This window comes from Nyctereutes procyonoides, unplaced genomic scaffold (genome assembly GCF_905146905.1).
Source record: "Nyctereutes procyonoides isolate TBG_1078 unplaced genomic scaffold, NYPRO_anot_genome, whole genome shotgun sequence".
In the NCBI taxonomy this organism is placed as follows: Eukaryota; Metazoa; Chordata; class Mammalia; order Carnivora; family Canidae; genus Nyctereutes; species Nyctereutes procyonoides.
In genome coordinates, this window is record NW_026575133.1 from 24802030 (window position 1) to 24934536 (window position 132507).

Consider the following 132507-nt stretch of genomic DNA (forward strand, 5'->3'; position numbering starts at 1 on the left):
GCAGCTTTTATGTGACTATCTTTTTCAGTTAGACTCAAAATATTTAATATATAAGCTTTTGTTCAGGTTCTCACGTGCAGAGAAGTAGCACTAACCATTGCACTTTCATGGCTCCTAGGGGACATTATGGTGCCATTGACAAAAATTAAGAAGCCTATTCCTTCCACAAGGTCAGTTGATCGGATTCTGCAATACTTCAGAAAGACTTTTACAGCTCCAAGTAGTCTTTTTCATTCTTGATTTTTGAATAAAACTTAAAACACCAATATTGTAAAGTGATACAGAGCATGTTTGCCAAATCGGAGTGGAGTCACGGAAGATAGAATTCAGTTTGAGGGTGAGCCAATGTGAATTGCCACAAAAACACTTGAGATATAGATTTTTCTTCTAATCTACCATGACTTGATACATTATGCTTCAGAAAAGCACTCTTCTGATTCTTAAAACCTATACATATTTCTCTCTAATGTCTAATTGAAATATAGTAAGTATTCCAGGAAGTGAGAATAAAAAAATACCTGTTTTACAGACCTCATACAAAGACAAACAAACCAGCTTTAAAAATAAATAAATAAAGGTGATTAACTCTAAGTGCAAATAAAAAAGCAAATATTTTAGTTCCTTAACTAGGTGCTGTGCTTGCCAGCAGCAGAAAACTCCATGTTGATGATGTGACTGACACCCCTAAGTCAGCTCAGAGCCTTTATCACACCAGCAGTGATCTATTCAAATGACACACAGCCAGGAAGAAGGAAGAGAAAGAGCCTACCCAGGCATTTTTGTTTTGATCACAAATATATCAAGTCTCAGTGCAGGAGTTTGTCCTGGTCTCAGCTCTACCATTCTGATCTGTGGAAGCTTAGCCAAGGTCAAAAGGAGAAGGTAGCTAAAATGCAACAGGAAATAACGGTGGGGGGACTGTACTGGAATCAAATTATAGGGAAGATAGACTGCCTCCAAAAAGAACAACTCCCACAACTCCCTCACACAGAACTTGCAAATAAGAGAGATTTTGCATTTACAAGGCCTCTGCTTCCAGGAGGTCCCCTGTGTGAATCTCCATAAGAAGATTGTCGGGAAGGACCTGCAGAACTGCCTCTCCCCAGGGAACCTCCAGGTCACTGCAGAGCCTGGAGCTTGGGGTAAAACCAGGGCTGCCCCCCCAGTAGGACCCTCTGCTGCCTGGGCAGGGGTCCCTCTGGACACTCCTTCTCATTCACCCTCAGGAGGCCCATTGCCTGAAGTTTTGCAGACAAAGAGGCCAGTGTACTGAAGGAAAGTTTCAATGATTTGCCCAAGGTCACACTATTTAAAATTAGAAAAAAACAAAACCACCAATCTCAATATAATCTGAGGTTAGATTCCCCAGGAAATGGTGTGGAGACTGAATGATGCAAATCAGTCTGATAAGGAGATTGAAACGGAATATGGGTCTGGGGAAGTTCACACAGGAAAACATTGAGAGGCCAGGGTTCAGCAGCGACCACTGTCGCCAACCTCAATCTACAGGTTTGGTCTGCAATAACGAATGCCACCAAAATTAACTATAAAAACGGATACTTATTGAACAAACAGCAGTCTAGAAACTATCGTTGTCTTATACGTATATTTAAATATTTAAATATACGTATACATTTAAACCATATTAAGAAAAGTTCCAAAAGGCATCTGTTTCCAAAACATATCAGATGAACAGCTCTAGTAATCTGTCGTGATGGGCAAGTGATGTTTGGCATATGGAAGCCCTAGTGCTGGGCATATCGTGGGGTGCTGAACAGACTTAGAGCTGTGTTTATGTTTTATGTTGGGGAGTCTGGGCTCAGAAAGGGGTTGAGGCCCCACATAGTTATGAGGGCACTCAGGGGGCTCACTGACCACAGGAAGAAAGACCGTGGGTACTGATTGAATACCAGCCCCACTGGCAGGTCTCAATCCAGAATCACTTTCAGTGTTTCAGGAAACTCCACCAGGATTTGAGGAGGACTCTCCCACATGTTGCATAAAATGCAGGGGGTACCCCTTCCCAGCAACTATCTCTTGCTAACTGGAAATGTGATGTGTTCTCTGTCAGGAAGCACCCCCGCGTGCTTTTCTTGGTTTTGCAAATGTTTGTACGAAATCCCATCCCTTCCTACAAATTAAGGAGGAGCTTAAGTGTTGTTTTTGAGAACTTCGTCTGTTTTTCCTGTCTTGAGTGGATAGAGAGCTGGTCTCTCTCTGAACTTCCCCTGTAGACCCCTTGCCCCACTTAGGACTCACCTGGGGAAGTGTTGCGTTCTTTGGAAAAGGCTGAACCTAATTGAGCATGCATAAAAAGATCTTGTGAGTTATGGTATGCAAACATGAAACCATCTTATCTTAAAACCCTAGTTGGCAAAACATTTCCTACAGGTACTAGAGCTCCATGGGGTATGGGGGAGGAAGTTACAGTATATCTTATTTGGGATCTAACCCCAAAGAGAGTGAGTGTATTTTCATGATCTTTCAACTATGTACCTTGGAACAGAGTCCTGGGAACAAATATGAGTGACCATTGCTGAGAAACTCAAAGTGGCAAGCTAAGCCTAACTTGATTGGGCAAATGCTTTGCCTCTTGTTTGTGCTAGAGACCATTGATTCTATAAAAGGGAAATCAATTGCAATACTTTTAATAGTAGTGCTTAAAACAAAAACAGCAATCTGTGGAAACTTCCAGTGCCTGCTGGGTTCACCATCCCCTCCTTGTCTGTATCTTCCAGCCTCTTAGTCACAAGCAAGGCTTGTGGTTCTGGTAGCTATGTGACCTCAGCCACAACCACCCACTATGGTCCCCCTGAGGCAGCGTCCGCCACAACCACCACCCTCGTCTCAGCTCTAGCTCCTCGGTCAGTGGTGGTCCCCTCTGCAAGAGTCACTGTTATGTTCGGTCTCTTTGCTGTCCCGCATCCAAACTGCAGCCACTGTGGGTAGATAATGGAGGCATCCGGCATTCCTTCGATAGGTCTGATGTGGCATCAAGAAGTGGACACGATTGTCCAAGGAAGCCCGCTAGTTATGAAGCTTGAAGGAGGGGGAGAAGAGAAGAGAGCATTAAGAGCAGTGATGTCAAGAGACACATGTTAATGCTGAAGCAGTTGAGTGCACCAGTGACCCAAATAATCCCAAGGAGGCCAGACATGCCTCTGGAGGAGGGGTGAGGGGACCAGGTGTCAGAAGTGGGGAAGAAAAGTCAGAACACAGTGGTGAGAATGAGCATGACTTAGAGTTCTCCCTCTTGCCTTTGATGGCTTTCACTCTGGAACTGAGGATTTGGAGTTTGCAATTCCGTGTGCTGATTTTGCTGATGGAAAGATTCCAGCCTTGCCTATGATGGCTGAGCATCCAGTTAACACCATAGGTTACCGGCTGACTTGTGTTTCCCCCAAATTCACACAATGAAGTTCCAATCCCTAGTACCTCAGAATGTGACCTTATTTGAGATAGGGCCTTTATAGAGGTGGTTGAGTTAAAATGAGATTATGAAGATGGGTCCTAATCCAATATAAATAGTGTCCTTATGAAATGGGGAAATTTCGAAACGGCATAGATGGCAAACACTAAGTAAGGATGAAGGCAGACATTTGAGGTTTTACTTCTACATGCCGAGAAGCAAGAAAGATTGCCAGCAAACCACCAAAATCTGGGAGAGAGGCATGGAATAGATTCTTCCTGAAGGTCTTCAGAAAAAAACGACCCCAACAACTTCATCTCAGACGTCTAGCCTATAGAACTATGAAACAATAAATTTCTATTGTTTATACCACTCAGTTATAGCAGCCCTAACAAACTAACACATCATCAAAATTCTTTGAGAAGGACCTACCCAGGTAAAACCCATATCCTAAAAGGAAACTTCTGGGATGTCTGGGTGGCTCAGTTGGTTAGGCGTCTGCTTTCGGCTCAGGTCATGATCTCAGGGTCCTGAGATTGAGCTCCAAGTCAGACACCCTGCTCAGCAGGGGGTCTGCTTCTCCTTCTCCCTCTGCCCCTTCCTCTGGCTCATGCTCTCGCTCAATCTTTTGGTCTCTCAATAAATAACTCTTTTAAAAAATAAAAAATTAAAATTAAAAAAATAAGCCTTATCTATAAATATATATGCCCCTTTGAATTACTAGGTTTGTTTCCTTTGGATAAATATCTAGTCATGCAATTACTGGATCATAGGATAGCTCTATTTTTAACTTTTTGAGGAACCTCCATACTTTAGCAATGTCTACACTAGCCAAACCATGAAAAGATCCCAAATGTCCAGATAAATAGATAAAGAAGATATGATATATGTGTGTATATATGTATATATATATATACACACACAATTGAAAATTACTCAGCCATCAAAAAGAATGAAATCTTGCCATTTGCTATGATACGGATGAAACTAGAGGATATTATGCTAAGCAAAATAAGTCGGTCAGAGAAAGACACCATATGATTTCACTCCTATGTAGAACTTAAGAAACAAAACAGAGGAACATAGGAGAAGGGAAGGAAAAATAAAATAAGATGAAAATTGATAGGGAGACAAACCATAAGAGACTCTTAACTATAGGAAACAACAGGGTTGCTGGAGGGGAGGTGAGCGGGGCATGGGGTAACTGGGTGACAGGCATTAAGGAGGGCATGTGATGTGATGAGAACTGGCTGTTATATGCAACTGATGAATCACTAAATTCTACCTCTGAAACTAATTTTAAAAAATAATAAATTAAGCTTTAACTGAATATTACTGGTCCAAGCACCAGGGGAGACAGTGACAAAAGGGCAATCCATACATGTAGACAACATATAGCGTCCACCTCCTAGTGGGCCTCGAGGGTTTGGTGGCAAGTACATAAAACACAGCACGGTGTGGGGTGTAGGAAGCACTCAACACACGTCAGCTGTTACAGGCGAGCCCCTCAGAGACCCAGACCTCATCAGGCCACCTGAGACCCAGGAGCCAAGAGGCTGGCCAGTCCCTGCAGAATTTCATCCATGACCTCTGCCTCTCCCTTGGTCTAACTTCCTGAAAGTACAGTAAAGTTTGCAAGGTGCTCACAAACTCAATGAGATAAATGAAGCTTTGATCTGAAATAGGAACCAGTGAACTAATGTTTTCTTTTGAACACCTATGAAAAACAGGAAGTCTCTATTTTTTTAAATGTCCATATAATGCAACTTGGCTGCGTTTTATTTCAATAAGGGAAATTATTGCTTCTGTACACGGTGAACACATCAGAATAGGAGCTTCTGCTAATTCTTACCACTTTTCAGGAGCAGCTTCTCCCCCAGTGACCCTTCCCCCTTCCCCACATCAGTACTAAATGCAATCCCTCGCTCCTTGGAGCTGCAGGCCCCAGCAAAGACTGTTGGAGAAGAATCGCAAGGCCCAGGGAAAGGCCAGAGTGAGATGGGGAGGGAGGGCGTTGCTCAGCGTCCAGTACAGGATACGGAATGGGGCAGGGGTGATCTGGACACAGCTCGCTGATCTGAGACAAACAGCCTTATGCTTCCAATGCTTTAAAATGCATCTAGTTTAGCCAAATATTGGAAATAATGTCAGTTGCCAACCATAAAAGAGAAGTGAAATTAAACTAAAGAGTATTCTCTGTGTGAAATATTACATAGCTATTCAGAATCATGTTTTCAGAGAACATTTAAACGAGACATTTCTCCTGATATAATGGGAGGATCTTTTTTAAAAGCAACATATAAAACCATACCACCATATACAAGAAGTGAACCCAAAACTGGCAATGAGGGGACACCTGGGTGGCTCAGCGGTGGAGTCTCTGCCTTCAGCTGAGGTTGTGATCCCGCAGTCCCAGGATCCAGTCCCACATCGGGCTCCCCACAGGGAGCCTGCCTCTCTTTCTGTGTCTCTCAAGAATAAATAAAATCTTAAAAAAAAAAACTGGCAATGAGAGAAATAAAAACAATACAACAAAAAGCTTATTACATGCCCTAAAAAGCTTTAGGAGGAATATTCTAACACACTGAAGATGTGTAGCTCAGTGTGGTGATTTTATTTTCTTCTGCAAACATTCATGTGCTTGCTTTACATGCTTCGCCTTTAGAGAACATGTATTACCTTCATCATGCTAACAAATGAAAGTTATAACACACACATTAGCTTTTGATTGAATTCAACCTTGCTTAGTAGCTTAGTTCCTGCAAGTGTGTTCTTGCAAAGCCTTACGCAGATTGATGAAAAAGACAAGGTCCGGGGTCAGTGCTGGAGAGGTTCTCCAGTGTCGTTTACTTGGACTGCCTGCCTCCCCTCCCCAGTCAGGCAGGTCCAACATTATTATCCCTGTTCTACAAAAAGCGCAAATAATACATGAGATTAAGTCACCTGTCCAAAGTCAGGTAGGTCATTAGTAGCAGAAGAAGAGATTAGAAATCAGATATTCTTATTATGAGAATACTACTTGGTCATCAACTTATTAAAGCTAAAATTTATGGGGCACCTGGGTGGCTCTGTTGGTTGCACATCCAAATCTTGATTTTGGCTCAGTTATTGATCTCCAGGTCATGAGATGGAGTCCCTTGTGGGGCCTCTGAGCTGAGCAGGGATCCTTCTTTCTTTCTCATCCTCTCCCCACCCCCCACTGGCACAAACTGAAGTGAGCATGCACTCATCTCTGTCTCTCTCTCTCTCTCAAAAATAAATAAATCTTTTTTTAAAAAGCTAAAATTTATATTCTCCCTGGGAAATGCAACATCTAAAAGGAGACAATTGGAAATCTTTCATAATGCCATTAAAATTAGCATTTACATATATATCCTATTGTTCCAAATATTGCAAAGAACACTGGAACTCTGCCCTTTCAGATGGTGGAGGCTTCCTGGGACTTCAGTCCTCTTTGCCCCATCTCATGTCCTGATCCGTGGGACCAGGATGGTTCAGCAGCATCCTAGGCACCGACCCACCTGGTCCCATGGGTGCCTTCAGAGCACTGGAACCATAATGGTCCAGAATCAATCTCCCTAGGTACATGGTCTCTCCTGACATTGAGAAGGCTAATCAACCACCTCATCAAGCTGTCCCTGCTTAAGCAGGCCTCCCCTGAGCATCCTGCTTTCAGTGACTCCCTCCTCCCCAACACTGCCTCCCATGCCCTCCATTCTCCCATTGTTCCACAAAGGACTTACCCAATGGCACACTGTATCTTACTTGGTCTCTATCGTCCATCTTGCCCTAGAACCTGGGGCTCACAGCACAGGGGGTGTCATCTGTTTTGTCTGGTTGTAGCTCAGTAGGTAAGTGTTCAGTAGGTATTTATTGGAAGGAATATGGAAAGAGGCAAAGAAAAGAGGGAGAAAGGGAGGGGATAAGAAGGGAGAGGGAGGAAGAGGGAAAGAGGGGAAGTGGAGTAGGATCTTCCCCGTTTCCACAGCCATAAATGGTAGTATGCCTCCCTGCTCATTTAAAGATAGCCGCCCTCCTAGAGCTATTTCCAGACACTGGGGACCCTTCCCAGGGTGCCCTGAAGGTGTGTCCTCCCTGCACTTCACTCAGCCGGTGCTCTTCCAGGTTCATTAAGTTCTGAGAAACCAGGCCTATCCAGCATGCAGCAGCACAGTGGCTGTGTGAGTATTCAGATTGACAGGCGGATGGCCACTGAGGCCCTTGAGAGTCTCTGAATGGAGCGCTACGTGCTCTCCACCACAGCTTGGTTGGAACCACATCTTAAGTGATCAGAAGACCCATTACCTTATGTGAATACACAACATGGTAGAGTGCCACCTCTGATCAACTTTTAAAAAATATCCCCAGCTTTGAGGTATAAACAACTTATAACAGTGTGTAAGCATAAGGTACACAATGTGATGATTTGATATACATATGTATTATGAAATGATTACCACAATATATTGGTTAACATGCACATCATCTTGCATAACTATCTTTTGTGTGTCTGTGTGTGGTGAGAACATTTAAGATCTATTCTCTTAGCAGCTCACAAGTATACAGTGTGTACTCTGAACTATAGTCACCATGCTGTACACTAAATCCTCAGAACTACATCTTCCTACAAGCAAAAGTTTGTCCTAATAAACTGCTTGCTTTGTCCAATTTATCTAAAATTCTGTAATCATGGTTGAAATGTCAAAGACTCTGGTCAGTTTGTTATTTGTAAACTCAGCCTCTCAACAATTATTGTAATACAAAGAGCTCAAACCTCTTCCACTCATATCATTTCGAGTAGTTTCATATCAACTCCATGGGTAGGGAAGGGCCATAGTTCTTAATAATAATGATTAGAAACAACAGCTACCATTTGTGTTCCAGACATTCTACTGGTGTTCCTCATATATATTCTTGATTATCTACAATGACCCTGTGAGACAGATGTCATTATTCCTCTATGAGAGAACAGAGGTACCAAGAGCTGAACAGTAACTGTCCAAAGGGCTGTAATCATACCTGAACCCTGGCACTGAAGGCTTCATTTCACCAGTGTGATGGTTTCCAGGTGGAAGATCCACCTATTTCACTATATGATGAGACAATATTGTGAAGTACCCATCTACGTCTTTTTTACACCTCACTCTGTCCTCCATCCAGGGCAATGGCACCAGAAATAAAAACATGTTATTAACTTTTTGTTCAAAAGATGTATGATAGGAAGTATTTGGAAAAAGACCTATTGGGTTAAAAGCCCTTTGGAATATTAGGGGTACAGAAGTGAAAAGGAAATTGATGCCGGTGGGTCCCTGATGACCACAGGATGAGACTCCCCAGATAATTTGGGAGATCATGGGGTCTGAAAGAGAAAAGACTTCAGTCTCTCCCACCATTTGGAAACCTGAATGATAGGGACCTTGTTGAAGTTACTCACTGTCCTGCTGTGTGAGGACAAGAGGAGAAAGAGATGAGTGGTTGGCCAAAGGCAAAGAGGTTTGGAGTGGCCCTGAAGTGGTTCATATCCCTTGGAGGTCTGCAGAAGTTAGAGGGAGAGAGACCACGTGCATGAATGAAGGAGATGGGGCCCCTGACAGGGCCATGGTCATGACCAGGGATGCTAAGGAGAGCACTGAGGATCCTACAACCTGAGACCAGAGAGGACATGGACATCTTACTGACCACCATTGTGGAGGGACACAGTAGATCAAAGTATGGATGACAGCCAACATCCAGGAACCAGATGCCCCACTGAAGGGCTGATCTGAGGTAGGATTCCAGGGACTTAGGAAGAGGAAAGGGAAAACCCTGGATTTACTGAAAATAAACCTGGAATGGCAGAGCTTATTTGGACTTATTTTAAATAAATTCTTTAGTCTACCCTAGATAGAATGGGGGTTCCAAAGAGGAGCTGGGTCATAGGGAAACAAATAGAGATTCACCTTTGGCCTGTGAAATATTATACTAACTCTAGTTGCTTTCATTTACATAACACACACTCGCTCTACGCCTATGTTTTCTCCACTTGGCTAAATTTGACTGAATTTATTCTATAATTTCATGGCATTGAGACTGTCAGAAAAATTCAGTCTCTGGTATGAAGACATCTATTGAGGAAGAGTGATCTCTTATATATGTTGAATTTTATTGAATCCTACCAATCATCCTCCAAAATAAGCAGGGCAGATAGTAGTATCTCTGTTTTAGAGATGAGGAGGCTTAGGCTCAGTGCAGCTAAGTGCATTACCTGAAATCAAAATGGAGGGAAGAAGCCTCAGAGCAGAGAATTCTTGTGATTATGGGACAATTTGCTACTATAAGCCAATGATCTAAGTTGAGAAAAAGTATCTATTAGGAAAACAATCACTTGAAGGGCATCAGACATTAGTGAGTACTTCAAAGTTCAATTCATCAAATATTTAAGTACAAGACATCATGCTGAGCATATTATAAGTAAGCAATAGTGCAAGCAGGACTATAAGTGATACAAAGAGAAGCCCTTCCTTCCACAAAGGGTTTGTAAGCCAATGGGAAAATGAGACTAAAACTCTAGTAGCTACACCTACAGCAGAATGTATTGAGTATTATAAGAAGGGTACCAAGTGGGTGCTGTATTAATCAGAGAATGTAGTGGGGAGTAAGGAAAAACTTCAAGGAGGGAGGACGCAGGTGTGGGCATTGAAGGGTGAGTAGATTTCAGCACCTTCTTCCTCTAGGAAGCACCCAAACCAAGAGGAATGACGCCTTCAGTGAAGTCCAGGGCTCCTAGTGCCCTCTCTTCCCCCTAAGGAGCTAGGGGGTCCCATCTACCTAGCCAGGTACCGCTCACAATTTGTCCCTTCTCTCTGATTTTACCTCCCAACTATTCTATGGAATGCTTCTAACAAGTAGACTCACCCTTTCCCCATAGCAAATATACACAAAATGCCAAAGCCAATGAATTGTCCCCTGCTCTGAATTCCTGCCAATCCAAGGCTGAAAGGGGCATCAGGTTGCAGGAACCCGCCCCCACAGGGGAGCCTGTAGAGCATTTATAAAGCAGGAACCCCATGTATCCCAATAGCTTGAAGCCTTCCCACCATGGGCTGCTCAGCCCTCCTCCTCTGGCTGCTGCTCTTTCACACCACTGTTCTACATGAAGCAGGTACTGCGGCTGGTGCCCCAGCACCATTTTGCTTATGCCTTGTTCCAGGCTTCAAAGGGGAAGATGAATGTTTGCACATAGTCCACCAGCACACGTTTGGAAAGCTTAAGATTAAATCCGGACAAATAGAGGTTTTCTGTGTTTAATGCAATTCAACCACTGATAAGATGTTGCTCTGTGAATCGCCAAATGCATAATCATGATTGATTTAGGGAAGTTGGGTCAAATATTTTCTGTAAGATTTATTATCTATGAACAAGGCATTAGCTGGTTTATTGCTGTTTCAAAACATGGCTGTTTTTAGGATTCTGGAAGAGATGGAAAAGAATTAACATTTGGCTGTAGGATAAATAAGAGTTTTGAAAATGTCCTTTGGCTCATATATTGATATTTAGCACTAGAGATATTGACCTACTGACATGATTTCTTTATTGCTGAACAGAGTTGTAAAATGTACGGTAAAAGAATATTTTGGGGAGCTTGGGTGGCTCATTCGTTGAATGTCTGACTCTTGGTTTCAGCTCAGGCTATGATCTCACGGGTCATGAGGTTGAACCCTCAGTAGGGTTCCATGTTCAGTGGTGAATCTCTTTGAAGATTCTCTTCTTCTGCCCCACATACTATTTGTGTGGGTTCTCTCTCTCTCTCTCTCTCTCTCTCTCTCTCTATATATATATATATATATATATATATATATATATATATGTACTCAAATAAACAAATAAATCTTGGCCTGAAATATTTGGCATAACATAAAATTATCTGGATTTGATTCATGAAGGCTTTTAATCTGAAAATATATACCTATCTATAAAAAAGTATCAGTTTGATATTTAGCCTTAATCTGTATTCCACAATTAGTCCTTTTAAGGAGATCTCAATTTAATTTGGAACTAAACCAATTAAAAATATTTACATAATTTCAATTATTTTTGTCATGATTTGTAGCTTTGGAGGAAATTAGTAGAGTCCTTTGTTACTTAGCTTTCCCACTTATATGGACAAATGAAAATTTGGAAATACTCTTGACCAACAAATAGCTTGAATATAATTTTTATTAACAATCAAGAAAAATATAACTCAAAAACCACAGAATAATGTTTGATTGTAAATTTTATACCCAAATTCTTTTTTCATTCTGCAAGTAACTGTGTAGATAAGTTTATGTCAGCTACTCAACCACATTTGTTAAAACATAATAGGGTATTGAGAAGGATTTAAACGACTTTTTTGAATCCTTTGGGGTCTGTACATCCAATGAGATATGGGTTTGATCCTAACTTTGGCCATGTAGACCCAGGCAAGTATTTGAATCTCTGCATGCTGCTGTTCCCTCTCATATAAAAGGGTATAATTCTTTGGATTGTTTGGGAGAGTTAATGAAATAATGTTTGCAAATTGCTTGGAAGTGTGCCTCAGGCATAGAAAATATCCACTTAATGCCAACTGTTATTATAAATGTTATAAATTCTCAACTGTGTATTTTCAACTCAGAAGAAATGAAAATACAGTCATCAGATTCAGATTATAACATCTTACTTTAATGTTTCCATTCCCTCCAAAAAACAAGGTATTTTTCAATATTTCAGTAATAGGTTTCAAATAGTAGTTGTTAACATGTGAACAGGGAAGTTCTTTTCTTCCAGCCAATCAGTATTATGCAGATAGGTACTCTGGAGATTTATGAATTATATCAAATGGATATGGGAAATTGATGGGGTTTTCTGAAATGTAACATTTTTGGAAATTTTTGAGATCATTCAGAATTCAAGTTAGTCATATTTGTTCCGTTGTGGCAGAGATGTTGCTGACTCTGATGGTGCTGAAAGCCACCAGTAGCAATTGGAGTCTAAGTGTCATTGAAAGTGACCTCTGGAACAACCTGGAAGGAATCTTAATGAGCTCTGCCTTCCAGGCTTTATTTGAAGTGTATTGCTACTCTTTCGAAGTGGAAATGGTCTATGATTTAATCTGTTTGGAATTAGGTGTACAAAGGATTTAGGATAGATGTGAATGGAGAAAATGGAGACAAACTTCATGGGATAAGTGAGTTTAGTGATTTCTGGGTACTGAGACAAAAAAAAAAACCCTAAATTTCAGTAATTCTCATAAGACTACATTGTAGTAACTATTTGCTGATGTGCTGGGGACCCTGGTAACAAAGATCAGCCCGACTTCTGAACCCACCCCCTCTTCTTATCTCACTGAAAAAACAAGTCCCAGTGAAGAAACCCTGTCAAAATAAGGGCTATCTATTGCACTGCTGATCCAGTTACGCCAATATTCAACTCTCTTCTTCCTCTGACTTATCCTGCTTTCTTTGAAATTTGCAAAATTACTGCCAAACACCAGCACTACTTGCCCACCAAAGGCACAACTTGTTACACCTATTGACTCATTCTCTTAGCATAGCTCCTGGCCTTAGTCAAGGGCTCTTCATAAATAAATGAATTCTGAATAAATGAGTGAAAAATCAATGAACAGGAATATTATACCATTGAGTAATGAGTGCTTACTGGATCCTCTCAAAATAAAGACAGCAGGATCATGGGGTCCTTTCCCCTGACTGCTTAAATCTAAGGGTATTTGAAAGGCTGAGTAGATCTTACAGACATGATTTACAAATATCACTTATCACTGGGGCTATTTTCTCCATAATTCTCTGGCAAGTTTCTTTGCCTCCTTCTCCAATCCTTTTGTCCAGGCTTTATACTGTCACCTCCCCTGACCGCCAAGATGAGTACATCACCCTACAGTTTCTAGGGGGTGCTTGTGCTCCCAAGCTTCCAGGAACACATGGATTAGTGATATGATCTGGCCTGTTGGCTTTGTTAGGCTCCACATGCTGATTGCACAAGAGTCTTACAGACAATGAGGCCAGTGAGACTTCCTGGGAACGAGCACCCAGAAATGCAGCTGTAGTTCAGTGCAGGTCTTTTGGGCATCAGCAGGGATTTGGGGAACTTGCAGGCCCCTGGAGCTCAGGTGATATTAGGGCAACTCACATGGAAAATATGAGGACAAAGGACAATTTGTTGACCACCAAAGAAAGGAGGACTATTGCTAAAAATGGGATTGTTCCCTGGTGTTGAATTTATCTGATCAACACAATCCAAGTTCAGTACTTAAAATAGTCTCTAAAACCACATGGTGATCAAGTTACCATCGGTTCAGCTGTGGTGTTGGGTCTGCTCTGCCTGCAGGTCTGACTCCCTGACCACCACCTCCTCACCTTCCCTCACACCACAGCCCTGCCCCAGGCATTTGGCCCCACCTCTGCCCTTCCCCAGGCCCCAAGCTTCACCCCCAGCACCAGAGTGGGTTGGAAATCCATGGTGTCCTCTCAATGGAGCCACCCCCCTGCCACAGATGCCCTGTTGTCTCCATCACCTCTGGTCAAACCTTCAGCAGATATCATACCACCCAGGGCTGCTCACAATATTGACAGCTCTGAGGGCTAACAACCCCCTGCCCCCTACACATGTGTGCTCACACGCTCTTGTGCACACACACTCTCTTGCACACACAAACTCTCACACACATTCTCATCCACACAAACACACATACTCTCACACATACACACAATCACACACTTTCACACATTCTCATGCACACACTCACAGACTCCCACTCACACATCACAGATACTCTCATGCACACAAACCCTCACACTCATTCACATAAAAACACACCCTGACACACACATGTACACATGCACACACATTCATTCTCAGGACCAACCTGTTTCCTGTATCTTTCCCTCCTTGTTTTCAACCCAAAGGAAACCCTGCCAGTCCCCGCCCCCTGTCCCCAGTGCCCTGCCCTCACTCACAAGGCTGTCTGCTATGTCTTTGCTCTAGTCAAACATCTTTCCCTCATCCTGGCTTCTTATCTCACAACTATTCCCCTAAACACTCAGGCAACTCTGCTGAAGGCAGCTGGGAAATCAATCTTAAGGAACACCAACTAACATTTTATTTTTCTTCCTTCTATATACCCAGAGCTGCCATCAGAGCTGGCATCTTCTGGCAATCATCTTCACCTATTGCCTCCCTACCTTCAATTCTCACTCACAGCTACACCCGTACTGTGCTGCCTATCACTTCTGCCCTCTGAGTAAGAATACCAAATAGTACCTCCACCATCCCTTGAAAAGTCTAGGCTTCTCTTCCTAGCATTCAAAACCCTAAAAAAGCAATTTTTCAAAAAAAAAAATCTTTCCTGTTGATCCATTTTTATAACTCTTCCTCCAATGCAGAGTTATAGTTCAGATGGCTCCCATGCTGATCTCCCTATAAAAAAGGCTCATTCCTATTTGTCCACTTCCTCCAAAATTAACCCACCCATTCTTCAAGGCCTGTCTGACACCCCACACCCTTGATTCATTTGCCTGTCATTTAATGAGTGCCCAGCAGATTCCAGGTGCTGTGAGAGGAGCACTATCCCTTCCATTCAGATATTCCGGTCTGACTGCAGGGGAGACAAGACAGTAAATATCCAATGAGTTACTGAGACATTCTCATTTGCCATCAGATCCCCAGGGCCCAGCACATAGTAGTAGGTGCTCAGTGATATTTGTTAAACTTGAATGGACTGAACATAAAAACTTTGGGAGGTCAGGCTTTCAGTCATGGTGAAAACTTCATAAAGTTTCCAGTTGGGAATTGGTGTTGCTAGGATGGCTAGGATAGCATGTTGATAGAAGTGATTATGACATTCCAGGGAATTTCAAGAAAAGCTCATGGAGTCATGGGGAAGTCTGAGGCTTCCTTCTGAAAGAGGGAAAATAAGCTGCCCACAAGAGAGGAGCTGGAAAATGATGTGATATGTTGGCGTTCAGGAGCAAATGGCCAAGAATTCTTGAGACGTCCTTGGTGCAAAGGGTTGTTTTATTAAAGCACAGGGACAGGACCTGGGGTAGAAAGAGCTGCACTGGAGTTGTGAGGAATGGGCCATTTTATACTTTCCATTTAGGAGGGGGTTAGGGATAGTGGAAGTCTCTAAGGAATTTGAAAGCAAGGTTTCCAGGACCTTGCAGAGTCCTTTACTACTGGCTAGTAAAACCTTAGTTATGAGACCCTTCAGGTGGATATCAATGGGCCATATGTTTGGAGGATGATTGCTAATGTATTTCTTGTGGAGGGGGTAGAGATAAAGGAAGTTTCCAAAGGGATTTTCATATGTTAAAGAAGACTTATAGGATCCTAGAGGTTGGCTAATCTCAAGGTAAGGTTGCCTTTTGCCCTTAGCATAGAATTCACATCAAGGCAGTTGAGTTCCTGGAGGAAAGTCACTCTGTCTTAAGTATTTGTCAATTGGGCTGTCAGTTGTAAGGAAACTTTTTCTTTCTTTAAAGATTTTATTTATTTATTTATTTATTCATGAGAGATACAGAGAGAGAAGCCGAAACATAGGCAGAGGGAGAAGCAGACTCCATGCAGGGAGTCCGATGTGGGACTCTATCCCAGGACGTGGGATCACACCCCAAGTCGAAGACAGGCACTCAACTGCTGAGCCACCCAGGCATCCCTAGTTGTAAGGAAACATCATTTTTTTCTGTAATTATTTTGCCTTTTCTCTCCATATCTGAAAGGAAGCTGTGGCTCTGATTAAAGAGGGTTTTGAAATTCAAGCTAAGAACTTTGGCCTTTACCCAATAGATGATGAAGAACCATAGTAGACAGGAGAATGACACCAAAGTGGCTTTTTTTGGATGACTGGACAGGTGATATTGACTAAAGTGAGGAAAGATTGAGTTAGTGAAACTGACTTAAAAAAAAAAAAAAGATCATGGTAGTCCACACACAAAGTAAACAAAACAAACAAACCTAATTCAGGGTGATCATGGCGGATTTGGATGGCAAGTGTAGAGATTCTGCTTGTCGGCCGCCCACGCCACCTGACTGGGCCCGAGGAGCACACCTCACAGGGCTTCTCTGATAATCTAAGGAGCTGACAGCTATGAACGTGCTTGGAAAAGTGTAAAACCTGGGTGTGGTCATCAGAGCTGTTCATGGCAAAGGAACCAGTAGATGGGGCATTATAAACAGAAGGCTTCAGCCACATGGTAGGAGAATGTGGCAAGTGTGGGAGGAAAAGGAAAGAAGTGAGAGTGAGCAACTAAATGTCCAGACTCGAACCAAATCCCAGCATTGCTGCTTATGAGCTGTGGGGTCTGGGAAAGTTACTTGACTTCCTGATCTGTTAAAATGGCTGTGGAAATAATAATAGAAACTTTTCAAGTCAACTACAGTCTTTTCAAGTCAATTAGACTCACAATAGGCACACAGCAGGTGCCGAATAAAGGTCAGGTATTACTATTAACAACACCAACTTAGTTGACTTCTAGAAGCCTCTCCTCCCCAGGGAGGGACCTCTCCTAGGCTTGTGGTCAGACCACACGTCCAGTTGCTGGGTTACACCTTGTCTGGTCTAGTGTTCAATCCATGTAGTGGGCACGGATTTCTTCCCAGCCCCAAGTTCCAGGCTTTGTCTTTTCTGATGAGTCCCTGGGGCCTTATCCAATGACAAGGAATAGCAGGCTCCCCCCAACAGACCCAGGGGTAAATGGACTATTGTAAATCCACTCAACGAGCTTCACAGTTTATGCCCTTGAATGGTTTGTCCACTGAGCATGGCATCACTTCATAACGGCTGACAGAAGGTGGGAGCTGAAGGGCACAGGGGTTCACGGTGCAAAATCTACCAACAGGGTGCTCTGGAGGATATCACTTATTTGTTTGCTCAAAGACAATGCTTAGGTCAAAGTTGTCATGCCTAGCCGGAAACACTTGGGAGCCCGGAAATAATGGATAGCGGGGTTTATACTGAGCGGTGCCCAAACATCTCATCTTTCAGACAAAGCCAAACGCATAAAATAATGAACTAATAATAATTAAATAAGCTTGCAAAGGACAAAGAAATAAGAAAAATAAAAATAGAAAAATAAGTAAAAGGCAAAAAAAAAAAAAAGGAGAGAGAGATACTGGAAAACATCAATTTAAAACTAAAAGGCATTTATGTGTATTTGAATTTATGTGTAAACTATAGCTTAATTAAAGAAAATGTTTCGGGACACCTGGATGGCACAGTCGGTTAAGCATCTGCCTTGGGGCTCAGGTCATGATCTCAGGGTCCTGGGATGAAGCTTCCCACATTGGGCTCCCCGCTCAGCAGTGAGTTGGCTTGTCCTCTGCCTGTGCCCCTCCCCCCTGCTCATGCTCACTCTCTTGTTTGTTCACTCTCCAATAAATAGATGAAAAGAAAAGAAAAGAAAAGAAAAGAAGAAATGTTTCAAGATTAGCTACAGACAGCTAAGGATGTCTGATAACATATACCAGCTGACAAAAAGTTGGAATTACCAGTATAAATCCTTATGTGATTAAAAGGAAGTTATAAAATCCACTATACCCCAAGACAAGAGCTTGAGGAAAGATGATTCCAGAACATGGGTTCTCAAATTCGGCAGCACAATAGAATCAATTGGATTGTGAAACATTCAGATCCTCAGATTCCCTCTGCTGAGCCTGTGAGTCAGTGGGTTTGGAGTGGGGCCAGGGAAGCTGCTGTCTGATGCTGGGCCCTGTGGGGTCTCCCTACTGGGGAGGCTATTTTCTCTCTCCTTGGGCAGAACATCCGGATTCTAATAGGGCTGTCTGTCTCAGTTTGCTCCAGGAGAGATGTCAGAGGCCCCACAGAACGACTGTGGAAAGGACATTCTAAAAGAGACACCATGCAAGGCTCACCTGCAGAGCAGCTGGATGGTGAGTCAGAGCCGGATCATTCCCAGGACCTGGGGGAGGCGGGATCCAGGGCAGGTGGCACCTCCGGGGCTGCAGAGATGTGGAGAAGCTGTGAAAGCCCCTGGGGATGGATGAGTCAGTTACTGGAAATAAAGACATCCCGTTTTTATTTCTGTTTAACAAGACAGGGGTCTTTATCTAATTCTGTGGTTCTTACACATTAGAGACTGACTTAAAAGTCCCTATTTCAGATGCCCTTAAATGTTGGAGTTGACTATAATCAACCCCCAAGAGCTTGGGGAATGTGCAAGATACCAGGTCCCCTCCCAGACATGGGGTACCCTCCAGGAATCTGATCTTTAGCATGTCTCTCCCCAGAGATTTGAACAATGCAGGCTGTGTGAGAATAGGATTTGAGAAGTGCTGCTCTGCAACCTCGAGGACTGGGAGTAAATGGGGTAGCAGCCCTGGGAGTTCCTTCCTCTCGGCCTCCTCAGCTCTCTAATAACAGTGGGTGAAGGGGAGAAAATGACAGTTGCCAGCTCCTTGGTGCTCCTTCCGTGCAGAGCACTTCAGATGCATTTGGTTCATGGATCTCCCTCAAGGGGGGTGCTCTTATCCCGGTCCCCGCTTTGCAGATGAGGAATGAGAGGTGGGGCCCTACACAGATTGCATGAGCTAGTGAGTGATGAGACTAGCAGCAGAGTCAGAGCCTGCGGTGCACCTCCCCGCCCAGGAGGCCCCTCCTGCCCCAGCATCGGGAGAGCCAGGGAGCGACGCCCAGCAAATGCTCCGAGGGCTGAAGTGTGGGTGCTCGCTGGGAGGGTCGTGGGTTCCTGGGGAGTTCTCGCAGTGTGTGTGTGTGTGTGTGTGTGTGTGTGTGTGTGTGTGTGTGTGTTTCTGGCACACTTGCTTTCCTCCGGCGAGCTCAACTCGACACTGATGATGACACAGTGGAGATGATCCAAGAATCCAGGGGCTGTTTCTTAAGCTGAGCTATCCAGGGGCCCAGAGCTGGAGCGATCCTATCTTAGATGTAGATGTTCTTGCCGGAGCAGAAGGGAGGATCCGGAACGAAGTGCTTTGGAAAAGAGCAAAGTGAAGCCAGATGTCCCGCCAATGTAAACTCCCGTCCCGTGGATGACAACCCCCCCAAACAGGAGGGCCCCACAGAGAAGTGCGGAGGACCCCCGGGAGCAGATGGAATGAGCCAGGGTTCCCCTTCTGCCCCTCACCGGTGGGCCCCCAGGAAGCTGTCCCCGGTTTCCTCCCTGATAAGATGAGGACAGCAATACCCTACAAGGTAATTGTAAGTCTTAGAAAGATGCCTGTTGTAAAGGACTTAACCCGGCACCTGGAGCACAGGGGGCCCTCAATAAATAGCCCTTCCTGTCACAGTGATGACGCCCCTGAAGGTGGTGACTCCACCAACACTTTGTGGGGTTGGGGGGTGGGGCTGCCTTTCTCCCAAAGACTGACTCGCTGTGCAGCTTGTGGAAGGCTCTGGCAGGTGCTCTGGCCGTGTCGAGGTGTACTTTGAAGGCATGTGGTGCACGGTGTGCGACGACTTTTGGGACGAGAAGGAAGCACACGTGGTGTGCCAGCAGCTGGGCTGCGGGACAGCCGTCTCCGCCCGGGAGAGGCCCACTATGGGCAGGGCTCGGGCCCCATCCTTCTGGATGATGTGCAGTGTTCGGGGACTGAGCTCTATCTGGGGCAGGGCTCCCACGCCGGCTGGTTCACCCACAACTGCGGGCATGGGGAAGTTGTGGTGTCATCTGCTCGGGTAAATGCCTTTCTTCTCTGGGACTTGAGTTTCCATTTTTTCCAGATATTTCCTCAATATCTCCCCTGAACACAGTCAGACACCCTAAATTTAACACCAAACTTCTTGTGTCTATTTGGGAAGCCAAAGGTCATCGTGTTGCAAAGAAGTCTAGGTTTGAAGTGAAAAGGCTTCATCCAGTCACAGGATGGGCTACATGACTGCGGGTCCTGGTGCAAAGTGAAAGTGTGGGTCTCCTTTCTCAGAAATTTTATTTCAGAATTTCAAGACAGCAACAGCAGAGCATTAAAGCTCTGAGGGGGGCGGTGCTGAGTGACAGCAGGTGCATCTGGCATCCTTAATGGATGTGCCCTCCCCCATGCCCCCCTTCCTCTTAATGTGGCTTTATGCACATTATTTCCCCCTTTATCTAACACAATGGGAATAATAATAATAATAGCAACCAAAACAATGACTTTCCTCCCGCTCTCCTTGCTGTGAGGAAAGACACCTGTCAATTCTGGTCCTTAATATGTCATTCCATAGCCAATGATGCTGTGCCTGATATTTCTGCTTTCTGAGAACATCTACCTCCTAGAGACCAAGTAGCCATGTCTCTAATAAACCACCTCTGGAGGACGGGGCAAGTTAGGGAGTCAGGAACCAGAGGCGGCCTCCTCTTTGCTCCTCAGCTACCAAATACAGTAGAGTCAAAGGAGACCACTTCCCAATACCCCCAGATCATTCCTCTCAAATTTGACTTGCCAGGAAGCAAGATCTAAGCCATTATCAGCTAGCCCAAGAGCCAAGCACTCATTCATTAAGAAAATATTATTGCAGAAGCCTTGAAAATTCAGCATCAAACACCATGTCGCTGTCCCTTGGGATTGACTTCCAGACTACTCCACATGCCCACTTCTGTCACAAAGCAGCAGACTCTCCTCTTTTGGTGATGGTGGCAGGACCAGACCCTGCCCTGCTGGACCTTTCCCACTGCAGGCAGCTCTGTCTCGAGAGCTGGTTAACGGTGTGGAGGAGAGCTCTGATCCATTAAACCATCATTCCCGAGGCCTCACAGTGGCTTGTGGGGGAAAGGCGGCCCCAGTACCTATGACTCCCTGAACCCCTGGAGCCCACTTTGTGAGCTTCCTATGGGTCCTCAGGAGACAGGATTGGGCAGGGGTCATCTTTGCCCGATCTGGGCACTCCTGGCGGCCTAGGAAGTTGGAAGGAGGACTCTGCTAGTCCCTTAGGCAGCAGGTCCTTGGGCACAGCACCCAAGGGGAGGATGGGCTGAGAATAGTCCAGTTAGCACATTATTATAAGAATCTGATTCCAGGGAAATTTAAAGTATACTTTATTTTTAGTATAATTTTAGGCAGTTGTTCTCAACTGGGGATGATTTTGTCCCCCAGGGGACATTTGTCACATCTGGAGACATTTTTGATTGTCACAACTAGATGCTACTGGCATCTTAGAAGTCAAGGACGCTACTAAACCTCCTACTACACATAGGACAGACCTTCACCACAAAGAATTTTCCAGCCCACATATCTATAGTGCCAAATTTAAGAACCCTGCTTTGGAATCAAGCATGCGGGGTTGATTTTGTTCATTTCAGTAAATATGTATTAATTAATAATTAATGGAGGGTTACTTGATTAATCATCATTTTACTAACGAAGGCAAAGGTGTCTATAGCTCCTTCTTCAAGTGTCAACCTCAGTCTAGGTTTTTTCCAATAATTTCCTCTGATTGTCTTATCTACTGATTAAAGTTCATTAAGTTTACTATCATTTGGGGGGAAAGAAAATCTAATTTCTTTCAAATATGATATTTTGACAGATTTGTTGAATCTTTATTATAATCTTGGCATGTTACATATTCCAAATCTGAGTATACTGAATCACTTGGTGGTTTGCCTGAGGCACTGCCTCAAAGTGTAAATCCCATTGGGTCATGGAGCAATTTCCAGTTTTCTAAGTATCTTCCATCGGTTACCGCATTCCATCACTACACAATTCAAGCGGCTTGTTTTATGATCCTTTTGTCATAAATACGAAACTGAGGTTTGGTGACACGGTTAAATCAAGGCCAAGTACCTCGAGCAAAATCATATGGCTAATATCCAGGCCTCAGGACTCCATTTCTGGTGCTGTCCCCTCCACCAAATACGTCCTTATGCTGGAAAGCCACCTTGAATCTAGGCAACATTTGCAAAAGTTCAAAGCTGTCTTGCTGTTCCACAAGCAGCCTCACCCTTCCCTCATATTTTAGGCTCCCCATCCACTCATGTGCCCCAGGCCCAGGCACATCCCCAGATGCACAGTACTCCTTGAGCTGAACTGCCCCAATTTATTTGAACCAGAGCCTCCAGACCCACCAACATCATCAAAACTCAGTGTCAACTGGGAAATGAGTGATTGACCACATGACAAGAGAATGAACGTCCATGTGTTAATCAGCTCCCATGTTCTTCAAACAAATACCCCAAACAGCACAGCCCAAGGTTGCCTGCCCTGAGTTCAGACTCTCTTTGGAAACCATTTATCTTCAACACCCACAAAGAGTTTTATTTCCAAGTTATAATAGAATTATATTTATCACAATATGAAAACAAGAGTTTAAAATACTCTAAAATATAAGGTAATGTGGGTTACTTAGGGTAACCAACACTCAGGAAGATGTACCTGTCTAGCCTGCAGGTGTTCCCAGCCCCAGTCTCAGGGAAGGGCACTTAAACAAACCAACCCTGGTTGAATGTATTTGGGCTATTCCTGAGCATAGAGTTTAGACCAAGATATTTGCCTTTCAACAAATATTGCAAATAGTCAAAAGATCTTTCTTTCCAAGCCTCCTTTTTGGGATAACCACAGAGAGCACAAATTCCAGGCTGAACTTTTTCCCTGAGGTCGTAGCAGTGGGACAACAGCTGATCCTTCCAGCAAGTGCAGGGCATTCTAGAATGCTTCTCTTCTTTGATAGATTCCAGATACATTCAATTTTCTTTTCTTTCTCATAGAATATGAACATGAAACTTCAGGAGCTTTTGGTAAGAATCACACTGCAGTACATCTTTAAGGAAACCTCTCCAAATGTCCCCAATCCTCTGATTTTACAACATAGCCCATCATGGCGGTGGGGAGAGTACAAAAGACAAATAATGAATTTAATCAAGAGAACTCAACAAAGGAAAGGAAAAAATGCAGCTTCTCTGTTTTAAGTATGGTATGGAGGAAACATTTTCTCCCCAAACTGTTTTTGTTCTCATTGCCTAAATGTATGTCAGAAAATTATGGAGTAAGGATATAAATATAATTTAATCAATTATCTTTCAAAGACATAATTGTACTAAAGAAAATCCTGACTTTAGACTTCTAGCAAATTCAGAAATGAATGGAGAAAAGTTCACCGTTTCTGGTTAGCTTGGGCCCTACACACCTTTCTTCCTTAGAAGTCTCTTTATGGGCCAGAGGAATACACTTCTACAAGCACCTGACCCTTCTGCCTTTGCAGCAGAAGGCATGTTCCCATGAAGGATCCAGTTTAAAGGAGCAATGTATGAGTGACTCTGAACTGCCCAAATATGCTATCCATTCTCACTTGCCACGAATCCAGTCCCTAAGGCATGCCCTTCACTTAGTGTCTGCCCTGTGAGCCCACTACGTACATGCGATGCTCTCCAGTAAACCTGGGTGGATTCTTTGGGATGGCAATCACCTCATTTCTTTCTCTCTGCTCTTAGATGCTGAGATCCTAACACCATTCCCTGGTGGTGAGTCACGATTTTCTATCTCTTCATTTCATGTGCTTTGGTGGGTCCAAACCATTAAGCAGATGGCCTCCCTTACACATTTGATTTCATCTCCAGGCATTTACCTCATTCATAAACTTCTGCTGTTTTTTAACGAACTGGGGAAGCCTCTGCTTCCTCCTATCCTTCTTTGTCTATTTAGCTCCTTCCTACTTTTTGTCCAAGACTTGAGTCTGTAATCACTCCTTAGAAAAGATATCCTGAACCCCACCCCCACCCCGGATATGCTCTCAAGACATTACAAACATCTCCTTCTTTGCTTCCTAGCCTTTAGCATAGTTGTAAATCTAAACATAATTTTGGATTAATACAATTACTTCCTCCAGTCTCTGCAAATTGGACTCAACTGTGGGGCAGCAAAACCAAGTCTGCTCTAGAAACCATACCACCGGCAGTGCTGTCTGCCATGACCCAGTGCATGCTCCAGAAATATGTGTTGAATGGTTAAACAAATGGTTTAATGCACAAAGTGTTCCTTCTCCTAACATGTAATATTCTTTGTATCTTTGGAAGACTGGCCACAATTGCAACTAGTGAATGGGTCAGGCAGATGTTCTGGACGGGTGGAAGTTTTCTACCACGGCCAGTGGGGCAGGGTTTGTGATGACCACTGGGGCATGAACGAAGCTGATGTGGTGTGCCTGCAGCTGAACTGTGGGCGTGCCCTTGCTGCCCCTGTCGAGGCCCAATTTGGGGAAGGGGAGGGCAAGTTTCTGCTGGATGATGTCGACTGCACAGGAAGAGAGAGTTTCCTAGGACTGTGTCCTCATACCGACTGGTCCTTACATAACTGTGGTCCTGGAGAAGATGCCAGTGTCATCTGCTCAGGTAATGGCCACCCCTCCCTCCAAGGGGTGCACGTCTCGTTGAGCAGATGGCATCTCTACCAATCTCCTCAGCGATGCTTGCATCTGTGCACTCATAGACCGTCTCTGACCACACGTATGAGCCAAAAGTAAAGAGGTTTTGGCAATTTGAGAGCTTCTCCTTGAACTCAGGAATTTGCTAGCCACAAGAGGTTGAAATGAATTTTTTTAATAGAGAAAAATAGTGGAAGATCTTAGTGGTTCCCTTTCGAGGACTAGATTTCAAAATGACTGATGAAAGACAACATAAGTCAACAGTGATATTAATCACTCCCTGAATGCAATCTATTAGCATTAGACACTGTGGGTACACTAAAAAGTAAAGTTCTTTCCCACTGAAAGTTTGCAGTCTAATGAAGGTGAAGAAATCAGGAGTTTATAAATTCGAATAGCACTGAGTTTTGTCTTACCGATGATGAGTCTAGACCATGTATTGCTAATCACAAGCCTTCAACTAATTAGTTATTACCATGATCATTCTAGACCAAGGTTTCTCAACCTCAGCACTATTGACATTTGTGGAACACATTATTCTTTGTGGTAGGGGCTGTCCCATGCATATAAGCTATTTAGCATTATCTGTCACCTGAATCTGCTCAATGACACTCCCTCCCCACGCCCCCTCACCACCAGCTATGACCACCACAAATGTCTTCGGACATGGTCAAATGTCCCTTGGAGGGTGGGGGATTGCTTCTGATTGAGAACCACTTGTCTAGACATACAGATGAATTTTCACCAAATATGTGACTAGTATTCATGAACCACCAATGCTAAAGATATAAATATGTATACCAGTGGGAAATAAATGAAATAATGTGGGTCTAGAGTAGTGAAGTTGGTCACTTGCAAAAAATTCCAATTCTATTCAACTAGAAAGACTGTGTCCATATTACAAAGGTAGTTAGTAAGTTAAGTCAATTCGAATAGCAAAAATACTGGGGAAGGGGGGTTTTGGTTTGTTTTCATTTATTGTTTGTTTCTTTTCTTTCTTTTTTTTTATCTTTGATTTGCCTTTGTTTTATTTTGGCTGTTTAGTTGGACTTTTGGTTTAGAATTCCATCAAAGCAGTCTATTTTGTAAAGCCACTAGGTCCCACCTGCCTCGTGTGTGTGACAAGTGTTTGCCACTTATTTGGGTGTGTTTATATGTAGAGTCTGCAGGGTGGAAACACCACAGCCATAGCTGGGTGAACACGTGTTCTTAGACACACTGTATTAACAAACATTTATACCTTCCATGGTTAACTAAAGTCATCGGAACTAAGGCAGGAAGAATCGACATTTTTATACCTGAGAATCACATTCTTTCATTTTAAAATTCATTTTGAATTGAATTATCTCCAGAAACAACTTCCCTTTTCTAACATAGGTCTTTCTCTTCCCATATATTAACAGAGACTGAGTATTTCAAGCCTGAATTGCATAACTGCATACTTTTGTTCTACTGACATGACATTTTTCATTCTATGTGCTACCTGTGCAGGTAATAGGTAGATCATAAAGGAAAAAAGGGAATCATGGTGGGAAGGTTCAGATTACCATATAGTGGGAATCATTATTTGCCATTTGCACATTCCTGGGTTAGTAAGATGATTCTACCATTAAGTTGAAAATGTGGTTGGACCACTTTCTTCCTCCCACAAGAGTTAGCTTCTTTTTCATTTCAATCATAAGGGTTTTAAGTTATTCTCTGGTATTGATCTTTTCATCCAATGGAATTGCTTTTAAAAGAAATGTTAAAGAAATACCTTGGCAAATTATTTGTGTAGCTTACACAACTGTTCAGCATATGTTCTTTCCCATTGTGTGTCTTGAATGGCTGGCAAAGGGAATGAATACTTTTACATGCTCACAGCCACTGACTTCTCAATCCTTCTCCCTACAGAGAACACAGAGGAATCATTGCCAACGCCCCCAGGTAGGAAGTATTTTCACGCTGAATTTGCAGTATTTGTCCTTTCTTTTTTTTAAGATTTATTTTTTATTTTTTATTCATGAGAGACACAGAGAGACAGAGAGAGAAGCAGAGACACAGGCAGAGGGAGAAGCAGGCTTAATGCAGGGAGCCTGATGTAGGACTCAATCCCGGGTCTCCAGTATCACGCCCTGGGCTGAAGGCGGCGCTAAACTGCTGAGCCACCCTGGCTGCCCATATTTGTCCTTTCTTTTCTTTTTTTTTTTTTTTTTATAATAAACTTATTTTTTATTGGTGTTCAATTTGCCAACATACAGAATAACACCCAGTGCTCATCCCGCCAAGTGCCCTCCTCAGCGCCCGCCACCCATTCACCCCCACCCACGCTCCCCTCCCCTTCCACCACCCCTAGCTCGTTTCCCAGAGTTAGGAGTCTTTATGTTCTGTCTCCCTTTCTGATATTTCCCACACATTTCTTCTCCCTTCCCTTATATTCCCTTTCACTATTATTTATATTCCCCAAATCAATGAGAACATATAATGTATTATGCTGAGTGAAGTAAGTCAATCAGAGAAGGACAAAGATTATTTGTCCTTTCTTAATGCAAATTTTCCTTTTGGTTTAAAACCAGAAGATTTTTTGTTGGGATAGCTGAACCAAATTTGCAGGGAGCAACCTATTGCATAATTTGCACATAATCTATCAGTTTATCAGCATACTAGGAAACTTGTGAGTTCTGAAACTATTAGACCCAGTGGAAACATGTTCAAGATAGGCCCGTGTACCGGCCCAGGTAGGCCTTGAGATGAGGGAAGGACAATGGGTTTGGCAACAGGAGGTTAAAATTCCATCTCTGATCCTTACTTAGTATATGACCTTGGGCAAACCACTCAGTCTCTTTCTTTTTTTTTTAAATGGGATAAAAACACTTCACAGAGCTCCATTTGGGTTAAAATGAGGTCATGTACTTGGAATGAAAACAAAAGCTATTTTTTTTTTTTATTGATTGTTAAGGATATCCAGGCACTTTTCTAAGACCTAATTTTTTTATTCTCTGATTTGGGAATCAACAAACTTTCTGTAATGGTCAGATAGTAAATCTTCTAGGCTTTGTGGCACAGATGGTCACTGCTGCATTTCAGCTCTGCTGCTAGAGCATGAAAGCAGCACTCATCACAGTCTGCAAGCAGCTGGGCATACCTGTGTTCCAAAAAAACTTATTTACAGAAACAGGCACTGGGCTGGATTTAAACTACAAGCTTCAGTGTCCACTGTAAATTTATGAGAACAGGAGCTCTGGCAAGTTTATGTCAGAGTAAAGGACAGTTCCTGGCACATAACAGTTTCTGAATAAATGCCTATTGAATGAAAAAATAATAGACACATGTTAGCACTCTGCCTCTCCTATAAAATCGGTATTGAAGACAATATATTGTTCACTAACATGCTCAGTGGTCCTAAAACAAAGGCAATAACTCCCTTTAGGAAGATACCACCTGTCAGGCAATTCTCTCTCGTACAACTTATTAATTAAGTATAATTCCATTATGCACCATGACTTCCATCTCTCTTCAAATTCCAGGAAGTTCAGAGCTTAGTTGAATAAGTGGGTCTAATAATTAGCTGAGAGTTTTGTCGGTTGGTTGGTTATTGGTTGAATTCGTTGTTTGTTTTTCTACTTATTTCTCTTTCATCCATATTGTCACTAAATGTGTATTCTTATTTTTTTTTGGTTTTGCTATGCAGATATATGTGTTTTACACCAGTCATTGGAAATCCATAGCAGGGTATATTTACTCAGATTAACAGAAATTAACAGAAAGGGGTCCAGGAAGAACATATGATGCCACTGGGTTCTGTGGGAAGCATGAGGTGAGAAGCATGGTCATCCTGCTTCCCAGGATGGGAACCTATTTTCCAATTGGGAACCACTTCCCTGGACAGGCAGGGGACCCCACGTTCTAGGAGTGTTGGCTTGCTCTCAAAGTATGGGCATTCTGGGGAGCTAGCATCACGTGTTAAAGCTATTGCCTCTAGAATCTCTTCAAAACAACCAAATCGGCAAACACTTCTGAGGTTTTTATCATGTCCAAAGGACTATATTTTGCCAGAAGTTCACTATCTTTTACATGTTACATTTTGGACCTGTCACATTAAAGATTTGTGGAATATCAGTACGTAGGTAAAGTAAAAGTTATTCCATTTAATTGAATAAAAAAAACACGTCCATTTATTTGTACCAACAGGTGATGGAAATTCAGCAACCATATTATCAGGTAAGAGAACATTTTTTTTTTTTGTAAAAGAACATTTTTGTGCTGTTTTCTCCCGGAATATTTCTGATTACCCAACCAAATTCAGAAAAGAAATAAATGAAAGAGTCACTGTTGAGTTGTTTTGCTGAGTGACTTAATATCACCTGCCCCTTACTTGTGAGTATATGGGGAGCTGATTTTCAGGGTGTTGCCCCCAATAGATTCACTAACTTCTAAAAAAGTGAGATTACAGTGCCACTGTTTTTGAATAAACACTAGAGCCATTTTGAACAAAGTATTTAGACTGTCTTTAAGTTTTCATTTTGGTCAGCTGCCCTGAGAATATCCAAAATCTTATAATTTTTATAAATGATACATTTCAAATTTTCTTTGGAGGAAGCAATTCTTGATCACTTGTAATATTTGCTTATTGTATGAGTTTCGAATGGCTGCTATAACAAATTGCTACCAATTTAGTGGCATAAACAATGCAAATGTATTATCTTACAGTTCCAGAGGTCAGAAGTTCAAAATTAATCTCATTGAATTAAATTCATGGTGTCAACCAAGCTGCATTCATTCTGGAGACTCTAGAGGAGGATCTATTTCCTTGCTTTTTTCTAGCTTCTAGAGGCCATCTGCATTCCTCAACTCATGGCCCCATTCCTCTATCTTCAAAGACAACAGGGTAGTGTCTTCAGATTTCTCTCCGACTCTCTTCTTCTGCCTTTGTTTCCACTTTTAAGAATGCTTATGATTACATGGGGCTCGCCGGGATAATAGGGATAATGTCCCTTATCTCAAGACACCTGATTAGCAACCTTAATTCCATCTGCAGCCTTAATTCTCCTTGCCATGTAACATGACATAGGCATAAGGTCCAGGTATTAGGATGTGGACATCTTTGAGGAGGTCAGTATTCGGCCTCCCACACTTGAATACAATTCTGTAGTTGCTACACTCAGTGGCACAGAGATGGACTCATATCTCAGGATGTATGCTGAAATGTGGTGGCCCAGAAAGCAAGCAGAGAAGAAGGGTGTGATAGAAAAGGGGTAGCATCTACCTGAATCAGTACAAAGAGAAAAGCAATGTTGTCACCCACTGTTGTTTCTTCAGGGATATTGTAAATGGTTCCCAGGGCTATGTAAGGTGCAGAGTCAGGTCTACAAACAGGAGAGGAATATGGGGTCATGTGGATTTGTGGAGAGTTCTCATGCCAGGGCAATACCTACACCAACCACAGAGCCACATGTCAATAATGAAACAGGCTGGGGAAGGAAATAAGCAGAGCAAGTGAATGCAAGTACCAGGGAGGGGATCCTGAAGGTCCAGACCACCACTCAATTCTTAGGGAGAATATTAAGATCCAATACACAGCATTCTTGTCACAAAACCAAATATCTGCACCTGGACATTAAGTCTGGGAGAGAGGGGATGCAGTATTGAGCTGAGGCTCCACAGGGCTGAGGGTCAGCAGCAGAGATGTGACCTAGGTGATCACTTATGCAGTGGTCACTTCAGAGTTGAAGCAAAACAACCTTTTGTGAGACCACAGGGAGCCCCTGGCCGGCCACATCGCTAAGTCATCGTAAACAGTTACTTTCTACTACTAACTGATGTTTCTTTATTATAGTTCTACCTGCTGCCAACTCAACTCAGCTCTTTACTGTGACTGTGGCACATTCAACATCACCCGGTAGGACTCCCCACCCACCTGCCACCACCACCCTTACTGGATTTAAGGCAACTCCTGTCGCGATAGCCATCCTGCCACCACCACTAGACACTGCTGATGTTCTATTTGAGATTGAACAATTCGAGAAAAAAGAGATAAGAGGACCCTGAGAGAGTCAGGATTTCATGCTGTTCAGCTTCACTTTATGTTTATTGCCTCTGACATTGCAATCAAAAAACATCATAACACAAGGCTCCTCATTTCCCATGTCTCACAAATGTAAAGAGGAAGAAGAAAAGAGGTTGGGGTATTTGTGCATGTGTGTCAGAGTAAGAGAGTGATGTTACTAAAAATGTCATCCTTCTGCCTCTTTTTAAAGATTTTATTCATTTATCCATGAGAGACACACAGAAAGAGGCAGAGACATAGGCAGAGGGAGAAGCAGGCTCCCTGCAGGGAGCCCAATGTGGGACTCGATCCCAGGACTCTGGGATCATGCCCTGAGCCAAAGGCAGACGCTCAACCGCTGAGCCATCCAGGTGTCCCACCTTCTACCTTTTGAATTTAAGAAATAAACTACAACATCTGGCCTTATGTTAGGAAAGTGTTCAACCTGGAAAAAAAACTCATTTTCCTGTAGCAGCGAGTCACATAAAAAAGGGGTACCTCCTCCTAGTTGTGGGGAATAGTGGTCACAATTTTGGGCCATTTTGTTTTTTCATTATGCTGATTCATCTCTAACTACTGACATTTCAATTATACCATCAAATAATCCATATTCTGACAATGTTGATGATAACCCTGAATAAGCCCTCATATCTGCACCATCCATGTAGCTACCAATTCCTTGAAATGGGGCTCAACAGAACTGACCCCAGCTGTGCGTGTTCAATCCACACTGGGTCTTTCAAAGACATGATATGATAAAAAGAATATAGAATTGCTCTCATTAAAATCTTTGTATTGATTACACGTGGAAATGGTAATATTTTGGATATATTAGGTTAAAGTAAGACATATTACTGATATTAATTTTGCCTGTTTCTTTTTACTTTTTAAAATGGGGCTACCTTGGGTAGCCCAGGTGGCTCAGTGGTTTAGCACCACCTTCAGCTCAGGGTGTGATCCTGGAGACGCAGAATGAGTCGATGTCGGGCTCCCTGCCTGGAGCCAGCTTCTCCCTTTGCCTGTGTCTCTGTCTCTGTCTCTCTCTCTCTCTCTCTCTCTCTCTCTGTCTCTCATGAATAAATAAATAAAATCTTTAAAAAATAAATAAATAAAATAAAATGTGGTTACAGAACATTTTAAATTACATATGTGGCCTGCACTTTATTACTATTGGACAGCACTGCCTTATGCCACATCCATCTCCATGACCGCCTGACATGGATTTTCTTACCTAATCTTCCCAACAGCCGGAGGGGGACACTATCACCCCCATTTCTAAATGGGAAAAATTCAACTAGGTTACATATTGTCCCCAAGATCAATGGAATGATTAATACAGACAATCTGACTTCAGAAACCCAGAGCTTTATCTCTGAACTATCTTAACTCTCTAAACCACTTTAAAATCCTTAAACTACTAAAAGCCTGGCTGGGCTTGTTGCTATTCAGAAACCACGAGGATCTATTTGAGATGAAGGAAGCTAAGAGTAAAAAGATGTGCTAATCTCTGAGCCGGGTCTGCATTTATTTTCTTATTCTTGCACTTCTCTCACACCCACATCTCCATTGCCTATCAGTGTCCCACTAGGACACCAGTTTTAGCCTCCTGTACGCCTTGTCCGGTCCTTCCCATCCCAAGCTCGCAGTGGCACTTCCCTCTTTTAGATTCCCAGCTCTGTATCTGTCCTCACTTTCAGCAACTATTCCTTTCCTGATTGTTGTGTGTGTCCTTTCGTTGCTCCAATGACATGGTCAACCTCTTGGAGCAGAATCCATATGTTTCTCATCCATGACATTGTCCCCACCTCACCCTTGCACACACATATACACAGTCCTGAGAGCAATGCCTGCTGTCTGATGGGCTTTCAGTGTTTGTTAAATGTAGAAATCAGTAAATGCTTGGATAAACGAATCCCATCTGGCCGATCCCAGTTTGCATATCTGTGTCCACTTCCAAATATTAATGAGAGAGAGAGCAAACACATTAAATTCTTAGATCTCATGTCTAAGTGATAAAGGATTCTTTTGAAACCTGAGTGGCATATTCCATTTGCTTGCTAGTACAACACTCAGAGCCAGGTGGGTTTGGGGTCACTCTTTCCCACCTCCCAACTATGTGGCCCTCACCAGTTTTTATTTGCCTCTTTGTACTCAGCTTCCTTATTTGAAATGGGGGTGATAACTAAGCATTTCAAAGAGTTGTAAGGAGTAAATCAGTGAGTTTGTGTAAAGTACTTGGTGGAATGATGGTGCAGTCATGCCACCTGAGTGTAGGCTTCTGTACCTTGAGGTATGTCCTGTGGAAAAGCACCATTCAAGGAAGAGGGGTTCTGCTCCATGACTGCTAAGCTGGATAAACAGGGAACAGCATTTTTGCTCTTTGCTTATAATCATGGCCATTTTGTCAAAATTCCTCCCCCAGCACCCGGCACTCCCCAACTTACTTTCCATCTCTACAAATTTACCTGTTCTGCATATTTCACATAAATGGAGACATGCAATATGTGGTCTTTTGTGTCTGGCATAATATCTTCAAGGCTGCTGTTCCATTTAAAATTCTCTATGTTAGGGCAGCCCGGGTGGCTCAGCGGTTTAGCGCCGCCTTCAGCTCAGGGCGTGATCCTGGAGACCCGGGATCGAGTCCCACATCGGGCTCCCTGCATGGAGCCTGCTTCTCCCTCTGCCTGTGTCTCTGCCTCTCTCTCTCTCTCTGTGTGTGTGTCTCTCATGAATAAATAAAAAATAAAATCTTTAAAAAAAATTCTCTATGTTAAATAATAAAATAAAATAAAATAAAATTCTCTATATTGAACGAGCTCATATAGAGCTAATTGAATTCTCCTAGAAATGTGAAGCAAATTTTAAAAAGTATTTCTCTTTCCATTTGATATCAAACATCAGGAGTCATTTTCCTTGTATTGTTTCCCAACAGCACTCTCAACTTCCACCATCCCAGAAGACATTAACCACTCAACCATATCATCAGGGAGGCCAACAAACTATGAGTTACAACCACCAAAAATGGGTATGATATCTTGTATTTGCCACTTCCAACATTCGAGCCCATTAAGATGAACTGAAGCTTAGGGCCATGGAAAATTCACTACCAAAGGATCTAGGGACAAAGGATGCCATTGTCAGCTTCAACACCAGATTTTATGCTCCATGAGGACAAAGGTTTTGTCTCTCTTGCTCATCACTGTACCTCTAGCAGCTATCATAGGGGTTGGCACATGATAAGCACCCAACGAAGTTTATTGAATCAGTAAAAGAATATGCAAGTGGTGCATGTGTGGACAGACTATTTAACCCCTCTTGGAGTAACTTTGGTCTTGGCTAAGAACCATTCTGCTAGTCAGTGCAGAGTGTAGAGTAGAGACAAATCCCTGTGCTCAAGGACACAGACATAATTCTGGAAAATGCCAATAACCCCTACTTGTACTAATATCCCTCCTCAGAAAGAAGTATTAGTATTTCACAGGTGAGCAAACTATGCAGCCAAATGAAGCCAAATCTTTCTAAAAATATTTATTCAGCCTCAGCAGATAATGAAAAGTTACCAACTATCATATTAGGTAGGACAAGGATTTCATCACCAGGTCCTCACTATCCAGATGGGAGGTACAAACAGATGGGTCATGCCATTAGGTTATATGATGTCCTATGTGGGGTCATCCAAGATAATTGGCATCCTTATAAATACAATCCTTTTAAAACTTTTGCTCAATTCATCAATGACTTACTTTGCTACTGTGGAGCACCTTATACAGACCTGGAGTTGATGTAGGGCTAAAGAAAGTGAGGCATTTGAGGACAGCAGGATCACATTTAGGAGCTTCCTATCAGCAGCCTGAACTTGACTTCCACCTCATTAGAAAGTCATTTTTCATGACTGTGTGGCTAGTCCAGATGTTTTGGAAAGGTGTGGCATACCCGGTGGCTCTTTACCAGTTGAATCCTTTTCTGGCATGTTGTCCTGTGTCTGTCTCAAGAAAAGAAGTTTCAGTTCTTTTTTTTTAGTAGACATTCAACAATTCTTTTAATTTAAAGTCAATTAATCAACATCAACTGTATTACTAGTTTCAGAGGTAGAGTTCCATGATTCATCAGTTGCATATAACACCCAATGCTCATTACATCAAGTCTTCCTTAAGCCCATCACTCAGTTACCCCATTCCTCCACCCACCTCTCGTCCAGCATGCCTCAGTTTCTTTCTTATAGTTCAGAGTTTTGGATCTAATCACTGTTTCCATGCTGTTCCAGGTCTACCTGTGGTTGGCTCACTGTCTTCCAGCCGCAGAGCCAGTGTTCCTTGGCCCAGCCCATCAGGTCAGCAGCTTTCCCCACAGGATGCACTAGTGCCCTTGAAGACTGCAGGGTATCACTACGATGGGATTGGATGGGGAAAAGGAGAAGGAGCCTCGTGGCTGTAGTTAGAGGCCTCAGAGGTGCCCAGGAAAGACTAGTGAGAGGAAGAAAGATCATAGGCTCTAGGACAGGTCTGGGCCTCCCACCACTTTGGCACCTGATCATTCTCACTCTCCTCCTGTTCTAGAAAAGCATTATAAAGTTCAGAAAAAGTGCGTAGGACAGTGGTGTACTCACTAAGCAGTATTTTCCTAAAATGCTCTTATGCTTGTGGAGTAATCACAAGATTCCATAGGATGAGTTCAAGAGGGAAGTTTCAAAAGCTTCACTTAATTTTGGTTTCCACAGAAGACTGGCCCACACTGAGGCTGGTAAATGGCACTGGAAGATGCTCTGGACGAGTGGAAGTTTTCTACCAGGGCACCTGGGGGTCCGTGTGTGGTGGCAGCTGGGACCTGAAGGAGGTGCACGTTGTGTGCAGGCAGCTTGGGTGTGGCCAGGCAGTGTCTGCCCCCTTGGGGACCCACTTTGGCCCAGGCTCTGGAAAGATTATCCTGGGCAATGTGCACTGCAGTGGTGAGGAGAGCCAATTGGCCCTGTGTGATCACGACGCCTGGTTCACTCACAACTGTGGTCACGAGGAGGATGCTGGAGCCATCTGCTCAGGTGAGGGGTCTTTGTGCCTTCTGAATGACTGAATAAAATGGGTTATTACTGCAACTGAGCAATGAGCCAGTGGCCCCATCCAGTGAGGGTGATGGTTTCCTCTCTTTACACTAACAGGTTCTCTGACGACAAGCCCCTCCCCTCCAGGTAAGACTGATTTGGGCCATTTCTATATCCCATTCTTAGTTCTAGTTCTTGGTGGCTAATATTTAACCGTGATAGAAGTGGAATGAAAATGACCCTGCTACATCAAGCTGAGAGCAGTTTATAGAAGTTGGTTTGATTGGTCCAGATCGCTTGAAGCCTAAAAGGTTTTCCCAGTCTATAGTCAATCCACCATAACGCGGAGAACTCAGAACATGGGCATGTGGTTCTGACCTTGCTCTCATGCACTTAGGCTCTCCTTGATGAAACCTGCTAATCTTGGCCTGAATGATCCTTCTTCTGCACAGCTGCCTGAGGGTAAACCCAGGCACCATTTAGGGTGCAGCTTGGTGGAGAGCTCAACAGTGAGGAGCAATATCAGCAAAGAAGGAGTTCAGCAATCAGTTAACTACCCAATAACTCAGGTGCAGGAATCTTCCTAACTCAGAGTGAAATTACCAGGCAGCTACAGGCAAGACAGGACTCTTATGGGGCCATTGAAGGACTGTTATTAATGGTCATTGACCTAGGATAGTTTTCTTTTTTTTTTAAGATTTTTAAAATTTATTTACTCATGAGAGACACAGAGATAGAGGAAGAGACACAGGCAGAGGGAGAAGCAGGCTCCCTGTGGGGAGCCTGATGCAAGACTCAATCCCAGGACCGGGGGTCAGGACCTGAGCCAAAGGTAGATGCTCAACCACACTAAGCCACCCAGGTTCCTCCTAGGGTAGTTTTCTATGACTGTGCCCATCAGTCATCACAAACAATTTATTTAAGAGAAAATTGCCATTTACTTTCCAGAGTAATTAAATCAGAAAATCATCCCTCTGGAGTCTGTGGGACCTGATCCTTTCTAACACATGAAGAAATGACATCAGTTAAAATTTTATGCTTATGTGTTTTAGAGTACCTCTGACAGTAGGAAAAACCCTGGGGTCATTGCAGTCATTTCTTTTTCATCCTAATGCAGTTCATGTTTTACTTTATTGTGTATCAGAATTACCCAAAGGGCTTACTAAAACACAGATTGCTTGACCACACCCCCAGAGCTTCTGCTTCAATGGGTCTAGGGTGGAGTATGAGAATTTGCATTTCCAACAAGTCCAGAATGCTTATGCTGGTCTGGGGACCACACTTTGAAAACCACTGTCTTAAAAGAAATAAGGACTCTTTCTTAACCTAATAAACAGAAGCAGAATTACTATCATCTTCATCATCATCATCATCATCATCATTCTCAACATCGTCATCATCATCATTATCATCATCGGCACCATTGTCATTGTCCTCGTTGTCATCATCACCATCATCACCATTGTCATCATCATCACCACCATTGTCATCACCATTGTTGTCATCTCCACCATTGTCATCATCATCGTCATCATCACCATCATCGCCGTTGTCATCACCATTGTCACCATCATCACCTTTGTCATTGCCATCATCATTGTCATCACCATTATCATTGTCATCATCACCAGCATCACCATCATCACCATCCTCAATGCCATCATTATCCACATCCTTGTTACCAACACCAGCACCATCCCTATTACCAGAAAAAACTATTCTATCTAGTAAGTCAAACTTCATATTTATGAATCACTTCTCTAGTTATTTTTAGTTTGTGTACTTTTTAATGGTTATGTTATGGTAATTTTTCAATTTGTTCATTTCTTTGTTTATAATGCTCTTTCCTGTTCATTATCGGATTTGATTCCCAGTTTTACAGATCAGGAAACAGATGTTCCTTTGTAATATGTGGTGAAGTAAGAATTAGATCCCAGGTTAGAACAATCCTGTCTGTGGGCTGGAAATTAACTAAAGCCCTTTAGAACTGGCTTTTATATTTCACCAAGAAATACTAGAAATTGGTTTGGCATGCCAGATAACTTTCCCTTTTCTCAGCTTTAGTTCTGTGTCTATGGGGGCTATTCATCACTAATCCATGTTTTCTTTTCATTGTAGCTGCTGAAATGACAATGGCATCCATTACCTCTGAGGAAGAGCAAACACCAATAGGTACCTGAAAATGCAGTTTTTTTGAGTTTATACTGAAGCCTTATATCTTATAATTTATTCAAGTTTACAAGTTACTTTGTATTTCTGGAAATAAGAATAATAATGGAAAATTAATAGCAAACATTGCTAAGAGTCTCCAGTCTCTACCAGAATCCTTGACATAAAGATGTTTCTGAGAATATGTTCCCAGAACTACTAGATCAACAACAAGATGAATTGTACACACACACACACACACACACACACACATTCTATGGTGTGATGAATTTAGGAAACACTATGTTAAACAAACTAAACAGGTTTCTTTACTACAGAATGTCTAGGAGCCTTTAATACACAATTAATCCTATAAAATCCCCACTAGAAATCATAGCAGGCCGTGCTCATGAAATATATTTGATCCAAATCGCTTTTCTTTATGTATCGTCTCTTAGGAAGTTTTCTGCATAATATCAGTAAGGAAAATGTAAAATCCAGGTATCGGGGATTAATACAGATGCTACCACAATATTCTAATCAAATTAAAATGTGGGGCACATGGCTGGCTCAGTCAGTGGAGCATGCAACTCTTGGTCTTGGGGTTGTAAGTTCGAGCCCCACTTCAGGTGTAGAGATTACTTAAAAAGAAAATCCTATTTAAAAATTAAAACACCTGTTCCCTCATGTTCCTGAATGTCTGAATTCAAGGTTGCTATCCTCCAATACCTGTGCTTCCTAAAAGGAGCTCTCCCCACTCCATGCATTTCTCAAGGTAGTAGCATCCCCTGGTCTCCACAAGAAAACATATCCTGTACGTTTGTGACTTTTCTGTTGACATCCCTCATAACCCACCTCATATTACAGTTACTTGTATGCTTATTCTAGCTTCTGAGTGAATTATAAGCCCTTTAAATGCAGGCACTCAATCTCAGCTTCTTTGTATTAAATAAGTATCTGTTATTAATGGTGGCATACAGCATTATTAATTTGCAGAGGCTGAATTTATGGCCTTTAGGTCTTAAATTTATCTTCTGTTTCTTAAGGATTTATTTTTACTGAGCCAAGGATTCAAGGATAAGTTTACCATGAATATCTAACACATGTCTAAAAAGCTAAACGATTTTATTTGATGGTAATGATGGTGACTTGCTTAGATGAATCAAAAGAAAGAAAACAAAAGTTCCACAAGGGTCTTATAATGGGTCCTTCCAACAGTGTGCTTGCTTTCTTCTTCCTTCTCGACTGATGGTGACCTAGCTTTGTGGTTCCTCCTAGTTGACAATTTCTCAGAGCTCTCACCAATCACAGTCCCCAAGGACTTGACGCCACCTCCTCCACCTACAGGTATGAGAAGCTGTTCCCGAGAAATTAACGGATGATGGAAAACATGGAGAGAGGCATTTCTCCAAGCTGGAGAGAAACCACAGGCAGAGTTAAAGGGAAAGATGGCCCACTTACAAGTTATAGCATTTAGAGCAATTTTCTTGATCATTTTTCACCTTTTCTTTTTCTTAACTTCTTCATCTGTAAGATAGAAACCCATGCCCTACACATGGATTTGTAAAAGGAATGTTTAAATTAGTGGTCGCCTAAGGCTCTGGCACTTAATATACAAACAACAAATGTTAGTTTCTGTCTCAGTTTCCTTTACAGAGTATAACCATAAAAAAAGATTATGGGGCCAAAGGCACCAAGTTGCTGTAAGACTAATGTAGTCTGGCCAAAAAGGGGTCTATTTAGCCATGACCTGCATATGGATAGTATAGTTTCCTATTTCATTGATGTATTGACATCTCAGATTTCTACCCTATTCATTGCAGAGGAATAACATATAGATTAGGAGGATTTAAGAATTCTGGAAAATTCTTAAAGTGAGTTTCATATGTTGAGAGAGGGGTTCAGTAAAGACTCATGGAAAGGATTTGAAATTGAAGGTTGTTCTACCTATTATTGTGTGGGTACATGGGGACTGTGTGGTCTTGCATATGTATTAATTAGGATATGACCATCAAGGAATGCAAAGGATCTCTGGTGGCTTCCAGAGATGGGAAGGCAAGTCTTCTAGTGTTCTTCCTCCATGTGCCTCCCCAGGAGCCTGGATGGCCGTGAGGTTGGTGAACGGCACAGGAAGGTGCTCAGGCCGAGTGGAGGTTCTCATCCAGGGCACATGGGGGACCGTGTGTGATGACCTCTGGGACTTGGCCGAGGCCACGGTTGTGTGCCACCAGCTGCAGTGTGGCCAGGCCAGGGCGGCCCCCACAGGTGCCCACTTCGGGGCAGGCTCTGGGAAGATTGTTCTGGATGACGTGCAGTGTGTGGGCAGTGAGAGCCACCTGGGGCAGTGTGTGTACAGGGGTGAGGCCAGGCACAACTGCGGGCACCTGGAGGACGCTGGCGTCATCTGTGCAGGTGAGAGGCGATCATCTCCCATGTATTGAACAAGCCCCATATGGTAAGCCTTATTATTAGAAGCCATGCCGATGCCATTCAATCTTCAGGTACTGATGGTCCACCAGCCCCCAATGCCAGCCCAGGGTCTGAAGCCCCTTCCTCAGTGTACACACTCATAGGTGAGTCATCTTTGCCTGCTGCATTTGGTTTGGTTCTACTCACCCTCTAGAAGACACTTCCTACATCTACACTCTGGTAGAGGTACTGAGAGATGGCAAAGCCACCCGACTCCTCTTTAATGTGCAAACACTGTGTACCTAAGAATAAAGAGGGGCAGGACTTTTACAAAACAAGATGCTTATCCTACACCTAGATTCTCAAAATGTTCCTTTTCTGTTTGTCAGAAACAGGTATTACTGAGAAATCCAAATTGTATTCCACTGCTTTGGGAGTTCAATCCATTGCTATCTAATCAATTTAAAAAGGACCCAAAAGTGTCTCTGGGTGGCTGGGTGGGTTAGGTGTCCAACTGTTGATTTCAGCTCAGGTTATGATCTCAGGGTCATGGGATTGAGCCCCATGTCGGGCTCAGCACTGAGCATGGAGCCTGCTTGGGATTTTCTCTCTCCCTCTCCCACTGCCCCTCTCCTGCCAATCTTGGGCATGTTTTCTCTCTCTCTCTCTCTCTCTCTCTCTCTCTCTCTCTCTCTCTTTCTCTTTCTCTTTCTCTTTCTCAAAAACAAAACAAAAAACAACAAAACCAAAAAAGGACCCAAAGAGGTTAAAAGTACTACAAAAATCAAATTATTCCCAGCACATCTGACTACCTATCAGATGCTGGCAATGAGGTGAACTCACTTAAATTGGTGTCTGTAGAACCTACAAGGATGGGTGGGCTGCAGAGCTCCCAATGCTGAGGCATCTGCTGTGGGCACTGTTCCTCCAGCATCTGAGCTATGCTGGGTCTCCATCTACTCTGGCAGCAGCCATGGCACCTGCGGTTTTATTATTGAAAGTTAAGGTTAGCTCCACTAACTCCACTTTGCCAATGAACCCTGGAACCACAAATCCTCTCTCCACATTAAGTATCCCGTTTGCTGGATTATGGCTCCCTGACATTTTAAACTCTGATTTGGCCCAAATGACCCCATAATGTTATGGCAGTAAGGTCATTTGGACTGATGTTTGATGAAGCAAAATGAGAAACAAGAGTGGCTCAAAATCACACATGACATAGGTTACATGGAATGTAGATGAGTTGGCCAAACACCTAGGGCAAACCTAAAAAGTCCAGTCATTGATACAAATCCCTTGTCCTCATGACTGCACAGAGCTGGTGGCTTCCTAAAAGAGAAAGAAGGGAGATGGCAATGGAGAGGGCCAGAAATGGACTCATGGGCATTCTGAGAGCTCAGGGTATAGGCTATGGGCAATATTCCAAACTCTCATCTTATAGACTGGAGAACTAAGGGTCAAGATCATGCAGAATGAGGGCTTCCCTGCCCAATACTTTGTGGGGGAAGCCACTGGAAGATTCTATGCCAGATTTTCAGAACGTTCTCATTGTAAGCATTTTCTTCTCCTCCGTGGGGTTAATGGCTCTTGGTCACAAGTGATGTTCTTGTTTGTACCCATTTACAGGTGATGCACTGTCAGCTACCATAGCCAGGACAGGCCCTTCTACCCTTCACTCTACACTCACACCAGCAGGTAACGCTTCTCTGTGACTTGCCTTGTGTTGTGTTCCATGTTTTCTGAGCGTCTAGCCTGTGCCATGCACAGAAATACGTGCCTTCACAATATTGTCCCTCCATAATAACCATAAAGGAAGATGTGATCTCCCACATTTCATAAATGCATACACAGAGGCTCAGAAAATGCACGAATAGAAGACACTGTGTGACACTAGAGTTACACAACCATACCTGGTGAAGGTTGGATCACCCAGACACGCCCAACCACAAGGATCGTGTTGGTTTTGCCTTGTTTTTCTTGATGATATGGATCAAAGTTACCCCTGGGGTTACTAGAGGAGGAAGGTGTGAACAAGGCCTAACAGCTCATCTCAAGATGATCTGAGTAAATCATATGGAAACGTGATATGTTGAGTATATGATTAGGCTGAGTATGACAGGGAATTTCCAGTAATAGAAGATATGAAAGACAACATGTTAACTAGTCATTTGGGGGCAGCCCCGGTGGCTCAGTGGTTTAGTGCCACCTTCAGCCCAGGGCGTGATCCTGGAGACCCAGGATCAAGTCCCACATCGGGCTCCCTGTGAAGCCTGCGTCTCCCTCTGCCTGTGTCTCTGCCTCTCTCTCTCTCTCCCTCTCTCTCTCTCTCATGAATAAATAAATAAAATCTTAAAAAAAATAGTCATTTGGATTATCCATTTCCCTGCATGCTCCAGTTGAGCAATACTGATCTCCCTGTTGTATCTAGGCCTTCTCCGTAGCTCATAAACTAATGCCTCCTTGCCTTCAAGGCAGAACTAACATTTCCACAAGCTGTATCTCTGATATGAACAGCATCCCCAGGGAATCAAAAAACAATTCCTTTGAAAATCACCTGGGAATATTTACTTCCAGGTCTACTGGGCTTCATTCACTGCAGAAGACAAGTTCTCTCAATAGGAACAAATAGAAAAGCCAAGTCAAGTGAGGAAGCTATGAAGGCTGTTTCTTTACTATAGGTGATGAAGTTTATGTGACCAAGAGGCAGCATTTTAGAAAACTTGAGCTATTATCACCTAGCGCCATACCTCAATATAGGAAATCTCCCTGACTTTAGAGAGCTAGCTCTCCAATATCTCTCTTCCTCCACGTGCCTCTCCAGGAGCCTGGATGGCTGTGAGGCTGGTGAATGGCACAGGAAGGTGCTCAGGCCGAGTGGAGGTTCTCATCCAGGGCACATGGGGGACCGTGTGTGATGACCTCTGGGACTTGGCCGAGGCCACGGTTGTGTGCCACCAGCTGCAGTGTGGCCAGGCCAGGGCGGCCCCCACAGGTGCCCACTTCGGGGCAGGCTCTGGGAAGATTGTTCTGGATGACGTGCAGTGTGTGGGCAGTGAGAGCCACCTGGGGCAGTGTGTGCACAGCGATGAGGCCGGGCACAACTGTGGACACTTGGAGGATGCTGGTGTTGTCTGTACAAGTAGATGGCTATTTTTAACACAACATCACTTCTTTGTCTCCCTTCAGACATTTATCAAAAATTATTTTAAGATCTTTTATGTTATAAATAACACCAGAGACCTTAGCATGTGTATTTATTCTGGCAATCAGGTGCTGATAATTCACCAGGTCCCACTCCAAATACAGAGCCTGAAACTGCCACCCCATCATCTACACTGTCAGGTCAGTCCATTCTTTGCTCAATTCTATTTATTTATTTATTTATTTATTTATTTATTTATTTATTTATTTTTGGAGTTCAATTTTCCAACATATAGCATATTTGCAAACCATGTATCTGCTAAGTGGTTAATTTCCAAAATCCATATGGAACTCCTAGAACTTACTAGGAAAAAAAAATCAAATAGTCATATTTTAAAAATGAGCAAAAGACTCAAACAGACATTTCTCCAAAGAAGACATAAAAATATTCAACAGATATATGAAAAGTACTCAACATCATTAAGTATTAGGGAAATCCAAGTCAAAACTACAATAAGATATCACCTCACATCTGTTAAGATGGCTACTGTATTTTTTTTTAGATTTATTTATTTGAGAGAGAGAGATCTCGTGCACAAGGGAGATGTGCAGAGGGAGAAGAAGGAGAGAATCTCAAGCAGACTCCATGCTGAGCAGAAAGCCTGATGTCAGGCTCAATCTCATGACCCTGAGATCATGACCAGAGCTGAAATCAAGAGTCAGACACTTCACTGAACGCTTAACTGACTAATTCACCTAGTCATCCCAGGGTGGCTACCATTTTTAAAAAGAGAGATGACAAGTATTGGTGAGGTTGTGGAGAAATTGGGACCTTGTATGCTGTTAGTAGAAATGTAAAATGGTTCAGCTGCTCTAGAAAGCATCTCAAAGATTTCTTTAAAAATTAAAAAATAGAACTACCATATGATCTACCAATCCCACTTCTGGTTAATATATCCAAAGAATTGAAATCAGGATCTCAAAGAGATAACTGCACTGCCTTGTTCACTGTAGCACCATTCACAATAGCCAAGATACAGAAAAAAAAATCCATGTGTCCATCAACAGATGATCCAATAAAGAACATGTGGTGTAGACATACAGTGAAATATTATTCAGCCTTAAAAAAAGAAGGAAATTCTGCCATTTGTAACAACATAGATGAACCTGGAGGACATAATACTCAGTGAAAAAAGGTAGTCACAGAAGGATAAATACTACATGATTTCACTTATTGAGGTATCTAAACAGTCAAACTCACAGAAGCAGATAATAGAATGGGGAATGTCAGGGATTGAGGGGGAGGGGGAAACAGGGAGTTTAATGGGTATAAAGTTTCAGTTATGCTAGGTGAATAAATGCTAGAGACCCATCCTACAACATAAAGCTGATAGTTAACAATACAGTATTGTGCACTTCAAACTTTGTCAAGAGGATACACATTGTGTTAAGTGTTCACACACACACACACACACAAAGGAGGGGAAAAACACAGAGAAATTCTAGACAGTGCTGGATGTGTCTGTTACCAAGACTCTGGCAATAGTGTCATGAGTGTTTGCATCCCAAGAAGCCATACACATTGAATATGTGCAGCTCTCTGGATATCAAGGATACCTTGAAAAAACTGTTTTAAAAAGGGAAGCAAAACAGTACTCTATTACCGTTTTTATGAGTTAATAAGATGAAACCAGGGCTGCCTTGCCTCCATACCCTGTGGAAGCCTCACATGGCTTAGGCTACTGGGAGCCCAGGTAAAGCCCCCCACAAATCTAAATGGACACTGTTCAGCCATTTAATTAACTGTGTGTCCCTGTAGCAGAACACAGCTGGATTGCTCCTCAACAGAAAAGAGGAAAAAAATCCACAATTGGTTCTGTGGACACTTAGTGACATAGAGTGTACTAAGGGCAACACTGTCCAGGTTTGAGCATTTTCATCCCACGGTGGAGTCTGATTATCCAGTGTTCGATGATTGTGGCAGGGAAGGAAGTGGGAATGAAGATCAAAAACCCTAATAGGACAGAGTTGTGCCTAGCATCCTCTTTGGGCTTGTTGGAAGTTCACTCTCCCGGTATGGCATGGGGCAACTGGACAAGGCCTCTCTTTGCTTTACACACACAGGTGAAGTGCTGACAGCAGCCAAGCCCACCGCAGAGCCTGCTACACTTCCTGTGACAACTACTCCAGCAGGTCAGTTGGCATTTGCTCTACAGGGACTAGAGGAAGGGCACCGTGTACCAAACACTGGGCTGGCCCCTTCCCAGACCCGATGCCATGCCAAGGGCTGACCACAGCCTTGGGAGGACTCCTTGCCTGCATAGGAGCAGAGCCAGGAACTGACATTAGTGTTTGACTGTGACCTTCAAGTTGGATTGGTGTTTGAACCTTGGTCTTTCTGAAGTTGAGATAAGGGGACGTCCCAATTACTGGAGATGCTTCTGTTTGTCCCCACTGACAGGTGATGGATTATTTGCAGCCATAGTCACATCAGAGCCCGCAGCCCTGCTTTCCACACCTATCCCACTGGCAGGTAAGTCCTTGGGAAAATGGGGGAAAGAGGAATGTTTGTGGAACAACCAAAATGTGATAAAACAGAGGATCAGATGTGTTCATAGAACTGACAGTTCATTGAACGCTCACAACAATCTACCAGGGTTATTCTCCTCACAACTCTCATTGTTTCGTGAAATGAGACACAGAAAGGATCATTTCCTAGCATCGTCCATCTACACCATGATGATGTTAAGATCTGGGCACGTATCAGCCTAACTCTAAACCTACGTGACTACTAGCCTTTTGGGTCAAGGGACAGTATGTCCAAAACTGCCTCTGCACTACTGGGAAGACAACATTCTCACAAGTCTAATTGCTGTGGTGGAGGTACATTAAGACCATAGCCAGGAAACTGGGGACTCAACTGTAGGTCATGACTTACTCTGTAGTTTTTAGTACAAAATTCCTAATGGGAAATCTTTCAAATTTATATTTTCCGGTGTGACAGTTAGGCAAAATGTATCCCGTTAGTGTACCTAGCACTCTGTATCAGGAATGAGCCCCGATCTGTTCCTTCCTTCCCCACCCTGGTGGACTTGCCTGCACATCTGTGTTACAAAGAGGAAAACCCCATTGTGCCATTTTGGCATCTGAAGATTGGTGTAGCCTTTCTGATGTCTTCTAAAAGGGCATCATGCAGCAGTTATACATGACCTCCTCTGTTTCAGACCCCGGCTTGAGCTGCTTCTTGACATCCCTGGGGTCCTTAGGCACTTTTGCCTTCAGGGACCCCTTTCTCCATAAATATATATACATTTAGTTATATTTTATGACTGCATTGGTATTAAGACAAGTGGAAAGCAGACTAGATTGTAGTCCTCTTTTTCTCCTAATTTTAAGAGAAATTAAGGTATTTTGGGGGCCTTTAAAAGTCACCTGGGCCCAGGCAGTGTGCCCACCACATCTGATGGTTGAGTCTGTTTACTCCTCTGGGTTGTTCTGAATAACTAGCATGTCTCAGTCCACACCATCACCCCCCAAGGCCATTTGGGGGAGAGGGAGGATGTGACACTTTTGCCCACCATAAGGCTGTTTCAAATCAGAGGTGGGGGTAGATTTTGACTTACTTTACAGCTTGGGGGGCGGGGCATGGAGAATTGATTAACTGTGGTGAGAGCTGTTCCAAGGCCACATCCTCAGAGTTGGGATCTCAGGAAGCCAGGCTGCCTGTTAGCAGCGATGGCTCATAGCAAGTCGGTCCATTTTTGGACCAAAGTAGCTCACTAGAGCCTTGCTGAAAAGAGAGGTTCATCTTTTAGGGAACAGTGCACACAGTTCCTGGTGGGACTCAGTTAAGAATAGTAGGTAGGGGAGCCTGAGTGGCTCAGTTGGTTAAGCCTCCGACTCTTGGTTTCTGCTCAGGTCACGATCTCATGGTGCTTGGATGGAGCCCTGCATCAGGCTCTGCGCTCAGCGTAGAGTCTGCCAGAGATTCTTGTTGCCTCCCCCTCTGCTCCTCCCCTCGCTTACTTGCTCTCTCTCTAAATAAATAAAATCTTAAAATATATATATAGTAGGTAATAGCCACACTTTGGTGTTTCCATGCTTTTCCAGCATGATGGCAGGAGTGGGAGGCAGGGGAGGGTGTCCACTGAGCAAATATTGACAGCCCAGGAGAACTAGGACTTGTAGGGGAGCTTGACTTACAACCTCTTTGCAGGCTTCCTTACCTTACCTTCTGAGCATACTCTCCTTGTGATTATGCTAACAGTGCACATTTTCACTGCAATTTCACTCACATGTATATGCTAACTGATCACAAAAGAACCTGTATATTAGAGAAATATTACTACTTATATTATTTGTATTATTTTGTTTTGTATTGTATTGTGCTGTATTTTGTCTCTACTCCTGCTTTGTAAGCTAGAGAACCTCATACAGTGAAAAACAGACCATGAAACTCTTTAAGAAATCCAACAAGGCAGTGAATTCTGCTTTTTATCTCTTCCGTATAGGGAACTGGGACGTGTTGAAGATCACTGAGGGCTTAACAGAGAAACCCACCATTTTTTGTAGAACATTCTAGAATGCAGAATGTCAATATCATAGCCAGGGCAACAAATAAAATGACTGTCAGAATTGCAGACCCTTTCCCAGACAGAAATAACCTCACAGATTATTTCTCCTTTATTAAAAATTTCATCTGCAGGGCGACTGGGTGGCTTAGTTGGTTGAGTGTCTGCCTTGGGCTCAGGTCATGATCTCAGGGTCCTGGGATTAAGCCCCACATTATGCTCCCTGCTCATCGAAAAGCCTGCTTCTCCCTCTGCCTCTGTTGCTCCCCCTGCTGTGCTCTTTCATGTGCTCTCTCTCTCAAATAAATAAAATCTTTAAAAAAAAATTCTTTTGCGAAGAGCACCATGAGGAAGCAAAATAGTATCTATTTTCTGTATCTAACTGAAATGAAGGACTTTTTCTTCCTTCTTACCTTGCTGAAATCTTTCTCCTAGGCAGCAGTGAGGAGCTATTTGAATCTCTCTGTTAGCAGTGGGGGAAAAGAACAAGTCTGAGTAACTCCACACTTACAATAAGAATCAGAAAACAAAAGAAAATAAGTTGATAGAAGGAACGGGGCATATATGTTTTACATCTACAGAAACAGATCTTCATCTCTAATAAATTAAAATTTATTATAAAAATTCCATCAGATGAAAAACCATTACGGCTTAATAAATTCTTACATTACATGGGCAGCAACCCCCTCCAAAAATATAATATCTTTCTTTTAAGTATAAGAAATCATTTTCTTTTCTTTTTACTCAGTTGCTTCTGGCTTGGTGTTTTGGTATTTCCATTTTTACCTTAACTACTGAATTATTACCTCTAGGTCAGCCTACACTTAGATGTATAGTAATAGAATTTTTAGAATATAGGTTGGTACGTTATATCCTGCATATATTTTCATGATTAAATGTTTCAAAATAAAATGCATCTTATTACTAAAGACAAGAACAGGGGAAAAAAAGAGAATTAGTCATTATTTCTAAGAAAAATTTTACTTTGATTATGTTATTAGGATATGTCAGTGTTTCCTAAAATGCACTGTGTGGAGTCTGAATTCTGGATAGTAACACTGACACAGATCCAAACCAGAGTTCTGATTCTGAAGATCAGAAGCTTCTGTTGAACTGATGGGATGAGTTTTCACTTTCATTGTAGTTTTAACTCAGTACATCTAAGGATTTTACTCTGAGAATTAACTTGAGGATTTCCAAAAGGGGTTATGTATCCACCATTTTCCCCAATGATCTGACCAGGGAATAGTTTTATTTTTCAGAAGGCAGCTCTTAAGACTAGTATTTGGCCTAAAATATATTAGGGAAAAGTTGAGTTCTAAATTACTGAATCCCTACATGTGCTACTATGAATAACTCTAAACAAATTTGGGTGAAAAAATATTTGCCTTCTAGACTATTAAAACAGAAGCACGTTTGTAAAATGAGGCCCAGGTAATGCTGCAATATAACCGGGCTCTTTCCTCCTTCCCTCCCTCCCTCCCTCCCTCCTTTCTTCCTCCCTCCCCACTCCCCTCGCTCCCTACCCACCTCACCCTCCCTCTGTCCCTCCCTCCTTCTCTCCATCATGGTGTTCTGTGCACATGCATTAACAATTACACAATCCTAACAGGCTTACTGTCACGTGGCCTTCCTTCTCCAACTCCACCCACTACCTTGGTTCTATACCGACAAAATATTAATCTAATTCTTTTGGGAGTTCTCTCCAGTTTTTGTTTAAATCTCACTAAGATTTCTTGCAAGGACTGTGGAACCAAATTTCCTAATTTTAAATACCGGTTCCCCCGAACTGTGTGATCTTGGGGACATTACTCAACTGCTTTGTGCCTTAGTTTCCTTGCCCACAATATGGGCATAATAATAGGATATATTAGTATATAATACATCCATGAGTGTGTGTATAGGCATGTATAAACACACTATTATCTATATATACACATCTACATACATTCATAGATACATAGATGTGGTTTGAGGACCATGGTGGAGGTTAAAGGAGCTGGTCAGTTACTTAGTACTGGGCGCTAGGAAGTCAACATTAATGTTAGCCTTATCATAACTGTCATCATCACTGTTGCCATTAAATATTTGCTTTTTGCTAAGGTGAGAGAGAGAACTGGCCTAAAGAAATTTACACACGTTGAGAGTGGCTTTCAGACGTCAGCAAGTCCATGAGGCCTGGCCTTTCTCCCAGGGTGGTGGCCAGGTCCCAGGAGTGAGTCCCTGGAGGAGACAGAGCACAAGTGCATGGCATTTCTCTCACCCTGGCTCAAAAATGTTTAGTGTCACTTGTGCCGTACACCATTGGTCAAGAAAGTTGCAAAGGCCCAACCAGGTTTGAAGGGATGATGCAGAAAGTTATCCTTGGAGACCCGGGATCAAGTCCCACATCAGGCTCCCTGCATGGAGCCTGCTACTCCCTCTGCCTGTGTCTCTGCCTCTCCCTCTCTCTCTCTCTCTCTCTGTGTGTCTCATGAATAAATAAATAAAATCTAAAAAAAAAAAAAAAGAAAAAAAAGAAAAAGAAAAAAGAAAGTCCTCCTTGGGACATGGGACTGTCAAAATTCCAGAAGGGTTTGAGGAACTAGAGATATTTTGTAGACATCTTTCAAAAATGCAATTGACCATGATCCCCTTTGTTTACCAGCACCTCGCTCCTACATTGGTTGACATCCTATTCCTCCAAACACATCACCCACGAGGTTCCTCTGGGGTGAGTCTGCTCACTTCTGGCAGGTAGCCACCGTCGCCTAGCCCACAACAGCCCAAGTTAATGTTCTGCAAACATCCTCTCAACCCCACTCTGACTGTTTAGTTTCTAAAAAGAATGTGCTGAAATTCTCCATCGGCTCTTACTATCCACCTCATCTTCTCTGTATTTTCAGATAACAACATTTTCATGCCTTTTGCATGCTTGGGGAAGGAGAGGAGATGAACTTATAAATCAAATCATGTTGCAGTTGAAGTCCTCACAGGTTTCCATCCTATGTGAACTTGCACTTCCCTTCATTCCTGTCTGGGGCCAGCCCTCTTCTATCATGATCAACCTGCAGCAAAGGTCTTCATGTTTCAAAGCCAGACCTTCATGAAATGATCTCCCAAAGTAGAGGATGTGTCCATCACTGATAACACTATTAGATTCCTAGAGATATTCCTCATTATTTTCCCTGAGAGTGCAATGTGTGTGGTTTCTCCATCGTTTCACTGGTTGTAAATCCTGAGTGGCGAACTCTGACCAGTTTTGTACCTAATAGGCATTAGGTGAACATTCTATGGCTAAAAGTACAACCATGCTGGCTGCAAAGAAATCTCTCTAGTGCTAAAAAGAGTGTTCTGTAATATCCAGATCACACCAGCCTGGGCAACTTCCACAGTTGAGAAGACTCTTGTCAGCTGTCCACCAAGGGATGGTCATCATAGGGCCCCCATCCATATGACCCTCAGGTCAAGGGTACCCTGAGTTCTTTTGCTGTAGGTGGGATGGGAGGGACATGTGTACAGCTGAGAACCAGGACCTCTGGCTTTCCCCTCTAGAAGCCCGATGCTGCTGTTTCCTGGGATCTTCTAGCCCCTTCAGGCACTTCCAGGAAGAAAAAATTGCAGCCTTGATGTGCTAAGACCCTAGAGTTCTCTATCTGCCCAGCGCAGAGGAACTATGACATCAGTAGTCCATCAGACCACTGTAAAAGGATCAATGCAAAATGCTGACACAAAGGTCAATCTCAGAATTTCCCATTGTTCTGTGTCTCCCCAGGAGCCTCTATGGCTGTGAGGCTGGCGAATGGCACAGGAAGGTGCTCAGGCCGAGTGGAGGTTCTCATCCAGGGCACGTGGGGGACCGTGTGTGATGACCTCTGGGACCTGGCCGAGGCCACAGTCGTGTGCCGCCAGCTGCAGTGTGGCCAGGCCAGGGAGGCCCCCACGGGTGCCCACTTTGGGGCAGGCTCTGGGAAGATTATGCTGGATGACGTGCAGTGTGTCGGCAGTGAGAGTCACTTGGGGCAGTGTGTGCACAAGGGTGAGGCCGGGCACAACTGCGGGCACCTGGAGGATGCCGGCGTCATCTGTGCAGGTGAGAGGCTGTCAGTCCCCATCTGGGGACTCTCTCCTCCCTATCTCCCCATGTCTCATTCCTCCACCCACACAAGATAGTACAGCCTAGAAATGTCAGTGGATTGAGGCAAGCAACTGGTGTTGTCTACGTCCCTTCAAAGTTATGTACCAGCCTGCCCCCCTTGACTGCAAAGATCATTGAGTATGGCTCATGACGGTTGATCCAGGCTCAGAAGTGGCCTCTTTGGTTTGAAAATTCAGGCTGAACTTCAATTCAGCCAAATCAGAGTATTTGGCATAAAAACCCAAATTCTTGCATTTGTGAAAAAAAAAAAAAGAATAAAAACAAGTTCAGGGTCAAAACAATAAATTCTTGTATTGTATTTAACTGGCTGCATCTGAGAAAGAGCTGACCTTTGGTCACGAAACAGCTTTCCAGTTCACACAGTTCCCATCACTCAAATCCCTTATTTGTTTTATTCTCATGGTCCTTGGAAACTTCTGAGTTTGAGTTTGTGACCCCTGGGTGATGGGCCAAATTTGTCAGCTGATGTTTCCGGCTCTTCACATCTAACTAGGCCTGGTGACCTTCCCAAACCTATGTGTCCCACTAGTTGACTCTCTGCACCACATAATCTTTCCCAATTTTGCCCCACTGGCAGCTGGAATAGTGTCCCTGCAAATGACAGGCCCTGCCAGGCTGTACCTGGCCCGTCCTGAGCCACACCCCTCAACGCCTAAGGCCCTGGGGAGACACCGCCTTCTGAAGCTCCCCTGGGACACTCAGCATTTGCTACCTGGTCTCATGTCTCAAATCCCCAGGAAATACTAAGACCCTCAAAGGCAGGGTCTCTGCCTCTCTGTGCTTCCCAACGCTCCCTAAAACTAGGGCGTTCCCAATAAACAGTCACTAAATTAGACGTGATAACAGGCATGATCTCTCTTTACATTGACAGGTGCTGATTCCACAGCTGCTTTGCCTACAGGTAGAACCTGTGTTACACTTGGCATCATCTACTAGACCTGGCGGGATGTGAGAAAGATCATGAGGTTTAGAGGCAGATCCTGATTTGATTCCCAGCTTCACGTATTCACTCACCTGTTCATTCAGCGGATATTGACTGAGTGTCCACTGCATGTTCCTCTGTGCCAATAACCACTGGGGCCAACAGCAATGATCAAACTCCCCCCACCCCACCCTGCCCAACTCTCTCCTTTCACAGGGCCTGCACCTTAATGGGAGGGGGCAGACATGGCATATGATCACCCTCAATTATGTGACCTCAGCCAGGTTATATCATCTCTTGCTCCCATTTCATCTCGATTTCTCTTCCCAAGAGTAGGAATAATGTAGAGAATTGAATGTAACAGCGCCCAAAGACTCCTGGGACCTGAGAAGCACTCACACAGCTCCTTCTTTTGGTCTAATGTGGACTAAGAGAGGCTGTGTGGAGACGTGCAAAGGGCCCTGAGCTGAAGGAATCTGATCCGGGCTGGTGTCTCTCCAGATAAACAACCTTGGCTCTCCCTCTCCAAATCATTAGAACAGGCACATTAGATTCCATGCTCCCTAAAATTCTATGCCTTTGATGTTCCATGAGTCACACAGAGAGGATAAGCAGCCACGTGGATTGGCTGAATGAGGTGTATATCACTGTGGAAAGCCAGAGGCTGTCTTCGAAGGACAGAGATGTAGATCTTGTACTAGAAATTGAGGGATGCTTTCCCACCTAACATTTTATCATGAGGATTTTCAAATACGCAACAGTTTGAAGGATTTGACAATGAGCTGCTACCTACCTAGATCCCATGCTAAATTTATCAGTCCATCTATCATCCCTTTACTCATCCAACAACTTATCATATTTTTATTAATGTTTGATTTATGTACCTAAGACTCACTCATTTTCAGGTCCAATTTGATGGATTTTGGTAATTGTGTTGCCACCGTATAATCACCCCCGTAGTTAAGATATAAAACAGTTCCCTTACCCTCAAAGGTTTCCTCATGCATTTTGGGGTTGATGCTCTCCTCCCTCCCGCACCCTCCACTTCCATGATCTGCTGTGTGAATTTCCTTGCTTTGTTCAGGTGACATCATGACACACCTGGGGAGAGGGCAGCAAAGAGAGAGATGATGACCGACCAAAGGCCTCTCCTACAGCAGGCCACATGGAGCAAATTGTCCATGAGCTTTGCTTTTCTGATGGCCACATAGTGCATGTTCATTTGTCAATGAGTAATAATACCGTGCTCTGTCCTAAATGAAGATCTTGGAGCTATGAGAGCACTGGCTTTGGAAAGTAGTGTCATGGTTATTCCTGGTCAATCCTGGGAGGAGGCAGGTGATCCCTTGAAGCAACTGTATCTTCTCCAGATTTTCTGACTGCTCCCCAATGACTATCCTTCCTTTTAACTCACCAATAGCCTATAAGACCCTGCTTCCCACATCCTTGGTGATATCAGCAGCTCAACACCCACCTTCTTCTGTACCTCCAGGTAAGCCTGTTTCTTGTTATGTCTTCTGAACAACTTTGTTCACTCAATAATGAATGAGTGAATGAATATGTGTCACTAAGGATATATAATGTCACCAGGGTTGTATGTAGCAATAAATAGAGCCAACCCTCAAATAGGCTAAGTCCATGGGGGGAGGAACCCGTTACAAAGAAGTGTGGTGAATGCTCTGATGGGGGAGCTCAGGGTGCTATAGGTGCCCAGAAGAGGGTCTCCATCCAGATCTGAGGGATCTGGGAGGGACCTGAAGGGTGAGGGAGCCATGGATTATTCCAGGCAGGGGAGAAACCAGACAGACTCCCTGTGGGCTACAGGGTGGGAGACATTAACATGTGTTCCAAATTAGGACATAGGGCTGGTCAGTAAGCATACAGAATTAGAGAACAGTGAGGTGGCTCTTTGAGAAGATTTTCTACGGTGAGCAGGGATTAGTAATATTTCAGGATTTTTGGCCTTGTGTTAGGTTTTTTTTTTTCTTTTATGAATTGGATCTTGTCTGAGGTCAGATAAGATGGGAGTAAAAGATTGGACCCATGAGTCTCTTAATCTAGCTGTACAGTCAAAAGATTCAGGGAGGAGACAGAGGAACCATTATGACCGCCTGGCGTCTGAGCAGCTCTGGTACAATTGTGCCTGGCGTGTGCCATAGCTCCTGGCCATTGGCCGTGGCTTTGGGGGGATGGCGATTACCAAAGGCGCCATTGTTGGTTCTGAGAGGTCCAATCACCTGAATCCACACTCCACATCTTTCTTTTTAATTTTTTTATGTTAACATTTTTTAATATATCTGTCCAATCTCTCTTCTTGGCATCCAATTTTTTTATTGAGGTATAATGGACATATAACATTATATTAGTTTCAGGACTACGACATAATGATTCCATATTTGTATATATTTCAAAAATGATCACCACAAAAAAATAACCTAACTAAGAAGAGGGTATGGATAAACAGGGGTATAAATTATCTTTTGTCATGTAAAGCCATCCCAAGACACAGAGGCTTAAGATGACTACCATCTATCCTTGCTTACTAGTCTAGGGGCCAGCTGGGTAGTCCTGCCGCTCTGGGATCGGCTTGGCTGGTCTTGGCTGACTCTGCTGGGCTTGCTCATGCATCTGTGGCTAGCAGGCAGGTCAGCTAAAGGCTGTCTGGCCTAGGATGGCCTCCCTCACATGTCTTACAGTTCCATAGCTGTTATCTGAGGAGACAGAATGATGAGGTCATGCTCTTTCCTCACCCACAGACCAGCTCAAGCTTCTTCATGTCATTCCCTCAGTGTTCCCATAGAATGAACCGAAACCTCTCAAACCTCTTGAGGTCTCAGCTCCCCATGAGTGCACCATTACTTCTGCCACATTCTACCATCCAAAGCAAGTCATAGGCTACCCACTTAGAATCAAGGAGTAGGAAAATAAGCTCAACGTCCTGATAGGCAGAGCAGCCACGTCACACTGTAAAGAGTGAAGATGTTAGGAAGAGAAGCGCTGTGATCATTCTTGTAAGCACTGTACCCCGGGCAAGCAGTCTTAAATAGAGTGTGGATAAGGAAGACATTACTTCTTAAAGCTGACATTTCTGGAGAATGGCATGGGAGCTCACATGATGCATGAAGGGTGTGAATAGCAAAGTCATGGAAAATAAGAAAACATAGGTGGGTAGCAGGTAGTCTAGTCATCGAAAGGCAGAGTGAGTGGCCATCACCCCTTGACGCACGGTTCTTCCCCAGGAGGCTGGGCCCCTGTGCGGCTGGTAGGTAGCCACGGGAGGTGCGCTGGCCGCGTGGAGCTCTTCTATCAGGGAGTCTGGGGGACCGTGTGTGATGACCTCTGGGACCTGCCAGAAGCAAACATCATCTGCAGGCAGCTGGGATGTGGCTGGGCCATTTCAGCCCCGGGTGAGGCCCATTTCGGGGAAGGCTCTGGGAACATCCTCCTTGACAATGTGCACTGCAGGGGAGATGAACAGCACCTGGAGGAGTGCTCCCACATCGGCTGGTTTTCCCACAACTGTGGACACACAGAAGATGCCGGTGTGATCTGTTCAGGTAAAGCCCTGCTCCCCTCCCAGGCAGAGTCCAGCCTTGGCTCTTTCTGGGAGAAGACCTTTCAAAAGACAGTAGAAATCTAGCTATTGAAAAGGAACCAGTATGTTATTTGCTCACAGCAGATATTTTAATCCCTCATGCTTACAGATGCTGAATACTCAACAGTCTCACTCTCAGGTAAGGAAGACAATATTTACATATGCGGTTTCTCAAAACCTTGGGGAAGAAGTTCTGCTGGAAGTTGGATGTGTCATCCTCTGGGCCAGTGGAGTGACTGAGACATGTGGAATCACCTGTCTGTCCAGTGGGAGAAATGGATAGTACCTTAAAATTGGTTTGACCCAGCTTCACTTTTAACTTCTCTCCTATTTTACACACAAGAAGCAGATTACAAATTTCTCAGACTTTTGTATAGCACTTTCAGTTTGTCAGCTCTGAGGGTTACAAGGCCATGGCAATGATATGGGTAGGGGGTGGTTAAAACATAAGAGGTGGTTAAGGACACTTCCTGCCCCAGGGCAGATTGCCAGTGGGCTGGACCTGGCCAAAGTCAAGGTGACCCAATTCCATTCCCACCCTCTCCCTTGTTCCTGGTGCCTACAGAGCCTCTTTTGCTGTTCTTTCCCCCACATGCTCTCAATGCCAGCATCCAGAGTTTTCCATGCCTCTCTCCTTCATCAAACCATTAGGTTCCCTGAGACCCTACCCTTGGCTGGCTTTTGGTCAGAAAGTGAGTTATGAATAAAGCTGAGTAGAAAAGGTCTGATATAGCTTCAGGCAATACCCTCCTGGGTTGTCAACTCTAGTAAGTGGGAATGGATTAGTCCCAGGGAAAGGACTCCAGTGGGAGGTTCTGGGCCAGGTGTCTCTGGTAGGAGATATTCAGGGGGCATGAAGGAGGATCCACAGCATCCTTAGGTCCTGGATCCCCATCTCTGAGGAGCACCAGGTCAAAGGAAGGGGTCAGCTGGTGCCTCTTCCTATTCTTACCTCAAAGTCTCATAGCTCTCAGCCCTTGGGTCACTGGAATTTGCTACAGATGCCAGAATTTCGTGTCTTTAGTGTTCTCAAACCCCCAAATTTAAAATATCTCACTTGCGTATATGACAAGATGATAATTTATCGAAATCTAGGAAGGACCTAGATCAGTGCTTCTTCAACCCCACACATTAACTTCCCCTACATACTCTGGCTTTGCCCCCAGAGATGACTCAGCAGTTCTGGGAGGGGGGGCCCCCACACTGTATTTGTTATAAGCTCCCCAGGGAATCATGTTCAGCTCACGGGGAACTCAGTGCCAGCTGACGAGCCATATGTCCTTTGTGTGTTTGACAGATCGCCCATTGGATGTCATAGCACCAAAAATGGCTGCAGGTGAGACTCTGGTGTCTCTGGTTGCTCTGACCACCATCTTCTAGCTCAAGCCCTGAAGTTATTCTCCAAGGAAGTTGAGCAATATACTACTGCCCTGTCTGGATCATCCCCTTGAACCCATGTTCTAAGTGAATAGTCCAGTAATGAAGGCAGATAAATTCATGGTTCCAGTTCATTTCTAGGTAGTCAAAGAAGGCAGTCCAAATAATCAAGTGGTGCCAGCCTGCTTGGTCTCCAGCATGAACCCTCCATGTGAAGGACAGGCATGTGGCTCTTAACACAGCCGTGTCACCAGGGCACTCCCCAAGAGCATCATTTCAGATGGCCGCTGCCATAATAACCATGTTATTCCTCTCCACGCTTTTCCCTTCTCTGACAATCTCTGTCTTCCTTGTTCATCCCTTCCTTGCATCTTCCATTCCCCCCCCCCACCTCCCATATTTGCCTGTATCTTGGGCTTCCAGAAGCTCCACTAAACTTTTCTTAGCACCACTTGGAGATAAAGGGCTAAAATAATACTGATGGCTGGAGAGCCTGGCTGGTCCTTCTACGGAAGAGCCACAAGTGGATGACTGGAGCCAATCAAGTGTAGGTCTGATTCTCACACAGCCAGAGAGTCTGATGGAGAAAGCCATTGCCACAGGTGTTACCTTTAATTTTGTACTGAATAGTGGACAGATAGACAAGTAGATAGGAAAACAAATGGACAGGTGGTAAACAGGCAGATAAATGATGTCAGGGTTGGAGGGGTAAATGATTCAGGGCAAGTTCTCTCCACTTAGTGGTGGATTTTTAATAGTGTAATTTTAACACATTGTAACTGATGGCAGATGGAACATTGCCATCTTCATACATAGAGGCTTCACATAGACTCACCTTTCTTGGGAAAATGAAGCCATTTACTCATTACTACTGGTGACCTGATGAAAATCAAAGCTACAGAACCCACCACTAGCGAGTAACAACCAGAAACAAAGATTCTGGGTGAAACTGGATAGCTGGTCTGCTCAGGATGGCCATGTCAGAGGTAGAACTCTCAAAACAAGTGAGAGATGTTCAGAATTCAGACACTTTCATGCCCTGATTTCCTAAGTATGCAAGACTTTTTAGACTGGTATATGCCTCTGATATGTCCTAAGACGTACCCACAAGGTAATGATCAAGGAGACCTTTTGGGGGAAGGAGAAAGTGTGAATTACAAAATTAGTGATCTGAACAATGAAAAAACTAAAATTGTAAAATATCTTTCTGCTTTTAGAAAAATCTAAGTGTGGCAGAGTTATTACCAACTCATCTGGAGCGATTAGGAATCCCCCGCGGAATGAAATGCATGACAACATAACCTGCGTGTGGCAAATCAAGGCGAATGCATCTGATCATATACTGCTGGCATTTCCGTATCTTAAGTAAGTCACAAAGACATGACTTAAATACACTGTGTAGTGTAGAGCTCCAAGCATTTTCCCATGTTTGATTCTCATAAGCAAAAGGGTCCTTCACACTCTTTTTGATTCTGACTTTTGAAATAATTGTAGACACACAAGAAATTAGAAAAATAAAATATAGAGTTCTACGTACCCTTCTCCCAGCTTCCCGCAATGGTGGCATCTTCTATAACTGTAGGGCAATAACAAACCAGGAAGTAATGCAATAATGCACGAGGCCTCAGACCTTATGCTGTTTTCACCATTTTCCACATCCACGTGTGTGTGTGTGTGTGTGTGTGTGTGTGTGTGAAAGAGAGAGAGAGAGGGAGAGAGAGAGAGAGAGAGAGATTGAGAGAGAGAGAGAGAGAGAGATTGAGAGAGAGAATACATTTCAGTCTCTAGTTAAAGATGCAGATTCCAGGGGAACCCCCAGACCTAGTAAATCAAGAAATTTTAGGTTTTAATATTGTAAATACTCAAGGTTGATGTCATTCACAAACGGATGTCTTATGGAAGTTAACTCCCAGGAGCAACCTAAATTATTTATTACTTTCGAATCAAAAGATGACAGAGTGGATGGCTCATCAGGCCGAGGCGTGGGGATGGTCTTCTGACTCTAACACTAAGGGCATCTGGACAAAACCCCAGAACAAAGAATGAGAGCTGACAAATCAGATGACTTGCTCAAAGCAAGCTGGGTGGCACGCTTCCCTCGAGGCAGGCTGGCTGCGGAATTTGTAAATAGGTCATCTGGAGCCTGGAGCCATGTCTTGTAGGGAGGCTGGTGTCTGGCCTGGTCTGGCCTGGGCTTCCAGGTCCCTGATGTCTCAGGCCTCAGCAGGGGTGCACCTGGTGCTTCCGCCTCTTCCCTCTTCCAGTTAAGATCCCAGCCCCTCCAGAAAAAGTGGGATAAAAGGAATCCATGCTATGTTTAAATGACTGACAGGCTTTTAATCTGTGCCCAGCTTCACTGTCATGAAAGAAAGGGTCTGCCTCACAGCATACTTCTAAGACCCGCTAATGGGGTGGCTAAGAGGCAGCCCCTGGTCTTTGCTTCCCTAGCCTGGACTGCACCAATGAATATTTTGAAATCCTGGACGGCCCTCCATCCTCAGCAAAGTCCCTGGGGAAGACCTGCTCCGGGTCCTACCTCACCTACTCGTCCTCCTCCAGCTCAATGACCCTTGTGTACTTCCGAAGCTTCAACAACATAGGGAAAAACTTCATTGCTTATTATTATTCTGCACCCAAAGGTAAGGATGGTGGTTAAAAGCAGGGGCTTTGGAGCTTCAGCTAGACTGCCTGCCTTGGGGCCAGTTAGAACCCCTTCACTTACTCTGTGACCTTGGACAACAGACCGGATCTCTCTGGGCCTCAAGCCACTCCCTGTATAATGGGGATAAGAGAAGCTTCCCTCATAGGCTTACCCAAAATGATATAAGCAAAGCCCTTGCACAGAGCTAACACATTATGTGCTCAATATCTGGCAGAGTCACCACAGGCTTGGTTTCCCATAAACACCTCATTCCAGTCTGCCCATTAGGGTTCTACTTCTGGAGTTACCCCGAATCTAGTACTAGGTGGGTGTTTTAGGACCTGCAGAAGAGGGTGTAGTCCCAGCCTAGGAGGGGCTCGTGCACAACCTAGACGGAGCTCAAAACAAACCCATGTGATGCAATTAGTAGACACATAAAATATACCAAATGAAGGCAAACAAATAGAATAGACCAGAATATACTAAGTTGACACATGCATGCATCTCAGCAGAAGACATTAGAAAAGAGAACCACATGGGCTATAAGCACGAAGGAAACATAGGAGGAAGCAGCCTTAGATTTGTCTTTAAGCCTGGCCAGGCTGTGAGTCAAGAAATAGGGAGGGGGCACAGCAGGTGAAGAAGCAGTGTGAGCGCAGAGATGGGGTGTGTAGGGCGTGTGGTGAGAAGGCAGAAGCTAAGCCAGGGATTTCTGATGAAGCACGAGTACTCAAGGCTGGGTAATCACAACTACAGTGATCAAAACTGCAAGAAACATTTACTCAATGCCTATTTTATGCCAGGCAACCCTGTAAGCACTTACATGTATTATCTCCCTTCATCTTCACACAAACCCATGCTTCTTCCCCCTTAACGGATGGGGAAACTGAGGCAAGAGAGGTTCAGTACTTGTCCCATAGTGACCCAGGCATAGGTCCTGCACTATTTACCTCTAAGAGAAAAGAGGCTGTCTCATGGACCTCATGAGCAGTTCTAGCATCTGCCTTGGCCGAGATGTTGTTCAGACCAGTCTCCCGCCCTGTTAGCGAGTGCCAGGGCGACTCAGTGAGCATGCTCAGTGTCGCAAAGTGGATCAGAGAAAGTCACTGTCACTGTGATTGCACAGGTACTGACGAGGCTCCCTTGTCATTGCAGAGGCCGGTTCCCGGATCCCACATCTAATCAGTGAGTCACGTTTAACGTTGCTACTTTATCTCCATTCCTCGTTCGTGTGTCTTCCTCTGTCCCCCCCACCTAGTGCTTGGAGTGTCATAGTTTGATCTCGGTCTCATCTATTTCCTAATTTCCCACATCGGTTCAGCTAGATGAGAGGTTCTTTCTGCACACGTTTTGCACCAGCATGATGCGTACTCACAGTGGAACCAAGTTACACATACCAACAGTTGAGTCTCTGTACCTTGATAATTGCCAATTTGATTTCTTAATTCCTCAATTTTATCAAAACCAGTGAGATACACCTAATCAAGCATCCCACACTTGGGGAAAATTAACAAAATAGAAGCATGTGGAAGAGATATTTTTTTCCTTAGAAGGGCATCATGGGTGTTGGCATTTTGGCACAGAATGGCACAATTTAAGTGTCATTGTATTTCCAGTGACTGGACAGAAGGGATTATTTCTGTTGGATCCCACACTTCTGAGAACAACAAGACCACGTATAAACAGAGTTTAATTTGAGAGTTCATTTATTATAAAGATGCTAGGGAGAATGAGTCAACCAGAACCTTGGCGTTTAAGGGATACGGCTGTCCTGACCCTGTTTATCTGAAGGATGTCATCTTGTATTCACAGCAATCCCAACAGCAACACCCAAGACAGTGACAGCAAGACCAGGTAAGCCCTGGGACCCATTCATTCATTTACCAGCTATCCTTTCCTTTAGGTACCTGCATTTGTACCTGCTTTGGGGACAGGAACTAGACCAACTGAAAGTAGTTCATCAATTGGGAAAATGGGTCAATTGACTATGCAAATTTTTAGGACCATCCAAAACTCTTGGGATCCTTTGGCTCTAGCATCCCAGGGTGAGCAAAGTTTTTTTTTTTTTTTTTTTGTTTTTTTGGTATTTTTCAGAGTCTTCCAAGTATTCCAAGTGCTTTCTAGTGGGGTCCTAGCTTTATTTTATTTTATTTTTATTTTTTTTGACCAATTCTGCACATAGCTAACCTATATCTGCATCACTAACAGGCTTTTTCAAAGTGAATGGAGCATCAAGGCCATTCCAGAGGCAGTCAGATGGAAGAGCAGAGAAAAATAGTGAACTTTGGAATCAGGAGAGCTAAGCTTAGATCTGTTACTTCCCAGATGTCGGATTTGGGGTGATTCATTTCACTTCTCCAACTTTCAGTCTTCTTATGGATAAACTGGTATACTGGTACTCTTCTGCTTGCCTTCCAACTTATTACAAACGTGAAGATGAACACACACCTGTACACACACAAAAGCACTACACAAAGCCACAAATCACTGTGAATATCATTTATGTTTTTCTGCATTTAGCCAAAATAGATCGGCACATACGTCTGACCCAATAGATATTCAGTTAACGAATGTTTTAGGCTAAATGTTATTTTGACAATCTTAATTACATATTAGCCTCCAGCTGGGAGGTTGACTAGTTGACTGACTCTTTTATCAAGTTCTCCATCCCAAATAGTAGTGTTGGGGTGGAGAGCTCACCCAACTCATGGGAAATGTGCAGTGTCCCTTGAGAGCAATGATCACTGGGTCTCTACCTGCAGGGGACTGGCCAGAGCTGCGGCTGGTGGACGGCTCAGGTCGATGCTCAGGACGCGTCGAGGTCCTCCACCAGGGAGCCTGGGGTACCGTATGTGATGACCTCTGGGACCTGAATGAAGCCGAGGTCGTGTGCCGACAGCTGGGGTGTGGACGAGCCGTGTCTGCCCTGGGGAAGGCCCACTTTGGCCCGGGCTCTGGAAACATCTTCCTGGACAACCTGCAGTGCTCTGGGGTAGAGCGCTACTTGGGCCAGTGTGCCCACTCGGGCTGGTCGGAACACAACTGTGGCCACCATGAGGATGCCAGCGTCATCTGCTCAGGTAGCCTCTCCTCCTTCAGATGCTCATTGCCAGTCCCACCGTCTTCAAGACTACTCTACTAGAATTCAGGGTTGTCCAGGGACAAAGACGGGGCCCTCAAACATGTGGCATTCCATTTTTGCTTTATCTCTTCTAATGTGGTCAAAAATACAAGATTTTAACTGCTAACCTCCCAGAATAAAACCTTCCAATTTTCTAATTTGGTAGTAAGGTTGACCAAAGAAAGGTAGGCATGCTTTACTGCAAACTGACACGTGCAAAGAACATGTTTAATAAAGGAACCTTGAAGGAGTTTATCCAAGGTCTTTCATTTAGGGGCAGTGAGGAGATGTCAGAGCTGGACAGACTTGAGTCTGGATCCCAGAGCCGATGCTAACACTCAGACTGCATTTGGGCGACTCTTAAACTCCTAGAGCCTCAGTTGCCCTGGAAAACTAGAGACTGATCGCTCTCTTGCTGAAAGGATACAAACTCTTTTGTAAAGCACTTGCAGACACCTGACAAAGGGGCTGTATGTTTGGTCATTTTTAGTACCATCTTCCTCACTCAATACCCCAAGGAAATCAGTAAAGTAAAATGGCTCATTTTTTTTCTTTTGATTTTATTTACTTATTCATGAGAGACACAGAGAGGCAGAGACATAGGCAGAGGGAGAAGCAGGCTCCATGCAGGGATCCTGATGAGGGACTCCATCCCAGGACCCCGAGATCACACCCTGAGCCGAAGGCAGACACTCAACCACTGAGCCACCCAGGCACCCCAAATGGCTCATTTTAACCGTCTTATGACATTACAATTTTTTCAGATACTCTGGATTTATCCATGTACAAAAATTAGCAAAGGGTAAGGTACTCACCTCTGGAACGTCTATTAATAACTCTTTCCGATCAGAAGCCTTTGGGTAAACTGACAGCCTAGTCCCTGGTGTGATTGGAAAGGTTACTAACTATAACTCAAAGTGGTGCTTGTGACCTGGAGTCACCCAAGTGAGAAGAAGCTCGGTTAGATGGCTCTTTAACCTGGGGTGATACTTAGAGGTCTTCCTCTCTCTGTTTGCTTTGTGGCGTCTCATTAGACGTGGCGTGTCTGATCTTGTCGCCGCAGCCTCTTGGGACGCGTGTTATTCTCATTCCCATGCTCTGGGGGATGGTTGTCTACCTCTGAGCTGCCCCCAAGGACTGCCACAAAATCAGCAGTTCAAGTCATGTACCCTACATGTGCCCTTCATCATGGATGGTTTCCTGCCGGTGCAGGTGCAGGCCAACAGCCAGAGAGCGGCGCTCGTTTACACCCATGGGTGAATCTGGGCCTCCCAGCGCTATGTTATTTAGCAGGACTAATCCTTCCCATATGGGATTAATAAACATTTGCAAGGATGTAATTAAGACCTTTGTTTTCAGTTGTCGAAGGCAGGATTTCTGGAACATACTGATGTATTTATTCTTCCTATAAACAGATGCTGAAGAATCACTCATTAATAGTCCAGGTAGGTCACACTCTATCTTGATGGGACTCAAATATCGGCTCTCCCTGATTTTTCCGTGGACTCTTTCTTTTCTTCTAGCTGTTAAGTTCACTCTCTGTCTGAACTGTGGAGGTTTTTACACCACTGGGATGCCGATGGAAGGATTACTCTTGATTTTTCCACATGTAGTGATGACTCTGTGTGTGTGTGTGTGTGTGTGTCCATATTTTTTAGAGATGTAGACATGAGGAAATGGCATTCCAGGGTCTTTTTCCATATGCTTTTCTCTCTCCCCACCTCCTCCCGGGCCCACTCCTCACTGTTTTAAGAGGATTCCGCCCAGGTGCCCCCTTTACCTGGCCATAACACAGCACCTGTTCTTCCCCTTCACTGCTTGGAATAACGCATTGTCCCAGGATCTGCATTTGATTAAAGGATGCTAGGCACCCTGAAGGCAGGAACCATATCTCGTTGGTCTCCAGCAGTATCATCAGTGCCTAACAGGAAAGACAATCAATAAATTCCTCTGTAGTGAGATTGAACGGCTGGAGACCCCACAACCTGCAGCTCAGGAACACACGAGAAACATGAAGAACAGGCCCCAGGGCTCAAGCCCAGGCATGTCCCTCCGCAAACTCCTAGTCCTGCTGCCTCTGAGGCCTGGTGCTGGTGCGCCCCAGGAGGGTCATTTGGGGACTCACACACTCACCCTGTCTCTGTCTGCAGGGGACTGGCCGGAGCTGCGGCTGGTGGGAGGCTCAGGTCGATGCTCAGGACGCGTCGAGGTCCTCTACCAGGGGGTCTGGGGCACCGTGTGTGATGACCTCTGGGACCGACACGAAGCCGAGGTCGTGTGCCGACAGCTGGGGTGTGGACGAGCCGTGTCTGCCCTGGGGAAGGCCCACTTTGGCCCGGGCTCTGGAAACATCTTCCTGGACAACCTGCAGTGCTTGGGGATGGAGCACTACCTGGGCCAGTGTGCCCACTCGGGCTGGTCAGAGCACAACTGCGACCACCACGAAGATGCCAGCGTCATCTGCTCAGGTAGCCTCTTCCCTCTTGGACAATAATTTCTAATATTGTGATTGAAGACATTTTGAAAGTATTCATCCCACATGGAATGTATCCATCTGCCCATTCACTCCTTCTTTCATAAAACAGTCCTTGAGCATCTGCTCTGCACCAAGCCTGGGACACACACACCCACCCTTGGGTAGCACGAGGTTGCACACAGGAGATCTTGCAGGTTCATGTACACCAGCACCGCCCGAGGCATTGCAATGTGGAATCCAGGGCCCTGGCCCCAGAGACCACGACTAACTAGCTTGGGCAGGGCTGCTGGAATCTGCATTCTCATGAGTAGTCTGGGTGATTCAGCAAAAGAGGGGCCATGAGTAATCCTGTACTGCCTGCCGTGGGGCAGAGATGACACTGCTGCTGTGCCCTGCCCCCAAGCCCAGGGACCCTGAAAGAGGAGGGCAGAGGAGGGCTGAGTCCTTTCTCCTCACTCCCCACCTGCCCCCTCTCCCCTCCATCTGCCACCTGCACCCTCGTTACCTGGCCCCCTCCGTGCTTTGGGTTCACTAAACAGTATTCACCTATTGCCTTTCTTTATGCACTCAGATGCAGAAGAACTGCCTCCTCCCACACCTCAAGGTATGTCCACATTTCATTCTAGTGCAGACAACTTTCTAATAATAGTATCAAAAATATTTGTGGATGCTAAGAAATAGGCATTGTTTTGCAAGTACTTTTCCAGGTAGGTAAACAGAGACAAAAAAAAGTGAGTAATGCACCCAGGGCTAGCCAGTGGATTTGCACCCACGCTTGTCAGTGCTCCTGGCCATCAGGCTCATTTACCACATCCTTCCATTGGCCCCGGCTGTACAAAGACAAGGCAAAATTAGCACAAAAAAAATGGGGAGACATTTCACTCAGATTATCGCTAATCCTGCAAAAGGGTACCCAGAGCTTGTCTGGAGAGTAGAAGACTGCTGCACTCACATGCCCTGTGCTTGGAGTAGACGGTTAGTCGGCTCAGCCAGAGTCCTCTTTGTCTCCAGGTGGTCTCGATCACTTCACTCGATCTCTCCAGCAAGCTAATCAGGCTTCTTACAGGGTGGTTCAGGGGGCCACGAGCAAGCCAGTATTCCCAGAGACAGAAGTGGAAGCTTCCAGTCTCTTAAGGCAAAGCGTCACTTCCGTCATATTCTGTTGGTCAAAACAGAGGCCACCCAGGTTTGAGCGAGAAGACCTAGATCCCACTTCATGACAGGAGGCATATCCAAGAATGTATGCCCTTCTTCAATGTGCCGCAGGACAGCAGAAATATTCACTTAGAACCTTCAGACCTTTCTTAGTTGGCACTAAGTACACTGACATTTCAGAGAAAACCTTTTACATTTCACAAACTTGTAGATGAAACTTTGTATTTTTCTCCTGGATGTCAGCATTATCTCCCTTTTCTTTTTCCTTCTAGGTCTTTCCACAGCTTCTCAGGATCATAAAACAGGTAGTCACTTGTTTTAAATTGAGAATGTAACTCCACAGTTACAGATGCTGCAGAGGCTAGGTAGTTTGCTCAGGACGTGGCACAAAGACACTGGCACAGCATGGGTGAAGGGCTACTTGTCTACTACCCATGCCAGGCTTGTCTTGGCCCCTTCCATGAGAACACCATGGGAGTCAGGACCCCAGCCCATGGAGCCCCTCGGTCCCCACTGTAACCTCACCAAGGGGCATCCATTTGCACTGCTAAGGCCTGTAAATACTGACTTTTTAACCAATGGGGCAGGTTGGGAAGGGGGTATGTGGATCTGCCCAAGTCAGAGTAGATGGGAGGGTGACAAGAGACTTGAAGAGAATGTGGCTCGTCTGACCAGTGGTGCCCAGCCTGCCTTCTCTGGGTACAGTCCTGTAGGGGGCATCCATGATGGGCACCAGCTCATGTACAGAGGTTTCAAGAAATCCAGTCCCAGAGTTTTCATGTCTGTCTGACCTGGCCCAGTTGTAACTACAGCACAAGCAACAGGATAGCTCTGAGATGACTGGGCGCGCCCCTACTTCCCGCCGTCTGTCACAGGGATGACCAAGAATCTTGGAATTCTGGGAGCATGACAATTTAGGCAGGCAAAGACAGAAAGGAGAAAATTAAACAACTTGGTAATTTAGGGACCAGGTCAACAACTCATGTTACATTTTCAAATTTCCTCTAAAATAATTTGATGATTTTAAGATTTGCACTTTTTTGTGTGGCGTGCTGCTTTAGGTGTATGTGTATATATGCATGTGTATGATGTATATGGATAGGACATAAAAATATAATGAAGAATTGGATTTCACTTGTGTGACTCTCATAAATCCAAAGACCTGTAAGTTCCAGTCTCAGTAGATACAGTTAGAGGAAACACCATCTCCCCCAACAAGGTGGTGAAAAAGTACTTAAGAGGAGGTGAGGTGCCAGTCATGGTGCCAACATCCTTCAATGGTGGCCAACATCTCCTTCTCTCCAGCTCATCAGACCCCAATGTTGCCCTGGAGACTCTTATTCCCCAAACCTTCCCAAACTACTCACAACTTACCCAGGCCTAACAGCCTCTGCCCCTTCGCCCCCTCCTTCCCAACCACTCTCCCCCCAAGCAAGAATCCTTCAGCCTTAGAAGAAAGAGGAGAGAGTGAACAGACCTGGTATTTTCATTAGCAGATGGTAAGGGGAGAGGAAAAGGCCAGGAACTCCCACATATTAGTACTTTTGCCCCATCGGGTTGCAATGGAATGTACTTTCCTTCCCTGGATATGTTTAAAGATCTATGTAGACAGCCTGGGTGTGGGTCCCCCACTGCACCCCCAGGTGGACCACACTGCCTGACTCCAGCAGATACCGGGTACCAAGGGGTCGTTAGTAGGGTCACCCCATGGACGCATGCTGACATCCTCTTTCCTGTGGCTTCAGGAGGAAGTAGCTCCTGCGGAGGGGTGATGTCCGGTCCCTCCGGCTCCTTTTCCAGCCCGCTGTACCCAGAAAGCTACCCCACGGACGTCCAGTGTGTTTGGGAGATTCACGTGGAGAAAAAGTTTCGCATTGAACTCCTGATTCCAACTCTGAAGTAAGAAAACAACTTGTTAAGAGGAGAGTCTTTCTAAATAAGAATGGTGGTTTGTGGAATCAGAATAAAGTTGTTTTTTTTTTTAAGCAGGAAACATTTGGGGGTGGGGGTGGGGGACAAAAGAACACAAAATGCTTCCCAATCTGAAGGTCAAATTAATTCTGTCGTGCTCTCCAATGAGTTACTGCTAGTTCGGAGAACTGAATAAGAGGTTTATTAACTTATTCAACTCAACCTTATTATGATAGCTTTTCTTTTTTTTTTTTTTTTCCTTTTCTAAAAATGTCACCCCAATCCTCCTTGCCAGCTTTGCCTTTGTTTGGGTCTCGATACTTAGCCACTTAGATTTTCTTTTTCCTTTATCTAAATTTTAAACAAACAGGAGGGGGCTTTCCAGGCGCACACATAAGCCACCTCCTCCAGCCCAGGCCCTGGGTCCTCCCAATGTTGCCTGTAAGTGAACGGAGCCAGGGGACGCATGGCCTCATCGAGGGCACGTACGGAATACATTTCTCTAAGGCACTGATGTTTTTCTATCTCCATGGCATGAAATAACAGCTGGCATTTTTTAAGTGTTTTAAGTGTTTTTTAAGTGTTGGCTCCGCTCTTTGTATCCAGGCTCTGCTCTATGTATTTTATCTGCTTTGTTCTAGTCCAGCATTGGTACAACCCTAAGATATATATATATGCCCTTGTCATCTCCCCTAGAGGTGAGGAACCTGAGGCTCAGAGAGGTTAGCTAACTTGCCCCAGGTTAACCAGCGAGACCTGTCTGATGTCAAAGCTCCAGCTCTTCTCCAACATGTGATTCTGTGGGAAGACTCTGCAAAAAGCCCTTCTTGCTATGCAGGACACACATCATGTTGCAAACACAGCAACGCTGTGAAACGCTACACACACACTGAATTACTGCTCGGTCCATGGAATCAGGCATGCCTTATGCCAGAGTATCCTAGAAACATGTTGTCCATGTTGACTAAAGCCCTAAGGACACAGAGAGCCCACAAGGAAGTGAGAACCTTGAACCCACCCCTCCAAAGTCCATCCTCTTATAGGTAATCTGTTCTTCTAAAATGAGCCTCACGTACATCCCTCGTGAGTGGCCGCAAAGTGCAGATACTCTCTGTGCTGATGTTTTTATTTTAAAGTCGAGTTTTTTCTCCCCAAGAATTTGAGTATGGAGAATGGTGTGAAATACAGAGGTAGGAAAATCTGGCCGTGATGCTGATTACATGCTGATCATCAGGGTGTTGGTCTGGTAAGAATTCACCTGCGGTGAACACTAGCATTTCTAATGTTCCATTGTAGATGGTGATTTGGCCAGAGCTTTAGTGATTTTTAAATTTCTGTTACTAAATGGTAACCATAAGCCTCCCACAATCCTCAGACAAAATAAGACTTCTATAATAAGGCATCTATAAAAGTCAACTGATGCTTTATGTATCAATATGCAGTTTAAAGTAAATCCAAATATTTAATCCTATGATTGTCATGCTTTTTAAAGTTTTAAGATCTAGGAAGTTTGAAGCCATCACTAACCCTCCACTTCGATGCCCCCAGCCTGGAGGATATCCTTGGATGCCCTTATGACTCCATTGAAATCTTCGACGGCCCCAGGATTGCCTCGCTGTCCATGGGGAAGTTCTGTGCCTCGGTAGCTGTGATATTTTTCTCCTCTTCAGACATCATGACTGTGGTGTTCCGAAGTGATTCTATGATCACCAACACTGGCTTTTATGCTCGATTCAATGTAATTCCACAGGGTGAAGGAGAGCCAGGTAGGAAGTTTCAACTAGGTTTTTGGTCCTCAAAAGACAGAGCAGTTTCCTAACTTGAGCGACTCCCCTGTTTGCCAAGGCCTGGGATTCGGTTTTTAAAACACCCCATAAGTGGCCCCATAAGCCTTGCTGTGTAGCTATTAGATTTTCCCACTAAAAGCGCCACATGGGCAATTGAAACAAGGCAATGATGTGCAGTTGAAATGACAAGATGACTTGGGGGTCGGTAGTGGTAGTGCCTGGGAAGACAGGGCCTGGAGGTTGGAAGAGGATGGCTAGGTGGAGAGGGTGCTCCTGTAGATTGAGCAGGAATGGAAGCCTTGCTTAGGGGACATGTGATGGATGACAATGAAGGCAGAGAGAATAGCAAATACAAAGGCTCTTGGGGACATGCTAGAGAAACAGAAACACAGGTGACCATGGCAGAGCTTGTGCACTCGGCAAGGGAAGGTCTCCAGGAGACAGCACGCCATTCCAGCTGGCTGCCAACCATTGGCCCAGAAATAGCCAACCCCATTGGGCTTTATGAAGTCACAGACACCCTGTTGGCTCAAGTGCCTTCAGGGGATTAAATCTACACTTACCCAAGTCATGTCCAAAAACACAGTTGGGGACCCTTCCCCCCAGGATCCCAGATCCCAGTATTGTGTCATAGACTCCACATAGCAAGACCTGCAGAAGCCAGGGTGTGCAGGTGCTGAGCACTGTGTTTTGTAGTCACACTCGCACATAGTCGTCACCCCTCTGGGATTGCCCTCGGAGATGCATGCTGCTCGAGTCCCCATTTCAGATGAGCAAACTGAGGCCTAGGGATACTAAGCAACTTGCCAATGGTTACACAACTAGAGAGCAGTAGAGCTGGATTCAAACCCTCCTCCGTCTCGCCCTTCTGCCTATAAGCCCCATTACTGAATCAAGACAGCCTGACCCTTGGTTCTCGCACTTACCTGCCTTGGCCACAAAGACAGGAGCTGGAAATCCTTCCTACTTAAAATTTCCCAAGCCCCAAAATAAAACCCTGCTCTATTTAGAAAATGGACCGGAGCTGCGGCTGGTGGGTGGATCTGGACGGTGCTCAGGACGCGTGGAGGTCCTCCACCAGGGGGCCTGGGGCACCGTGTGTGATGACCTCTGGGACCTGAACGAAGCCCAGGTGGTGTGCCGACAGCTGGGGTGCGGACGGGCCATTGCAGCCCCTGGAAAGGCCCACTTCGGCCCGGGGTCTGGAAGCATCCTCCTGGATAACATTCAGTGTTCGGGAAGCGAAAACCACCTTGGCCAGTGCCCCAGCTCCGGCTGGTCGGACCATAACTGTGGCCACCATGAGGACGCAGGTGTCATCTGCTCAGGTAAGCCTCTCCTCCCATGGCAGGTTCTTTCTCACCTTTCGACCGGCAGCATTTGAGTGATGGGTGGAGGAGGTGCCCAGAGCAGGGCCAGGGAAGCTGAGGACAGACGGTGGCCCGACATGAGTGTCCCCTCAGCCAGGCTGACAAAAAATGCTGACAGCCTGACTCCACCTTAAAGAAATGCACGCCAGAGCCACGCACTTGCCAGGTCCTTTATACTCTGCAATCTCTCCGAGGTCTGAGCTACTTTTCCAGAATCTAACATGCCCTTGTTCTAGGCTATGTGACACGAAGCTTACCTGCTTGAGACCTGCCCACATGAGGAAGCCACCACCTGTCCTCATAAAATGTAACTTAGATTTCCTAAATTTACCTTTCTTTTTTTAATTCATGCAGATGCTGGGGCCTGGACTCCAGATGTGACCCCTGCATCCCCAGGTAAGTCCAACACTGTGAACCTCCAATATCTCTGCAGAGTGAATAAGAAATGTAATCTGTCTTGACCTAGACACTGGTGGACAGTGACCTAGACTATGATAACCCAGGGAGCTTTGAAATCCCTGATGCCCCGGCTGCACCCAGACCAGTCACACCAGAATCTCTGGGTTCACACCAAGTCATCGGTAATACTTAAGACCTCTTGTGTGATCCCAGCATGCAGCAAGTAGACAGCGGCTCGGACAGTAAGCTAAGAGCCGCATTTCCCCAATGAGATGGCATCCAAAACTCCCCTCTGGAGAGTGGAGCAAGGAAAGGCAGGAGGGGGAAGGGGGAAGAAGTCCCATCACCATGACTGAGAAGAGGGTCAGGATGGAGAGGAGAGAACGTAGGAAGGTTTGCCTACTGGGAACATGGGTTGGAAAATGAAAGTGTGGGAGAAAACACAGATGTGTCAACGCCATACTCTCCCAGTGGGTCAAGAACAGGCTGAGCGTGAGAAGTGAAGCCATTTGGGGCTACCCTGGAGGGGCCTTCTGACTTTGCCAACAAAGCAAGAATAGAGACAGGGTACATGTTGTTCTGGTAACCTACCCAGAGTCAGTGTGTCAGTGACCTCCAAATTCAGGGCTCCAGTGATATCTGAGCACATGTGGTCCTGCCTCCTGCAGCTGCCTACCTACCTCTCCAGGACAGGCTCTCAGCTGCCCACTGGTACCCTGGGCCCCACCCAGCCTCCTCCCAACCCTGCACGGTGACTACCTCCACCCTCTGCCTTCAGTGGGGGACTGGGTGTGGAGAAGGTCAAGGCTGAGGGGCACCCTGTAGTGCTTGGGGGCTGGGCAAGGTGGCTAGCAGCCTGTCCTTACCCGGGGCTGGCACCGCCGTGGCACATTTGGAGGGACACTTGGTGGGGACCTCTTGCCCACTTCGGTCCAGATCCCAAGGGCATCCCAGGTAGAAGTCACCACCTCCTGCAGGCTGCCCACCTGGTGTGGGATGCAGAAGTGAAAGGGCAATTGATTTCCCCACCTCTGACTGAGACCCCACATTTTCATTTTGCACTGGGGACCACAAAGCATGCAGCAGCCCTGGAGGGGAAGCAGAGCCCACAGAACCGTTTCTCAGGGACCGTCAAGGAGCTGCCTCCCTTCGGTGCCCTCTGGCCTTTCTTTCCTTCCCCAGTGAGGAGTCTCCCCTCGCCTGGAGCCAGAGAGGAGGAAGGAGTAGGGAGGACACGGCTTTCAGTCCATCAGACGGCTCTGTGCCACATCCACTTGCGATCTAGAGCTGCAAACTTCCGAAGACTTTTCTTTCTTTTCTCTCTGCTACCATATTCCTCTTCTGAGGCAGGGATGCATAGCTGACTAAGAGAACGCATCAGGGAATAAAAGACATTATAGGGGAAAATGAAACCCTTTACGTCCAGGGAGTATCCACCCATAGGTGAACCACTTCTCGATAAAGCATTATAGATGGGTGGGGACACACACACACAAAATAAGGCATTGGCCACTCAATCCTCTAAGGGAAACACTGCATATCAAACATTTTAACAAAAAGGAATAGCTTCTTTTTTAAAAGATTTGTTTGTTTATTTGGCGGGGATGGGGAGAGAGTGCAAGCGAGTGGAGGGGCACAGGGAGAGAGGATCTCAAGCAAACTCCGCACTGAATGCAGAGCCAGACCTGGGCTCAATCTCGCAGAAACCAAAGGCAAAAGGACACAGGAAAGGAGGAACCTCCCCACTGAGACCCGTTGACTTCAGTGGAACACTTGTCCCACCTGTTTTTCCCCGCCCAGGCTCTCACAGGTCTGGTTTTCGTCCTTGTGCCCTTCAGCACGTTCTGCAGTGGCATGCTCGTAAACCCGGTGACATTTCTGGGGGCGATGCCTCGTGACTGATCCATCTCAGGACAGGCCTGGCGTCGGCAGACCCCAACACAGAAAAGAAAAGAAGTCACGTAGCTGTGCATAGTCTGAGATTTCTGGGTGAATCACTGAGGGAAGGGGAGAGACCACACCCCACATTAGGAGGGAAAAAAGAAATGAGTGAGCTCACACCATGTCTCAAGACTCGAGTGTAGGAACAGATTCACTCATTTGTATGTAAATATACGATGCTTTGGTCGTGCGAGCTCTTTCCTGATTTTCTTTGGTTTTGGTTTTTGCAGCTCCCATCCCTCAAGGGCCTACGCCACCACAAGGTAACTCTCTTTCATTGAAAGTATGACCTGGAAAGGATGGAATCACTGGTAATTCATGAAAGCAGAATCGAAGTCACTGCCCTGGCTGCCTGAGGGGAAAAAATAGGTGGGATGGAGCCCTCATAGATGGATGGACTGTCTACATCTGAATTGAGCTGGTTTGCATGACAGGAAGCTGGGCAGAGCATTAGTGAGATATCTGCTGGACACCCCACAGCTGCCACGACATGGCCCATCCCGTTTCCAGTCTCACCTACAACCTTAGGGTCCTGCCCTGGTACCAGTCACACATCTTTTCTTCCCCCTCATTCCCTCTAAGGGTGCAATCACACACCAGCCAAGCTACAACTATGTCCACACTACTATGATCCCTTCCAATTCTGTGATTCCCTGTTTTTTTTATTATTATTTTTTATTTATGATAGTCACACACACAGAGAGAGAGAGAGGCAGAGACACAGGCAGAGGGAGAAGCAGGCAGAGGGAGAAGCAGGCTCCATGCACCGGGAGCCCGACGTGGGATTCGATCCCAGGTCTCCAGGATCACGCCCTGCGCCAAAGGCAGGCGCCAAACCACTGCGCCACCCAGGGATCCCTGTGATTCCCTGTTGAGCTTGGTGGAATTCTGGATTCTACTCCTGGGAACATGCAAGGTGCATGCCTGCAGAAGCCAACCAGTGGTCTCTTGTCTACCCACAGGAGGAAGTAACTCTTGTGGGGGAGTACTTTCAGGCCTCCTGGGCTCCTTCTCCAGTCCTTGGTATCCAACGAACTACCCCACTGATGTGGAGTGTGTCTGGGTGATGCATGTGGCTGAGAAGTTCCACATAGAACTAGTGATCCCAAGCCTGAAGTAAGCACCTTTGCCTTTTTCTACTTCAAAGGCCAGACTGGACTTAAATCCACCTCCTGAAGGAGGGGTCCTTTCCACGAATCTGGTCAACTTGACAGCTATAACCAAAATATCATAAACTGGGTAGCTAATAAAGAACAGAGAGTTATTTCACAGTCTTGGAGGCTGTCCAAGATCAATATAAAGTCCAAGATCAATATTCAGTGCCTGTTGTGGGCCCGCTTCCCGGCTCATAGATGGTCATATTTTTACCATAGCCTCACCTGGTAGAAGAGACAAGGGGGCTTTTGCAGGACTCTTTGCAAGGCCACTGATCCCATCGTGAAGGTTCTGCCCTCATGACCTAATCACTTCCCAAAGACCCCACCTCCTAATACCATCCCATTGGGGGTTAGGTTTCAACATACGAATTTTGAGAGGACACAAACTTTCAGCCCACAGCACTGTGTGACACATCCTTTCACATTTTAGGTGAAAACTAGTCTGGTCATCTGAGGTTAAGAGACTTATAATCATTGAGCTCGACTTCCTATGCAGTTAGAGAATAATGCAAATACTCCATGAGCATCCCTGACACCGGGCCACCGAGGGGGCCTCAGCTGGGGTCACACACACAATGACCTCACCCCTCCACTCTCAGCCACCTCCATCCAGGACACTGCTTCTTCCCTGGGCTGAACCCAACCTGGTTCTTCCTCATTCTCATTTTCTCATCTCCATTCTTCCCTCTGATGCTACAGAAAACAAATCTGCTTCCTTTTCCCTCCAAGAATGTCTCTCATGCCCCAACTAAGAGTTTTCTTCCACAGATTTAACAGCCACTATTCATTCATTCCTACTTCTTTCTCTACTCATACCCATTTTTAAAGGACCTTATTTTAATGCATATTTATGCATGTATATATATACATATTCATATACATATATGTATACCTGAATCACTTTTTTTATAGCCTTCTTTTTTTTTAAAGATTTTATTTATTTATTCATGAGAGACAGAGAGAGAGAGGCAGCGACACAGGCAGAGGGAGAAGCAGGCTCCATGCAGGGAGCCCGTTGTGGGATTCGATCCTGGGACTCCAGGATCACACCCTGGGCTGAAGGCAGGCACCAAACCACTGAACCACCCAGAGATTCCCCCTGAGTCACTTTTTAATGAAACTATTGCTTTTCCTGATAATGTTTAACCTGGTTTCATCTTTCTACACTGAGTCCCATCTGGATCATTCTCTCCTCCTGCCATTGTACACCACCTCTTCCCATCTGTGTTCGTCAGCCTCAGTAGTCAAGGAGCTGAATGGTTAAGTGCTGTCTTCAAAGGGGAAATGGGTCGGCAATGGAGAGAGGGATGGATCCTATTAGTTTTACCTGGTGGTCAAAATTCCTTTCAAATGGGGAGAAATAAACTAATACCACAGAGTATTGTATACTGTGAGCAAAAGGTAATTTTCATTCATTCATTCCGCACCCATGCATTCATTGTAAGGAATGTGAGCAGATTCGGTACGATATATTCGAATCTATGTAATTCACAATTCTATGATCCGGGGGCACAGAGTCTCATTTTATCACTTCTGGGAAATAGTTGCTCCAAACACTGTAGTGATCCACTCTCCCTGCATTCTCTAGGTTACTATCCCAACATAGATGTCCTACTATAATTTCAGAATATACAAAGACAGATCTCTGTCCTCATGGAGTTTACACTCTAGGTGGAGAGGCAAATAGTACCTGAATAAACCAATAACCAGTAACTCAATGGACAATTTCAATTAGTGATAAGTTGATATGTGCTATGAAGAAAAATATGCACATATGGTAACAGGATAGAGAACAGAGGGGGTGAGGACAGCATTTGGTAGGATGATCAGGGACAGCTTCTCTGACATCCAGATTGGAACCAGGCAGTTTGGGGTATGGAGGGAAGTGTCCTACTCAGCAGACTCTGGGAGCTTTGACAGCAGGCATCATTTCCCACTGACCCAGGTCCCATTGAGTGTTTTACTCAATGAGACCCTAGTGGATGTCTGCTCCCACCCCAGGAGTGGCAGAGTTTGAATAAAGAGTCAGAGGACATTCAGGACACACTTGAGGTAAAGAGAAAGATGGTAGGAAAGATGGAAAGTCAAGATACCAGATGGGGGCCCTGAAGTCGGCAGCTAAGACACAGAGAAAGGCTAACTGACCTGGGCCAGTGTCCATAGGGAAAGACAGGAAGGAAAATTCAAGCTATAGGTAAGGGGTCAAGTCCACTAGTGGGACGTGTGGTTGGAAGGCAACAGCAGGGATGATTGCAATTTCTGGCTGGTTATGATGCAAATGATGATTTTACTTAAGGCATTTCTGCAGATTTCCTTGGGGAGATTTACTGTGCCTTTACCTCCTTAGATTAGAGGACATCTATGGGTGCCCTTATGACTTTATTGAAGTGTTCGATGGATGGCAAGTTGCCTCACTCTCCGTGGGCAGATTTTGTGCTGGGACAGAGCTCACATTCCTCTCCTCTTCAAACATCATGACCGTGGTGTTCAGAAGTGATGCTATGATCACCAACACAGGGTTTTATGCTCTGTACAATGCCATTCAGCAAGATAAAAGAGAGAATGGTAGGTATCCTGATAGGTACCTTGGAGGGAAATTACACCTAATTTGTGTCCTTCCCCTTTAAGGGCGGAGATGGTTTCTAAATCTGACCTGTGGAGTCTGCTGTCATTAATGACATCCTGAATGACATCCACTCTGACACTAGCAGCCTCTGGCTGACCCGTCACTTGGCTCTGCCATTTGTCATCATTTTTTACCACTGAAACATCCTGGCTAAAGCAAAAGATGCTGAATCTCATATCTTACGTTGACTGTGTCTATAGACAGATGACCCGAATGAGGGTCTTCCTTTTCCAGAGGAAGGGAGGATGCAGTGGGCGATCCTTCTACAACAAACCTACCTCAAACTGCAACTACCAGCCCACCGGATCCCAGCTGAATTCCATACAAAAACAATCCAGAACATATATACAGACCTCTTAGGTTCTACAGCAGGACATTGGGAACATTCTAGGGCTCTCAATGAATTATGCTTAGGGTGACCATGCAATTTATCCTCCAATCAGGATGTTTTTGAGAGTTTAAAAGGAACTCTAAAATAATTAACAGATAGATGTGATTTACAACTATTGTAAAACAGGACTATTCCAGGTAAATTGGACATAAGGCCACCTGACCTAGAGTTCGATAGCCTAACATGGAAAAAAATGTGCCCTCGTGCCAGGCATCCTGTAACTGCAGAAGGTCCTATGGTTTTGGAGACAGCACCACAGCTCAGAAGCCCCTGTTTTCCTGTCCCCCAGGTGCGTCCCTGAGACTGGTGAATGGCAGTCACAGGTGTGAGGGCCGGGTGGAAGTCCTCTACAACAGTACCTGGGGCACGGTGTGCGATGACAACTGGGACATGACAGATGCCAAGGTAGTATGCCAGCAGCTCGGCTGTGGTGAGGCCTTATCAGCCCCAGGTCAAAGCTACTTTGATGGAGGCACTGGCCACATCATGCTGGATGATGTTCAGTGTAAAGGGAATGAAGCCAAGGTGTGGCAATGCACACACAACGGATGGTTCTCCCACAACTGTGGGCACCACAAGGATGCCAGTGTCATCTGCTCAGGTGAGCCCCCATAGGGCACAGCACACATCAGAGCAAGTCTCACCCATTAGCAGACCCTGGAAAGGGAGAAGTCAATGCCAGCAGACAGTGACTCAGAAAGGAATCCAGGGCTTCTAGCCATCTTTTTAAGTCAGTTTGTTTAAGAGCTGGTTTTCCTTCTGTAAAATGTTTAAAGATCCCCATCACCATTAAAACTTGTGATAATTAGAGGATTTGTATTGTCAGACATCCCATTCCTGGATAGATATGCCATGGTGTTGGGGACAATCCACTCTCCCCCACAGAACAACGGTAACTGACTTCCAAAGAGTGCTTAACGTGTTCCAGGCTCGATGCAAAAACCAGTGCATTCATACTCTCATTTGATCTTCACAATCTCTAATAAGAGAGATTATTACATTCTCATCTTATTCATGAGGACACAGAAGCATATCCAAGATCACACACCGTGTGATCCATATTCTAAGTATCACCTCCAAAGTACCGTATAAAAGTCTGAGTTTGAATTAGTTACTAAAGGCTCCTCCAGCCCCATTACTGACCAAAAGTAAATAAATACCATATTTTTTATTTGCCTTCAATTTTAGTATTTCCAGCAATTAGATAAAAAGCAGATAAGCAGAGTGTGCCCCCTCACCTAGGAGGCCCTGATGTAGGCTGCCAATCTTTAACCAACATTGATGGGTTTTGATGCTACACTCCCAACTGCCCATAAAGAATGTGTTTGATCCTTTAAAAAAATATAAAAATAAAGAACACCTGATTTTCTTTTGTGAATCACATGACCATCTTCCTCATTCTTTCTTTTGGTCTTTGAGTAGGTGTTGATGGCAGTCTGAAAGTAGAACCAACAGGTATGGTTGCTTTTCCATACATTTCAACTGCTTAGCTGACCTCTGAGTGATATATGTGATCCTGGCTCCTCATTAATACTGTAATCAGGGCACAGCTAGTTGACTGCATAAACCTTCTCTTGCTAATGAACAAGAATGACACATCCCATTAGTGTTGACATATCGGTGGGGCTGGGAGCCTGCAGAGGGCAGGGAGAGAGCTGGAGGGTAGAGTTCAGGTTCACCAGAAACATAGTATCTGGGTTCCAGGGGTGCCATGAGTCAGCACGTGCCACGACAGAGGGCTAGCTGCTTGCAGGGATGATCATGCCACAGATGCTGCAGAGAGCAAGGAGATGGGAACCCCAGGTCAGCCCTGAATGAGTTGTATCGAACTACTCCTAGCCACACACTCAGTGTGCAGTCCTCCCAACTCTTAAGGAGCCACTCATCAATGTCCAGTAGGGTACAGAGAAGTCACAGCTTTGAGTGTTACTGTTTTTTAGTATTTTAGAGGAGTATCCTGGATAAAAGTCCTTGCTCACAGTATTGTTTTTCCTCTGTGTGTTTTCACAGACTCAACTGGTGACAACGCAGCTACAGGTATGTCAGCTTCACTTAAACCCTTCATGTGGTTTTATATTTGCCTGATTTTCACTGTTAATGCTTCCAGCAGCTAGATGGATGCTCCCTTCCTTTTATACTTAAGAAACTGAAGCACAGAGGAGACTGTAACTTAAATGTCACACCAAATGCAGGATTTCAGCCATAAAATGGATGCTTTACATGCCATTGGTGCTGACTTTAGCTGGGATTTGTATATAATACAAGGGATCTTTCATCATGAGTGGTTTTATACCCAGCCAGTGTGACATGGACTGAGAAAGGACACTCAGGCTTGCAATGTCCTTGTATCTTTTCATTAAAACATATGCTCAGACCTCCCTGTGCATATGGGTCCAGAAGCCCTGTCAACCATATGTCACTGTCATTTCTCCTGTAAGCTTGATGGGATAGGTGTAATAGTCTTATCTGACAAAGAACAGCATCAGAAACCCAGAGGAGACCCCCAAAGCCAGCCTCATTACCAGGCAAAGCACCCCTGGAATAAATCTCCCTCACTACCACTCCCTGTGCCCTCTGACCCCTCTGAAGACACAAGCATAGGTCAGCACTTCTCTCTGACAAGGTTTTTTGGCTGTTTCTTGCAGATGAAAACTTCCATTGTGGCGGCCTGCTCACAAATAATTCAGGCTCCTTCTCCAGTCCTTGGTATCCTAAAAAATACCCTATAAATGTGGTGTGCACCTGGGACATACACGTGGATCCCAGGGCTCATATCAAGCTCACATTTGAAGTGGTGAAGTGAGTAGCTGTTTCCCACGTTGCTCAGTTATAGGCACAGTGACCCTGCTCACTCCCCTACCCCCACCAATAAACAAATGAATAAACAAATCAATCAGACCCACCTTCCATAGTTAGTTCTCAAAAGTGAGGAAGGCCTTGGAGGCCTGTTCAGTAACGATCAAAATTTTGAAGGCAAAAGTCTTAATGCAGCTATTCTAGTTCCAGAAAATCAGTCTACTGATAAAGTCTTGTGCACAAGGGATGATGATAGCACTCTTTTTTTTTTAAGATTTTAAAAAAATATTTTATTTATTTTTTCATGAGTGATGGAGGAGGTGGGGCAGACACACAGGCAGGGAGAGAAGCAGGTCCCATGCAGGGAGCCTGATGTGGGACTCGATCCCGGGACTCCAGGATCATGTCCTGAGCTGAAGGCAGGTGCTAAACCACTGAATCGCCCAGGGATCCCCAAAGGCAGTACTCTTATAGGAGCACTAGATTGGAAACCATCTAAGTGTCCATCAGTAGGGGGCCAGTTAAACAGGATTGGGCCCATCACACACCTATGGGGGATTGCCTTGGGATGATCTGCAGAAAAAGCCTCAGACAACAGGCCAACAGCTGTCATCTGTGCTTAGACTCGATCTGGAAAGAAATAAACCATTTATAGTGACTGTTTCTAAGAAGCTTCTGTAAAGCAAGAGGGATTAATTAGGGGTAAGAGAAAACTTCACTTTTCACCAAATACCTGTCAATACAATTTGAATTCCGTTCTTTGGGTTTATCATGCATGTTCAGGAAATGCGATTAAATGGAAACTTTATAAATTGAAAGATTTTTATAAACAGGAAGATACGTACTGCATGTCAGCAGGGTCCTATTTCCCTCTGAGCTGTGTGAGAAGATGGAAGTTTCAGGTGGCTCTTCCAGAACCTTCCCTTCCTGAACCAATCTGTACAGTGCTTGGTGGAGGGGAAACCCCAGCAGATGGCATCTGAATGATATCATTTACTTCACAGGTTGGAGAACTTCTACAGCTGTCCATACGACTTCATTGAAATCTTTGACGGCCCGCAGAATGAATCCTTTTCTCTGGGCAAGTTCTGTTCTGGCACAACCCCAGTATTCACCTCCTCCTCAAATCGCTTGACAGTGGTCTTCCACAGCGATGCTATCGTCACCAACATGGGCTTTTATGCATCCTACAAGTCTTTTGTGCAAGACGAGAACAATACCGGTAGGTCCTTTGGCCATTTTGGCACCAGCCCTGCCTGGTGATGATGGCAATGGTGGGTGGCCAACTATGACCCCCAGGGTGCCAGGGATTGAAAGGGGCCACCCCATTCCTTCACTTACCCCTGAGATCTGACTGGAGGAAGTGATTGAACACTCAACACGGCTGTGGAGCAGCACATCCATGCACATCTTCTGATACTACAGCTTGTCACACAGCACCCAAGAGGGGTCTCAGGTTAGGGTTAGGGTTAGGGTTAGGGTTCCTGATGTTGTCTCTGAGCCTGTTTCATTCAAAACACATCTGTAGTCTCTTTACCCCTGCTTCCAAATATTGCCCACCCAGAGTGGCCACTACCAGGGTCAGCATGCCTGGGGCTGCCCACCTCAACCCAGGGCTCTCAGAGGTCTCCTTTTGCCTATGTAAGCAGACAATCCTGTGTGGGGGAAAGGCTTGTAAAAACAGCCCTCAAAAAGTCACATTGTTGTGAGAGATGGAGCCCAAAGCACCCTTGGCAGCCCACTTTAACCCTCGGTGGCTCCCCATGTCAGACAGGAGAGCCCTCGAAAGCTGGTCAACTCCCAGGAAATGCCCAGGTCCTTTCTCGAAGGCAGGGACAAAGGGAAGGGGTGCCCAGAACATGACCCAGGCGTGCCTGCCTTTTCCAGATGTGGCCCTCAGGCTGGCCGGCGGCAGCCACCAGTGTGAGGGCCGCGTGGAGCTGCACTACAACGGCACCTGGGGGACAGTGTGTGACGACAGCTGGGACCTGCGTGATGCCCAGGTGGTGTGCCGGCAGCTGTCCTGTGGCTGGGCGGTGTCGGCCCCCGGCAGGGCACATTTCCACCAAGGCCTGGGCCCCATTGCCCTGGACGACGTGCAGTGTGTCGGCACGGAAGCCACGCTGTGGCAGTGCCTGCACAGTGGCTGGTTCTCCCACAACTGTGGCCACCACGAAGATGCCAGCGTCATCTGCTCAGGTGGGTCTGATTCTGACACAAGCGGGTGGGCGACATGGCATTGCCGACTGCTCAGAGCAGGAGGGGATCCTCAGCTCTGGCCACTCGATCCCCTTGCATGGTTTCTACCCACCTACCACCCACACCGAACTCTCCCTAATACTTCCTTTTAGGTGGCCTCTTCTTCTTTCATGTACATGAAATCATTTTACAAGGAAGTTCCATATCCCGCCACACACGGACAGGCGGGATCGCTTACCATAAACAGGCAATCCATACCAATAGACCCAGTGGCAATAAAACAATGTTAAAATGTTAAAAAAAAATTAAACAACTATCTAATCTGATCAATTTATGCCTGTTGCATATCTGAAAATATCCTTAACCAGAATGGAACTCAATTTAAAATTTTGAATTATCATGCTATACAAATATGTAAGTCTTAAAATAGAAGATGCGCCATCTCAAATTATCTCACATCCCACCAGCGATGAGTCATGCCTCTGGGAAATGTCTCTTTGGTTCATCCCACCTGTTGGCCAGTTGACAGAGAGATGGCTCTTAAAGTCACAGAGCTGGGAGCCCAGGTCCCAACCCAGGGCTGCTGTTCTTTCAGTTTTATCCCAGTTGAGTTTCTGCAAATAAATTCAGTACTTAGAGTGAAAAGCCCCCAATTATCTCTGCATCCTTCTGGGTTTGCCTGGGGAGAGCCAAAGTGGTTTATCAACTAGACCAGGCCACAATGACCAGAGGATGAAAGAGCAAGTAGTGTAGGGGTACTGGAAGCTTCTGAGAGACAAAGAGAGAAGTCAAGGGGCAGAGTCAGTGTTGAAGTAAAGTAGGAGCTGAAGTCAAATGCTAAGTATGACATCTGAGGACAGGGCTGGAGGCCTAAGGAGCATATAGTTCTGTGCTTTGCGAACTGATGTTTACTCTGGGAGGCAAGACCCACATACACAGGAAGAATTACAAAACCAAACTGACTGGAAAGACAGGCACTCCACATAAGGCAACCATCACTGTGGCCACAGCTTGGGGAGGGGGCACGGGTGGGAAAGACATTGGGACGTCCAGCAGCTGGACGGGAATGAACAAGGTGACCCAGGACATCTGGTGGTTGTAATCATGGCAACTCAGGGCCATTCTCACGGGTCCAGATTGGGGGCAGTTTCTCCCCAGAACAACACATGGACCTTTCCATTTCAAATAGGCAGATCAACCTCTTGGGCTTGAGAAGAATGAAAGGACATGACCTACGCTCACTTTTTGATTTATGTCTCTCCTAGCCTCCCTGCCTTCCTCAGCACCATCATCTGCTACGAGTTACCCAACTTCAGGTAATTTCGGTTGTTCTTGATTGAGGAACTGTAACTTCTCTTGGCAAAGTCACCCTAGATAATAGGGCAATGGTTTAGGGGCCCAATGCCCTGGATCTGTCATCCTGGCTTCATTATTTATGAACTGTGGGATCTCGAATAAATCTCTGAACGACCTTGTATCCCGAGTTCCTCCTGTAGCTAAGGAGGAGGAGGAGGATAATAGCATTTGCCTCCTAAATCCGTGTGGAGACTCGGTGCTCTCTCCGTGTAGCATGGCTGGAGCAGTGCCTGATGTGTGGGCACATGATCTAGGGGCAGCAGGCTCCTTCCACGCACCGCCAGGATTCATCTCTGTATGTCCTGCTTTCTACCTGACAGCATTACAAAGAATGAAGGAACAGAATGCATGACTTGGTCTTTGTGACTCTGTGACCGGCTCACTAGTTGTCACACTGTAAATTAGGTCAGCAGCCCGTCTGTGGCAGAGTCTTTAAGAGTAAAATGCAATATGCAGAGGAGTTAGGAAAAAGAAATGACCTCAAACCTTCAAAGGAAGCACCAGGGTAGGTTATACTGAACAGCAGTGACCCCCAAATGCTTGGGGATGCTTTGTTTAACATCTATCTGCTTAAAAAACAAAAACGATCAACCCCTGTGCTCTGATTTTCTGGAGTGTGCATCAGCTGCCTCTCCTCTGGGTACGCGCACCACCTGACCGATGGAAGGTGCGCCCCTACCCAGCAAGGACCATGGAAGGGAATCAACCTAGAATCAGAAACTGTACATGACCCACAAGGCTGAGGGCCCACCACCAGTTCACTGAGAGGTAAACATGTTTGACACTTGAGATGTTGTATCCTGGTCTTCTTTTGTGTTTCCCTCTATTCTCAGCATCTTTCCTGAAGAAGCCGACAGAGGTGCCCACATCAGCAGGTAAGTTCTTCCCCCGTCCTCCGCTGCCTTCCCTGACTCGTGCTTTAGTTCAGAAACACTCCAGTGTGACTGCTGTGGGCAAAAGCATCCCGGCTGGAAACGTTCCTCCGCAGCCTCAGGCAAGTGCGCAGGTGGAGGCTGCTGGAGGGAGGACTGAGGATGCCTGGGTCCTCCTAGAAAATCTGTGGTTGGAGAGTGAGTGACAAGAAGCTTCAAGATGCAAGAATGGCTTCTGGGGACTGGTCTGGAGGGCTGAGGGTGGCCCACTCACTCCAGATCTCCCCCTTCCCTGCCAACTCCCACCATGAGTTGTCCTTGGCTGTGTTCTGAGCATACCCGGTCTCTGTTCCCTTCTGCAACACCGCCCTTCCACCGTGAGGGGCAGCCTGGAATGTCCGCACATGGGTGGTGGCACCTGATAGATGGGAGCCATTGTTATTGTCAGTTGATCAATGTGTGCAAGGGCACACAGAGAATATTACACACACACACACACACACACACACACACGAATTGGTATGTGTATGTTAGCGTCTCATGAAAAATTCAGCAAAGACTTCACAAGACACAGTAGAAGAGTAGAAGCAGCTGTATACAGTGAGGCGGGTCTGAGCCAGCGGCTAAGGACCAAAAACCATCTGTTAAGCAACTGCAACCTTTGGAAACCCAGTAACACTCAAGGCAAAAATAAATGAGTGAACAAAGTGGAGAGGAGAGTAGATTTGTTATCACTGATCATCAGTGGACAATTTCCAAGAAGTGCTGGCCCCGCTGGCAGCCTTTCGGATGAGCCTTGACGGAGGTCCACCAAGTTCTGGGCCTGCAGCTGATGAATGGGTCAAGCAGGCGTGAAGGCCGAGTGGAAGTCTACTACGCTGACACCTGGGGCACGGTGTGTGAGGACAGCTGGTCCCTAGAGGATGCCCACGAGGTCTGCAGACAGCACGCTGTGTCCTGGCTGTGTCCGCCCTTCTAGAAGCCAGCTTCGGCCCTGTTTCAGGCAATATCATTCCCGGACAATGTCAACTGCCCCGGAAGCGAGTCCTCCCTGGGGCAGTGCCCTCCCAGAGGCCGGCTCACACAACTGGGACCGCTACCAAGACGCTGGTGTCATCTGCTCAGGTGGGCACAGGTCCCCTCCGGGCCGGTCATGGAGCTGCCTGGGCCAAGCCTAGAAATTTGCAGATGGAGTTTGGAAACGTCTTCACGCCTTAAGCTTCTCCATGTCCAGGACTGATGATTTCTGTTCTGACTCTGAAAAAGTTGCCAGCTGCTTAAGGTATGGGAGGGCCCCATTCAACCCGAGTGACTGTAAAGGTTAATCCATTGCAAACTAGAGAAAGTAGTGGTACTTAATCTCCTCAACTTGTCGGAAGATTAAACGCGGTACTCCTCCTCATACAGCACTTAGTCAAGCCAAGGACGCACGATGAATGCACAACATGTTAACTCTTTTGTTGGTGGTGGCATTTTAGTTACTAAGGCAAATTCTTTCAGAATCACTATCTCGGAGTTTTGGGCCTGGCTGTACAAAGCCAGAGGGGACAGCCCCAGATGTGTAAGCACAAATGTTTACACCACCTCGTTGAGTGGCATTTAAACTGAGACAACGATCTTTGAACCATTCAACTGCCCTCATTTCTATTATTTTTTTTAAGATTTTATTTATTTGTTCACTTATTTTAGAGAGAGAGAGAGAAAGAGAAAGAGAGCAGAGGGGAGGGGCATAGGGAGAGGGAGAGAGAGAATCTCAAGCAGGCTCCATGCTCAGTGTAGACACGGGGCTTGATCTCACGACCCTGAGATCACGATCTGAGCCAAGAACAGGTGTTGGATGCTTCACAGGCTGCGCCACACAAGGGCCCCAGCTCATTTCTATTATTAAACCACCCTCATGTTTCCTTTATCTCTGCAGATTCTTCAACTGCTGGACATCCAGGTATCTGTGAGTTCACATCCATTTTATCTGCTGATTGGTGACGAGCCACCCAGTGCAAGGGTCCCCACACTAGGTCTCTCTCCCTACACTTCACTTTCCCTGACAATGCCCTTAGCTCCCAACCTTTCCCAGAAGGTGAAGTCCCAGAGCTCTTTCCCATTCCCAAGGGGCCCTACTCTGTCCCCAGAGGGAAAGCTGTTCTAGGTTTTAACGGGTTTGATGGCATCTTTCCCATAAATGAGACCTGCATGTCAACAGGACTGAGACGCCAGCTCCTGACCCAAAGGGTTGGCTGATGCAACAGAGGTTGTGGCAAGCCAGAGAAGGCAGGAGGCTCTGAGGGCAGGTGGGCCTGGTGGTAGACATTTCTAGGCCCCACCTGCAACCCCACCTAGGCCCTGGATGCTGCTGCTGCTGAACTCTGTGGTTCTGAGAAGCTCCCTGGGCCAAAGGGGCCATACCTTCACAATCCCAACATCCCCTTTATTTCTTTTATTGTCTTACTCTTCACCAGAATAATATGTACACATGTATGAGCTACCATCAAATTTTAAGTACTAACTATTCGATTAGAGATTGGACAGAATTGTTTAAGGGCAAACAAACTCATGCATGTGAGGTAGAGGGTGGTGAGACAATTATGCAATCGCATCATTGGTTTGGAATGTACTCAGGATGACTGTTTTCTTTTTACAGATGCTTCAGCTCCTGGGGAACAGCCACATGTTTTCCAACCAATAGGTATCTTTTCCATTTTTACATTTTGTGACTTCTTTTCTTAGGCTGGCCTTTGCGGCCAACAGAAATGTAGCCAACATAATTTTCCTGGCCCTGGTGATGTCAGGAATAAAAATTGTGCTCATCGGAGGCAAGCTGGTGATGTGCTGGGCCGTCCCCGTGTGGGGACTTTTTCAAGGAGAGCCAGGCGCCCACACCCCCTCAGTGGCATCACTGAAAGGCCTATAGGAAGGCCCTGACCCACACAGTGCTCTTGGTGGCCCTTCTATAAGGGGATCCCATGAACCAGCCCAATCTCTGGGGCTCAGAATCTGCTTTTGGCTGAGGGGAAAGTTCCAGTCCATCAGCATCTTAGCTTCTTGGAGGAGCAACACTCCTCTTCCCCTGCTCAGTTTTCCAGCCCCAACCTCTTCCCTCGTCCTCCAACAAATACTCCATCCTTTTTAAAATTCAAGTAAGGTGAAATTAATTTCGTTCTGAAAAGTCTATAACATTTTTCGAGAGACCTGGGTAAGAAATGTGAAGTCTAAACTCCAGGCATTCCGCTGAACCTGTTTTGAATTTTGAGAGAAGCCACATGACAAAGGACACCCCAAACAGGAAGAAAGCAGAAACTTGTTTTCAAGTGTGTCTTCTACAAAGCCACCATGTGGCCAGAATCCCCATAAAGAAATGGCCCAGTGAGTGAAAAACACTATAGAGTGTGAGCTAAATTTCAGAAGCAAGAAAGAGCCATGTGGTCTCCTCTGCATGTATCATCTCCCTGTGGACACAGGCTGCCTGGGCAGAGGGCAGCAAGCTGCAGACTGGGGTACAATTCTCTAACTGGAAATAGTGTCTCATTTGAGAGTCGAGGGAACCTTCTCAAGCCTCCTGCCCTTGGCTCCTACAGACCTGCTGGTGGTGCAGTGGGCAGCCAGGAGGAGCAGGTGTGAGGACTGCGTGGAGATCCTCTACAGCAGTACCTGGTGTGTGACCCCCTCTGGGGCCTGCTCGCTGCATGGGTGGTGTGCTGGCACCTGGGCTGCGGAATGGCCCTGGTGGCCCAAGAGGCAGTCTGTTTGGTGGCAGCTCAGGCCCCATCTTCCTGGATGATGTGCGTTGCCCGGACAACAAGAGCAGCCTGGGCAGTGCCACCACCTTGGCCTGTTGGTGCATAACTGTAGATGCAACAAGGATGCTGGGCCGTCTGCCCAGATACCTGACCTTTCCCCAAGACATGGTTCTCTCCCCAAGCAGCAGAGTCAGATCTGCCAGAGGGCCAACCCTGGAAGGCTTGGCGTCCGAAGTCATGAAAATAACTTGTCCCATTTGCCTGGAATATATTCCCAGATGTAGCACTGGAAGTCCCATGTCATGGGAACCCCCTCAGGTTCAGCTAACCCAGGACATCGGTCACAGTAGCCTCAAGTGTGCCTGATACCACAGCTTGTTCCCTGGGCCCTAAGAAGAGAAGGGATCCTATGAGCAAAAACATGCCTGGCAAGCAGGAAGCTATGCCCCTGCTCAAGACAACTTTTAATTTCTAGGAATGATTTTTGTGTGACAATCTCATAAGTTTCTCATGAAGGTATTTCTCAGCTCTCCTGATTTGCTGATTGCCCGAGTAGGGATTTTTCTTGCCATTAGGGATGATTTCATGCAACCTCTTAAAAAAGCCGAATGAACATTTAAAAACCCTGCTTGGTTACCTTTTGCTACTAAACAATGTACGCAGCGAATATCCGTGACTCCCACCCCACGGCCCAGAGCCACCCCCCCTCAGAGGGTTGGGGGGAACAAGGTCCCCAGACAGGTGAAGATGCAGAGGAGGTGAGAGTATTTCTATCCTACCCTTTTGTTGGGTAGTTTTGATTTTTAGCCCATAAAGTGAGCGTTTGGTGCTGCAAATGAGTCGTGGTATCTCTCGATGAGAGCTCTGAGTCAAAAATGGCATCAGGTGCTCATCTGTCCTATTTTGTAGCTTCAGATCTGATCGGAGTGGCTATCGATGGATCCTCCCTGGAAGAGGTCAGATAGATGCTTCAGATTAGTGTCCATAAGCCAGAATCTCACCAGCGGAGGGAAAGATGGTCTTAGAAATGCAGTTGCCTTTGCCAGGCCTGCCGGCACCAGCACACTGGCACAGAGTGGGTTCATGTGCCCACTCAGCTGGTGTGTGGGAGCATTTTGCAGATGGGCACCTGCGCTAACGTGAATGCTTTGGGTTTTCTCTTTCAGCTACTGAAGCCGTCCCGGATCCAGCAGAAACAACTCCTACAGTCGGTAATCCTTTTACTGCTTCTTTCGGGGCTTGCTAACTATTGACGCTCTAGGGGGCTCCCTGAGGCTACAGTCAGGCTTCGGGGGAGAGGCTGTGGGCAGAGCTGGCCCCTGGTCTAGTCTCTGCCTCTAAAATTTGTCTAATTGTGAATCTGGCCCAGTGTACGAGTTTGGCCTAAAGAAAATAGTGAAAAGTTGAATCTGAAATCTTCCCATGCTGCTGCTTAGCCATTTAATGACCCAGTTCTAAAATCAATATCTATCCTTATCCTTGCAATTATCCTATTTCAGATGCAAAGATGGGAATTCGGAAACACAGTATCTGAAATCAGAGCTAAGCTGGAAAAACCAGTTGCTTCATTTGTAATCTCTAATTTGACTTTTCCCTATGGGGCTTGGGAAAAGAAGTGAGAGATGGTATAGAGTACTGGACTTCGGGGTTTGTGGTGGTAAAAACTGCAGGAAAGTCCTATTAAGAATTACTTGCCGAAATAAGGGGGGGTAGGGGGACGTGGAAATTAAAGTGAGAAAGCTCGGGTCCCATCGGGGTCCTCCAAACACCTGCTTAAGATCCATTCTCAACCTTGGTTCCGGGGGGCCTCTGGGTCCTTCTTGCCTCTCTTAATTTGCTGATATACCCAATGCTTGAACCTACACTCATAAGTTCACTTTAGAGCTCTCAGTCTCTGGCCTCTTCAAGGATTTACCAGATCCCCCGTTATCCACCTACTGGGGTAATCGCTCTTCCCAGTCCTTGGCTTAAAATTATGTCTTGAGCCTTAAAGCTGCCTTTGTGGTGCTGCTTGGGGGAGGTCCATGAACAAAACCCAGTCCTTCTCACCTGGACTCTTTGTGAAAGCATCGACCCTATTACCTTGGGGCCTCAGGGGTATGAGATGGTTTCCTTTTCTCCTTTTCTTAATTCAGCCCACGTGTGCACTATCTCAGGCCGCCAAACAACCAGAATTGCAAAAGCAAATCAGACAAAATGAAAATACCCACTTTATAATATCTTTCATTTTATGGAGCAAAGACAAAACTAATAGGATTCAGTGAATTCATCTATTTATTTAACAGATATTTCTTGAGCCCTTTCCCTGCAGCGAGCACAACTCCACATGAAGATGTAGAAGTGAGCCCAGCAGGCAAAAATCCTGCCCTCATTGGGCTTCCTTACCAGGGGGCAGTTCAGGATCATTTATGTGTTTCCACCACAATAGGTTGTTCACGAAAGTAAATCAATATTGAATCAAGAGTTGTAATAGGCTTGATTATGTTAAGGAGCCACTCTCCTTTCGTATTCAGACCTCGGTGCTGCAGTATAACTAGTATAACTAGTTAGATCAATGAAAATGAGCAGTGTTGGAAACCTAAGGTCAGAATTAGGAAGGTTTCTATACTTCAAAACCCTAAGAAATATTTACTCTGCAGAGCATCAGACAAGCAGCCTTCCTGACCCACGCAGGGAGATTATACTGTCCTGGGAACCAACAGACAATTCTCACGTCCATCTTTGTGCAGCCCTATCTCCAACTCAATCTCATCCAAGAGCCTTTCTTATTTGTAATTTCACATTTCAGAAGTCATTTTTGTGTCTAATTTTAGTATATCTGAGGCATAATTGCTTCAAGTAAAAAGATATCTTCTAAATTTTCCATTCGTGGGTGGGATTTTTGTTTGGAGTTTATCTGATTTCAGTTTTGGCTTTGTTTTACAATTTCAGCATCAGCCTCGGAAGAGACCACTTCGCCTGGTAATTTTATTTTCATTCTTGCTTTAGACAAGTCACAGATGGCTGGATGGCTTTGCATATGGTTAGGGTTAAAGTTTATACATCACCAGAAACTAAATATCAAGCTCACATCAAACTAACACAAGGTACTCACACATTCACTGAATGCTTAGTAACTAGGGCAGATAGTGCTCGCATCCCTTCCATATGGAGGACACTGTGATGCCCACCGAGCGCTCTTGACCATTGGTGCACCTGCAGACCTCTGAAATCAAGTTATAGTGACATAAGCGTCCTTCAGAGTCACACGCTTGGGAATTCAATGAGTTCATTCTTTTAACAGCGCAGGACTTCAGGCATCATGGGCAAAGCTATCCCTGTAATCTGCATTGTCAGAAAATAATAGAGTTCCGCATCTCTGTGTGTGCTTCACAATACAGTACACCACCCCGGTCATGTGCAAATTTTTAAAAATAATTTGCGTGACTAAATAAGTTGGGGAAATACCACATCCCTCCCTTGAAGATTCACAGTCTGTTAGCCCATTAAAGTCTCAACAAATCCTATAGTAAAGGGTCTTTTTTTTTTTTAACACTTGGCTGGACCCAATACTTCTCAAATTTCTTTGACCACTGAAACCTTTGGAGTAGAAATGCAGCATCACAGAATTTGGAGCCCAAGAATCTTGGCTTATGTTCTGACTCTAGCCTTAACCAACTGGACGATAGTGAGCAAGTCCTCTTAACTTCCAGAGCCTCCTTTCTTCCTTCTTCTGGAGAACAGGAGGAGGAAGCTTGTCTTGGAGATTGGATGGCATACACTGGTGCAAGAACACAGTGGTGGGAACTTGGTAGTCACACTACTAAGCATGTGTGCACTACCATCTGCTGAGTCTGACCTGGCTCTCTAATTTAAGCAGCACATGTGTCTTTATAAACTTCCCTCTTGGGGGCCCTGAGGATCATTCTAGGGCTTGAGTTAATCAATATATGACTAAGTAAGTTGGAGAAATACCATCTCAAAACAAATAAATTCAAGTCAAATTTTCTCTGAAGGTAAACAGTTGTGACAGTAGTTCATGGTACATATTTCCAAAATTTCAGAGCCCTCTGCTAGGCTTGGGAGAAACTGATCTCTAAGAAAACAGGCAGCCCATGGGCCAGTTTTGATGCAGGGAGGAGTTTTGATTCAGACAACAGAGTATTTTGTTTTTGTTTTTTTTAAAAGATTTTATTTATTCATGAGAGACACAGAGGGGGTGGGGGGAGAGGGGAGGGGGCAGAGGGAGAAGCAGGCTCCATGCAGGGAGCCCGAAGTTGGACTCGATCCTGCGTCTTCAGGTTCAGGCCTTGGGCCGAAGGCAGCGCTAAACCGCTGAGCCACCCGGGCTGCCCCAGACAACACAGTTTTGCCTTTGCAATGTTTAATTTGATTTTAATATTTAAAATGAGCAATTTCATATAAAAGTCCAGATTTCAAGCTTTTTTGGAAAACCCAGAGGGTAGGAAGCGCTAGCATGAATTTTGGCAAGGCACCAATTGCCTGGGATTGAGCAGAAAAGGGACCCTTTCCATGGGCAGTGCTGTTTGGTTTCTTCCTGGCCTGTGTCAATTATTTCTGGGGCTAGAGTCATGTCCATCTGAATGCTTGGTGCCTCCCAAACTTCAATACGCATATAAATCACCTGGAGATCTTTTCCTTTTAAAGATTTATTTATTTATTTAGAGAGAGAGGGCGAGAAAGAGAGAACAGAGTACAAGTAGGAAGGGTAGAGAGAAGCTCAAGCAGACTCCTTGCTGAGCACAGAGCCTGACATGGTACTCTATCTCACAGCCCTGAGATCATGACCTGAGCCAAAACCAAGAGTCCAGCGTTTAACTAACTGAGCCATTCAGGGGTCCCACCTGGAATTTTTTTTTCATTGGTGTTCAATTTGCCAACATATAGAATAACACCCAGTGCTCATCCCATCAAGTGCCCCCCTCAGTGCCCGTCACCCAGTCACCCGCACCCCCTGCCCACCTCCTGTTCTACCACCCTCTGTTCGTTTCCCAGAGTTAGGAGTCTCTCATGTTCTGTCTCCCTTTCTGATATTTCCCACTCATTTCTTCTCCTTTCCCATTTCTTCCCTTTCACTATTTTTTATATTCCCCAAATGAATGAGACCGTATAATGTTTGTCCTTCTCTGATTGACTTCACTCAGCATAATACCCTCCAGTTCCATCCACGTCAAAGCAAATCCCACCTGGAAATTTTTTTTTTCCCAACCTGGAAATTTTTTAATGCAGACTCTGATTCTGCAGTAGTTCTGGGGTGGGTCCTGAGGCTTTGCATTTCTAACAAGGTGATACAAATGCTGCTGGTCCATGGACTAGCCTTCCGCCTTTCAGCGGAAGCTGAGAGATGCAAAGGGACTTGTCCAAAGTCACATGTTTGGTTACACAAAGAGCAGAGACTAGAGCCCAGGCCTCTTGGGTCCCAGACCCAAATATCACCTTCCGCATTATTTATTTCCCTTAGCTTAATGATACAGAGAATAGGAAAACCAAATAGGAACAGAGCATAATCAAATATGGACACAGCTGGAACATAATTTGTAAAAAGGGTGATTAAAAAAATTGTTTACCAATCAACTTGATGAACAAGGATGGTATTTAATTAAAATCTCCTTAAATTGTGCTTGTTTTGACAGCCCCTGCCTCCATTTCAGCCACAGATTCGGTCCCTGCAACTGGTAACAACCTTTCTGCTGATTTGTCCTCTTACTGCCTTTCGGGGATATTGCTGTGTTGAAATTCTATCGGGCTAGTACACCTACACTATTTGGGTCACTTGGCTGAATTAATTCCTTAGAAAACAGACTAGAATTCAGAAACAGACACAGAGGGCCTCTACACAGCTAAGCGTAGGTCCCAACATTCAAGCTCACATGAGAGTGTTCACAGAGCCTGTTGTTCTTACTTCCTGCACACGCGTAACAACTGGCTATCTGGTCTCCCCACCGACTGTGTATTATGAGAGACAACAAACTAGGGAGAGGTAAGGGGACAGGAAGGGGGAAGGGCTGCTCATAGAACAGCCACCGTGGCAATTGCAGGGAATGCTAACAGATAGTCTGACGGCCAGAGAAGAGTTCAGAAACCCATTGAATGTCACCAGACTTTCTAAATGTTCCGACTTGGAGCCAAAATGCCCCCTAACCTCAACATCCTTTGAGATGCCCTGGATGACAGGCCTGCACAACAGTGGTTTCTTCCTCAAGAGCCTGAATCATGCAGGTTAGACTATGTCTTCTATTTAAAAGGACAGGACAGGGATCCCTGGGTGGCACAGCAGTTTAGCGCCTGCCTTTGGCCCAGAGCGCGATCCTGGAGACCCGGGATCGAGTCCCACGTCGGGCTCCCGGTGCATGGGGCCTGCTTCTCCCTCTGCCTGTGTCTCTGCCTCTCTCTCTCTCTCTGTGACTATCATAAATAAATAAAAATTAAAAAAAAAAAAGGACAGGACAGGGAAACATGCTCCACTTCAGGGGAGGGTTCGTCTATAATGGCTCATGTTTTATTCTGGATGCCTTAACCCTTATTCAGGAGCTTAAGAAATAACTAGTCCTCAAACTTTAATTTTTCCAACAACGAAAGCAGGTAAATGAGATCATAAAAGAGGCAGAACTGGAAAATGCATAAGAACTTTCCAATCCATGGATGACTTTCCTGTTTGTGTTTCCTATTTAGGCATCATTTCTACTTCAGCAGAAGTGACTTCTTCACCTGGTAATATCCTCTGCCCTGGTAATGCCCTACTGCAAATGTAGGCAGATGCGACACCAAGACTGCCTGTGCCATGTCGCCAGGGCCAAAACCAGGGCAGCTCTGGGCGGGGGTCAGGAGGGGAGGGGTGTCAGGTTGTCACTGTCTTTGAGCAGAGTGCCCAGTCTGGGCCAGACCTATGCCAGGCACAAGGTGGTGGTGGTGCCTCTTGGGAAGATAGTGAGGGGAACTCTTGGCCAGGTGAGATCACCTGTCATAGATTCTCACCATCACATGTCTCTCCTTCATAGCGCTGGTCACAGCTGCACTTTTACAGAACAGGAGCCATGTCTAGCTTTCTTTATTATTTTACTTCCGCATCTAGTGCAGCGCCTGCCATAGAGGAGATGGATGAATAAAAACCTGTTGATTAAATAAAGTCCTTGATTTCTATGCTCCAGAGACAGAGAGAAAAAAATGAGTTAACTATAAAACAATTAATTTGATAGGTTTTGACCAATTGCCTTTTCTTATTTTCAGAATCTTTTAGTGTTGCTGTAACCACCTTAACAGGTAATTTTGATGTTATCTATCCATCTTACTTGCTATAAATTATCTTATTCGATTTTCCAGGGAGCTCATTATGTAATCTTTTATGTCCTAATAAAATTATTTTATTCTCTAGAGTTTTTAAATATGTTTATATTGACCTGACTTGCATAGGCCACCCCTGTACCCCCGATGATGAATGAATTACAGACAGTCCAGCTAAATGCATGGGCCAAGGGGAAAATTAGTTCAGTCAATTTCCAAACTCAAAAGCAACTCATTCACTGGACTGATGGTGGGGGGGAGGGGTCTAATGCCCATGGTGGGGGTTTCTCTGGAGATCAACCACAGTGTGGGTGTTGGCAGAATGGTGGAGAGTCAAGCCATGGCTTTGACTGATCCTCCTTAGACGTTCATCCAGCATTCAGTGAGGATGGTCACATGCCAAGCTCTGTGCCAAGGTTTGGAGGGATACAGAGTTGACCACGGTAACAAGTAACTTTTGTACGATAATCTTGAGTGATGCTGGTTGCGCCTGAGGAGTTCCTAATGTGACTTTAGGGTGAACAATTTTACAAATAGAGGGTTAGAGGTTTATTTGTGGGGAGGATAATAAAGAGGGTGATCTCCCCTGCTCTAGGCACTAAAGCAATTAAATAAAACACCAGACTTGACACCAAAATATGGCCTTTGTTACTGGGAAGGACTAGTTGGTGGGCATCTCTTAGTACCAGAGGCAAATGGACCTACCCCACTTCCTTACCTGCAGTCTGGGTCTTGGGACTACCCACCTGGAGAAAATCCCAATCTTCAAAGCTCATCGTTTCCTGTGTCACTGCCTTCCAAACATTTGAGGAGAGGAGGGAGGACTAGGCAAAGGAATCCCTCCATTTACAGAATCTTTATTAGATTAGCCCATGTTGGGAGAAACTTGGACCCATGGTTGTTGCCATCTGAGCAGGTAATGTCCACCTTCTCTGGGGGAGAAGTTAAAGGGTGGGCAAGAGGAATGGAGACCTGAGGAGTGGAAGGGTGGCCTAGAGGCAATGGAGGATCTAGGGATGCCCTGCCATCACCCCTGTGATGGGAAAGCAGGAGCACAAGCCAGACCAGTCACACTGATCTACGACGGCCACCTTTATGTCTCCTGTATCTTAGCAACACGTATGCCTGATGTGGCTGCCTTGTTATTTTTGTTCACCTGCAGCTTCAGTAACAACCGCTGTGACCTCCACACCAGGTACAACACTGTCTCCTAAGCCATTAAGTGCTTCATCTTGGAATTCCATTCATCAGACTAGGCTGTTCCATGGAAAGTTTATCCCCAACACAGCCTCAGGAAGAACAGAACCAGGAGTCCTCTCCACTGGTTTTTAGGCTGCCTCTTCTCTTTTTCTACAGATACTTCTTCAACCTCAGCAGAAGTGACCTCTCCCTCAGGTAAAGGCTCTCTTGTTGTGTGGTTTAAATTAAGGATGTCAACTTCTTACTCGCCATGTTCGATTTAGAAAATGAGCCCACATAAGGACCATTTTGACCACAAAGTAGACTGAATGAAAAGACACACTGAAGTGTCCTTTCTCTCATTTTTAAGGGTCCTGTTTTCTCTATTCCTATATAGATGTATCCTCGACTTCAGTAGAAGTGGACACGCCCTCTGGTAATGTTTTTTGCCTGTCACATTTCTTAAGTTAAACATGATCCACTCTCCCCCCTTCTGTTGGACAAATGAGCACATGTACTGAATATTTCGTTTGTGGTATAACCCCTGATGTAAACAGAAGTCCCAGCATCCTTTTCACAGAAATGAAGCTTCATGTTCTCATCATACATCCGTAGTCACGGGAGTGGTCCCTCCACCAGGGAACGCCCTCTGCTTGTCACCCTGGTCTTGATCAGATGTGCCCACAGGAAGTGAGGGACTCCAGGCCTCCACTTGCTTGGTGGTGTGTGTTATGTTACAGGTGATGCTTTGATCCATCAGCACACCCAAATGCGAGAGAACTGGATCGTGATAGTGTTGGTTCTACCATTTGCAATTCCATCTTCTACCAAACTGTTGTTCAAACCAAAACGTTCCATTGTCTTTTTGCTGGTATTTCAGTTTGATTTCTCATTCTTTCCAGATACAACTCCCACTCCAGGAGAAGAGGCCTCTTCCCCAGGTATGCTCTCTACTCTTTACCGTAGCCACGGTGAGTGACTTGTTAGAAACCCCAGCCCGGCAGGAGCGGACACACCCAGAGGAAGCACCTCCTATTTCCCCAGGAGAGGTCAGGAGAGAGGAGAGAGAGAGGTCGAGAAGTTCCAGGCCACTGGAACCAACGGTGGTCATGACCCTAAACATGGTGAAGGCAGATGCAGGGACAGGATAAGTAGGACAAAATAGCATTAGGTGTCAACCCTGGAGGATACCTTGGAGATGACCCCTGGCGGTGATTCTCAAAAGTTGATGTGCAGGTCAACTTGTTGATGTGCAGATTTGGATTCAGTGGCTCCCGATGGAGCCTGGATTCAGCATTTCTCACAGGCTCCCAGGTGGTGTCTATGCTGCTGGTCACGGGCCACATTTGGGGAGTAAGAAGCTGAGCCACTACCCTTGTTTTGGAAGAAAATGCGACCCAGAGAAGGAGGAGACTTGCCAATGTCCCAGCTCAGGCAGTCATAAATATGGCAAACCGTGTGGCTCAAACAACAGAAATTTACTTCCTGCAGTTCTGGAGACCAGAAGGTCCAAGGTCAGGGTGCCAGCAGGGTCGATGTCTGTTGAGGGCCTCCCCTTGGGTTGAAGATGGCCACCTTCTCACTGTGTGCCTACAGGGCCTTTCCTCAGTGTGTGCTCCCTGAGGGAGAGAAAGAGGGAGACAGATTGTGTCTCCTTATAAGGACACTAATTCCAGCAGATCAGGGCCCCCCCTTACGACCTCACTGTACCATGATTCCTTCTTCAGAGGCCCCATCTCCAAATACAGCCAAGTGGGGGGTTAGGGCTTTGCATGTGAACTTTGAGGGGACATAACTAAGCCCCCAGCAGTCACAGAGCAAGGCAAGCTGGGTCTCCCGGCTCCCACGCAAGGGTCCTTTCTGCTTCCAGCCTTTGCTGATGAATCTATGTGACTCCACCCAATCCAGCGGACACTGATCTCTTCAGGAGCGAGGCCTACTGCCTGCTTGCATTTTATTTCTTTCCTTTCTTTTTGATTCCTGGTTACTTTGAAGACATAACAGCGTAAAAGGCAGAGAAACCAAGTTTAGAAGCTGTCTCTCACTTAGATTTAGGGATTGTCTTCCTCCCCGCCTCCTTCCATCCGTCCCTCCTTGCTTCCTTCTTTCCCTGCCCCCAACACGACCTCTACTTTTGGCAGGTTCCTTTCGCTGGTCATGCTCACTAGCTCTTGACACTGCAGGAGGTGAGCTTTTCTTTGCAGACCCGGTTGATGGTAACTGGGTTGCTTTTCACACAGTCAGGTGACACTCATGCACTTTATTTTCTTTAGGAAAGCACAACACCAGAATCACTTCCTGCCTCTCGAGTGTGAGGGCAGATGTGGTGGCCGTGAGACCATTCCCTTCCTTCTCCCTCATCCTTGTCCCCCTCACAGAATGCAAAGGGAATGTAACTCCCATATTTTATGCTCCCGAAAGGCAGAGTGCTGTAGGAAGGGCGTGCGCTTCGGGGCCTCCCAGGTCAGAGCTGAGGATGCTCCAGGCATGTCCTACAAGCTGTCCTACAAACGTCTGAGTCTCGACGTCTCATCTCTCAAACGCTGCTACTACTTCCCTGGAATGGCTGTTGCAGGGATTCGAGATGTAAATTGTAGGACACGTCATGGATGCTCCAAATGGAAATTGCTCATCTATCTTGCAAAATGCCAACTTCTCACACACCCTTTGACTCTTGGATATGTGCGTCCGCAGGATAAATAAGCAGGGTGGATTCTATTCCGTGCAGCTTGTGCGTCGGGCTTATTTTTCATAAACTTGTAGTATACGGCATAAGATTTCAATGACACCCAACTTGAGGGCTTTCTTTTCTTTTTTTATTATTTATTTAAATGCAATTAACATATATTGTATTATTAGTTTCAGAGGTTGAACGCTTTCTTTTCCCTGGAAAAAATTTCTCTCTCTTTTTTGGCAGCCATAAATCTGATTTCAACAACAGTGACATCATCACCTGGTAAAGATCACATGCCTGTTGCTTGATTAACCCTTAGTTTCATAGTAATTCACACAACCAGACTCTATCATAAAATTCATTGTTATTTTTCCTACCTTGCTTCCCTCTGTATATTTCCCATAGATTTACACCTCTCATATATGATCTTTCTCTTATCTAAACATTTTCCTGAGAAATCTGATTGGTTTTATTCATGTAATTGTCCTGATCAAATTATTTTATTCTTTAGATGTGTTTGTATTGACCTCACATAGGCCCCCCCCCAATAAACATTTTTCCTACAAAATCTAATACTTTTATATTGTTCCTATAAACATTCTGTATATTTATGAGAACTTCTTTTTCTGGCCATTTATCAAATTATTTTCTCTTTGGAGAATAATACCACTTGTTACATTTTGATAAGAAAATAAAACCTAGTGGACAGTACTTCTGTACCTAAATCTAAGGGGAAACTCAAACAAAATTACTAATGCCTAAATATTTAGAAAATGTGTGGCTCTTTTACATATTTGAATATAAATATATGATTTTGAGAATATGCATTTTTTAAGCTGTTTTTCTTTTTTACAGTTACAGTTTCAGTTGGCGAAGACATGATTCCTTTACCTGGTAATTTGTATTTGTTTTAAGCACTTAAATTATCAAATCATTATTAATACTATTAGGGTCACAGTTTTTTTCAAAGTCCCTGCTCTTTACAGAAAACTTTTATGAGCTAGTAAGTATATATATGTGCAGACAAGGATGTGTACACACACACACACACACACACACATGCACACACTTTTGTGGGTCAGAAGCCCTAAATTCACCTCCTGGAGCCTCATCCAAAAGATATTTGCCTTTGTTCATAGTTCAGACAAGCATGGATATCTTCCTCCAATATCACAGCAACACATTAGATGAGGAGCAAGCAACTGTCCTAAATCAAGATACCATAGCCACAGGGAAACCATGACCAGTGGTGCCTATAGCATTTGCTAAGTATCTTTTATAGGCCACAGAGAGCAAAAAGTTAGAAAAGTCACTAGCATCCACTTTATATGAAGACGAATTATTTTACACACATTTGTGTGTGTGGCACCACCAACACAATATAGATTTTTTAAATTATTTTTACTTTTAAAATCACCTGTCTTGAAGTATAAATATATACAATAAATTGCTCACATCTGGGAGATTCTTCTAATGTATCCAACTGTGTAACCAGCACCCAATCGGGATACGGAACATTCGCATCACCCCAAAAAGTTCCTTCATGTTCCTTTGCATTAAATCCCCCAGGAAAACACTGTTCTGCTTTCTGGCACTGTGGATTAGTTTTTCTAGAATCTCATATAAATGGAATCCAGTAATATGTTGCTCTTTCGTGTCTGACTTCTTTTGCTTAACAGATTGTTTTTGAGATTTGTCCATCTGATCCCTTAATATTGGTACTTTGTTCCTTTGTATGGCTTACTAATGTTCCATTGGGTGGATGTCCCTCAATTTACCCCCTCCCCCGTGGGTGGGCTTGCGGGTGCTACCCAGTTCTTGTCCAGGGTGGAGAATGCTGCTATGTACAAATCTTTCGGTGCCCATCTGTTTTCAGTAAACACCTACAAATGGAATGCCTCGGCCACATAAGATACTTTTTACAGTTCAAATGTTGGCTTTTATTCAGCAAGAGTAGAAGAAATTTTATGGGATAGATTTTCTTTGCTAAGTCAAGCCAGTGCCTCAACAGTTCTCCTCCAGAGAGTGGGGTTTTTCCCATTTTGTTTTCTCTGGGTTTTTAGTATTTTTGTTTAACAGTGAAATTCTTAGTTATCTGGGCAACTAGGCTGACAACACCTGCCGATCTTCAAGGGCTTCAGTTAATGCATGTTGGACTTTTTATGAGAGAGGGAGTGTGACAGGAAGGAGGGGACGAGGAAGGGAGGGACAGAGAAACACAGAGAGAGAGGCAGCACAGGGCATGGAGGACTTCACTGCAGTGTCATTTCTTCCCAGGCAAGTGACACAGGGCAGCAGAGGGTGGCTGTTGCACCTGTCACCCAGTCTCCTGACTCGCTCTCTCTTCTCCTGCAGATCCAGACCTGCGCCTGGTGGGCGGGCGCAGCCGCTGTGAGGGCCGGGTCGAGGTCCGCCACCAGGGCGTGTGGGGCACAGTGTGCGACGACCACTGGGACATTAGGGACGCCCGTGTCGTGTGCCGCCTGCTGGGCTGTGGCCCCGCACTCGCTGCTCTGGGACGCGGCCACTTCGGCCTGGGCTTGGGGCCCATCCTGCTGGACGACGTGCACTGTGTGGGCACCGAGGACGCACTGGGCCACTGTCGCCACTCGGGCTGGGCGCGACACAACTGCCGGCACCGGGAGGACGCGGGCGTGGTGTGCGCAGGTGGGTCCCCGGGGCTGTGTCCTGCTTCCTCTGCCAGCACTCCAAGGTCAAGCAACGACCTGGTGGCCAAGGCACCAGCAGCTAGGATGGTGAGGGCCTATTTGTCACCTACCACTGGGCTCAATATTTTCCTGGCACAGCCTTGTGGTTTTATTCATTGGCTTTGCCGAATTCCAATTCAGGGGAGTATTTGTGCTGAAACAGGGCTACAAGATTATGAGGTCGAAGGAAGAAGTGAGTGTAATACAATGATGAAGGACATACAACTTGAGGTGATCAGACCACAAAGACCCTTTTTCAATTTCTGACAAGGTCATCCAGGCACAGTCCTTGGATAACCTTCTTTACCTTGACCTGGCCCCTCAGAAGTCAGTACCCTACAAAATCCTGGGTTCTCCCTGTGTCCCTTTCATCCACAATTTGGCCTGCACCTTTCCTGGAGTACTTTTTATTACCACCTGATACCCGTCTTGGCATTCAGACCTCCAGAGGTTGACCCTCTCCTGTGTGGAGTAGCACTTTCTTATATTTGCCCTAAATTTACCCAGGTATGTTTCGAAAAGTTATGTAATTCTAGATTTGGTGAACAAGTCCGAGCTCCCTTTGTCTGTTCCAGCCTTAGTTTTTTACAAGTAAACAAAGGAATCTCTCCCAATGCTTTTGTCTTTATGTGGAAGCTATTCTTGTTTTGCCCTGAAATGCATGGTAAATAGATTAACCATCGGGGTCCCCCAGAGACAGACAATCCTGCAGAGAAACCTTATGATAAGAGTCTACCTGGAGTCTTGAGATCCTTATCTTCCAGATTCTCACTTTCACTGTGTCTATTCATAGTTCCAGCCATTCCTCCTGCTGTTAAGGGGCCCACTGGAAAGGATAATTCATTTTCCATTCTTGGACTATGCACCATAGGGTTTGCTTTTCACTGGAAACAGTGACCAAAGGACCAGACAGAGGTCTGGGGCCAAGAATATCTGAAGGGGTTGAGTGAATCTGACCAGCCACACTTCCTGGGCTAGGCCCTGGCTCTGCGTTACTGGGCTGGGGAGGCCTTTGAGAGCCACAGACTTCCTATGTCCAAGCCCATGTGCCTGGGAAGGGACATCAACCAGATGCCTACAGACAACAGTGTTTATAACCTGCAAAGCCAGTATTTACTGTTCTCCTGCTCTAACAAATCTTGGTGTTGATGACATCCATATTCTCAACACTATTTCATACACGCAGGAATCCCTCCTTCTAGCTCCATCAGGAGGCCCTTGTCCTCTGCATTGCCCTAGAATATTTTCAATCCATTGTCCTCCAGCTGTAATGGCTAAATTGAATGAGCCCATTTCTTGGCACTGATTGTCTACTGCTGGCTACATCCTCCTCCTCCAGCGTTTCTGCACTACATGTCTACTGCTGGCTACATATTGCTCCAGTGTGTCTGCACAGCTGACATGTGCTTCTCACCCATCTCCCCATACCAGGTCCAGCTGCCTCTGCTGTACCCAAGGGCAACGGTAAGCCCTCCCCTCTAGGCTGCGGTAAGGGGAAGCTGAGAGAGCAGTTGTCCCGGGGATAAAGAACAGGATTTTCTGTGTCTCACTGAGATCTCCAGCATCTCCATCTACTTGTTGGGCTTTCAGAATTTGGAGAAGAAGCCCCTTAACACCTATGCTCCTTACCCCTTTGCTCCCACTCTCTTTCCCCAAACTACCTTTCATACAAAGCCTCTGATAGATGTACGTTCAGCCTCGGGTGTCCTCAACATGGGAAGTGGGCTGTCCTTTAACCCTTTAGACAAGGCTTTGACTCTTAGACCGTGGGACATGTGCCTGGGTAGGACTCCCATGATCTGGTGTGACTTTTGGAAAAGGGGGACATAAAGTCAGTGGAAGTCAAATCAAGGGTAGAGGCTTGATTGCTGAGCCAGCCCCCACCCAAGGCACCCTCCGTGCTTTATAAAGTAAGCGCACACCCACATCATGAATCTACATGTCCAGAGGACCAAACCGTCTTCGTGAGGTTCTCCCCATGCTCCTCCTCCTGCAGCCCGGCTCTCCTGCTTGCCTCACCTCTTCCAAGTCACCATTGACCGAGGCTATCTCCGGAGGCTGGGCTACTCCTCTTGGGACGTCCACTTAAATGATGAGCTGTGCCGCCCTCGAGTCACGGGACGATACCTGATCTTCAACATTCCCTATGGTCGCTGTGGCACCGTCAGACAGGTAACAAGCTGACAAGGTGGTGGTATCTCTGCGGATGGAGGCCAAAGAGAGAGAATTGAATTTTGGAAAATTCAACCACCTGTTAAAAATGCAGTAGGGACAGAGGAAAGGCTCAGTGAGACCTGGAGCAGGCACTAATTTGTCTGAAATTTTCCTTCCTTTTGGGAATTTGGAATACACGGCGAATTTGGAATACATAGGAAGTGGTGAGTGCTGATGGATTGATGGATAGATCAACAGATGGATGGATGGATGGATGGATGGATGGATGGTTCGATGGATGGATGATGTTCTCTTAGCTCCAAAGCCAAGCATTTTCCACAACATGCTTCTTTATTCACCTTCAGTTCACACCTATTCTGTGGAAGCCATGGTGCTGGACTTTGAGGAGGACAAATGATCTATCTGACTGCTATGTTCTAACCGGGCAACTAGCTGTATTTCCCCCATCTAGAAAGCTTATATCCAGGACATGTGTGGATAATGAAATATATACATTGATTACCTGTTCTTTAACCACCAGCTTATTTCACAAAACCATGTCATTGAAGTTAAGGAAACAAGTAGACCCAGGATATAGGAAAAGCCTAGAACTACAAAATCATTTTTCTCAGTATATCTAACAATGTAATATGTTATACTGCAAGATCTCCATGTTGTTCCTCTCTTCTTTTATATCCCTATTTAGACACACATGGAAAAACAGCAAACATTTGGCATTGTGGGAGGTTAATTCACTCAAAGTGACCACTCTGACTCCATACTTCACATTTTATCTACTTGGTTATGCAAACCATGGTCATTCTTTTTTTTTTTTTTTTTTGCTCTAAAACTTCTAGGTTTTACCTCAGAGCTTTCTACCCCAGGAGCCATGCTGGAACCCCCATAGTGTCTGGGAGGTGGGCACCCCAGAAACTTCAGGCTGTCAGGACCCTGCAGCTGGCCTCTGTGGCCCTGGCTGGCCTAGCTCTCACAGAACTGGGCCCAGAGGACACAGCAGGTCAGGAACCACTCGGAGTGACTGCCAGTCTCAGGCCACCCACTGCGAAAACATGCCAGAGAAAGTATGATTTCAGAGTCAGTGGATGAGCTACCATCTAGGTGCTGAGGTTGCAGCAGCCAACCACACCGACAGGGCTCCTGCTCCACAGCTCTCATATTCGAGAAAAAGGAGACAGGCACTGAGCAAGCACACATTTGAGAATCATTTCACAGATGTTAAGAAGACAGCAAAGCAAGGAAGGGAATAGGAAATGATTTGGGGTAGAAGGAAGGCCATTTGGAATAGGGAGGCCTGAGTCTGAAGGAGATGCAGCCAGGTAAGGTGGAGCGAGAGGAGTGCCCAGGCAGGGGGCAGCTGGCGCCCAGGCCCCCGCAGCAAGCTTGGAGGGCCTGGGGAAGGCGCTGGAGGCTGTCAGCACCAGAAGGCCCAAGGTCACCTTGGAAGGGGCAGGGCCACATGGCCTTGGAGTTGAGCTTCTCCTCTGAGCCTCACCTCCACATTGGGTGAGAGTTGCTACGAGGGTCAAAGGAGATACTGGTTCTTAGGGGCAAAAAAAGAAAAAAAAATCTGTTTTTAAGGAGAAAGCATAGATATTCATGCAAGACATAAAGAATGTCTCTGTTGTATGAACATTTCAGAATGGGGGCTGGGAAGGGGGTGGGGAGTAGGAAAGGAAAGGTCTAACAGGGCAGATCTGGTCTGAGCTGCCAGGATGGTCCTCGGAGGTTCCGAGGCGGAGGTCAAGGACCTGAGTCCCAGGAGCAGAGCCTTCCTGAGCCAACATCTCGGGCCAGGCTGAGTCTCTGGGAGGATCGGGAGGCTGTGGGAACCAGGTCGCGGGGGGCAGTGGCGGCCTGCACAGTAGCCGTCAGCACCTGTTAGCCCTTCAAGTCAAGCTGGGCCGGACCCACCGTTCACAGGCGCCCAAGAGATGGCAGAGAGGAGGGGGCATGAGCGGCCTGGCTCTGTGCTTGCCTGAGATGCCACGGCCGAGGGCGGGGGATGCAGGGGACACTTTGGCAGAGCGTGCCAGGTAGCCACTAGCCCGGGCCTCCCGCCACACCTTGTACCAGCACAGCTGGGCCCTCACGGGAGGGAAGAAGGGAGGCCAGGCTCGCACACTCGGGGCTCCCTGCATGCACCCCGCACTCCAAGGGCCAAGGACACAACGCCACCCCATCGTGGCATTAGGCACCCCAGACGGTGGGCCCGAGGCCTCCCGCTTGTGCTCCTCGGCAAGCTGGCCCCGACTGCACACGAAGGTGCGTGCAAGGGAGCCAGGAGCCCCGGCCAGCCCCTGCCCTCTCGCCCCCCCAGGAAAGCCTCGGCTCCCTTGGCTACTCCAACTCCATCAGGGGCCGGACCCGGGGCCACCCTGGCCGAGTCGTCGTGCGGCACAGGGTGCCTCAGCTCAAGTTCACCTGCAGGGCGGAGGGCCCATCTGCTGTTGAAGTCCTTCCTGGGGCTGACGTCCCCAGGGAGAGAGTTGGCTACGACGTGTCCATATCCTTCCTTGAGTGGCCTTTGTCCCCGCCCATGAAGCACACGGGACCGTACCCTGCCAGCCAGAGGGCGGTCTTCCTCCAGGCCACGCTGCACAGCCCCGACCCCAGCCTGAGGCTCTCTGTGGATACCTGCATGGCTTCTCCCGACCCGCACGACTTTACGACCGTCAAGTACGATTTGATCCGACAAGGGTAAGGGAAATGGAAAGCCGTGTAGGGTTGGCTGTTCTATTCCCGTGGCATTCCTGTGTGGCATCTCCGGCTTCTCAACTGGCAGCTCTAAGCCACAGCGCTGTGCAACACAGACCTCACCGTGCCCCAGAGGCACAGCCAGGCCTTTGCCCGCCTCTGATCCGAGCTGGGGACAAATAGTCATAGAGAGTCTAGACAACTTCCCTTGGATCCCCCAGAGTCCTGGGCAGAACCCTTGTTGTCTGGGACACTGCTGTCCCCTCTCATCCTTTCTCATCCGTGCCTCTCTTCCCTTTGTGTTATGACCTTATTGGCTCCCCATCGGTAGTTCAGGCCCTCGGGGCATCTGGTCTACCTCGGTGGGCTGGCGGGTTTTCTCAACCTAAACTCTTATAGTCGTGAGATTTATTCTGGCTCCTTTGGTTAAACAAAGGATTCACCAAGTTAGAAGTTTGGTATGACGTTTGCCTTTGTAGCTCCTCTGCCCCCCTAAGAGGAACAAACACTATGGACGGGCAATTGGCAAGCAGCGCAAAAGGGCAAAAACCCATCACTTACTACTGGCAGCTTTAAAGTGGTGAGAGCCACGTGAGAGACATCATCGTGGTGCCTGTTTCCAAAAGCCGTGGTGGGGGGTGCGGGGGGCAAGACACAGCGTCGTGCAGAAGTGGCGTGAGCCATAGCGCGGGAGGTGCACAGCTGTGGCATGAAACTGCTCCAAGGCTCTGAATGAGAACGCGCTTCCCTTTCAGTTCTCCTTACGAACAGATCAAGGAGAGAGGCACAGTTTGGTGCCAGAATGAAACAACCAAGGCTTTATCCTTCTGCTTGCTTTAGGGTTAAATTGCTCTTTTTTTCTCCAATTTCCTCGGGTAGAGTCTTAGTGATTTTAGATCTTTCTTCTCTTCCAAGTCACGCATTTGATTTATTTGATTTTGTTAAGTTGTATATTCATTTTCACTTAGTTCGAAAAAAATTTTTTTTTAATTTGAGACTTTTTCTTTTACCTCTGGGTCACTTAGAAGTGTGTTCTTTCATTTCCGAATAAGAATTTTCCAGCAACCTTTCTGTTATTGAGTTCCAGTTGTGCTCAGAGGATGTGTTTTGTACGATTTCTTTTCTGGAAGTTTGCTAAAGGTGTGGTTTATGGTCCAGAACGTGTTTATCTCAGTGAATGTTCCACGAGGGCTTGAGAAGAATTGTATTCTGCTGTTGTTGGATGGGGTGTTCTATAGATGTCAGTCTATCCAATTGATGGTGCTTTTCAGATCATCAGTATCCTTCCTGATTTTCTGCTGGATTTCCACCCATTTCCAGTGGGTTCGTAGATTTCTCTTTGCAGTTGTTAGTTTTTGTCTGTTGTTATGTGTATATACGTTAAGGATTGTTATGTCTTTTTGGAGGCCTGATCCCTTTATTATTATGCAATAAATACCCTGCTTCATTCCTGATCGTTGTCCTGGCTCTGAACTCTGTTTTGTCTCAAATTAATATAGCTACTCCACCTTTCTTTTGATTAGTATTAGCATGGTAAATCCTTCTCCATCCCTATTCTATGTCTTTATGTTTAAAGTTGGTGTCCAACTGGCATCAGTAATTGGGTCTCGGTTTTTCTTGTTGTTTTCATCTACTCTGGCACTCTGTATCTTTAAATCGGCATATTTAGAACACTCATGTTTAAAGTGATTATTGAGGGGTATCTGGGTGGCTCAGTGGGTTAAGTGTCTAACTCTTGATTTCAGCTCAGGTCATGATCTCAGAGTCGTAAGATTGAGCCTCATGTGGGGCTCCGCACTGAGCATGCAGCCTGCTTAAGATTCTCTCTCTCCTTCATCCTCTTCCTCTCCCCACCGTGCTCTCTTTCTCAAATAAATATTTTTAAAAAAACAAAGTGATTATTGATATAGCTGGATGAAAATCTACCATCTTGGTAACTGTTTTCTATTTGTTGCATTTGTTGTTTATATCTACCTCCACTCTCCTTTTGCTGCTTTCTCTGGTTTTAATGGAACATTTTATATTATTCCATTTTATCTCCTCTTTTGATGTATCATTTATACTTTCTTAACTTTTTCCATAGTTGTGCTAGGATTGACAAAACACTTTTTAAAATAATCTAAGTTTCATTGTCAAATAATACAACCACTACCTTTAATCTCCCCTTTGGGCAAAATAGAGTACCTTCAGAAGGCAACAGCTCTGGCTAGAATTTAATGACCTTGTTCATTTTTTATGATTTTTTTTTTACCTAGTACCTTCTATTTCTGCTCAGGAACAGTGGTTTTTATACTCATGGTAGTGTTTTAAGTTTCTTTATAAAAGAAAGAATGGGTAGTGGGAAGAACTCTGTTTGGCATTCATAGGTCTGGATCCAAGCCTGATCTTTCAAGTCAGGGTGAATTCACACCATACTTCAAGCTAATGCTTGTGGCTGGGTTGTTTTTTTTTTTTCTTCTATCAGGTGCATCAAAGACAATACCTATGTCGACCTCCACTCCCACCAGAAGAACACGGCCCAGTTCAAGTTTAATGCCTTCAACTTTCTCAGCAACTATGATGTGGTCTATCTCCAGTGTGAGGTGGCTGTGTGCAAAGTGGGGGACTACTCCTCCCGGTGCTCCCAGGGCTGTGCAGGGCGGGGTAAGAGGGATGTGGGCCCTGTGGAGACCCCAGAAGAGCAGCCTGAGCATCTCCAAGTGGTGGGGCCACTGGAAATCCATAGAGGGACCGGTTGGAGGAAGACCCTTGTGTGATTTCTCAGCTTTCCATGTGAATCTATCATTAGAAAGCAAAGCCTATTTCCTTGCAGCAAAGTAATATGTTTGACAAATCAGAAGTTGTCCACACAGCGACAGGTGAAAGAAACAGCAAAAGACATTCTCTCGGAGGTTTGTTGCTAAATAAACCTTCTCTGATCATTAAGCTTGGAGGAAATCACTCTCTTTGCAGGCTGGAGGTGCTGTGTTCTCTGATTCTTCACTACCAAGAACCTGACTGTTGTCTTAAACTGTACATGTTCTAAAGAACAGGGCTCTCTCTATATACCAAATTTCCAATTTAAAGATTTTATTTAATTGACTCCTTAATGCTTAGATGCTAGTAGATGGATCTTTTTGTTTCTGTCCCTCGGGTGGTGTGAGAATTTCTTTTCAGATATTGCTGAGAGTCTTAGGAAAAATAAACTAACTGTTGGGAAACCACTGCTTTTTTTTTCTTTAACTCTACTAACTGGTTAGTTGAATTAGGCACATCAGTCATTTGCTCATTTACTCATAATTTAATCAAAACAAGCTCTTCTTGCCTATGTCAAAGGGATTACATTGTGCCTCGGCTCTGTTGGGTTTGGGTGACAGCTTTGACACTGACAGCAAATGAGAGTCGGAGACACAATCACATGAACCACCTGTGACTGCTTTCTGAGCTACCACGCACTCAATCTGGGTCCCAGATCCTCAAAGCTTTCTAGGAAACCTAAGAAGTACACAGGAAGCCTGAGGAGCACAGGATGGCAGGTTCCCATATCCCACACCCTCATGTAAAAGGGCAGTACTCACTATAAGGTTTCTTTGTATCTTAACAGAAACAGACCTGTGCTGGGCTCCATACCCTCAAAGCTATCTTTAAATAAACTGTCCTGGGATCCCTGGGTGGCGCAGCGGTTTGGCACTTGCCTTTGGCCCAGGGCGCGATCCTGGAGACCCAGGATCGAATCCCACGTCAGGCTCCCGGTATATGGAACCTGCTTCTCCCTCTGCCTGTGTCTCTGCCTCTCTCTCTATCTCTCTGTGACTATCATAAATAAATAAATAAATTTTAAAAAAATAATAAATAAATAAATAAACTGTCCTGGGGCACCTGGGTGGCTCAGTCGGTTAAGCATCCAACTCTTGATTTCAGCTCAGGTCATGATCTCAGGGTTGTGAGATCAAGCTGCACTTTGTGCTCTGTGCTAAGTGTAGAGCCTGCTTAAGAGTCTCTCTCCCCCTAAAAGTAAAAAAGAAGAAGAAAAACAAATGGTCTTGGACACAATTTTTTTCACTTGTCATGAAATATTCAATAACAACATTTAAAATAGGAGTCCTCCTTGGGATCCCTGGGTGGCGCAGCGGTTTGGAGCATGCCTTTGGCCCAGGGCGCGATCCTGGAGCCCCGGGATCGAATCCCACATCGGGCTCCCGGTGCATGGAGCCTGCTTCTCCCTCTGCCTATGTCTCTGCCTCTCTCTCTCTCTCTCTCTCTCTGTGACTATCATAAAAAAAATAAAATAAAATAAAATAAAATAAAATAGGAGTCCTCAAGTCCAATAAATTGTTCCTATCTTTGTCATTCAATAGTACATATGAGTTGAGAACACAGTATGGCCAAGTCCCCAAGGGAGGAGGGCAGGGTTTAGGGAAGCCTGGGAGCTAACCTTGAAGTCCCGAGCGATGAAAATCTGACCCGTGACCCCAGGGTGGGCATTGCTTCTAAAGGGATACGTCTCTGTCTCCAGATCAACAATCATCTGGATAAAAATAGGATACTGGCAGGTATTTTGATGGTGTTCCCTGCTTATACCTGGTAGAAGTTGATGGAATGTAATTGCTGGTCAATCTGGTGAAGGCAGCATCTTTAAATCAAAAGTTAATCATTTGTCACCGAGTACCTTCATCTTCAGTCACGTGATTTTAGCATCACGCATCTACTTCACATGAATTGAGGAGTTTTCCAAGGAGCACTGAACTGCTACAGCTTCTCCTTTCAGAAGCTTATCGGCACATTAACTGCATCTATCCATATGTGTTGAGGAAGTGGGGGGCTAACAGCCTCCAAAGGTGGCATCTTAGAGCTTTTAACAAATGACTAACATGAAAAGAGTTGACAATGAAAGGACTGAACTTTTAAGAACAAATAAACAAGTGTCCAGAGAACTTCCAGGTCAGCGTCTCCAGGTGCGGTTCAGCAGATGGGAGCCGGGAAGCTGCCCCTTCCAAAACACTCCAGGGGGTTCTGAGGAGCGTGGAAATCTGAAAGCCGTGGCCACTGCTGAGCACTGCATGCACTGGATCAAAATGCACTTAGTAGGGAGAAACCTGCAACCCAGAAACACCAATGGTGGGGACAAAAAAAAAAAAGCCCCAAGAGAAGCCTGTTCTCTCTAGCTAAAGGATGGGTAAAGGGGTAACCAGGCAAGACAGTGAACTTTACCCAGTAACTGCGTGGTTCCTAACACCATGGGTAAAACTATGTCCCTCCTGCCAGCCTAGCCCACAAAGGTGAAGTGGGGAGCCCAGATTTCCACCTGCCCTCTGGATCCCTTACATCTTCCCTCCCCTCCCCAGGGTGGCATCACCTCTGAGCAGTAATCAGGACCTCCCCAACATCCCCCATGTCAGGTGGAGACCTGGTGGGGAGCCTGGACTTCTAACCCCACTTGGCAGGTATTAGCACCCCTCCGAGACTATTCAGGGGTGGTATCAGAGGAGACGTAGTTTAGAGCCAGGACCTCTACCCCACCCAGAGGTAATGTGGCAAATCCACCTTCCTGGGAGGAGGGGCAGCAAAGGCCACAGGGGTAGCCTGGCTTCCACCCTGCCCAGTGGAAACAAGGTGACCTCCCCACCTTGTTCGCACATGTAGGTATTTTCGCCCATTTTAATTTTAGCCTTGCTGAAATGCTTTGTTAAACACATCTCTTGAATGTGGCATAGAGTCGGAGTTTAATGCGGTGAGATATTCTGAAAATTTTGCTTTTAGGAAGCGAGCATGGTGACCACTCTGGTATGACCCGCACATCTCCCTCGGTGCCATCAGTCATTCAAGCTGCCAGGAGTGTTGGTGGCTGATGGCTCTCAGCCCCCCTGCCCTGCAGGGATTCCCTCCACTCAAGGCAGCTGCCTTGTCCACATTCACAGTTTCCCACCAATGACAAGTCCATAGAGGCACTTAAAGGCCAGAGCACCAAGCCCCATGTAGGGTCTCTCTGAAGGGCCAACCCAGCCCAGGACTCCGTGGGGTTCGCCGGGCTTTCTGCTGTAGCCACTTCATCATTCCCCAACCCCCCTGCCCTGGCCCACTTCCCTCCCCACTGACAGGGCTTGGGCTGAGGCCCATGCCCCAGGAATCCTTGGGCACACAAACCCCTCTACTGGATGTTGTTTCATAGGACCCAACCCATGATGGTCAGTACCAGGTGTGGCCTGAGGAAGCAGACTCCTCATTGGCAGGTGAAACACAGCCCAACCACACCTCATGTCCTCACTGAATCCTTGCAACTGCAATACTCTGGGGGCTGGGATGGGGGGTGGGCTGGTCAGCAGCATTCACTCTTTTAAATTGTGCAGATCAAGGCTGAAGGTGACCTCATCAAGGTAGCCTACCAGGTAAGTGGAAGAACTCAAACCCAGGCCACCAACTCCAGATATACGACCTTTACTTACTTTATCATAGTTTCTCCTGAGGAAATTATTTACTGATATATATTACTTTAATTTTTTTATTGGTGATATATATTACTTTAAACTTCTAACACATTAGTATATCTCAATAGCTCCACTGCGAAGCTTTTTTTGATTCATGATGATACAGTTTTACACTGTCTACTGAGTCACTATATTTCATGATTTTCTTAGTATGACACTGCTATTCCTGGCATGCCTCTGGGTAGCCCCTGGGGCCTGGCCACCGGCATGTGTCCACTCAGTTCCTGATGGAAAGATGGCAGAGGGGCCAGGGATCAGACACTTCTTAAGTGCTGTCTTTACTGAATTTGATTTGCCCATTCTAATTTAGTTCTTAAGAGCTTTCACATTAGGTTAGAAAAGAAGCTTGCAAATGAATAAATAAATAAATAAATAAACAAATAAAATACAATACAATAAAAAAGAAAAGAAGCTCGCAGTATCTCCATTTAGTCATACAGACAAATGCAGAAGAGGCTCAACTACATGGCCATTTGGGGGAAGTGCTTAGAAGATCTGAGTGGAAATATTAAAAAGAAAATGAGGAAGATCTACCTTCATTTGGAGCTGGAAACCCAGTGGGTCCCTAACAACTTGTTCAAGGAAGGTAGAGATGCTGTTTTACTCGTGATGTACGCCCCGGGCATACTGTGTACCCAATCCATGTGCATGGGTGTCAAGGAGAATGTCTTTGGGCATTCAGAAATGTGGGTGCCTCCTTGGTTGTGCATCAGAACCTGAGACCATGGTGGTGTTGGGTGATGAACCGGTAGAGTCATACTGTCCATCTACAACAAAGAATTCAATATGATGTTTGGTATGCGCAACCTGAGTGCGCATCAAGGCCTTTCCTGTTGTGTCAGTGTCAGCCAGAAACTGACTACTCCTTGTTAGGGTTACGTTTGGCTTTGGTGTTTGATGGTAAATGGGAAGAGAATTGTTGTCTTCATTCATTAACCTAGAAACTACACACAAGGGCCCCCCTTTATAGTCAAGCTCTGCTTTCCTATTCCTAGATCATAAAATAGCTTTCCTCTTTCCAGAGCCCTTTCCTGAGATGTGTTCAAGTTGTAAAATGCTGAGGTTCGGTCTTAGAGTGAGGCATGGGAATAAATAACACGGCACTTCTCTCCATCACAGTTGCTCTCAGAAATTATTAACTCTCAGATACATTTCAAAAGGGAGCATATTTGCATCTAGGAAACAAATACATCTAACGCTGTAGATTTAAGTAAAAACAACCTTTTCTTTTCACCTGAAGTTTACTCAGAAGGTTTTGCGCTCATGAAAAAGGATGTTCCTAATTCATTCAATATTTTGGTGGCTTTCGTTCTTTAGCAGGAGATCTAACTGACACAATGTTTGCTCATTTCGATCACCCCTGCAACGCGGCACGCTCTGACCAAAGCGACAGCAGGACCTGTACGTCATTGTTAATGAGGCTCTTCCTAATTTATTTATAACGTGTAGCCACGAGGCAGCATTTCCTTTGGTGTTCAGGGAAAATGAGTCTCAGTGAAGGCTGACCCTGTTAGTTCATATTCTGAAGCTTCTGGTATTTATAGTCCGTTCTCTGATTCACAAAATGCCTTGTTATGATCACGGCCACAATCACGAGATTCAGAGCAAGGACCGTGAATGAAAATAGATGCAGACTGCTGAAAGGTTGACTCTGAGTTTCTTCTTTGTGTATCTGATCCTGAAATCCTATAATTGGAAACAAGATAAAAATCATTAAAAGAAAAGTACTACCTGGCATTACAAAATTGTCATGAATGTGTCTCTCTCCACAGTCTGTGAATCTTCTGCATCAATTAATGTAGGATATATAATGCCAAAGTGACACACATAGGTACTGCTAGCAAATATTTCAATTAGTTTATGCTTCTTTTTTTAAAAAAAGATTTTATTTATTTATTCATGAGAGACACAGAGAGAGAGGCAGAGACACAGGCAGAGGGAGAAGCAGGCTCCCTGCAGCGAGCCTGATGCATGCCCTGAGCCAAAGGCAGATGTTCAACCGCTGAGCCACCCAGGTGTCCCTAGTATATGCTTCTGCTTAATTTAAAAGACAAGATGTCCTTACGTTTGTTTGTTTAAATAGTTCATTTGTCTCCCTGACATAAGGTGAGAAACTTGTGGAATTCAATCATCAAAGTCCAACAGAAATGTAAGTCCATTCATTGATAGTCACTCATCTCCCATACTCGTCAAACTGTATTTGATTGATAGAGAAACAACTAGTTCTTCTCTTGAAATAGGAAAAGGGTATTTTTCTAATGTGGATGATATCTCTATAACTTTCATTCATAAATTTTCAACTAATTTAGACTAATACCCATAGATGCATTGTCTTTTTAGTGAACATGTTTATTAAATTATTGGATTTCATTTTTGTTTGTATTCTTTTGTTTTTGTCATAGAAATATTTTGCTACAGGAACACCTGGGTGGCTCAGTGGTTAAGGGTCTGCCTTTGGCTCAGGTCATGATCCCAGGGTCCCGGAATCAAGTCCCATATTGGGCTCCCTGCAGGAAGCTTGCTTCTCTTCCCCCCTCCGTCTCTCATGAATAAATAAAATATTTGAAAAAAAAAGAAATATTTTGCTACAAACTAGAATCCTACTCCTTCACAATCCACTCAAATAATAATAAAGACAGAGGACATAAGATTCTTTTATGACAGGATCATTTTCATAAAAGGTAAATTCTTATAAATAGTTTTTATGTAATTACGGTCTACCAGAGCCAGTCAGCCATGGCTTGTCCTTTGGGCATTCACCATCACCCTGTTCTCATTTGACCTGACAGGGGTCATGTTTCCAACCTTTAAAAAGAAGCAGGGTTATCTTGAAAATATGGTATTTTCTGTTTTGAAAAAATTGTGGGTTTTTCCCCCCCCCAAAAAAGGTGATTTGTGTGGGATGCTGGTTCATCTGATTTTCCTCATTTAGGAGTTAAAATACATTGCTTTTGATTCTGTTTTCTGCCATGGTATCTATATTCAGAAGTCAGGAAGCTGAGAGAAACTGTTGTTTTTAGAAGTGAGGACATTACATTTATACTCAAAAGCCATGTGAATAATGGTGAATTATCAGAGCCTAATATGCTTACAACATACATGGTTTTCCTTTTATCAACTAGTAGAAGGAAAATTAATTTTTTGTACTTACCTTAGTTAGGGCTTCGCTACAAATATCATAAATCTCTTAACTGTACATGCTTAAGGAAGAATACATCTGAGCAAATTTTAATGAACCAGGAGGCGGTCTTAGATCACTTAATAGCTTTCTCCTTACCTGTATTTCCACTTGCACTTCGATCCCTTTTCAGACGAATAGGTCCTATGACAGCATCAGTCTTCCATTTGTATGAAGAAAGGTCTCGTTTCGTTCTAGAGACACAGCCTTGGCTGCATCGAGACTGATGGTCACCACTATCACATATCAAAATCTTACACTGTAGATACACGGAGCCCAGACTGTTCAAGAACTTAAAGGCATTAAATTGGAATCTTCCATAGCGTTCAGATAAGGGATACACCTTGCAAGTCTCATCCCGATTACATCTGGAACAGAATTCACAGCACATTTAGAAGATTTACGTTCAGTCTTTCTAATGCTGAAAAGAAATGATACAAAGTTTTCTTTGAACTGCCTGATTTGATCGCTTCTCAGCCTTTTGGCTAAGATCGGGTGTGAACTGTCTGATTGTGGATCAAAAATTTCTCTAGAAAGACAATGTCTCCCATCCCAGTATTAACTCGGCCCAACCCTGCATAGCCTCCGAGATCAGAGGATATCAGGCACGTTGTATATAAGGGATGAATCACTAAATTACAGTGAAACTGATACTACATGATAAGTCAACTAACTAGAATTTAGATACAAATTTGGAGAGAAAAAAAAATTTTAAAAAACAGATAATGTCTTTAGCTCACACTGTAGTGAGTTTAAGGCTATGGATCTGATTCCTGGGTAAAATAAAGTTCCCTACGGCAATAACATTTTTAGTCCATGTGAATTAATTAGAAAATCGATTTGGATATATTAGAGCTCAAACATCTTACTTTATACACTTTCTGTGAATGTGTCAGTATGGCTGATGTAGTTAAAATCTATCAACTCATAGAAAAAAAAAGGAAAATTTTCCTTTCAAAAGAACGTTTTAAAAAAATTTTCATTAATTTGTTTTTCAGTACGTTCCACACCCAGTGTGGGGCTTGAACTCACAACCCTGCAATTAAGAGTCATATGCTTTACCAACTGAACCAGCCAGGGGCCCCTTTTTCCCCCAAAGAATACCACATACGCTTTACAAATTTCATTATGTTTGTGTTCTAGAGCTGGAATGAGTGAAATAATCTTTTGTGATTTTTGTTTAAAATAACCAAAGTGTATGGGACACCTGGGTGGCTTAGTGGTTGAACATCTGCCTTTGACCCAGGGCGTGATCCTGGGGTCCTGGGATCAGGTCCCACATCAGGCTCCCTGCATGGAGCCTGCTTCTCCCTCTGCCTGTATCTCTGCCTCTCTCTTTCTGTGTCTCTCATGAATAAATAAATAAAATCTTAAAAAAATAAAATAAATAAAATAAAATAACCAAAGTGTGGAGGAAAAAAGCAAGGACAAAAACATAAAGCCTTCTTGACAAAAAATAAATGTGTTTCTACCAGCAAATATTTTGGAAATATACTTAAAATTTTACTGGATATGGGCTGTGGCTGTAAAAATGCTTTAACTTAAATTATTTGTAATGAGTACATAGTAACTGTATTTCATAATATGGTTACATTCACTAAATTCCATGGTAGCAGTACTAGAAAAAAACATGCATGAATGCATTCATGAATCACGTATCACAAAAAATACTATTTCATTCAAGTCACTACGGATCCTCAGAGAAGCATGTCACCCCATCAGTACGTACCCACTCTTGATTAGGTCATAAGTTGGAGATGCAAAGTCAGGCGTGGGAGAGGCTCTACAGGTGTCCAGGAACACCACCAAATTTGGATCCGAGGTATACAGACTGACTTGAACAAAGAGAGTTTGGTTCAAATCCACGTAATATGGTGACTCCAGTATAGGCTTTTCAAATGAACTAGACTCAAAAAGGGCCATGCTTGTGTTATATTTGCCCAGCGCACTTTCATTTTGTATTATGTCGTCTTCCGTTATGTACATCATCTCCACAGTGGAATTCTGTTCCATTTCACACTTCAGAATAATCTGAAGATGTTTCTGACGGGTGATCACTTCAGACGTGGGGGGCGGATTGAGAGTGATGATATTGGTGTAAGTCACACAATGATCTTCTACCTGCAGGGTGAGATTGGATTAAATCCAGTAATAGCAAAAAAAAAAAAATCCAATAATAACTTAGAGTGCAGAGATGATTAACATCTGCAGGTAGAGACATAATTTTCTTAAATCACAAGACTGCAGCTTTCATGTCGGGATACTAAAAGCTTCAATGTGATTTAAGAAATATTCTAAGAAAGTTGTCAGATGAGAGACAGAGTGCAGCTGAGACTCGAAGACAGAATTTGACAGAACTTTTTCCAGTTATGTTAAAAACAATTCTGGGAACACCTGGGTGGCTCAGTGGTTGACCGTCTGTCTGCCTTTGGCTCAGGTCGTGATCAACAGGATCCTGGGATAGAGTCCTGTATCAGGCTCCCCACAGGGAGCATGCTTTTCCCTCTATGTCTCTGCCTTTCTCTCTCTCATGAACAAATAAAATCTTTAAAAACAAACAAACAAAAAAAAACAATTCTGAATGCAAACTTCCAGCCCTAGAGGGAACCGAGATCCTGTAATGTACGGCCTTCTGTAAGCAGCATCAAGTTAGTGTGGCTCACTGTGCAGCTCCCCAAGTGTCTGCAGACAGAAGTCCTGCCACAGGTTTTCCCCAGGCTGCCTTCCCTGGGGATGCACAGATAACAGCCCAGGTGTTCCTTCATTTGGAGCAGAAAATAACAATTGACTTCTATCCTTATGGACTCTGGAGTAGCTGCCATTCTTCTCAAAAAGGTTGTTGTTTAATGACATGAGTGACAATTTTAGGGTAGACATCCTAAAAGGGACCTACGGGTTGTAAATGCTTGAGATCTTGAAGTTCTAGAAAGTGGAGAACAAATCACAAACTTATGTCCTTAGTGTCTGAAACAAGGATAATGCTTTTATCTTCTCCCTTTACAGGGGAAGGGAGATCCTAGAATTACAGCTAGGTTTTTCCTAAATACGTGATCTAATCCTTTTCTGTACAAGTCTTACTGGGAGGCTCCTATGCCTGCAGGACATAGATGTCCAAACCCTCTTCACTGAATTCTCAGAATTCTTCACCTTTTGGGAAAGATAACTACCTCTAGTTGCCCTGAAAATGAATGTGCTAATATGTGTGTGTGTGTGTGTGTGTTAGGCCACCACACAAGTGAGTGGGCTTCCATGTTCACACAGGCTTACCATGTGCTAGGCCATTCACCACCAGCAAGTTCTGCGCCATCAGTACGATCTGACATACTGCTGGTGTTCAACAAAACCCAGCTCGGTGTCTCACTTTTACCTTTTTGATTGTACCACATCCATCAAGAGGGATAGAAAAGTCTATCACATTGGATATCTTTGGTCTGCAAGTTGGGTCATTCAGTTGTAAGTTATTCTCATTGTATGTAAATGATTCCAGGTAAGATTTATTTATGATGATTCTCATCTCGTCAGAAGAGCAAGTTAAAGACGCTGTTCAGAAAAACAAAACAAGGATGATTATGTTTATGACAGCTAGGAACTCTGGATCTTGAAAAGCTGTGTGTACAGAAGACTACATAAAAACTCAAAACCTCTTTTGCCTTAAACAGTGATCGGAAGCCTGAGAGAGCAGGGTACTTGATCCACCTTTTACAGTGTTCACTCTGACCCTGTCTGCAACTGAAATCTGTAAATTTGTTGTTTTTTATTGTGCCTTTACGGAAGGCATTACAGGAAACAGTCTGTATTTCCTACAGAAATCGTTTCCAAATTAATAAAACCATCAATTTCCTCTTGTACTAAGCAATGCACCGAACTGGTTCTCAAGCTTCAGATTATGAATATACATTCCAAAGTACATAGTACAGGCTTGCAAATAGGGACAGCGACAGGTAGGCTAAGAGGCGAGGAGCAGTTTCTATGGCCACAATCTCCAAGAGCTCAAAATAGCTAAAGAACATGACTTACTAGTGTTGATATTTTCTGCATAAATTGAAGTATAGGAAGCAGAGAAACCCCGGTAGGAGTTGGCGTAATCTGTCGATAGTACGACCGTCAGTGAGTCTGACGAGGATTCAAAGGTGGGCTTCACATAGCCACACACTTGTCCCATCAGGCCAGAGGTGGTGGAGGAGCCATCATAGACAGCAATGAAATCAAATCTGCAGTGTTCGTCCGCTTCTATGCTAAAGAAGTAGGGCCTCTGGTGAAAAAGCTTTGCAAACCAACTCAATTCTCAATAGCCCAGTCTTGAATGATTAAAGATTTTCCCTCACAATGGTATCTCAGGTTTATGACAAACCTGGGGCTTTGCCAGTCCCTGATGCGACCTCAGAATCTTCAGAAAAATGGTCAACTTAGTTCAATGACATAGTATTGGTGTTTTCTCTATACGCCAGTTTTGTGAAAAGTGACCCTCTATGAGGGGGTTCACATAATTTTTCTCCCCCAGGATCCCCATTTGCCAGGTGGGCTCACGGCATTTCTCCCACAGCAGAAATGGACCACAATACTTACAAAATGTCTCTGAAGTTTAATTTTATCTTATAACCTTTCTCCACTTGTATGTGCCACACACAATAAGCCAGTGCAGGATGCGCATTTGGGTAATTGGGGCTGGTAAAGGATCCTTTGGGGCTGTCCAAGTAGCCACCACAGTTTGGAATAGCTGACAGGGATGAGAGGGTGACCATGAATGTAAGTCAAGACAGAGACTTTGCTTAGTTAGTTTCTATGCGGTGTGTCTAGCTTAATAAGCAAACACCCACCCTCACCCAAATTTTGTTCCATTGCTATCTTTTGAATTGGTGGAATACCGAGGTTTTCATCCTTCTTTATTGCGGGATTTTCTGACCACTGGTTCAGGACAGCATGACAGTGTAAGATCTGCCCCAGCTAGAGAGACCCTCCATCACCTGGACTAAGTCACAGAAAATGACATCACACTCTTGGGCCTGGCATTGGAGGCTCTTCCTCACTCAGTCCCAGCCCAGCTTTCCAGCCTCATCAGCCACCTCCACGTCACCTGCTGTGCCAGCCTGTCCTTTCTTCCCACAGCGCCTCACCTTGCTGGTTCCAGCAGAACAGGAATGTTCTCCTCCTCTGGTTCCCACCTCTCCCTACCCTACACTAGCATTCCAGCTCAGCACAGATGCAGCCTTCAGGAAGCCACCCTGGTCCCTCCCTCCCTCCCTCCCTCCCCCGGGAAGGAAGCAAGCAGCTGGATGAGTGAAACAGGCAACACAGAAGGCTCTTTTCGGGGCACGGAAAACAGTCTAGGTTGGCTAATGCATAGGATGCAGGTGAGGCCTGGGGAGGGAATGCAGAGGGAAGGCCTGAAAAGGTGGCCTGGCTTTGGCTTTGGAAAAAACCCTGAATGCTCCACTCTGGAGATTTGTCAACACCAAGGAATCAGTGGTTTAAGAGGAGTGACGTGGTCATCTCTGGGCCTCAGAAAGCCAACCAGAGTGGAACTTTGCTCACAAACCCACTTGCAGAATTTCTGGCGTTCTGCTTTGCGCTGCAGCAGAATCTGGGTGCTGTGAATGCAGAACCCCCTTAACATGTGATTGCCTGACAAGTTAGGTCAGCATTTCTCATCGTTTGCTCTTCGAACTTTGTCAGAATCACTTGGGGAACTTGTCAAACATGAAGGTTTCTCGAGCCCCATCGCACATCTTCTGAATCAGACCAGAGGGAGAAACGGTCCCTGAACGGGCATTTCAAAGGATCTCAGGGTTATTATAAAACAGGCCAAACCGGGAGAGTCTGCATTGGTCCATAACACAGCACACTCCCAACATGTAGCCATGCGATCAGCCCCATGACCCCTCATCTGGGAGCTGGTCAGAAGGCAAATTCACGGGCTCCATCCCAGAACCAGTGAAGCAGAGTCTTGGGGCGTGGGCAGGAATCTGCTTTCACAGGCTCTCCAGGTGATTCTCTGCACACAAGTTAGAGAACCACTGCCCTCACAAGCAAAGAACTCAGACTTAAGATTACAACAACCCATGCAGGAGTGTAACGTCCCAAGCTCGCAGGTGGTTCTGCATAGGATGTATAAGTGAGAACTCACAGGTGCCAGAAGAGAAGAAGTAGTAGAAGATGAAGACAGTTCTTTGACTTTCTACAGAGTCGGTGACTATTTGAACCGTTAATGTACTGGATGATGACTCAAAAACAGGAATGTAGTCATGTTTACTGCAGACTTTGCCTAGCAGAGGCGCCTTGGTAGAGTTTCCATCAAAAACTTTAATGTTTTCACTTTCACACGGTCCATCAGGATCAAGCCTGTGAACAGAACACACGTGTGGTTAGAGACGAGCCACCAGGCAAGGGGGTTTCAGAGTGGAGTCAGTTGTGCACATTGGCATCCCAGTTTGCAAAGCAGTGGCTTATCTGTTTTCATTCCAATCTCTCCAATACCAATTACCTCTCCACGTCCCCCAACATCACACCACACACCATCGGTCTGTAAATGCCTCAGGAAGCAGAACTGCTTTGTCAATGATTCTATCAAGAATCTGACTGGAATCCAAGACTCCTTTCCTTCGACTTCCACCTCCTGTTCCTCATGCCCATGTGGAAATCGTGGGCAGGGAACCTTATTTAGAACTCATTCCCCTTGATACTTGAATTCCGAGGCTGTTGAAAGGTGAAGCAGCCCTTCCTCCTTGGCCCCCTCTCCAGGTAAAGCAAATTTAGCCTCTTCCCAGATGCCCCTTCCCTTCCCTCACATCCCTGTGTCCTCATTCATGGTCCCAGGCCCCACGTGGGACAGGGCACACCAGGGTGCTGTCTTCTGCCCCTTCTGATGGTCTCTCCAGACGCCCTCAGAATTCCGACCCAGGGCCAAGATGCCTGAGAGGGAACCACGCGGCGGACAAACCCGGATCCCCCTTCCCCATAGTTCCCTACCTGCTGTGTAACTTTGGGCCAGAGGCTTACTATTCCCTTTCCTCTCTCTTCTGCAACTGGGGCTGTCCCAGCTTTTGTCCCGGGTGAGGTTTATAATGTCCTGACCAGGAAGCACCTAGCACAGGCCTGGCACACAGGGAGCATGTAAGAACTGTGAGATGCTCGTCTCCCCTCCCTCCCTCTTGCCCCGCTGCCGTCCTCTTTCTCTACGTGCCAAGAACAATGTACATGATTCTTAGGGGCCCGAGAATTCTAGGAAGTAGAGAATTTGTTTCCTTTAGGTCCCCTCAGAAGTCCCTTCCGACTCCTGTGGTGTGGGACCACGCCCCCCAGTGTGTCACCCTGGCGAGCAGTGGCATCAGGAACCGCCCCTGGGAGGTTGTCACCTGTGCACACACATTCTCAGGCCCCAGCTGCCCCATCTGGATCGGGACCTGGGCCCAGGGCCCGGCAATTGTGCGATTGCAAAATCCTCCAGGTCCAGGTGTCTGATACTCCGCAGCTTTAGAACCACTGGAATGGGTAAGACTTTGGGCTCTGGAGCCAGGTGGCTTGGATTCTGGTCCTCTCCCACCCGTTTTAGTCTGTGACTTGGGCACATTAAGTGACTTCTCTGGGATTTCCTACCCATTGAATGGGATTAGACAGAGGGTTGCTGAGAGCATTAAGTGGGGAAGTTCTCCTGAAGCCTCAAGGGACTCTGGTAGTTCAGTGCCCTATTCTCAGCTTGTCCTCATGCTGCCATAACCTGGGCACTTAGAGAAGACAGTTGTGTCTATTTCAAAATAAAAAATTTAAAATAAAAAAAACACTGGTGCCTAGTCCCTGCTCCTAGAATTGTGAGCTTATTGTATGGTGTTCAGCCCAGAAATCTGAATTTGTAGAGGCTCTCCTGCTAATTCTAATGCACACCATGCTTTAAAACCATGAGTTTAGCGTTTTAGATCTGGAATCTGGAACTTGACCGGCTGGGTCTTAATCCCAGTCATTTCACTTACAATGTGACCTGAAACAAATCCCAACTTCCCTGTGCCTGTGACAATCACATTGACTTCACAGGACCTCTGTGACCAGAGTCAGGGGCCCAGTCATCAGTCAGTGACTACCAACCATTATCATCATCATCGTGGTCATGGGTAACTTACCACTACCTCTAGGACCAGCTGATATTTTTCCAACACAAATATGTATGGCCAGAGTTCAACGACTCTCATTAGGAAGTAAAGCCTCTACTTACTGGAAGTAGGAAAAGATGATTCTGATGCTTTTGTTTTCTGGTCTTTCTAGTGTCCAGGTACAGTCCTCATTGGAATGGAGGTTCAGGATTAGGGCTCTGTGGGCATCTGATTGACTGGAGCCTCCCAAACTGGCCTGGCAGCTTGATTTGCCTGGTAGAAATCACAGTTGACATTGAGGAAAGTCATCCACCCCTGGCCTCCTCCTCCCCAAGGGACTGGGAATCTACCTCCCACAATGTAATATCCAGACAAGAATGCAGATAGTTGGGAATGGTATTTAGCTCATTCCAAATTTGGTAAGCCCTTGGCAATTGGTTTCCCCCTCTTAGAGTCCTTGGGGGGAAAGTATTTATGATTTCTCTACATATGGGGCATAAAAAAATAAAGACTATATTAGAGCTTAAAGAAAGATGGTTTTTTGAGGAAACTTTATATCTACAATATATAAAGAACTCTTACAACTCAGTAATTAAAAGAAAACCCAATTAAAAAATGGGCAAATGACCAAAATAAGTATTTCTCCAAAGAACACATAAAGGCCAATTAACACACAAGGAGATACTCAATATCACTAGTTACTGGGGAAATGCAATTCAAAACCGTGAGCTACCACTTCACACCATTTAATATGTGAAACAAAACTAGAGTCAAAAACAGAAAATAAATTAGTGTTGACAAGGATGTGGAGAAATTGGAACCCTCCTGCAAAGCTCATCAGAACATAAAATGGGGCAACTGCTAGGAAAATCATCTGACAATTTCTCAAAAGATTAATCAGGGAGTTACCAAAACCCAGCAATTCCACTTCTAGGCATATATCCAAGAAGAATGAAAACATATGTTCACACAAAGAAGTGTACACTAATGTTTACAGCAGCACCAGCCAAAATAAGCAAAAAGTGGTGCATCAACTGATGAATAAATAAAATGGGGTCTCTCCACACAATGCAAGATTATTCAGCAATAAGGAATGAAGTTACGGATGGATGGTACAGTGTGGATGAACCTTGTAAGCATCATGCTGAGTGAAAGACAACAGATTATAGGATTTCATTTGTATGAATTGTCTAGATTACGGAAATCTACAGAGACAGAAGTAGATCAGTGGTTGCCTTGGGCTGAGAGCATTGGGAGAAATGAGTAACTGCTAACTGGTAAGAAGTTTCTTTTTGGGGTGATGAAAATGTTCTCAAATTAAATAACGGTGATGGTTGCACAATTCTGTGTGTATACTAAAAACTAGTAAAATTTGCATTTTACAAGACTGAATTTTATGGTATGTGAATTTTATCCTTAAAAAGCTGTTACTCAAAACAAGGAGGAAGAGGAGGAGGAACAGCTACAATGGAACGTGAACAAGAAAATCAAATACTTCATAATGGAACCCAACGAAGGGCGAAGAACTTCACTTAGAAACAAAAAGCTTTCCGTTTTCCTTATTATCTGTGATGATAAGTGATGTCCTTGTAACAATAGTCTCATTTATTTTCCCCTAATAATAACTATTACTATGTTTATTAGTAAAAAAAAAAATACCAGCAAAGACAATTAAAGAAAAAAGCATAGGGGCACCGGGGTGGCTCACTTAAGCATCCGCCTTTGGGTCAAGTCATGACCCAGGGTCCTGGATCTGGAATCCCTGCTTGGTGGAGAGCCTGCTTCTCCTCCCTCTGCCTTCTGCTCCCCCTACTTGTGCACTCTCTCTTTCCTCTCTCTCTCTCTGTCAGATAAATAAAATCTTGAAAGAAAAAAGAAAGAAAGGAAGGAAGAAAAAACAACAGGTTCAATTTTCTTACCTTCAGACTTAGTCAAGTTCAAGTCTGCCAAACATGGCACCATTAAGAAGGCTAAAATGATGAGCCTTCTCACAGCCTCCATCTTTGCCAGGGGTAGAACAGCCTAAAGGGTTAGCAGAGAGTTTTATACTTCGCAGAAGTGTTCCTTATCTGGCTTCAGGGCTTTCTGGAGACCTTCAGGGAAATGTGTCAGGTTGACCATGCAAGGGCCAAACTTCTCTTGTGAGAAGAGAGCAGCTGTGTGCCTGATTGATTATCAGCAATCCCTCCAGTGAGTGTTCACTCTCCCCAGTCCATTCCAGGAACGTCTACACAAAGTTCCCAGCTAAAGCTCTTCATGGGGGATCTCCGAGGCCCCGGCCCACGGTGGGCTCCAAGTCATCCTTCACGGCACCAACCGGTAGCTGAGCCTTCGCCCTGTTGTTTGTTCAGATCTCAAAGCAGGTGGCGCTACTGTTATCTTACACCTTCCCTGCTCTTGTCCTCAAATGAAAGCCTTTGGATTCTGAAGGCAGGTAGTGTGGCCCCTGGACAAACTGGGTCCAGCTGAGTTGCTCAGATGCCTGCCAGGGTGCTGAGGCTGAGGAGGGGGGTGGCACAGGATGGAAGGAAGAAATGCAAGTCCAGATTCAGTGGATTCAAGGATTTCAAACCATTATGTCTAGAAAGCCTGAAGCCGATGAATCAAAGTCCCTTGAGCATGACGTTTTGCAGACCATAGAAAGGAATCCTGATGTCCACGGTGAGACCGGTGCTCTAGTGGCTCAGCCAGCAGCTGTGACATCAAGAGGTCATGCTCACAAGGAGCTTGTATTCCTCTTTTCACGCATTCATTTATTCAAAAAATATTTGCCAGCTACCGTTTTACAGTCTGGGGATTTGGAACTAAACATGAGAAATACAGCCCCTGCCCCCATGGAACTTACTAAGTGAGGGAGACAGAGAACAAACTAAAACAAATTACAAATAGTGAGAGGTACTATGAATATAACAAAATAGGGTGATGAGATAGATTGCAGGGGGGATGCAGTATGAGGGTGAAAGTGAGAAAGATGAAATTTGAGCAAAAAGAAAGAGAGAGGCGTTCATTTGTGATGTGGGCTTAGAGGGTGATTTTAGGCAAAAAGAATGGGCAAGTGCAAAGGTCCTGAGGCAGGAATCAGTTGGGCATGTCTATAAAGGAAGGGAAGGCAGGCCAGCGAGGTGGATGTGAGTAAAGGGGAGGGAAGTGAGATGTAACGTAAGGAGGCAAGGTAATAGTCCAATTGTGAAGGACTTGTAGGTCAGATGGGGCATTTGGATTGTATTCTAAGTTCAGATAGAACTTTTTAAGCAGGAAAATGATGACCAATATTTTAGGAACCTTCCCTGCAGCCCTGTGAGGTAATGGTAGGCATAGACTGAACTTCTGCCTTAAAACTCTTCCTGGGTGCCCTCAACTTCCGTGTTGTTCTGTCCTTATTTGGCTCTAGGACACTCGGGTTCCCGGGCAGGGCTGTGACCCAGGGTTGTTTCCAGTTAGGCCCCAGGACCAGGTATTTGACCTTGTACCTGTACCACAGTGGCAAGCCCAGCACCTGTGACATTGGGAAGTTGGACTCACAAGGAGCTGGGACACTCACCAAGGCACCTGGCACAGCCCCACTCAATTCCTGTCGGCTAAGAGACTTCTGGGGCTGGCCACAGGTGTCCCCTGGTGGCCACAGGTGTCCCCTGCACACAGGACATCCTGGTGTGAGAGTGAGGGGTAGGGCAGGAGTATAGGGTAGGGACCCTTCTGATTACTAAGGGCCGCTCACCCCCAGCTGTGTCCGCACACACCCACTTTGTTACTAAAGCCGTCTCCATCTCCTATGGATGTGATCTCCTGGCACCCTGAACCACCACTGGGTGTAAGGGCTCTGTGCACACTCTCCTGGGAGGGGGACTAGCAGAGGGGAAAGAACCCTGGGTGAGCAATTAAAAGACCAGCAGTTCCGGCCGGTGCCAATTTACCATGAGATCACAGGATCCCAGGGCCTGCGGGATTGGTATACCTTATCCTGCTTAATCCTCACCATCACCTATGCAAGCCTCCAATTTACATCAAGGAAACTGAGGCTCAGAGAGGTTAAGAAACTCCCCCAATAGCACATAGCTAATGAAGGGCAGAGATGGATTAGAACCAAGTGTATCTGGCTCTGAAAGCCACATGTTCCACACTGTCCCTACTGCCCATGAGAGTGGTGTCTCTAAGAGCCCTTGCTCCATCCTGCCTCCTTCATGGACCGTGGGATGCCTGGACTTTAGGCATATTCCCCATGGAATTCCAATACAGAATGTGCTTGCCCAGGGCTACCAGGGTCCTGGGCACCGTGCTGCCCACCGGGTGAGGTTCAGAGGGGCAGGTGCACCCTCTGAATCAAATCACAGCACAGGTGAACACCGCAGAGCAGGGCAGTGGATGGCAGAGGGAGGCAGAGAAAATGCTTCAGGAGCTCAAGGGGGATAGGTCTCTTCCAGGTGGAAGGTCTCAGGGCAGGATCCGGGGAAGGTGCAGCCTTGAATCTGCCTCCTGAAACTCACAGTGGGGCTGGAGGACAGCCAGCCGCTAGGGCTGTTCTGTGAGCGCAGTTCCAGCTCCCACACCTCTTCTGGCAGATTTTTCCTTATCAGCCCAGCCTTCTGCAGGGAGAACTGCAACTTCTCACCTCCCCACTCTTCCCTCCCGCCAGCCTAGAGGTAAAAGCTGCTTCCTTCCTTCATTCCTGTGGTCCCTTTTCTCCCCTTTTAGTAGCTAACCACCTGTTCCTAGTTAACTTTTGATATTACTTTTTTTTAACCCTTAAGTACAACATGTGATGCTCACAAAGTAAGGGTTTTGTTAACCAGAGAAAGTATGAATTGTGGTTACAGATGGGAAGTCTGAGTAAAAAGGGATCCGGAAGGCTCGGCGGCAAGAGCAGGAACAGAAAGGGGCTGATGGACCCAAGTGGAGAGCAGTACATCCTCCTACCTGCTGCTCTCAGATCAAGAGATCCTGGACCCTGGCGTTCTGCTGGACATTCCTGTTAGCACCTAAAGGCACTGGCAGGTGAATCAGCAAACTCAGTGTTAAAGGGATCTAAAAAGGAGGAAATCTGCTTCTCCAGAGTTGGAGAATGACAGAAGAATCTCAGGTTTTTCAAAATGTCTTTTAGACACCATTGGGTCCAACCCCACCATATAAGGTCACCCTAAACCCAGAGATATCCCATGTGTCTGCTCTCGCTCTCTGGGGTGACAGTTCTCCTTGGTGACCGTGTAAGATAATTGCCTGCAGTAGAGTAGCTAGATGAGAGTGAATGAAGCCTTCGCAAGGAGAAGAGCCACATGAACTGCTCCAGCTTGGGAATTTTTGATGAGTCTGAAACTAGAAATGCTCTAAGATCAAAATACATTTTTCTCCTGGGGTTGGAGATGTACTGGGTGCTTTTATTTTCTATTCTAACTCTCCTCATATTGCAATATGATATCACAAGATAGTTGCCCCAAGAACCCTCTTACACTGTTGGTGGGAATGCTGGTGCAGCCACTCTGGAAAACTGTGCGGAGATTCCTCAAAGAGTTAAAAATAGATCTGCCCTATGACCCAGCAATTGCACTGTTGGGGATTTACCCCAAAGATACAGATGCAGTGAAACGGCAGGACACCTGCACCCCGATGTTCATAGCAGCAATGTCCACAATAGCCAAACTGTGGAAGGAGCCTCGGTGTCCATCGACAGATGATGGATAAAGAAGCTGTGGTCTATGTATCCAATGGAATATTCCTCAGCCATTAGAAACGACAAATACCCACCATTTGCTTTGACGTGGATGGAACTGGAGAGTATTATGCTGAGTGACATAAGTCAATCGGAGAAGGACAAACATTATATGGTCTCATTCATTTGGGGAATATAAAAAATAGTGAAAGGGAATAAAGGGGAAAGGAGAAAAAATGAGTGGGAAATATCAGGGAGGGAGACAGAACATGAGAGACTCCTAACCCTGGGAAATGACCTAGGAGTGGTGGAAGGGGAGGAGGGCGGGAGATGGGGGTGACTGAGTGACGGGCCCTGGGGGGGGGCACTTGATGAGATGAGCATTGGGTGTTATTCTGTATGTTG

General features: G+C 45.3%; 2 protein-coding genes across 7 annotated transcripts; one reads left to right on the forward strand and one right to left on the reverse strand.

Moving 5' to 3' along the window:
• The first annotated feature begins 45924 nt into the window (after window positions 1-45924).
• LOC129523439 (deleted in malignant brain tumors 1 protein-like) lies at window positions 45925-112087 on the forward strand. Of its 6 annotated transcripts, none has more exons than XM_055346367.1 (49): window positions 45925-46022; window positions 51815-52132; window positions 53070-53099; window positions 54541-54612; window positions 56360-56677; window positions 56825-56854; window positions 58013-58051; window positions 59310-59457; window positions 60541-60731; window positions 61889-61918; window positions 62546-62587; window positions 63496-63813; window positions 65270-65299; window positions 66005-66322; window positions 66902-66934; window positions 67758-67790; window positions 69231-69384; window positions 70945-71162; window positions 72194-72511; window positions 72908-72949; window positions 75124-75156; window positions 75856-76009; window positions 78398-78615; window positions 79357-79668; window positions 80490-80522; window positions 81078-81104; window positions 81713-81866; window positions 82868-83085; window positions 83751-84062; window positions 85328-85378; window positions 86252-86293; window positions 88209-88238; window positions 88929-88973; window positions 91191-91235; window positions 92956-92985; window positions 95658-95699; window positions 96697-96735; window positions 97252-97284; window positions 98468-98500; window positions 98662-98700; window positions 98882-98920; window positions 99387-99425; window positions 101402-101440; window positions 102014-102052; window positions 103514-103825; window positions 105298-105330; window positions 105863-106038; window positions 108359-108738; window positions 111200-112087. In XM_055346367.1, exons 2-49 carry the CDS (start codon window positions 51823-51825, stop codon window positions 111489-111491), a joined length of 5913 nt encoding a protein of 1970 aa, XP_055202342.1. In that variant the 5' UTR covers window positions 45925-46022; window positions 51815-51822; the 3' UTR covers window positions 111492-112087. The 6 variants fall into 6 exon arrangements, with proteins under 6 accessions (XP_055202342.1, XP_055202343.1, XP_055202345.1 ...); XM_055346368.1 differs by having other exon boundaries at window positions 88209-88232; XM_055346370.1 differs by lacking the exon at window positions 98468-98500.
• A 4622-nt stretch (window positions 112088-116709) lies between these two features.
• CUZD1 (CUB and zona pellucida like domains 1) lies at window positions 116710-128459 on the reverse strand. The gene is made up of 9 exons (XM_055345747.1): window positions 128378-128459; window positions 126581-126731; window positions 124502-124716; window positions 122944-123094; window positions 122395-122612; window positions 121745-121917; window positions 120107-120498; window positions 118477-118745; window positions 116710-116885 (listed from the first exon to the last, which is right to left on the reverse strand). Exons 1-9 carry the CDS (start codon window positions 128457-128459, stop codon window positions 116710-116712), a joined length of 1827 nt encoding a protein of 608 aa, XP_055201722.1.
• Window positions 128460-132507: the final 4048 nt, after the last annotated feature.

Coding starts and splice junctions, on each gene's coding strand:
- LOC129523439 (XM_055346367.1), top strand. CDS start 51,823: ATGGCTGTGAGGCTGGCGAATGGCACAGGAAGGTGCTCAGGCCGAGTG. Junction 80,523..81,077: donor TCTGAAAGTAGAACCAACAG/GTATGGTTGCTT, acceptor GTGTTTTCACAG/ACTCAACTGGTGACAACGCA. Junction 88,239..88,928: donor TGCTGGACATCCAGGTATCT/GTGAGTTCACAT, acceptor TTCTTTTTACAG/ATGCTTCAGCTCCTGGGGAA.
- CUZD1 (XM_055345747.1), bottom strand. CDS start 128,459: ATGGAGGCTGTGAGAAGGCTCATCATTTTAGCCTTCTTAATGGTGCCA. Junction 126,732..128,377: donor GAACTTGACTAAGTCTGAAG/GTAAGAAAATTG, acceptor GATTTCTACCAG/GCAAATCAAGCTGCCAGGCC. Junction 118,746..120,106: donor TATGACCTAATCAAGAGTGG/GTACGTACTGAT, acceptor ATTCTGTTCCAG/ATGTAATCGGGATGAGACTT.